The sequence below is a fragment of the Silurus aristotelis genome, assembly GCF_946808225.1.
Source record: "Silurus aristotelis genome assembly, chromosome: 4".
NCBI classification, from domain to species: Eukaryota; Metazoa; Chordata; class Actinopteri; order Siluriformes; family Siluridae; genus Silurus; species Silurus aristotelis.
The window spans coordinates 1,434,663-1,578,008 of NC_139577.1; the positions used below are offsets into that span (position 1 = coordinate 1,434,663).

General features: G+C 38.7%; 11 protein-coding genes across 12 annotated transcripts in view; 5 read left to right on the top strand and 6 right to left on the bottom strand.

The window, feature by feature from the left end:
* The first annotated feature begins 25,050 nt into the window (after window positions 1–25,050).
* Window positions 25,051–33,144, top strand: tnfaip3 (tumor necrosis factor, alpha-induced protein 3). Its single transcript, XM_083539640.1, has 9 exons — window positions 25,051–25,376; window positions 26,206–26,552; window positions 29,217–29,407; window positions 29,695–29,836; window positions 29,945–30,115; window positions 30,198–30,378; window positions 30,610–31,451; window positions 31,712–31,905; window positions 32,039–33,144. The coding sequence occupies exons 2-9, from the start codon at window positions 26,246–26,248 to the stop codon at window positions 32,300–32,302; spliced, it is 2,292 nt and encodes a 763-aa protein (XP_083395766.1). The 5' UTR covers window positions 25,051–25,376; window positions 26,206–26,245; the 3' UTR covers window positions 32,303–33,144.
* An 8,949-nt stretch (window positions 33,145–42,093) lies between these two features.
* On the bottom strand, window positions 42,094–45,933 carry perp (p53 apoptosis effector related to pmp22). The gene is made up of 3 exons (XM_083539213.1): window positions 45,616–45,933; window positions 44,236–44,376; window positions 42,094–43,449 (listed from the first exon to the last, which is right to left on the bottom strand). The coding sequence occupies exons 1-3, from the start codon at window positions 45,818–45,820 to the stop codon at window positions 43,238–43,240; spliced, it is 558 nt and encodes a 185-aa protein (XP_083395339.1). The 5' UTR covers window positions 45,821–45,933; the 3' UTR covers window positions 42,094–43,237.
* A 2,656-nt stretch (window positions 45,934–48,589) lies between these two features.
* Window positions 48,590–51,156, top strand: psmb1 (proteasome 20S subunit beta 1). Its single transcript, XM_083539210.1, has 6 exons — window positions 48,590–48,780; window positions 49,712–49,819; window positions 49,913–49,994; window positions 50,185–50,314; window positions 50,449–50,555; window positions 50,824–51,156. Exons 1-6 carry the CDS (start codon window positions 48,680–48,682, stop codon window positions 51,007–51,009), a joined length of 714 nt encoding a protein of 237 aa, XP_083395336.1. The 5' UTR covers window positions 48,590–48,679; the 3' UTR covers window positions 51,010–51,156.
* A 6,814-nt stretch (window positions 51,157–57,970) lies between these two features.
* Window positions 57,971–62,081, bottom strand: dnaaf10 (dynein axonemal assembly factor 10). The gene is made up of 8 exons (XM_083539206.1): window positions 61,613–62,081; window positions 60,896–60,996; window positions 60,689–60,819; window positions 60,371–60,472; window positions 59,710–59,825; window positions 59,163–59,297; window positions 58,967–59,064; window positions 57,971–58,781 (listed from the first exon to the last, which is right to left on the bottom strand). The coding sequence occupies exons 1-8, from the start codon at window positions 61,796–61,798 to the stop codon at window positions 58,574–58,576; spliced, it is 1,077 nt and encodes a 358-aa protein (XP_083395332.1). The 5' UTR covers window positions 61,799–62,081; the 3' UTR covers window positions 57,971–58,573.
* Window positions 62,082–62,228: 147 nt separating this feature from the next.
* On the top strand, window positions 62,229–65,584 carry pno1 (partner of NOB1 homolog). Its single transcript, XM_083539209.1, has 7 exons — window positions 62,229–62,538; window positions 63,141–63,290; window positions 63,370–63,453; window positions 63,546–63,606; window positions 64,278–64,395; window positions 64,469–64,539; window positions 64,630–65,584. Exons 1-7 carry the CDS (start codon window positions 62,341–62,343, stop codon window positions 64,695–64,697), a joined length of 750 nt encoding a protein of 249 aa, XP_083395335.1. The 5' UTR covers window positions 62,229–62,340; the 3' UTR covers window positions 64,698–65,584.
* Window positions 64,905–72,842, bottom strand: ppp3r1a (protein phosphatase 3, regulatory subunit B, alpha a). The gene is made up of 6 exons (XM_083539214.1): window positions 72,230–72,842; window positions 69,575–69,614; window positions 67,427–67,603; window positions 67,198–67,257; window positions 66,918–67,102; window positions 64,905–66,356 (listed from the first exon to the last, which is right to left on the bottom strand). The coding sequence occupies exons 1-6, from the start codon at window positions 72,230–72,232 to the stop codon at window positions 66,309–66,311; spliced, it is 513 nt and encodes a 170-aa protein (XP_083395340.1). The 5' UTR covers window positions 72,233–72,842; the 3' UTR covers window positions 64,905–66,308.
* Window positions 72,843–72,980: 138 nt separating this feature from the next.
* On the bottom strand, window positions 72,981–90,572 carry cnrip1b (cannabinoid receptor interacting protein 1b). Of its 2 annotated transcripts, none has more exons than XM_083539217.1 (4): window positions 90,546–90,572; window positions 75,346–75,543; window positions 74,303–74,447; window positions 72,981–74,095 (listed from the first exon to the last, which is right to left on the bottom strand). In XM_083539217.1, the coding sequence occupies exons 2-4, from the start codon at window positions 75,522–75,524 to the stop codon at window positions 73,931–73,933; spliced, it is 489 nt and encodes a 162-aa protein (XP_083395343.1). In that variant the 5' UTR covers window positions 75,525–75,543; window positions 90,546–90,572; the 3' UTR covers window positions 72,981–73,930. The 2 variants fall into 2 exon arrangements, with proteins under 2 accessions (XP_083395343.1, XP_083395342.1); XM_083539216.1 differs by lacking the exon at window positions 90,546–90,572 and adding an exon at window positions 83,037–83,052.
* plek (pleckstrin) lies at window positions 77,038–82,580 on the top strand. Its single transcript, XM_083539207.1, has 9 exons — window positions 77,038–77,241; window positions 78,006–78,161; window positions 78,342–78,523; window positions 79,768–79,859; window positions 80,037–80,221; window positions 80,416–80,520; window positions 80,766–80,849; window positions 80,975–81,047; window positions 81,194–82,580. The coding sequence occupies exons 1-9, from the start codon at window positions 77,200–77,202 to the stop codon at window positions 81,331–81,333; spliced, it is 1,059 nt and encodes a 352-aa protein (XP_083395333.1). The 5' UTR covers window positions 77,038–77,199; the 3' UTR covers window positions 81,334–82,580.
* Window positions 90,573–99,838: 9,266 nt separating the features above from the next.
* Window positions 99,839–113,338, bottom strand: prokr1b (prokineticin receptor 1b). Its single transcript, XM_083539205.1, has 3 exons — window positions 113,198–113,338; window positions 104,364–105,006; window positions 99,839–101,139 (listed from the first exon to the last, which is right to left on the bottom strand). Exons 2-3 carry the CDS (start codon window positions 104,822–104,824, stop codon window positions 100,455–100,457), a joined length of 1,146 nt encoding a protein of 381 aa, XP_083395331.1. The 5' UTR covers window positions 104,825–105,006; window positions 113,198–113,338; the 3' UTR covers window positions 99,839–100,454.
* A 4,857-nt stretch (window positions 113,339–118,195) lies between these two features.
* bfsp1 (beaded filament structural protein 1) lies at window positions 118,196–125,699 on the top strand. The gene is made up of 8 exons (XM_083539198.1): window positions 118,196–118,743; window positions 119,077–119,137; window positions 119,518–119,613; window positions 121,193–121,285; window positions 122,103–122,216; window positions 122,633–122,853; window positions 123,282–123,376; window positions 124,585–125,699. Exons 1-8 carry the CDS (start codon window positions 118,373–118,375, stop codon window positions 125,403–125,405), a joined length of 1,872 nt encoding a protein of 623 aa, XP_083395324.1. The 5' UTR covers window positions 118,196–118,372; the 3' UTR covers window positions 125,406–125,699.
* A 1,765-nt stretch (window positions 125,700–127,464) lies between these two features.
* The window catches only part of pcsk2 (proprotein convertase subtilisin/kexin type 2), a 30,762-nt gene continuing 14,880 nt past the window's right edge, over window positions 127,465–143,346 (bottom strand). The window contains exons 6-12 of the mRNA XM_083539197.1: window positions 142,789–142,865; window positions 141,363–141,451; window positions 139,858–140,033; window positions 137,334–137,549; window positions 133,694–133,794; window positions 130,914–131,141; window positions 127,465–128,599 (exon numbers count right to left, since the gene is read on the bottom strand). Coding sequence (XP_083395323.1) covers window positions 128,110–128,599; window positions 130,914–131,141; window positions 133,694–133,794; window positions 137,334–137,549; window positions 139,858–140,033; window positions 141,363–141,451; window positions 142,789–142,865 — 1,377 coding nt within the window. The 3' untranslated portion in view covers window positions 127,465–128,109. The remainder of the gene's footprint in view (window positions 128,600–130,913; window positions 131,142–133,693; window positions 133,795–137,333; window positions 137,550–139,857; window positions 140,034–141,362; window positions 141,452–142,788; window positions 142,866–143,346) is intronic.

Below are 143,346 nucleotides of genomic sequence, written 5' to 3' on the forward strand. Positions count from 1 at the left end.
CGAGGCTGCATCAAAGTGCACTTCATGGCAGCGTTCGGCAAATACAGGCCCCGAGCCACGGGTTCCCGGCGCCGGGGGCCTGCCTGGCCGCTGAGTCTACACAGTAGCCCACTGAAGGGTGTGAAATCACTATGATTAATAATTACAATTATTTGCAAATGTGCCAGCTGCTCTCGCGCAGCGGATGCTTTTGATTTATGGTGCTGTAAGCGCCTTCAGCTATTATGCCGCCCCGAGGCGGGAAGACGTTAAACGTTGCCCCCCTGCATGGTGCATACACACGTATACACACAAAATATGATTTTGCTTTTCTTTTTTTATCCAGCCCTCAGGTCAATTAACTCCACATCCATGCGCAACGTATACGCACTCGTGTTACTGTCATAGTGCAGCACTGACATGCATGAACAAGCCTTAATATCCATTCACCCGATAACTTGATAAACAAAAGGAAGGGCTCTTTTCAATTCACAACTAAATGTAAATATTCCAAAGGTTTCTCTTAACAATTCGGATAAAAGAGTCATCATAGTTTCTTCCCTTGCTTTAATGTTTTTCATTTGTTCTTGGCTCAGTTTCTATAACCAATGTGTCTATATATATATATATATATATATATATATATATATATATATATATATATATATATATATATATATATATATATATATATTAAATACTCTTTTCTTCATAAAAAAAATATAACTGTCTCAAATGGAGAATCTGAACTTTCAAGCCGAAAGCTGCAATAAATAATTTTCTGCATAATTCAATAAAGGTTCATATGTCGCCTACATTATAATACTCAAGTATAGCTATAGAATACCAATGATATTTTGCTATTTTAATATACGTATTACAGTGAGTTAAATAATAATACTTTCGGTTTTCATGGTAAGAGACAAACCTTGCTTCCACAAGGTATAAACAGAATGGTAAAAAGAATTTTAGAAAACTACTAGATAGATAGATAGATAGATAGATAGATAGATAGATAGATAGATAGATAGATAGATAGATAGATAGATAGATAGATAGATAGATAGATAGATAGATAGATAGATATTATAGTAAGACACTAAATCTATTCTATATGTTCACGAATTCCCAGTGTAAATCACAAATATTGAATTTCATGTGTCAACAACAACCATAATGAATAGAGTAGAGGAAAAACAATCCTGGATATAAATGATTTATAACTGTATTATTATTATAATTATTAAGAGTGAGGATGTACTGGGTGTAAGGGCATGTATTACACACTTGATAACTATTGTGTGGGGTGTTACAAATATATTCTGGCCCATTTCCAGCTAGTTTATTAATGAAGATACACATTCAAAAAGGCAACCAGAACATACAAACTGCTTTACAAAAAGAGTTCTTTTATTGCACCAGTCCTCCTGTGCTTTGCCCGAGTCAGGTAGTACTGCCGAATATCTTATATTAGTGCTGGCCAAGCCCAAAAGTAGTTCACTCAGTTTCTGCCAGATTTGTCTCTTTTGGCACAGGACCCAGTGGAAATCAAATGGAGTGGGTGCCAGCCAAGCAGACCCTCAGTGATGTGTCTATCAGCGGAGGAACGATCCACCAGATTAGTGCGCTCATTAATCACTATCAGAGCCGTATCAGATGATTTCCACCCAGAAGGGAGCTGACAGCCAGAGCCTGTAAACCTGTCCAAAAGTCTTAATTTGATAACTGTCCGACCGGCATCTGTGCAGTCTTCTTTTGACGGAATGAAAGAGACAGCCTGTTCATGCGTAAAAAATTGACATATAAATAAACATTTCCCGACTCGTCATTATAGCAGTTGCTCAACAAAACTTCAAGAATTTTTTTTTTGTACTGCAAATCTAAATCATGGCAGGAGTTTGAAGCCAGGCGGGTGTGTGTTATTTCAGCTTTATGGCTTTCATCTCAGTCACTATCTGCTTTATTTCAGGATCTGGATAAGATGAATGGCTTGTTTTAAAATGGTTGTACTTGCTACAGAACTGCAGAAATATCTTTTTCTCTGGTGTTATTCTAAAGGTCCAGCATTAATTTTCTATCCACAAAATGACCTGGAAATCTACCAAACAATCTTAAAAACTAGTCTTTAATAAAATACAAATAAAATGGATTTTCAGGTCCGATTGTTTGCGAGCAGGACATCGGGTCAAGCACTACAGCTCTTTTGACTTGAAAGCATTGCTCAGACTGTAACCTGTTTTTCGGCGTGCCGACAGAATGAGCGCAGATGCCAGGCTAGGCTAGACGATGGCAGGTGATATAGCAGCGGAAGCTGCCTCTTTGAGGCCACTTAACGTTGGCGAGATTGCCCGAGGCAAAGGGAAGCTGCCAGTCAAGAGTGGCCACCTGCGGGCACCCCTATTCCACCTGACATCACTCTGCAGATGGGGCAGTCCCCCAGGTAGAGGAAGCCCAACACTCGCCATTAATCATTGCATAAACCTCACCCAGAGGGAGGACCTGCAGGTTAGCCGTCATTTGGCGCTAAATTGAGTGAAAAATAGATCTGGCAACGGGACGCCGTTGCACACAAGTCCCTCGAGAAGCTCCATTGGGTGCGAATACGGTGCTGCCCGAGCAGCTAAGTAATCTGTCAGTTAGTTAAAGACATCGTAATTCATTTGGCTTAATAATCTCAATGCCGATCACTGCCTTCGTCTGTTTGCTCTCCGCTATCATCTCATTTATCTTTATTTACCTGCATGGTGCAAGTTTACAGATTATTAATCTGGTTTGAAGTATCTGGCTTTCTCCAGGAGCTCATGCATCATTAACGAACTGAGAGTGACATATTGTATATAGTGATAGAATCATTTGGATAAACTGTTGATATGAAATATAAGGAATTCTACACAGGAAATGGTTAGAGCTTTATGGATAAATGTAATCTGCTGTGCATCAGAATCTCAGTATTAGAAATAATAATTTGTGAATATGAATTGGTTTAAATCCTGAGTTGGATTATAATCATATAGAATTATTATATTTAATATTATTGTGATTTGGATTTGAATTTAGTTGATTTTAATTGATTAACTTGATTTGTTATGAATTGCTTTTTTTTTATTATCATTTACTGGAAAAAAAAAACGCATTATTAAAATGTAAATAGACTAGACGGTGTGACTTGTGTCTCTGATGCTTAAAATAGTCCGTCTCATTATAATTCATATATTAATAGCAAGCCTGTTTCAGGTTTTAAAGAAAGAACGTGAGTCAGGTAACCATTGGTAGCTACTGAATCTTTGCATTAACAATCAAATTGTACCGTGCGTATGGCTAACTGATTTTTACTGAAAATGCACATAATCTTGAACCCTGCATAAACCCAAGGCTCTTACAAAATTCCTCTTAATTCAGCACTGGCGTGTTGAATAGATCAGTCGTAGCATTGCCACTTTCAGGAGACTGCACCGAGTTTGCTCTCCATGTGAGTGGATTAAAGGAGCTGGGAACAAAGCTGTCCAAAAATATGATTTATGACTGTGGGGACTAAACACCTCTGTGGCAGACCCTGCCATCCTGACACTTTAGTTGTTGTCAGCAGTGACAACTCCAGAAGCTACAGGGCAGGTTTTGCATGGCTGGATGTGATCCTGGATTCTCTGTATGCGACTGTACTTACCACAAAGGTTTGTGCTTTTTCAGGATATCTAATGCTATTTCTGGTTCCAAGCACCCTTTGCCAATGCCATTGCTTACTTGCTCAGTCCTGAATCGTCAATGCCATTCAATTTTTATTTAATTTGACAGCAAAATTCGCCACAAAGATGCTTTATAAAAACTTTCGGGTGACACTGAAGATCGAGATTATATTGTTATTTTTTTTTACTATTGCATGAGTTTAAAGGTTGGTGCCATACTCAACCCTGGAAGGATCGGCTGTCGTGTCGGCCATATTGTTTACTAAGATTGCTATGGTTTTTAATGTTAATGGTAAAAATCAAATGAAAGTTTTTTAAACATATTATGCAAATTAGCTTACAATCTAAAAGGGTGGGTCCATAGTGAAGAAGAGGACTCAATAAAATAACAAAAAACACAAATAAAAAGGAATGATTCTGATTGACTTTGTTACAGTATTTTGTAGATTTTGCTGCCATGGTTCAGGTCCAATTGTCTTTTTAGATGGATTGGTCACTGCAAATCAATTCTTCTTTCTCACCACATTTATCCCATAATGATACAGGTTTATGCTGACAAGTATGGTCTATCCCAGTTTGACTTTACTCCCAGCGTTTCTGCCACTTCTGGAACGTGTCATGACAGTCTTCTTTTCGAACCTTCTGCGTTTCACGCTGCATCTCCACAATGGTGTCAAAACTGTGACCTTTGTGCTAGATCTTCATCTTTGGGAAGAGGGCGAAGTCCGCAGGAGCCAAATCTCACAAATCATGTTGTGAGGGGAGCTCAGTGACAGGATGCACACGTAGCCAGAATAGCAGTCGTGGTAACACACGTGGTCAGAATAGCACCAGTTGCACAGCTCCAGATGTACACAGGACAATGTCTTTTGGCGCACTGGCTTATGAAGTTTGGTGCTCCCTGTGACTGGGCGTGTAGCCTTGTGCTGCCATCTGTTGGTGTGTTAGAAAACTGTTCTCAAAACATTTTGATACCACCTCATATTTATTTTCTCAGTGATCATATACTGTGCTTTATGTTATACTATATAATTGACACATTTTTTGTATTATATAAAATCTAAAGGTCTATTATCTTTAGTTTGGCTTCTCTCTATTTAGTCTTCTCTCTACTTCTCTTTCTCTCTCTCGCTCTCTTTCTCTCTTTTTCTCTCTCTCTCTTTCTCTCTCTCTCTCTCTCTCTCTCTCTCTCTCTCTCTCTCTCTTTCTATCTCTCTCTGTCTCTCTGATCTCTGAAGCTCTATTGTTACTTCAAATTTAATTAATAGGTTGTTAAAAGCCAGAGCGCCCTGTGTTTTGTTCTCCGATGTGTTTGTTCTCATTCTCCCACAGTCAAGGGCACAACATGGGGGCTCATCTCTCAAAAACAGTAAAGGGAAAAAATGTTACCTGCCCACTTTCTGATAGCATCCTAAACGAGAATATCATAATTCAATCTAACAACCAGGACTGATGTTGGACTGAGCTTAGAATCCTCTGCATCGTGATCAGCAATAATTACTAATCTGATGCGATTGTTCTTTATCTTTTCTGTATACTGGAGGTCATGGAGCTGAGGTCATCTAAAGGGGAACACAATGAGAATGGGTTTAGCCTCCTCTCCACTGGGGAATACAAGGTTGGAGAAATAGCTCGAGCTGCTTGTAAATAGTTGGAGTTGAGAAAATTAAAGGTCACAACCTGAGCTTTTCTGATATCCATTCACCCTGTGATTTTTCTGATCCGTTCTGTTCACAAAATAAATTTGATAAGCGCTCAAAGTCCAGTCGGAATTGAACAACTCTGAAGCCTGAGGTCCCCCCGGAGCGATATAACCTGAGAACCAATGGATTTTTTAATGCTCACACCCCCATATAAAAGTTCTATCGCTTAAAAACAAGGCAATTTATGTCGCCGCCTCATTGTGCTCTTAGGACGCTTTGTCTGGACACAAGGCATATACTAAATATGTTCAGGTCTGCAACTCATAAATCAGCATCCTGGCTTCATGATGCTTTCGGAACCTGCTCTATATCATATTCGATGATGGCCCAGTGCCATTCATGAATAGCCAGTCAATGACACGGACACTAGCGGGTGGTCTGGCACATAAGGGTTAAATATGGTTCAGTCTGCAGGCCTCTGGAGGCCGGTATTTGTTAGGAAAAAACTTATGTCAGTTATATGTCTTTTCTTGTCAAAGGTGAAAATGACGGGTGAGTCTACACACTGATGTTCAGAGCATGAGATCACTTTGGGTCCCTTTTTTGGTGTTTAAATGTGTAGGTTAATGTAATGCTAATATTATATTTTATGTATAGACCAAATATAATATAATATAATATAATATAATATAATATAATATAATATAATATAATATAATATAATATTATATAATATAATATAATATGATTTGAGAAAAAAATGTGGATTTAGATACCTTTTCTTTAGGTCTTTAATTTGCTCATGACATTAAATCTATAATATCACTACTTTGATATGCCTCATAATGTCATATCACTGCCCCATGTACCTTTATAAAGCAAATATTGCATGTAATGGTCAAAAAATAGTGCTAGTAGAGGCAGGAAATACCCGTTTGGGCAGGAAATACAATAAAATACATGAAATATACCAACTGTACAATTGTCTGAATCCTGTATCCACTATGTTGACTGCATCCCAGTGGCTGATGGGAAGTAAGATTTTTTTCCCTCTACTCCTGCCTCTATTGTCAAAGCACAAAAAAAGGGCAGCATCCCAATTGATCACCCTGACAAAGTGCCTAATGGGCATTCCCACACAGACAAGATAGACATCGGCCAGGTACACAGCCATGGCAACCGAGCAGCTCTTGAGAAGAGGAGCGAATGGGAGGGGGCAGCAATCCCATAGAGCGGCGCTACAGGCTGCCGATCACCTTTGACATGGCCCTGTGAATAGGAGTTTGTTTTCTGATTGCCACGGTCCATCCTCACGCGGCGGCTCACAAACAGGCGGTAAACAGGCAGCCAGCAGTTCAAAGCAGGCGCAGAAAACTGGGGTCCCGCTTTGGATGTGTTCACATGAGAATCAATCTGTTTTGGGTCTTTGAAGTGAGCGGGATAAAGGAATAACGGGGCCCTGCGCTAAAAGGGAGACAAGGAACAAGGCTGAAAGAAACAGCGGTGCGCTACACCATCCCTCATGCATCATACAAACCCGCAAAAGTAAAGTAAAGTGCTTTTAGAAAGGTTCTATCATAATATCCAAAGTCTAGTCTCAGATTCCTGATTAATAATTAATTATTAGAGTAGAACCAATTTATTTAAAATGTTTTGATTGTGTTAAAGATAAACGCAAAATTGCAGCTATCATTTTAATCTGTTAGTACAGAAAGCTCAGATCGCGTCTTCCGTAATTAACTCAGGATCCTCTAAATAAAAGGAGTGTTGTTATATTTGCGTTAGCCAGCGAAGAAACCGAAAGGCGTCTGTCTGGAGCAAGCGAACAGACAATGAACGGAACAAGAGGGACTCTTTTTCACCTCATTCTGCCTTTTTATTTTAACACAAACACGCTCGGACAAGCGTTCGGCTTTTGAGCTAATTAAGCCGTTTTAAGAAGGACTGGTCGAACAGTGACATCTTGGCGGGGAAGCAGCGAGTCAATGGGCCGATACAGAAGGGACAACATTTATGGGGCGGCTAAGGCCATTGTCTCCAGCCTCGCAGGATCTTTTCTAGTTGGCCGCCTCTGCCTGAGTGACCTGTACAATGAGAAGAATGCAAAAGGCTAACCCTCCTATGCCAGCCACAAAAGGGCTCCGTCACAGAATGAAAAAATTTCATGCTGCTGGGCGGCGACTCTCTTCTGCCAAGATTCCACAGATACTTGTTTTTTTTTTCCGCAGGGGCTGTAAGTCAGTTCTACAGCCATGCAGAACTTTATGCTATTCTGCAGCACACATGGAGAAAAAGCCATATGCAGTCAGCTAATGTAAAATCAACAAGGTTAAAAAATATAAAAATTATATTTTTATTAATAGGAAGACAATTAGTCATAAAATGTGGCAAAAATTAAAAAGAATTTCATACGTTTTAAATCTAATTCAATAAAAAGCCCATTACTTTTACTATTTGCTATTATTATTATTTTTACTTTAATTATTATTATTATTATAATTATTACTCAATTATTACTTATTGATTGTTACTAAAAAAAAACCTGAAACAAATCAATTAACAAAAAAGGGAGAATGTTTTCATGTTTTAAAAATATGACAAACTTATGATTATATTTTGACATCCTTCCTTTAGTTCAGTGTTTGTTCTATCACAGTTTGTCCATACACACACACACACACGCACACACACACACACGCACACACACACCTAAACACACACACACCGCATTGCGCTCTGAGCCTCACTGCTACGCCGATGGTGAGCTCGTAACTTTCAGCTCAACTTTTTAAGCGAAACTGTCAACACCACCTGCTACTTCTTCGAGGCCTTGCCAGCACCGGCCTCTTTCAGTGTGAGCCATGTGTTGTCATAATGTAAAGCCATTACAGAGAGTGTTAAGCACAGTTTTGGAGAGAGCCAAAACACGAACAACAAAGTGTGCCAATTATAGAGTCATTTGAGTGTTTGTTGAGCCCGCAAATAAGCCCGGCTTTGTCTGGCTGACCATATTGAAAGGGTCAAACAGAACATCTGAGTCTCTGTTTTACTGTAATCCTTCTCACATTTTGATGCCCAAGATTAAAAGAAAGAGAAAGGGAGTGAGAGAGCGAAGAAGAAAAAAAAAAAAAAAAAAAAAAAAAAAACTTTGTTCCTTGTAACAATTTGGCTCCAAATGTCTGTGCACATTGCACTTGCGTCTGTAGCAGCATGTGTTTCTGGGATTGTTCTGGAAGGGAAAATGCCGAAACAGCAGGGAGCAGGAGATAAACAGGCAATTCGTGACTCATTAAAAAAGGCGATGGTGGCCAACATTGTAGAGGGTGTAAGGACCCTCGTTCCAACTGGGCTATAAACTTTTTCGGCACCAGCTGGACCCGGCATCTGTTAGCTTGTGCACGGAGAGATAATCCGGTGCAAATGACATCGGAGCTCGGCATTTAAAAAGCCCTGACATCTTACATAACTGCACTGATTTGGAACTTGGGGAACCGGCAGCCGAATGTCCGGGCGCTTTAGGCCGTTGGTGACATGTTGCAGGATGCTGTGTGGTATGGTAAAACAGACCCTAGGTCATGCTTAGAAATCTGCCTGCTCAAAACATAGCCATTTGGTGCCTCTTGATGAAAGGTGAAAGGACAAAGAGCAGACGAGACTTTAAAAGTTTTTTAAAACGTTTGAAAAATTTTCTTTTTACAAAATAAATATTACAGTGCAACATTATACTTCAAAAAAGACTTTCTTTCTTTTTTTCACCTGAATGCCCTTAAAGGTGTCTCTTGGGAACTTATGGAGGACTTATGGGGACTTGTGTATACACTGACTGTTTATCATACATTGTTAGCTACAGATAAAAAAAAATAAAATCCTCCTTTAATTGCAAAGCTATGATCAATTTTAGAGCAGCTATATTCCGTCTTTCAAAGGGTGTAAGCATGTTTACAGCCTCATTAGTATCGGAGTGTGCTTCAGCATATGAAAAATAGATAAGCTGAGCCAGTGTCCCCTCCAGCTTACTGCCAGAGGAGTACTGAGCTACTCTTAAGTCTTTGCAGTGTGACAGAAGGCTGGCCCTTTCATGCTGCAGCATCAGGGTATAATTTGGCCTTTAAGAAACTTTACGAGTCCCCGAACTGATTTTCTGGAATATGAAAACATCAGCATATGGCCGAAGACAGCACTGGGCTAAGAAGTCAATTTCCCTCATGGAACATACCATGTGGGGTGACATTCATATTAGCATGGCGCCTTTGGCTCGGCACAGCGTTATCGCTTGGGGCAGGAGAGCATTGCTTTTTTTTCCTCCTTTTTTATTTGCCAGAAAAGCAGAGGTAAGTGTCAAACAAATGCTAACAGACTGACTGAAGCTGCTCCAAAGCTGCCAAAGTTTGAGCTATGCTCTGTTCTCTTGGCTGTGCTAAAAACCTGCTGTTGCCCAGCCCCGGCTAAACAATAAATAAATAAATAAATACTTATGGCAACGGTTGGAATTGCCTATTTTGGGTCGAGTTAGACCCTGTTCAAGCCCACCAGGCAGATGGAGCCCAATATGTCAGGTTTCTGTGTGGCCAGATGTGGTGCAGAGGGAATCCATACCTATAGAACATCTGCATATGTTGCCATTTTTCATCATGCACATTTTAACCTTGATAGACAAGAAAGCCAATGTGACATGAGCAATGTTTTACCTAAGCGTTATCTTTACTTAGTTGTTTAGAATGCGTTATAGAGGCATTTGAACCAATTGTAAAGCAATATTTTCTCACAATCTACGTGAGAACACACCATTTTAATGGTACTTTAACTGCAATTTTACAGGCTTTACTAGCTTGCAAGCCTGTATGTGCTAATTTTGCACCAATTCAATTTCCAGCTCTAATCCAAATAAAGCAGTTTACTGTAAAAAGTCTAAAAACTTTGCTGCACAGGTAAGATGTTAGCATGCTGAGTGAGTAGCTATCTAAATCTTTTAATGTTTTACATGATAACATCTGTGTATAAAATCTTAAAATGTAGTGTTGGCTAAATATATCTTTTGGGAATAAATGCTGCAGTATATAAATATCACTCAGGAGAATTTCTGCTCAATAGCTAATTATGCAGCTAAAGATACATGAATTAGCCTGAGCTAAGTCCAAAAGCGTATAGACAGCTAGCATTGAGTTTACCAGACATCCGGTTAACCTTAATTTGAGCAATATTATAATTTTTGCTCATAATTTTTTTTCTCCCAAAGTGAATATTACTGCAGTAGGAGTAAGTAAACACCACATCCATAAACCTCCTCCTTGGTCTTCCTCTTTTCCTCGTTCCTGGTGGCTCCATCCTCAGCATTCTTCTACTGATATACCCCTCTTTTGCACATGTCCAAACCATCTCACACCTCCCTCACCTTGTCTGACAATGATAAAACTGTAATGAATGGACTTTTGGTGCCACCCAGATGAGTCTGGTTCCTTTTAAGGTTTTTTCCTCATATTATATCAGGGAGTTTTTCTTTTCTACAATCGCCACTGGCTCATTTATTAGTGATAAACTTAGAGGTGTTAAACGTATACGCAGTAACATATAAATTAATATTTTATACCTATTTATCTCTATAAAGCTGCATTGGGACAATGTCTATTGTTAAAAGTGCTAAACAAATAAAACTGAATTAAAACGGAATTGAGGGAAGAAAATATTTAATATACACTTAATATATCGTATAGCATTATGACATTAGAACATTATGAGCATTGAAGTGAATAACACTGAATATCTTTTCGTCATGGCACCTGTAAATGGGTGGATAGATTTATTATGCAGAAAGTGAAAATTTTCTCCTCAAAGTTGATGTTAGAAGCAGGAAAAATAGGCAAACGTAAGGATTTGAGCGAGTTTGACAAATTGTGATGTCTGGATGACTGGGTCAGAGCATCTCCAAAACTGCAGATTTTGTGGGCTGTTCCTGGTCTGCAGTGATCAGTGTCTATCAAAAGTGCATGGTGCAGCTGAGGATCATTGATGCACATGGGGATCGAAGGATGGTCCGATCCAACAGACGAGCTCCTGTAGCTCAAACTGCAAAAGAAGGTCATGCTGTTAATGGTCGATGGGTCACGACTGTTTTGGCAGCAAAAGGTGAACCGACACAATATTACACAGGTGGTCATAATGTTATGCCTGATTGGTGTATATTGTATGTTTTTTGATATTTCTAAGAAAAAAAAATACATTTGAAATACACACTCTTTTGCACCAACAGTGAAAGGCAGGAAGTTCCGCCCCTCTTCAGTCAGGCATGACAGGAGGGCCTGTCAATCATATGGGCTGTAGAGCAGTTTGATGCAGTCTGGCCCTACATGAGCTTGTCACGGGCTGATGGACATGTGCACTTTCCCACCTTGTAGGGGGTCACAAAATGGCTGAGAGAGCAGCAAACACACACACACACACACACACACCCACACACACACACACACACAGGTTTCTCGCTTTAAAATTTATGCGTAAAATATTAGTTTTTTCCTCCCACAAGAAAGACTAAATAATAAGTTGTTTCCTGGCTTCAGCTATTCGAGCATCCTCCTGCAAACCTGTTGTTAAGAGATGCTTCCTATTTTTTCTTCTTCTCAAATCTTGTGTTTTTGTCTTAAACAAACGTAATCATGCACAAGGTTTTTAAACCTAATTAAAAACTAATGTGACAATTTCACAGTACAGCAGGCAATCGGAAATTATTATGCTTACTGAGGCAATCTAATGTCTCGAAATGAGCTTAGACAGTTCTGCAGATTGCCTCGTAGTTTGTAAACAGGTATCAGAACGATTAAAAAAACATATTAAGAAAAAATTAATCCTGCCATCTTTAATAATTTATTCTCCAATTAAAAAGGATGTTAATTTATGAATGTAGAACACAGTAAAAAGGTATAACAGGCTGGTTTACATGTTAAATATAAATGCAATATTCAGGCTTCAATCACAAAAACATTGAAAGTAAACGAATAATACAGAGTAAGAGCAGCGTCTCACCTTCTTGGCGTGTGTATCATTTCTCCTCCTCCAAATCCGGCATTTTTTATGTATAATTAGTGATGTGTGTCAATATTGTGCCCCATAGTAACCATATGGTTAGCCCGGGCAGACAGGCAATTGTTTGGTGCTGTGAAATATTGTGTAACCCTGTGAGTTGTGGAGCCAGTGGAAACAGGAACTGTTGCTCAGACTGACAGTTATATTGTCTCCATGAATGGGGGAAAACTTCTGAGGAAAAGACACAAGTGGACCCAGACAGAAAGTCCTGACCCTGGAGAGAAAGGGCAATTTGACATGGTATAGGGTCGTCCGTTTCTTCCCACCTCCTAGCATTAACCATTAGAAGTACGACATAGGAAGAAGCACAGTGGACCTGGAGAGGGTTTTAAACAGAGGGCAAAAAGGAGTCTTTATTCCCTATTGTTTCCTCTGCATTATTCAGCCTTAATGAATCATTAAGCTACTATTGAACACCCCATCGTTCAAGCACATTTAGTACAATAAGACGAGAATGGACGAGTTTAATAAACAAACGCTGGATTCCAGTTAACAAAAAAAAAAAAGTTTTTTTTAAATGATCGCCATTTCTCCTTTTAACCTCTAAAAATAAAAACCTAATAGAAAGCGTTTAGGGCAGTACAATAAAATTGCTAAGATTTAAATATCATATTTAGATATAAGAATATTGCAATTGGGTAAAGACAGATCTCCCAAAAATGCCCCCAATTTTTTTTTTTACTGCGGTTCACATATGTGGTTAGCAGCTAGTCATCCGATTGTTGTGTCAACGTCGAAAAGCGTTATTCCCGTCCTTTAGTTAAGACGCCTCCTCCAGAGCATTAGTCGATCACACTGACTGTTTATTCTGCCATAATAAAAACAGTGCTTGTGTACACTTTCTGATTAGTAGTCATTTCTTTCCCTATTGCTATTAACTTTAATCATCCTTCAACCAGCAATTAGTGTTCTCTTAGCAATAATCTGCTTTGTTCCCAAAGAAAGAGGAACTAAAACGATGCCCGGACTGCCTTTATCTTAAAAATAAAGCGGAACAATTAAAGCCCATGTCCCTTTGCACAGCGTTTGATCTCACACAAAGCTCACTCTCCCTCTCTGTTTTTTTTTCCCTTTGGGGAGGGGAATGGAACATGAAGGATAGTGATGGACCTCAAGCCAGGAGATAACAGGCATGAGGCGGCTCTTGTTTTTGCTCATTCGGAGGCATTCTGCGTCACTGTTTGGACTATAGGCATGATTTATTTGTCTACACTGACCCGCGTCCCCTGCTTAATTACCCCGGGACAATCTCAGACAGAGCCTCTTGACACTGGCAGAAAGCCCAGCCACTTTGGCTCTTGGGACCAACTGTTGACCTGATGGCCAGGGAGGGGGTGATGGGTAAGGAGGGGACGATGGGTCACTGATATGCCCAGCATTCTGAAACCTGGCTCTCCGCAGTGTCCGGAGCCATTGGCCCACGGCCTCCCATTGCCCTAACGAGGCATCAAAATAAGGCTGAGAAATGGGAAAAACAATAAAGCTCTCGAGACACCATGGTTCATTGTAAATCATCGCCAGTGTATTCGGTTATCTCAGCGACGTTTCTCAACATCCGTCGTCGTCCACATTCATTCATAACGGTGACCGCCGAAGAGCTTTCCAATCTTCGAGATTGAGTTTAAAAATGAATTCGACTGAGTTCCTTCCAAAGAAAGTAGGCAAATAAAACACTTCATATGAGAACATGGAGAGATCAGTAAGATGTCTCATTTGCAAAGGAATGCCATACAACTGCACGATGTGAGCTTCAGCGAACTAATTACAGGAAAGTTATAACTGGAAAGTAAAGTACACATTTAAAAGCACAGCATGAGACTCCCGAATACATTTAAGGTGTTTTCTTCTCTCTCATCAAGTTGCATTTGTATATGCTTTCGGCAACAGTGAGATATGATTTCTATATAAATATGCAGAAAAAATTAAATCTAAACAGAAGAATTGAAATTGAAAAAAATATGAAAGTAGGCAACCGGTTTTAAACTTTATAATCTGAAACTCTTTCTAAAATCTCCACTTGAAACATTCACTTTCTTTCTAATTTCACAATACACAGATATTGCATTTATTTTTAATCCAATCTACCTTAACAAATAAAATATATATAAATTAAAAAATAAAAATCATCTTTATTTGCAGATTTACTTTAAGGATTGTTGTGAGTATGTCTTCACTTTTCAGAGTTACACTAAAGACACATGTCCCTTCCTGAAACTGAGAATTAGAACTGAGTGGTGCTCGAGTTTTTCTCTTGAGTTCGCTCCATAAAGTGGTCTAAGGCCATTGACCCGATTCTGTTCTGATGCGAACAAAGCTGGACCGACGCCCCTACGGCGCCACACACACACACACACACACACACACACACACACACACACACACACACACACACACACACGCACACACACACACACACACCCCTTTACACACAGTTACCTAGGAACCTGTGGCTGTGAGTCTGAGTAACGCTGCTGTACAAAGAAAGTGACAGCAGAAGTGTGGAGAGAGTGATGGGATGTCCCACTGGCCTGGCTTCTGTCCTCTAAACACCACCCTCTTGTTCTTCTTTTGCTCACTAGCGCCTGCAGGAGGATGTGCTCAGTACTGCACCTGACTAGTCTCTAGTGTGACGAACATACATGCAAAATAAATAAGTAATAAATAAATTATAAAATTATAATAAATTATATATATATATATGCTTCTTCAGTCCTATTTTAAACACAACACATGCACACACATGCACACACACACACACACACACACACACATGTACACACACAAACTGGCCCCTCCTCTTCCTTCTCTACCACACCGAGCATAAGGAGCCCGCTGGGCAGAAGCGCCACTCTCTCTCCAGGGGAAGGCAGCCCTCTGCACAGGGGCCTCTTTGTCATGCGGCCCCTGGCTTGCTTCACTCTGCACGTCTCTGCACTCTCCACTCCGTGTCTGCACTTCCCTTTTGTCTCCCCTGAAAGCTCGAAGGTTTGCTGAAAAATATAAGCGCATGTTGCTTCAGAGTTCCCGAGGCACCATGTGATTTAAGTGCAAGTTCATCAGGGGACAACTTCTGAATTCTGACTTCTCCGGGGGGTTGCAGAACTGGGAATAAAAGCCCTTTCCCAAGAGGACTGAGACGTTTCCTCCCACTTTTATTCTGATTGAAGGTAATGGTGAAGAAATCAGAACATAAAATACTTTCTGATTAATGCATTGTTTATTTTTTTGGCCTGCTTTGATCTGACAACAATTATTTCATAAAGAAAAAATGCAGCCATATTTGTTGAACGCGGTTTCTGGTTTATGGCAAGCTAATAAACATTAGTACTGTACAACAGAATATGCAGAGAACCACTTCCTGAGGATGAACCCGAGTAATTCTCTTGAGTTCTCTGCAGTCAGCACAGCCGTAAAGCCAAACCCACCCTCATTCCAAGCACTGTAGCTTGTGTATTATTTTTAAAGATATTTATCATTTCCTTTAACAAGAGAAACTCCAAAGACCAAACAATGTAAAACTAGCAGCATTAAACAAACTTAACCGAAGTCCCAAAACGCACATTTACGCTGACCACCTAAAATAAATAATAATCAAAAAAACATATTTATACAACAGGTTTAAAACACTTGTATAAATAGACAATCAATCCTCTTTAATGTTTCATCACATTTTTGTCTTTTTGTTTATTTTAATAAAAAAGTAAAAAAATGTACTTTTTCAAATAGTAATTTTTTTTCCAAAACTTTTAAAGAAAGTAGTAAATTAAGCAATAAAGGATGTTGGGAATCAATGTGCAGAAACAGAAGCATTTTCCACAATCAAGACAATTAACCAACAAGCCTAGAAATACATCCCAGTATTTTCTAATTAATCTTTACTTATTAATCAATTAATAACTAGCAATCATAAAACAAATCATTTCCAGCAGGTCTCCTTCTCAGGATATTCAGTCCCAGAACCAGAAATTGGTTCTTGGTTCCTAAAAAAATTGGTTCCCGCCTCTCATTCCTGGACTCGTTTATTAATTAATATTAAAATATAATCGTTCATGCGATACTGTATCATACAAAGATAATAAATCAGCTCATAAAAGATTTATTAATTAACATTGAATTTAAACATTTCGGCATTAATTACAATTACATTTAATTACAAGGAATGTAACTTCATTTCACGTCTTGCCGCTGGGAATTATGTCTTTTTTCCACCAATAAAAATACCAACTTGTCTGATTGAGGCAATTAAATCAGTAGACATTATTATGATTTTTTTTTATTATGAATGTAAATTTGCATCATGCCAATGTCTATGCAATAATTATTAATTTATCTGCATTAACCACTTTATTCTGGTTGAGGACATTGCTGGAAATCACAGACTACTAAGAACACATACTTACTCCCTGTAGATTCTTCATCATTTCAAATAATATTGTCACTTTTCAAGCCATATATAAGAAAATTATAATTAATCAGACTTTAATGATAAACAATCTCAAGTATTCTCTACAAGGTTTAATATTCAGGACATTTTTCAAATGCAGCAAACAAAATAAATGTTATAAGTATGAAACAGAAAAACATGATGCAGTGATTGTTTTGAAGGATCAAATGCTGCTTTGGTAGAGTTTCATGTAAGGCTTAATTTAAATCCGCTTAACGAGTTTGACACATTAAATGCCAGTTAACGATATAGCATGGGGTAAAATTGAATTCCAGTCACTGGCTCAATGTTTATGGTGTAAATCATTCATTTATTCATTCATTTTCAGGTCAACATTTGATTCCAGGGGTTGACCCTGGATTTTTTTTTGTTCACCACACACACACACACACACACACACACACACACACACACACACACACACACACACATTTAACTTAAGAACTGGATAAAATAATTGACTAAACCATTAAATAATTGTATTAAATTTAATAATGTACAATTTATAATATTATTCATTTATAATAATAAAATTATGGCTTTGTGTAGCTTTTTATAGATGTTGCTGTAATAAATTAAGCTCAAACATCTAAAAAGATTTCTATTTAATGAATTTAACATAAGACTCCCATTTAGCTACTGAACTCTACTTTTACTATTAAATCATTGAGCTATTGAACTTAACTTTTTGCTGAACATCTTTATGTTACATAAGTAAATAAATGATTGATTTTGACCGTGAACTATTTAGTCATTGTACCTAAAATTTTAGATAATTGAGATCATTATTGATCTGATCATTTAAAATCTAAATTTTGTTATAAAATTCAAATTTTATGAATTTTTTTTATGTTTAAATGGAGTAACTTAAGTTTCATATACATGCTAAACCATTGACAGTCTACTAATTATATTCCGTATAAATATTTCAATATTTTTAAATCTTTGCTGCCACCTAGAGGCACTTCCTTGGTAGCATATTTTACTAAATCACAGGTTCTCAATATTAAACCTGATGTCTATGAACATTTCTAGTTGCTTGTTATTTATGATAAACTTATTACAACTGAAGTTTCAATTTCCTCATAATAAGAACCAAAATTCTTTTTTTTTTTTTTTTTTGGGGGGGGGGGTGGAAATTATAATAATAATAATAAGTGACACATATAACTGCATGACCCTGTGTTGTTATATGACAGTATTTCGGCTATAAATTTCATCAGAACCGCTCCTTCTGTTAGCTGTGTGTTTGGGTGTGTAGGGTTTCTCTGACGCTTTAATTTGCTTTACATGTGTAAAATGTAAAATGTGTAAAAGGTCAAACGTGCACAGTGGACCAGTAGTGGGCCATGTGAGCGTAACACTCGGGTAACACTAACACTCATTTGTAGAGATTTATTACAACAGAAAAAAAATCCACAATTCAAAGTACACAAACGAATAAACCAGTAACCAAAGAGAAGATAAAAGCACAGTCCAAAGGGCCAATCTAAAAGGTAAAAAAAAAAGAGTAAAGCAAGGCAAAGGTGTAGATAATCCACATAAAATGACGCAAGACTTCGTGTTGTATCGGAGTGTAAGCAGTCCTCAGTTTAAGGACGGTTGTATGAATCCTTAAGTGTTGATAATTTTGATACTGGTGAAGTATAGAATTGATATTCACATTAAAATATTGACCTGAGTATGAATATGGACTGTATAACGGATTATATTTTGTGAACGGTTTCTTCGATTGATACGTTTATTTTTTAAGTGAAGTACAGCCCATTATTAAATATTTAACATTAGCAATAACAGTTTTAAAAAATACCGGAATTAGTATATCGATATCGAACGATGAAAGTACTCTGTATGGGATCGACAAGAACTTAGTGATGCGGTGATATTCTCTGAGAATAGAGTTTGATTACGGAGAAGGGTGACCTCTGCTGGCAAAAAAGAGACACAACCTCAAATCCAGTATTTACATTTACAGCATTTGGCAGATGTTCTTCTTTTCCAGAGTGACTTACAATGATCTCATTCATACAACTGAGCAGTTAATACTTGTTTTGGAAAATATTCAGAAGGGTCAAGAATGGAACTTTTTAATTTCCTCTTGTCTTGTCTTCATGCACTTCAATCTGTAAAGACTGACCACCCTATAAGTGTTAGAACTTTAACTACATTTGATTATTTAAAGAAGGAAGACTTTAATATTATATTTGGCTGGGTTCCAAGTCACATTGGTTTGACTGGCAATAAGAGAGTAGATACTGCCAGGAAAGCACATGATCTGAAAATACCTGACTGTGAAATACCACCTTTTAAACTTTAGACCAATAATCAACTCTTACATGACAAACAAGTCAAGATTATTTCTATAGTTCTAATATATGTTCTTTTCACAACAGAAATTGTCTCAAAGCAGCTTTACAGAATTTTAAGGGTTAAGTTGAATAGTGTGTATTTATCCCCAATGAGCAGCCGTGGCGACTGGCAAGAAAAAACTCCTTTAGATGTTATGAGGAAGAAACCTTGAGAGGAACCAGACACATAAGGAGAACCTCATCCTCATTTGGGTGACATCAAGAGTGTGATTATAGTCTTTAAACACTACAGAACACTGGAGAGTGAGAACTAACATGAGCACTGGAATGTAAGAATATGAGTGATGATCTTTCTACAGTCTTTTACAGTCATTTGTGGTTATAAAACTAGGAGCTACTGAGCAACTCATAAAATAGCTCAACATTTGCGATCATCATAAATCCAACACCAGCTTCTCCAAGCCAGAGCCTTTAAACACTCCAGGAGGTCCAAACTCCACATGAAGTGGGATCCAATTGGCACTGGTACGTCTCTAGATGGTTCAGGATGTTTGCAGGCATCTACTTATTTAAATGTCCACAATCTTCATGAGGTGGGACGTGACTGGGGCTGGAGCAACCTCAGGATGCCTCAGGATGGGGAGAGAAAAAAAAAACAGTGGAGAGGAATTAGCGTAGCTGCTGTTCATGATATTAACAGCACAAGTTGATGTGCATGTGATCAGATGTTCTGGAGCACAAGGTTATGATGTGACGTGTGTTATGTCCAGAACTCGCTAAAAAGATTAGTCTTTAATCTGCACTTAAACTGGGAGAGTGTGTCTGAGCCCCGAACACTGTCAGGAAGACTATTCCACAGTTAAGGAGCTAAATGTGAGAATGTTCTACCACCTTTGGTGGACTTTGCTATTCTAGGAACTACTTAGAGTTTTGAGATCTCAGGGAGCGTGACGGATTGTAGCGTGTTAGAAGAATAGAAAGATACATGGGAGCCAAATCATTTAGTGTTTTGTAAGTAAGTAGCAGTAGTTTCTACTGATGGGTAAAGCTCATCCCTTATGCCTAACAACCTTATGTCTAACTAACAGTTGAGAATTTGAGGTTTAAGGGCCTTGTTCAAGGGCCCAGCAGTGGCAGCACTGGGATTTGAACTCATGAACTTCTAAACAGAAGTCCAATATCTTAACCATTCAGCTTCCACTTCTGCAGGTTGATGTTTTGAATGTGAGTAAGTGAATGTGACTCATGGTTTGGATTGTGTGAGCTCATTAAGGCAAGACATGATTTCATCAATATAAGAAAACAAAAGATCACCTGTTTGCTTTTATTTTAAACAAGAATACACATTAAAGTCTAACATTTCCTATAAGTGACTCTTGTGATGTTTTCAGATCCCTGCACTGGCAGGTAGGAAAAAATGCTGATTGTATTCAGAAAGGAAAGAAAAAAAGCCATAATCTAAATAAACTTAATGCTGGCCAGTCAAAACACACCTCCGATCTGATTTCTTGAATATCAGCTCAAATATTTTTGCCAATTTTTTAATAAATAATAAATGTGAAATTTATAGTACTAGAAATAACATTATTATTGATTATTATTATTTTTAATGCTATTAGTTAGAGCCAATATATTTTTATTTCTTGCACTCATTAAGTTTTGAGTGTGTGTGTGTGTGTGTGTGTGTGTGTGTGTGTGTGTGTGTGTGTGTGTGTGTGTGTGTGTGTGTGTGTGTGTGTGTGTGTGTTTGAGTCTGTGACATTCCAGGTTTCAGTCTTACTTCCTTATTTAAAGTTTTTGAACCATTAATAATTCTGCATCAAATAGTGAGAAGCGAAATAAAAAAATAACCCAGAAAACCAACCCTGGACACTTCACCTTACTGTTATTTAACTCTGATTTGGTTTCATTTGAAACCACTTTAATTAAGAGTGGGAACTACAGTACAAGCCATAAAACCAATATGAGCAAAACTCAAATGAAATAATTTTCATTTCACAAGCAGTGAAAAACGTATTCAGGAGATTCGTGAACCCTTTTAATAGCAGTTTTGATATGGAAGCATCTGAATGATCATGACGGCAACAGATCCAAATATATTCATAGTTTAAAAGCCCATGTGCTGACATTAATAAGGACACCCAAACATGTTTTTAAGTTATAGAGATGTTTGGATAAAACCATGCTTTTATCCCAGTATAGTGAATACCAGAGAAATCGTATAAACACCTTTTGACTAATGTGACTAATTATTCATGAATATACCTGAATGTATGTATGTATGTATGTGTTCTTGCTCGGGATATTCAGTACCAGAACCAGAAATTGTAGCTAAGGTTCCTGCCTCGTGTTCCTGGGCTCCTTTATCTACTATTCATTTTAAATTGTAAAATAGAAATGTTTATTTGATAGTAATTATCTGTATTTATTAATCATAAGGCTCTCTCAAGGTTTCCTCCTCTTGTCATCTCAGAGTTTTTCCTTGCCGTAGTCACACCAGGGTTCGCTCTTTAGGAATTATTACAATTATAAGGAACAAACTTACAGGCACAAAACATATACACTCTTTTATACAACTTTATAACTGCTTCATCTGTGCCCATTTGATCATAAGCCTTTTTCACAGTCTGTATAGTTTTTCAGCACCTCATATTCAAATTCATAGATTTCTTGGTCTCCTTCTACTGCCATACAGTCTACACTTTAGTGTATCCCATCCAGAATGTATTCCCACTTAAATCCAATGTTCTTAAGATTGACTCCAGATTTATCATAAAACATTCTAGTCTAGAGTCTAGATACCAAGTCCAATGTTCACAACTAGAACCAGTTTCAATTTCTCAGTCTCTTTTTAGAAGAATGGCAAAAAGTACCTGTATTTTTAAAACCCCTTGGGATTGCCCAGGGACATTAGCAAGCAAACATTTATTCTAGTACAGGACAGTGCTTTTGTGTATAATATATATACATTTATATATGAGAGTAACTTTGTATAACTATAACATTATTTTCGTTGCCAAAAAAATGCTAGCTTGCAAACGTTTTTTTTCTTCTTTTTCCTTTCTTTCGCTTATGGAGTACAATGCAATGTCATTTGTCATCTTTTTATAAGGAAAATCCAGAAAATCCCCCACATCTGTAAATATCCCTCCCAGTTCTATGAGATATCAGTTTCAAGAAATGTGTAGAGACTTCAGTAGGGACACCGTGAGTTTTCTCAGGTGTGAATGGACCAGCAGCTTTATATGATCATATACACACATTCCTGTAACTGATTACGAGTCAGGTTTCCTGTATTCTTCCAGGTCTCTTTTTCCACACTGCCCCAATGTCATGTTTCCTAGCAGTACTTCTTGTTTTCGTATAGTTCTTGTCCCTTCTGTAGCTTTTGGTAGTAATCAATAGAAATAACTTAATAAAGAATGAGAACTTCTCAACATGGTGACTTTTTTTTTTTTCCTGCTGAATTCGCATACAATGTAGTGGATCAGACGTACACTAAATCGTGGTGTTTTTTACTTTACACTTCTGTAGCTTGATTGTAAAAAGAAAATCAATTTAGCCATTTTAGCATTACCTCTTTTTTTTTTTAAACAAAACAAATGAGACCAAACGCCAGTTTCCCAGAATGACATTGAATATACTATGAAGAAATTATTTTCACTTTTTACAGACAAACCTTTCTAAAATGCAAAGTACAGAACTTAGGAAAGTATGTTGACTGCGACAAAATTTAAAGTAGAAGCATGAAGTCAAAAAGTAGTTGTGTATTGAATAAAAAAAAGTAATTATTATTATATTTTTAAGTAAATCAGCAGACTACATGGCCCAAAATGGATGAGGAAAAATAAAAAAATAACAGTGGTGGTAATTATAATTATTGTTGTTTTTAAACGTTATTATAATAAATCATTAACCATCAAAAAAACAATCCTTTTTAATGTTATTATGCAGGACCATAAAGAGCATCAATCCCTGCAATGACGGTTCAATAAGAGTTTTGCGCTACATATCCACTAGATGGCGCTTGGGTCTATTTTGATTGCCAAGACAGTACTAAATGGTTTGATTTTCAAGTTTCTTGAACACTATTTCCAAACTCCTAGAGATTCCACATCTTTGGACAACCCTGTGTAACATCCCTTGTAGTCATACCATGACTTATACTATAGTTTTTTTATGAGCTTGATTTTCTTTTTGGAACATAGATTAAAAAATAATAGTAATACATTTAAAAGTTAGTAGCAAGTAAAAATATTTAGCAATTTACATTTCCAGAAACAGACCCAGTTATCATTTCAATCTAACCATCAGGAGAAAATATTCAAGAAGGCTAGGCTGTGGAAAAAACTTTTTTGCACCTCATTATGTTTTTTTTTTTTTCTTTTCATGTCTGTCTGAGAATAGCTCTGGGGAAGTTCCCATTGACGTGAAGTTTTAGGTGATTGATGTGAATCATAGGTAAGTTTAGATCCATTTTCAGAGCTGTGCAGTATATGACAGTACAAAGTCTACAAAGTTTAGGCGATGAATACAGGACAGTGACTTCTCCATAGATGCCTGTGTGCTGAATGTGGAGACTGAAACTGGATGGTATGTACATGTTGATTTCCTTATACACACACACACACACACACACACACACACACACACACACACACACACACACACACACCAGAAAAGTACACATGAAAACGCAAGGGTGGAGGACTGTGTGAAGTTTTGGACATGTTTGATGATAAAACTCTAACCTAGCACAAAAAAATAGTTATAGCTATAATTTAAAAGCTGTAGGTGAGTTCATAGGAATATTTTCTTGAATGCTTATAATAAAAAATTTAATCTGTAAGACAATTAAATAGTCCTACAATCATTTCTCCGGAGAAGTGTAAAGACTTCCTAATGAATACAAAGAGATTTGTATTATGTTAAATGAAGCTGATTTAGTCAATACAACAGTAAGTAATACTGTAGTTCAGCTGGGGCTTTACATACAATCATACAATCGTTTAAAACAAGTCTATATTATACTATATTAAGATATTTTTAAATGTCATAGTTTATAGGATCTGTAAAGCCAAATGAATAATATCTCACACAATAATTCGGCCTGCTTGAATCTGCTATGTGTAATCTGTGACAAAAAATCAGGAATGAAAGTTTATATTTCATGTAAATAGACAAAATGATCATGAATGGGGTTTTGAGAATCAATTAATCAATCATGAACAATTATTAGAGAAAATATACACAAAGATCGTTTCTGTTGTCAATCAATGGACCACAGGATAGGCCTGTGTGTGTGTGTGTGTGTGTGTGTGTGTGTGTGTGTGTGTGTGTGTGTGTGTGTGTGTGTGTGTGTGTGTGTGTGTGTGTGTTTGACATGTCAAGCATTCTGGATACAGGTTTTGGCTTCCATTCTCCTTAGTCAGTGATTGCTCTTCGTGTGTGCGTGTGTGTGTGTGTGTGTGTGTGTGTGTGTGTGTGTGTGTGTGTGTGTGTGTGTGTGTGTGTGTGTGTGTGTGTGTGGACCACAGGATCTAAGCTGACTTATTTAATTGGAGGACATGTAAGAGAAGATAGCATAGGCCTCTGTGTGTGTGTGTGTGTGTGTGTGTGTGTGTGTGTGTGTGTGTGTGTGTGTGTGTGTGTGTGTGTGTGTGTGTGTTTGACATGTCAAGCATTCTGGATTCAGGTTTGGCTTTCATTCTCCTTAGCCAGATTGCTCCTGATTGCTCTACGTGTGTGTGTGTGTGAGAGAGAGATCACACGTGTCTTTAAAATGTTACGTCCGAAAAGCGAAACTTCAATCACAATGGCACTAGGACACGCCCACTGTCATGGCAGCGTCATTGCGTCTGTAAGTTCGTCATTACGCCAAAGGAGAGGGGGGGGTGAGGGGATATGGGGGAGAAGGAGGGGTTAAAAGCGGATCGTGATTGGCTGCGCAAGTGGAAAGTACCTCCTCGGAAATCCCCTTTTCGATATTTCCGTGTCAAATTCGATGTTTTACGACTTCGATTGATTAAGCCGAAGGTTTTTTTTCTAAACGTCTGGAATGAGCGCTTTGGTGAGACAGAAACAGTAACAGTTGTGAAGGCGCCATGGACTATTAGAATACACAGTGGATACATTGAATCCAGCAGCAGCACGGGCAGGAGAAGGAGGAGGAGGAAGAAGAGGAGGACCACCGGAGCATCGTATGGGCTTTGTTGGCGGATACCGACATATTGACCACCAGGTAACAGTTCCCTCGGCTCACCTTACAGTTTCTTTATTCGCCATGACACGATGGAGGATTCGGAGGATTTGGGATTTAGAGGGTTGATTGGAGAGAAAGGCGTCTTCTACGACGGATCGGTGGTCTGTCTCGGGATCTCGGGTGTCTGAACGGATGATTCGGCTTTGACAGCCATTGTTTGGGGGGAAAACATGTCCCTAAGTATGAATTAGTGAAAGCATTTAATGAGGCCTCCATTATTTCGCGTTTGGTCTGATTTTGTTGTCTGTGCGTTTGTGTCTGTGTCTGTGTGTGTGTGTGTGTGTGTGTGTGTGTGTGTGTGTGTGTGTGTGTGTGTGTGTGTGTGTGTGTGTGTGTGTGTGACAGCGTTACATTGTCTCGGATGGCTCCATCGGATTAATTACGTAATTGAAGCGTCAGGAAGCGTGCGAAAAAGCCGTAATTGGTCTCCTTCTCTCTTCCTTTCTATTGTTGGTGTTCTTTTAGATTGAACGGTTTTCTAGTGAATTTTGTAAGAGAACCTTTTGCAGCAAGTTGTCACCAGACTACCGCCGACACGTCGGGCCTAAACCGTGCGTCTGTGATTTCTTTCCATCAATCATCTCAATTCCTTCTGTCCACACCTGCCAGGTGTCACCACTCATCTCTCAGGTGGGATGGTCGTACCCTTCACATCTAATTGGCATGACGCTGCGTTTTGGTCTGTAGATTCACAGGATCTATGGATAGACCTTCACCTCATTAGTTGGAGATGATCACACAAACACATCTGCTCATCTGTTAAAACAAAACCAATCTATTTATTTTCCCCTCCATCTTCTTCCAACAGAGCTAAACAGGTTTCCTGCTCCTGTCCTCAAGAAAACACAATGTCACAAGGCCAAAACTTCCTGCCCAAGTTCCTGTTTGTGAGCAACCTCCTGAAGGCCATGAAAATCCGCGAGCGTGTGCCCCACGACGTCGCGAAGCCGTCGGCCAGCGGCGGACTGATTCACCATCTGCGTAGCATGCACCGATACACGCTGGAGATGATCCGGATGAGCCAGTTCCCACAGCCCTTCCGGGAGATCATCCAGTCGGCCATCTTGGACCGGGCTATGCAGACCTCGCTGGAGCAGGAGAAGAGGCTCAACTGGTGCCGGGAGGTCAAGAAGCTGGTGCCGCTCCGGACAAATGGTATGAACCCACATCTCTTTAGTTCAACTCAAAGCTTGGAGTTGGGCTTTGTTTGTTTGCTCTAATGGATGGTTTGTTGGTTTACTAATGAACTGAGTCTTTTTTGTTGTGCGTTAATTAAATAATTTATTTTACAAAAGAAGTCTTTGAAAAGGCCGAATGACCCCTGGACTTGTTTCTGAGAAGAATTGATTTCTAGATCATGTAGATGTTTTCTGAAACTAGCAAGATTTGGCCTTCATGTTTATTTTTCATGCACTTATCGCTCGTCTGAGTTATAATTTCAAGCTGAGATGATCGTTTAGTTCTGGACTGCTTTGGTGAAGCTTTCAATTGGAAACACCCTGAACATCTGGCAAGAAATTAGGTCAAGATCAAAGAGTTAATGGTCATGGAAAGCTGGCCTTCTTCTGCTGCTTGAACGTATCAGAAGTGACGGGAAAATCCTAAACTCTTTTAGTCATGCCCCCCTTCGCCATTTCTCCACGTTCTTTCGAGAGATTTGATCTAGGGGTCTTTGTATGCTGAATGGCGTTTTTATAGTAACACCACAATAAACATACAGGTGTCAGAACAAAGGTGTGACGAACATCTGGATCTTTGATTAAGAAGCAGATGTTTGATTATTTCGTGCAAAATTTACTTTTGAGCTCTTTTCTGCTCCCTGTATACCTGCTTAGTTTGTTAGTTGAGATTTGTGGTGTGGTTTAGGGTGTGTTCCAATTTGTTCTTCATGCAATAGTAAAGTTACTTCCAGAGTGATCTGAACTCATCACAGCCTTTCGCTTTTTATTTATCCTGAATTGAAAGGTGGTAGATTTTTTTTGTAGGTTCTGCTCTGCACCTGGATGTTTATTAGTAGAATGAATCCCATCAGGTGACACTGGGACAAAGGTGACGGACAGCAGGACGGTCCGTGCTGGCGGTCACAATGCATGCGTCCATGTTCAGAGGCTGAAATAGGGATCCATGCTGATAAGGATGTGGTTTGGGTATTTCCAAAATGTCCACTCCATGCGTTTCATATCAGTTTTCCCTTCTCATTAAGCCTTATTCATTCAATTTAGATGATTCATAAACATGTACACACAGTTTTTCTTTTCTTTAGGGAAGGGAATTTGTATGTATTGTTGATTGTATTTTTAACAAGTTTGTGTCATGAGAACAAGTGGAAAGTTCTTGCTCTTGGCCTATAAAAAAAAAAAAACAGTATTCTGAAATACTCTAAAATTAGAAAAGTAAAGCAGAGGCAGTTTTCCTGGCATGCTTATTCGGGTAGAAAAACCTTCTTCGAAGACACGCTTTAATGAGGTTCATTATACATTTCCTCATAATAAACTTTTAACCCTTTCACATCTGACTGGTTAAAAAAAGTTTTCCTCGCATGAGTTGGACATATGCACAGACATCATCGTGGGTTTGAAAAGAACCGAAGGAGGCTTCAATTGTGATGTTGGAAGTTCAGTGTATGAACAGACATTCCAGTCAAATTAAGTCCCGCCCCTTTGGAAAGTCCAACTGCTTTGCTGTCTCAAGAGCTGAACAGGGGAAGAAAGGGCTTCAGCTCCGGCCTCGCGGCACTTAATCAGAGCAAATCGCTTCCAGGGGAATTTCCTCGCTGTTGTGTTATTGCCTTGTTTTAGAACAGCTTGTTACTAGGACCCACACCAGTTGCACAACCTTAAAAAAACCCATAGTCCTTCACTGGAATCCACATCTTCTGCTAATAGGAGCATAATGTAATGAATTTACAGAAAGTTTGAAATAATTTTTTCATTGTTTTTGTTTTTGTAATGGTTCTGCCTTTAAACAGACCATTTGAGACCAGTTCTTTATTCTCAAAGTCAAGTGTCCATAATTGGATCAGCAGTACAGTTAATGGAATTCACAATATTAAGAACATTAAAATATTGATAAGTTTTAGATTTTCTTTCAATAAAACATCCTTAAACGTTCCCCAACAGACATTTTGATTACAATTTACATTTTCATTATGCGATCTTTTAGTCTAATTTTGTGTCGCAGTTTTTGGTGGGCAGCATAATCTAAAATACACTATTGAAAAACATCTGTAAGGCTTATTTCCTCTTTTAAAAGATATATAGCTGCCTGTAATAGATACGTCTGAACTGTTTTAGTAACATGTTGGAAATTCCCCAATTTCTTTCTTTCTTTTTTTTTGTGTCACACTGCCTGATTAAACATCAATCTCTTATTGTACCAAAATACTTTTCTAGCAGCAGAGTACAAAGCTTGTAGATCAAGGCTGTATCTTCTAAACCTTTATATATTTAGTTATAAGAACATAGAAGGCGTTATCCTGAGCTCGTATTTCAAAATTTGATTCTCTTTTGGATTTTAGCTTTTGGGGTTTTTTTGGTTTTTTTTTTTGTTATAGGAAAAAAATACCCTTTCGAGCTTGTGGAGGCGGCCTAGAAAAGAGAGCATTCAAACCGGAACTGCGAGCCAATCTGCAGTGCATACACTCAACTCTGCCCTTTTTTTGCATCCTTTAATTCTTGTCAGATCGAACTTGAAGAGTTTGTGTTCTGTTTTGTGCCGTTCTGATGGAACGATTTTTTTTTTATTAAATCATCATCTCATGCTTATATGTCAGATGAAGCATTCCTAGAGTAATCATAATCTTTGATACGTTTTGTCTAGGTGATGGGAATTGTCTGCTCCATGCGGCTTCACAGTACATGCTGGGTGTGCAGGACACGGACCTGGTCCTGCGTAAGGCCCTTTATGCCGTCCTCAAGGAAACAGACACCAGTAATTTCAGAGCACGCTTTCAAACAGAGCTGCTACACTCCCAGGAGTTCACCCAGACCGGCCTGCGCTACAGCACCAAGGTGACTCCATACGTACACACTAAACGCTTGCCAAATGACAAACCTCTGAAATATAACCGTGGACAGAATTGGGGCCTGTGGTTTGTCCTCCAGACCCAGTTATATTAAATATGTTCTGCCGACACCCTAATAAAATGTCATTTGAGCTATAGCTGTCCTGAAGCCTGCTCTTGAATGCGATTGTTATGCAAGGTACATTTAAGACAGGGCGTGCCTTCGGTTTTAGATTCCTCCAGCGCTTGAATTGTGAGTCATGAAAAATGTCCTGATCCCTTTAATTTTTTTAGAACTGGGAGGAGGAATGGGAGAAGATAGTTGATATGGCGTCTCCTGTAGTCAGCAGCAATGGCCTACAGTTCGACTCGCTGGAAGACATCCATATCTTTGTCCTGTCGAATATCCTGCGCAGACCGATCATCGTAATCGCAGGTGGGGTTTTCGTTTATATTTCCATTCTTTAATTTGCCCTTTACACCTGCTCAGTTTTGCAGTTTGTACACAGTAAGTAAAACCTCTTTTTTTTTTCTGTATTCACAGATCAAGTGCTGAGGAGTATGAAGTCTGGCTCCTCTTTTTCACCCCTCAATGTAGGAGGGATTTATCTGCCGCTTCACTGGCCTGCAGGAGAATGCTACAAGTATCCCATAGTGCTTGGTTACGACTCGCAGCACTTTGCCCCTCTAATCACAATCAAAGACAGCGGCCCAGGTACTGCCCGGATTGTATAAAAGTTTTTCTTTGCACGTGTTAATTTTTTATTATTTTTTATAATTACATTGTTATCTTTTAGAGTTCCGAGCCCTCCCATTGATCAATCCAGGAAGGGGAGGCTTTGAAGAGCTGCGCATCCACTTCTTGACTGAGAAGGAGCAGCAACAGAAGGAGCGACTGCTAAATGAATATCTGATGCTCATGGAGATCCCAGTCATCGGTCTGGCTTATGACCCTACACAGATCATCAGGGCAGCTCGGTATGAAGCACACAAGCAGCACTCCATGAGACTTCAAAATGTAGAGTTAAGATGTAACCTGCTGTTGGAGCTGTAGCTTGTAACATTTGAGATTCTGTGCTATTGATTTGAAGGTTAAGGGTTTGAATTCTTCTGCTGAAATGCATATGTATATCCATATACATGGTTTTGTATCTGGTTAGTGTCCTGTATATCACAATTAATACAATTTGTATCTCATTTCCCAATCAGCCTTGACGAGGGCAATCTACCCGAGGACATGAACCTGATGGAAGACTACCTGCAGCTGGTAAATCATGAGTACAAGCGGTGGCAGGAGGACAAAGACGCATTGTGGGCACCCACATCGCAGCAGGCGCCTCCACCCTTCTCCGTCTCCCAGTTGTCGCTGATAGAGATTCGCTGTGCTACACCTCGCTGCACCTTCTACGTCTCGGTGGACACGCAACCGCACTGCCACCAGTGCTTTGAAAAGCGACGCGCCAGCGGTAAACACGAAGCCATTGCCAGTCGTCCCAACCGAACCAACCACACCAACGCTCCATCCGAGCCAACGATCCCGAGCCCTCGGTCAGCACCACCTACTGCACCAAGCCTGAGCCTGTACAGTGAAACCCACGCCATGAAGTGCAAGACGCCTGGCTGTCTCTTTACTCTCAGTGTAGAGCACGATGGCTTGTGCGAACGCTGCTTCAATGCCCGCCAGGCGGGTAACGGGCAACCCCAGGGCCCTGCCCATGCCTGGGGACACACTCAATGGGGACAGAGTCCCCGAGATTGTGAAAAGGACAGAGAAAGAGATTCGCACTGCATCGCATGTCGGCAGGAGGTCAAACGGACGTTCAACGGCCTTTGTCCAACCTGCATGCGAAGGAATGCCCCACAGCAGGAGCCGAGAATGGACATGCCAGCATGGGTGCCTTCCAGAGAGCCGGAGCACCCCGGGACCACTGGTCACCCGTGGCAGACACAGACCGCACGGCCGTGCAAACGCCCGGGTTGCCAATTCTTTGGCACGTCCGAGAAGTTAGGATTCTGTACCATTTGTTATGTGGACTATCAGACCAATCACCGTAAGTAGAAACGACAGTCACCACACATGTGTATAACCAAAAGCTAGTCGAGTTTTTACTCCCTGCTGTCTCTAAAAGACAACAATCTTAGATCTGATAGTGTAAATATTTCACAGGTGCCCAAGAAGTAGTTTTAGTTTCACTGCGAAAGTGATTTTTTTTTTATAGACATTGGGCATGATCTCACAGTAGCAGCATGTTTGTTGTGAACACACGATCACAGGAGAGTAATTTATGGTCTGGTGGTTTTCTCGATGCAGAGGCAGCTCCAGCAGTGGTGCAGCCCAGACACACATCTGAGGCGGGTTTTCAGAACGTGCAGTGTCGTGGGCAGGATTGCGGCGCCATGGGCAAAGCAATGCTCGAGGGCTACTGCAACAAATGCTACGTGAAGGAGCAGAGTACCAGACTGAGTGAAGCTGCTACCAGAGGTTCCGTTTCTCCTCCAAACTTGGTGAGGTTCTGCCCTGCTGTATTTAAACTAATAGTAATTTTTTTACTATTTTAATAGTAATAGTTTTTACTCCAGGCAGCGTTCAGTCTAAGACATTTTGTTTGATTACGTTTGCTTACTTACTTTTTCTCAGCGAGCGTCCAAGTCACGTCCAACGGCGACGCTTAGCCAAGCCCAGTGCCGGCGCAGTGGCTGTAAGAATGTATCGCCTGGATGCACGGACTTGTGCCCGGACTGCCTGAACCGTGGTGGGCCTCGCGAGGGCCGTCGTGCCCATGCACCCAAAGAGAAGAGCAAGCAGCGCTGCAGGACGCAAGGCTGCGACCATTATGCCAACCAGGAGAAACAAGGCTACTGCAACGAGTGTGACCACTTCAAGCAGGTATACCGGGGCTGACTCTGACCACTGTCCTTTTCCAAAGAAGGAACTAGAACCTTTGCACACAGATGAGTGTGAATCCTCCCCTACACGGAATCCCGCAGCTCATTGAGCCACCTGTTTTTGGGTGCCAGCAGTGGCGTAACACTGGCGATTTACCTCTCAAGCAGCGTTTTGATCATTTTCCTTTGTGAATAAGACCGAGATGGGGCTGTCGATCTGAAGAAACTGATGATACACTGGCATCCAGTTGCATAAATCTGTGCTATCTGTGATTTATATCAAACAGGGTAACGAGGTTTTAAACAGTTTGTACATTGCTGGGAAAATTTGTGGGGTTTGGGCTGGGAGGGGATGAGCACCTTCAAGAGATTCCTTTCCAATTGTGAGATAAATATGGTAAAATCTGACCAAAGTAACGAAATAATTATGACCAAGTTTATGTATATGACCACTGCAGAGTGCAGTAAGCAAGTGGGGCCTGTAGGAAATACAGGAGACGCAGCTACAGGGTTTCAGAGGCCTCCAAAAAATAGTTTAATTCTTATAAAATAGGTTAAGTGCCAATGAGTGTTTCGCTCCCGTTTTATTTTCCGCTGCACCATTTTGATGTCTGCTGCCAAAACGGACCTGTTGCCTTTGAGATTTTTTTGTATTTATTTATTAAAAAAAAAATGTTTTGGGGGTTTATTCATCCTTTGCTCTCTTTTCATGGCCTGCTCGAGCTTGAAATGACTACTCGCCCGATTTCGCCTTGCTGGACTTCGTTTGTTCTGTTTATGTTTACTAGCTATGGCACTAGGTGATGTTGGATGCTATCTAACGTTTTCCCGTAGCAAAAAAAAAAAAGAGAAAAAGAATTTCCGAAGTGCAATAAAAACAGGTTCTCCATCACACCGTAACAATCGACGCATAAACACTCACTTGTAAAGAGAATCACCACATCAAAGAAATAGCAACAAGTGTCAACAAGGAAGACTCGTGCATGCAGTGACAGGATAGACTCCTTTTATTGAAAAAAAAAAGAGAAAAACGAAGCCAGATCAATCCAAAAGTAAACACGTTTATGTGTTTTGTGTACATCCTCTTTTCGAGTTGAGTACCCAGTTTTTATTTTTTTTCTTTCAAATATATATAAAGTGTTTCTCTTTTGTTTTAGAAGGAAGCTTCCTTCCCTTTACTTTACTTCTGCTACATTCACATGATGCCTCTATTGCATACATATGGTATGCAAAAAAAAGAAAAAGAAAAAAGTCCATTTGAATATCGCTCCCAATGCTTGCATAGAGATGAACATGGAAAAAAAAAAAAAAGTTGCTGGTCAGTTTGGCAGCGGCGAAAAATGCAGACGTGTTGGAGAACAATTCACAGTCCGATCATTAGTAGAAATTAAGAATGCTGGCTCTTCGACTACTAAATCTGAATTCAGTTCAGATCACCAATTTGCACAGAACGTAATAAGCTGCTCTGGAATTAGTTGAGGTATTTCTGACGACTTCTGACATAGTTACATTCCAACTGTACACCTAGTTTAAATGATTTTGTTTTGTTTTTTTCTTTGTGGGTAGGTGGGGGTATCTTTAATATTTATTCACAATAAACATTATGTGTATTGTGTAATAATAATTATTTATATGTTGTTCTAAAATAAATTATTTTAGTAAGAAAAGTTACATTTGCTTGGTCTCTGTTTTTATGTGTGTATAAGGTAGGTTGCTCTTCTAGCTCACATTCTGAACATTTATGACCACATATAGTGCACTACTTATCTAATCAGGAGACATCTGGCCTACAGCCTTCAGTATCTATTTAATAGATACTCCAGCTCCATGACAAATCATCTGTTAATGAGTGTGAGGCGAGAACTATGATCGAGGCTATAGAGAAGTGAGACTGATGAAAAGGTTTCATTATGTTTACCATAAAGCGTACAAAAATGTCACAAGCGCTGACGGTAATTTGCTATACCATTTTACCTATTGTGTAAAAAAAAAAAAAAAAAACCCGGTACAAAAAAAAGGCAGAGGAAGTCCACACATAGTTGAAGTTGAAGAGCTATGCCATTTGTCTCAGGAAGTTTTGTGACCACAAATTAGAACACGTCATTTGTGAGTTATGTGATTTTTCTTTCTTCTCGATCTCTGTCTCCGGCATTTTTGTCGGTAATTTTTTTTTGTCACTCTCTTTCGAATAATTTGCTTGTGAAAGTCTCCCACGCAGGCTTGTGTGTGATGGGTAGGCACAGCAACAGCAGCCCCCTTAGACGCTTACTCACTGCAGGATGGAAAGCAACTCAGAGGGCGGGGACATTCAGGGGAGGCGGGGGGAAGAACCTCAGAGTGCGTGGGTGCCACGCCTACCACCTGCCCCGCGATCGAAGGGGAAGGTCTGAAAATAGCACAGGCGAACAGAAATCGGCTAACGTTTCACGTTTTTGCTTTAACTCAAGGGCGTTTTTGGGGTCTGATTAATAAGAACGTGTAAATTTTTGGAATTGTAAACCTGTGGTTTTTAATTTTTTTTACTAGTCTAATTGTATACCTGGCTTGGTACGGTGAGTATCGGTACTGTCCCCCAGCACCAGGGTCCCCAGTTTGGTCCTTCTCTCAGGTGTCTTTTTTTTTTTCTTCTCCAGATGACCACTTTCCTACCACAACCATTATTACTGCATATTCAGAATTATCGTTATTAATTGCTCGATTTCGGTCCGTGTCAAAGTTATTCCAAAGATATGAGGTATGAGGAGACACTAGTCCTTTGCAGGACACGACACACACACGCATTCTCAAGTTCATTCACATCTATTTAGGGGTTCTGGTCTTCCTACAGGGAGGTAAATAAGAAGTCTGGAGGGAACAGACAGGGAAAGAAGATGCAAAACTACACACACAAAGTAACCTGTGGTCAAGACCCTGGAATTATGAGGCAACAGCGTTACTCATATTAACACTATTTATAATTCGTATTAATGATGCCAATAAATGGAGAAATGCTATTTTTAGACTAGACTAGTTTTTGTTTTTTTTCAAAATAAAAAAACGAATATAAAACAACCGAAAAAATATATCAAAATGTACTACATGTGATGTCTGGGTCTGGGTTGAAATTAATCTGAAACTTATTCCAAGGATTTGATGTGTGAGGGGACACAGGTCTGTTGCAAGACACGAGACACAAATATTCACAAATTAATTCATATCCATTTCAAGGTTTCAGTCTTCCTACAGGAGATCAAATATTGAAAATATCTCAATTTTGTCACTCACTAATAAGTGTAACACACACACACATACACACACTTACAAAATAATTCTGCTAATGAACCTACCAGCAGGATATTTTGGAGGAAACTGGAGAGCTCATGTGAACATAGGGTTGAACATGTGATTTCAGTTCCACATAAACACTAACTCGAGACTGAAGCTTAGGATGGAACCAAGAACCCTGGAGCTGTGAAAAATATGCTACAGTGTTTATTCCTTTTATTAAGACTGCTTAGTTTTTATTTATATATTTATATTATACATAGAGTGTTGAGTTATATAAACTTTAAAGCCTCTAATTCTGTATTATATGTTTAGGTCATTCCCAGTTTGAGTAAATCGGCAGATTGCCAGTAAAAAAAAAAAAAAAAAAAACCCTGGCAGACTGAACTTTTATTTTATTTTATTTTTGCATACCAAAAAAGGCACGTGTGTTGAGTCTATGGAATGGAAAGGGAATTCCATATATGTTGCTATCTGGCTCTGTCCAGTGAGTCACACATTACATCAGGAAAAGTTCCAGCTTTGATCTGATCACTCATGGTGCATTCCAGGAAGGTTTTATTAACGTGTACATGCAAATAATGAGATCAAAATTTTTAGGATATTATTATCACACTCATTGTCTATTGCAATAAAGATGCATCCGAAATAATAATAATAATAATAAAACTAAACTTTTTTTAGGACGACTACGTCGACTACGTCGTTCTGTAGATATTTTAAACAGTATTTCTAAGATAATCTGATTCATTGAATAGACTCAAGACTTCTTATAGTTTTTTAAATTGTCAGTGGAATTTACCTGAGGTACTAAGTTCACGTTGCTGCTTTTTAATAAGAAAGTGAAAGAAAAGACAGATTTGCTCGTGATTACAGTAAATTCGCCGAGTTCAACCTTTAGGTAATTGGTTTCTGTGTTTGTGACCTTATTCTAAACCCCAAAGGTGTTCATTGATTTGATATTCTACACTTGTGTATGTGTATCAACTTCAAATCCCAGATCGCCCCATGAAAAGATTACAGCCAGAGACCGAAACTAAAAGTTTCTTAGGTGTCAAGCGGCCTTTCGAACGCTAACGGGAACAGGAACATTTTACTATCTGATTCAGGGCCCTTACTAGCAGTCTTAGGGTCCATGCTGACTCATCCCCTGTTGAGCAAACGGATCCCGTAAATTTGACCAGCTTTTCACTTTGAATCAAGAAAAGCTGTAAGTTCGGAGTTCAGGGGGTTGTCCCCCCGGTGAAGACAGCACTTCTGAGTTAGCTCGAGTCAAATAAACCAGGCCTGAGAAGCCACAGCACCAGTGAACTCCAGTACAGCTAGAGTGGGGGAGTGCACATGGGGAACATTTAAGACTCGAAGGGGAATCACTTTGTCAGGTGCTTTCTTTTTGGGTAACTTTTCAGCAAGTCACAATTTGACTCATAGCCTGAACAAACATGCACTAAAGTCAATTCAAATCAATAGTAAAGTTTAGGTTTGATTTTAGGGTTTTTGTGCCCTTGACGGTTTCACGCACACCTCTAAATATCTCCAAACCCAGCTTGAGTGCTGAAAGACAGGATGTGTGAGTCCTGAATGGGAAAGAAAAAAGCATTTATTTTTCAGTGAACAGGAACAGATGAGGCATCTCTCAAATGTGTAAATGTTTCCCCCATATTTATTTTACATAAATATTTGCATACATACATACACACACACACACACTCTCACACACACACACACACACACACACACACACACACACACACACACACACACACACACACACATATATATATGTAAAAGCATGGATTTGCCTGTGAAGGTATCTGCAAGACGTTAGCAGCAGATCCTTTGAGTTCTGTGAGCTGAGAATTGGGGCCTCCATGGATCCATGGGTTTTTCCATCACATCTCAGAAATCTGGGAAATTTGGAGGTTGAGTCAACACCTTGTCATTTTCCTCAAATCTTTCTTACAGTGCTTTTTTACATTTACATAAAGCATTTTTAAAGGTCTTTAGATATATAGGAAATACAGATTATTATCTTCAATATTGATTGATTGATTGATTGATTGATTGATTGATTGATTGATTGAAGAAATAAACAAACAGCAAACAAATCAATCAATCAAGTGTAATATCAACTGATATAAAGGTTCTGGGAAAATTGAATTTCAACCATAACCAATCAATGACGTTTGTTTGTGGGATCAGAAACATGGCGATCAAAAGGCATCTCTTGTGTCGGTAGTAAAACTTTTAGGCTCTCTCTCTCTCTCTCTCTCTCTCTCTCTCTCTCTCTCTCTCTCTCTCTCTCTCTCTCTCTCTCTCCGCAGTATTTTCAGTGACATCATGGCTAGACAACTGTAATGACATCATTGAAAAGTATGATGCCTGAGGAAAGGAGATGCTGCCATCTAGTGGTAAAATGATCTTCTGTTGGCATTGCAAGTGAGTCAATTTTCTTTATTAAATCCTTTGTTTAGTTATTTTGTTGAATAAAAGCAAACAGATGGATGGATGGATGGATGGATGGATGGATGGATGGATGGATGGATGGATGGATGGATGGATGAATGTTCTATCTAGTTCTTATTCTAGTGCTGATTGCCTTAGGAAAGATATCAGAACATTTCAGTATTTATTGCATTACATTATGGGTAGAGAAATCTGCAGTGAGTGGTGATTTTTATATCATATATGTCTGATATTAAGCCCAGGGTCTTTATGCTTGTCATTCCTTACAAAAAAAAAAAATGCTTTCTTTAACTGAATTGTTGGCATATTGACACACAGGACATACATTTTTCAAGTCAGGTGTGAGGTTGGGGTCAGATGTTATTATATCATGTATTTAGATATTATATTATAATCCCTCTATGAGGGACAGATACAAATTTTAAATAAACCCAAATATCAGAAGGTTTAACGTCATTTAATGAAGCTTCTGTTGCAGAACAGCATGTGTACATTTGGCATTCAATAAAATATACTGTATAAATACAGCCTTGCATAATAAATGTACCTTTTGAGGGGAAAAACGAAAAACAGAAAGATGTATAAATTAGCCAATAATTAATTTGATACCAGTTACAACAATTATTTCCTTTTCTTTATAGCTATATTTTCAAATTGTGATTCAGGAGGAAAAATAGATACACAAGATTTCAGTCATTTTTATCATTTTTCTTAATAAACAAAAAGAAGAAAAGTGTGGGAGAGCATGTAGTTAAGTGATTTAATATGTAATTCTGAGAAAGAAGAATCTGCACCAGGGCTGAGTAAGACTACTTTTTAGGGCGTTATTCATGCGTCTTGTCTGGCACAGTTTTTTTGGCACATTCTTCTCCCCGACAATGACGCCTTTGTTCGACCGGTTTTACGAACTGCATCTCTAGGAGGTAACCATCGGCTTTAAACACATGTAAATAAATGGTTCTCAGGATCGTTTATGTGTGTCATTTGCCATTGGCGTTTTGCTAATGAGAGATGTTGGGAGATACAATCTATATCTCCTGGTACATAAAAGGGTTAAAAGAGATAAAAACCTGAGATCGTTTCCATTCAAGAAACTCAGACTTTGTGTTTTTTTGTGTGTGTGTGTGTGTGTGTGTGTGTGTGTGTGTGTGTGTGTGTGTGTGTGTGTGTGTGTGTGTGTGTGTGTGTGTGTTTGTGTGTGTGTGATTGTAGGCCAGAAGATAAAAGTATAAACCATTAACTTAGATACCTAGTGCCATATTTAAGAGAAGATAGAGTTGATAAGTCTTGGAAGAGTTTCAAGAAATTGATTACAGCACAAATACAGAAAACAACTTGTAATTCTATTTTCATTAAAATCTCTTTTCTTCTTCTTCTTTCGGCTTCTCCTGTTAGGGGTCTCCACGGCGGATCATCCGTCTCCATACTACTCTGTCCTCTACATCTGCCTCTTTGAAACCAACTACCTGCATGTTCTCAGTCACCACATCCATGAACCTCCTTCCTGGTGGCTCCATCCTCAGCATTCTCTCACTGATATACCCCATGTCCCTCCTCTGCACATGTCCAAACCATCTCAATCTCACCTCCCTCACCTTGTCTCCAGAACGTCCTACATGCGCTGTCCCTCTAATAAACGTCGTCACTCCCAACGAACATCTCAACATCGTCAGCTCTGCTACCTCCAGCTCCACCTCCTGTCTTTTACTCAATGCCACTGTCTCTAATCCATACAACATCCCAGGTCTCACCACAGTCCTATAAACTTTCCCTTTAACTCTCACAGATACTCTTCTATCACAAATTAATTTTTGTTAAAATAAGTAATAATATAAGAGTGTACGTTTATGTTAGAGTTTCTATCCAATCAGATTTCAACCATCACGTCACGTGTTGCCGGGCTCAAAAGTGAAGTTGGGCCTTCACTGTGAGATCTTGTAGCTTACATACCATGTTGCTTGAAACTGTTGCAGGTTGCGAGCTGGAGTCACTAAGGACATCTGATCAAAGGACGTGAAAATGCAGACATTTTTGGACGCCTTCCAGATGTTCACAGAGTGCACTTGTCCGAGCTCGTAAACCGAATCTGTAGCAAACTGTGCAAGCTCAAATATATTAATGTGGATTTAAATGCTGTTTTTTTTATTTCACATTGTCTGACAGTGGAAAGTGGGTGCAGATACACTTACAAGGGCATTTACAAAAACAAACCTTTCAAGAAAAGATGAACATCGTGAGGAAAGATTGGCAAACCTGTTTAAACCTGTTAAACTTTTTCATTAACCATTTATACTGTTTTTTTTCCTTGAACAATTTGCACAAAACATCATCTACGTTAAAATGGCACACCAAGATTTTGCCTGGTAAATCTGGTAATGCTACAACAACAACAGCAAATTTGGATTGCGCAACATTTCTCAGTAATTCCTGTGAAAATCTTACATTTGATCTGGTGCAACCATTTACTGTCAGACGTGACGTCATTACTTCCGAAGAGTCCACTTGTGGACGATTGCAGTGACCTCAATATTTCAGTCGAAGATTTGGTTATTGTAAGGAAAATATTTTTGAACCCTGAGCAATCCATTGTGTAAAACAGATATGACACTATTACAACCCTGCCAAGAAAAAGGGTTGATCTATGACTAATGCCTTTGTCACCTGGACAGTGTTTTTTATTTTTATTTTTTTTACAGGTGGCCGACTGTAACACCATGTGCAACATCAGCACCTTTCCAACCATGTGCTCGGAAAATTATTTTATGTGACTGTTAAGATAAAATACAGTAGAATAGAAATGTTTAGGTAAAGTAGGAAAATTGTTTATGCTTTTTTTATTGTGATGTATATATTACAGCCTCAAGTTGGATTATTTGACACTGAATTAAAATAAATATACATTTGTAAAGAAACCCAAAGAATAGACTAATGGTCTGTATAATTAGCCTTAGACAGTTCTATCAATAATGATCGTTTCTTGACAAAACAATGCTTTTTTATGATCAGTAACTGTATATTACAAGAATTTAACAAGCTCCAAAACTTTATTCATTCAACATACATGTTATTTATTCTTTCTTTCTCCGTCTCTCTCTCTTTTGTAGAAGTTATTATTGGTTAACAGTTTTGGTTTGTGGACAATTCAAAGTTAAAAACGTCTAATTTTTTCTCCATAAATGGTTTTGTACAGCACATACACCATCTGCATTTTCACCGTTAATTCGAACGCCATAACTTATTTTTATGGAAATTGATTCAATGTTATTTGAATATGTTTTTAATATAAGATTATGTTTTCTTTTTGTTGATGGCCGATTGCTATTTTTTTCACCTGCAACTTAATGGGAGCTTAAAATGGTTAAAAAAAAAAGCTTAATGGTGTAAAAAATAAAAAAAAAGTAAATAAAAGCAACCCTGATTATTTATTGGTGTGTATAAGGGAGGTTTCTACGGCACATTTATTTTCTTTGGTTGCTAAGATTTTTCCCAGAACCCTTTCAAGCCTAGCATGAACTACCAGCAGACAAAGGAGGTATTATAGAACACCACAGTAAAGTTAATAAAAAGTTTGTGTGTGTGTGTGTGTGTGTGTGTGTGTGTGTGTGTGTGTGTGTGCTACATTAGTTCATGCTCCGAAAGCATTTCAGGAACAGGTTTAGCTTTAGATTTTAAATGTATTCAAATGAAATTCACTATGTAAAGGAACATGTTCTCACTACAGTCCAATAGATTCCAATGTTAATTTACATAAACAGCGTCCCAAATTTATGTTACAGGTGACTGGAGGATTTACGTAAAGCTTCCTGTAACCAATATACTCCACCGATTGGTGTAAGTGGGAAGGAAACCTGAGAACTTGGAGGAAACCTAAAAGCAAAGAACATGACACCTGACTCCAGACAAGAAACCTGAGCTCAGGATCAAACTGTAGAACATGGAGCTGTGAGGCAGCATTTTTTTTCACCTTGCTTCTCAAAAAAAAAAAAAAAAACTCTAATGTTTAGTTTAATCGTGAATTCCAGGAACATTCTTTATTCATATTGGAAATGAATTGCTGTAAAATGAATGAAAACCGAGTACAGTTTGGTCTCCCTTTATTTTGCATTGGATTGCAATAAAACCTGGACAAAATTAATGAAAACATCTAAAAGTTTTACAAAAAAAAAACCCCAGCATAGTTAGTGTTAAAACGCTGAAAATAAAGAAAGCCATATAAACCCTTTAGATCAATTAACAGAAAATTTGTGTCCAAACCTCTACATGTATATATATATATATATATATATATATATATATATATATATATAGAGAGAGAGAGAGAGAGAGAGAGAGAGAGAGAGAGAGAGAGAGAGAGAGAGAGAGAGATTCAAAGCACTTTTGTACATCGCTCTGGACAAAGTCTTCTGCTAAATGCTGTAAATGTAAATATAAAAGCTCATATTTCTGTCAGTGTATGAAAAAGGCAGTTGCTTAAGCAACAGAAACATTCATCTGTCCATGCACACCAAACACACGCAACTCTATACAGCATTTCTGATAGGACAGTATTAGTATACAGTAGTTTACAGTATTAGGAGATAAATTTCTATCTGGTCAATATGAGAGCAGTGTTTCTACAACACACTTGTAGAATTTTTTTAATCTTATTTTTTAATACTTTTAATGCAATTTCTTAAATGCTAGATACAATGCTAAAAATCCTGTGCAAGTCTACATGAATTAATATTTGATTCTAAAAATTAAAAAAAAATTATAATAAAAAAAGGGCTCTAAAAATATACTTATTTCAAACACAAGATACAGCCATTAAAAGTCTTTATCAAATGTTTAGCGGAGAACACAAGCCCTACTCCAATGTAGAGCAAATTCCTACCCTGGCACTTGGATATATAAGGACAGAAACAGAAACGGTAAGTCATACAATGAGGAAGTGATAAAAACTGAAATGCCGCCTTAAAGGACTTAAACGTAGCTTTGACCAGTAATGGCAGAGCATGCACAGTAGAGCCTTTGTAAAAAGAAGCTCGTTTTATATAAATAATCCTTGTTAAGGCACAAAATACTGTTCATGTTTCCCATATTTCTCTTCTAGTGAACTTTTATCTTCTTCTATTCTATCTTGAGCAGAGTGTGCCAATTCCTTTTTGGAGCTTTACAAGTATTATTAAGTCAAATAGTTCTTAGATCGAGTGGGCGATATGTTGTAGGACGGAGAAGGCTGTTATTCCGAAGTGTAGATGTATTTGGTCTTCGCAATACCACTGAGTTCGTCTTCATAGCGAGGCAGGCAGCAAAACAGGATTGCGCAACCAATAGTGATGATAGTGGCTCCCCAGCCGAAACCATACGCCCAGGTGTAGTCGTAGTTCCCTTCAAAGATCAGTTCGTTGAATTTTACAGGATAGATGATCAGAGCGATGATCTGGAGTACGGCTGAAACGGCACAAGTCACATTATTAAATTGTGTGAGCATATTAAACAGAAACAAGAAAATGAGACCGGTGTGATCCGATTCAAAGGACTGATATGCAAACATGAACGTTAAAAAATATCCTGTAAATTCTTATTTTTCAAAAATGATATATTACAAAAAAATTGCCCAAACAGGCCTTGTAATGATTTAATCACCGCTGGGAAGGGTTGAGACGAGAATAAAAGTCTTGCGTGTACATGCAATGCCTCGCCCTTTAGGGTGTGTAGCTGCAATTCTTTCACACAGGAGTGAGAAAGATAAGATTTCTCCTCCCCAGATTATTACTCATCGTAGACAGGCTCTTCCTGCTCTACCACTTGCCTACTGCTGTGACAACAAAACTGTCTGAGTGAAGAGAAAGTCATGACAAGATTTTAATGTCATACTCTTATGAATGCTGAATTGTGCGTGTGTGTGTGTGTGTGTGTGTTTGTTTTGGGACATTGAGTATCTTAGTAACCACTCCCAGCCCCACAGCGAACCAACATAACAAAGCAGAGGGTGGCGCGCAGAGGCGCCTAGCTTCCGCAAATCACATGGAAAGAGCCCAAGGCTCGCCTTTGTTCAGGCTTGTGCTTACTATCACTGTAGTTTCTCTTTAATATACAATGTACTAACAGTTTTAAAAAGGTTTCGCTACTATTTACTGTACAAGTTATGGCCATTTTCTAAATGTTGCCATACTACATAACCACAGACATTTATTTTTCTCATAGCACAATCTTACAGCTCAAAGCGACTCTTACCTGTAATTATGAGGAGTACTGCAATAAATGGCAAAATAGGTATATTAAGGCTACAGCATAGCGCCACACACGAGATGATGAAGGCAATGATGAGGATGATGAGGCCGATGATCATCAGAGCAGCAACTGCCTGAGCCCATGCTGAGAAAGGCAAAGCATATAGTCAGTTTTCTTTAAGCACAATATTTAGTAAACACACACACACACAGGGGATGTTGTTTATTTTAAAAACGTTCAACCTGCATCACGTAAATGTATAATTCATTTTTTTTTTTCTGAATTTTTGAGACGTTATGTGTCGTGGGAATGAACTGTTTGTTTCTCTGCATTCTTTCAGTACAGAACAGAGAGTCGTTTTCTCATGCGTCCACACCCTAGGAGACAGAGATGGAACGTGTAAAGGGCGGCGCGAGAACATATTCTGTTATTTCCAAGTTGCAGAAATGATTACACTGGTTTCTACTGGACCAGCAGTGTGGGAACTGTTTAGATCTGTGTGTTCAGTTCGAGTTGTGTGTTTAGTCTTTTTTGGTTAGTGGAAAATCTTTTAACATTACAGACTTGGGTTGAATTTTGATTTATGAAAATGGAACGATGGTTTGGATACAAGTCTCCATTGCACGAATAACAAAGTGGGACTAAAATTGGCCATTCGTTAATAAACCATGGGGCGAATACAGAATGTCAGATGTAGACAGTACAGTAGAGTACAGTCAACCTGAACACAAGTCTGATACAAACAAAATGGCGTCGAGCACCTGAATGCAAAGAGTAACACACACACACACACACACACACACACACACACACACAAATACCACCTGCGTGGTGCACGAACAACCGAATCTGTCTACTGGTTTAACAAGTTATCTCCTTTACACATACAAAAACCGTTTTATGGTTAGAAAAACTTTTTTTGTTTTTATAATTTATGATTAGTTTTTCCGGAAAATTTTAATTATTCAGGATATATAATACTATAGTCCCATGTTTGTATTTATAAAAAATTTTTTCGAGAGAAACCTTTAACAATTGACTATACTGTATTTCATTTTCGAAAGTGCGGATATGGGTCATAAAGATAGCGCCTTGATGAAGTGAGCGAGAAGAAGGGAAATTCCATGGGTGTTCCCCAAATCCTGCTCGGTTTATAAATGTTTTGCACAGTATATGTTTAAGAAAAAAGTTAATATTTTACAAAACTATATATAATGTATGTAATAATAATATGTACTGTACACAGTTCAGGATGAAGCAACAGGCCATTGCGCCTATAAAGTTTGTTTGTAAAGTTATCACGTGATCGGTATTAATGAGAAAGCACATGTACAGGACACAATAATGAATAATAATTGGATGAAATTGTTGATCAGGACTTACAGAACTCCATGAGAGACTTGCAGGTCCAGTTGTTGTTGCGGCCCCGACACTGATCCCACATACTGGCGTAGTGCGACTTGGCGTTCTCGTCCTCCACCCATCCGGACTGAGCCGCGATGGCGATTATATCAAAAATAACTGCAAAAAGCAGGAGAAGAGGCAGGATCCACCTGCACCGGGGATACGCGATGCCACAACGAAACATCTCTGAAACTAATGTGTGTGTCCGTGTGTGTGTGTGTGTTCTCACTTTCCAAAATGTACAATGTTCGTTTGCTCGACTGTAATAAACACCACCAAGCTCCACCCTGTGTAACCTGAACTGTATGGAGAACGCCCAGGGGAAGATCTCTACAGCAGCAGGAGGCACACTTTTACTTTCTGCTTTTTTAAAAAAAATTCCCCATAAACCATCAAACTACTTTTGCACAACTTCTGCTCCTGTATACACCGAATACATTATAACATTCTGAGTGCTGAAGTGAAGAACACTGAAGATCTCTTCATCATGGCACCTGGTAGTGGGTGGATTTATTAATTATTTATTAGGCAGCAAGTGAACATTTTGTCCTCAAAGTTGATGTGTTAGAAGCAGGAAAAATGGGCGTAAGGATCTGAGCGAGTTTGACAAATTGTGACGTCTAGACGTCTGGGTCAGAGCGTCTCCAAAACTGCAGCTCTTGTGGGATGTTCCTGGTCTGCAGTGGTCAGAATTGATCAAAAGTGCTCCAAGGAAGGAACAGTGGTGAACCTGGGGACGAGGCTCATTGATGCACTTGGAGAGCGAAGGCTGGTCCGTGTGGTTTCGATCCAACAGAATCCAACAAACACAATATTATGCAGGTGGTCATAATATTATTATTGTTAATTGTCTATACTGAATTTTCTTTATTTTATATTTCTATCGTTTGCAACCTGTTTCTATTTGTACTTGAGTTCTATTCTAATCTATTCTTACATTTTTACCCTTGTAATAATTGTACAATAAAAAAAGTCTGGTTCCCCTCAAGGTTTCTACTTCATATCACTTTTTGTGAGTTTTTTTCGCATTCACCATCATCACCTCAGGCTCGGTCAAGATTTACAGGGAAACATTGTTGAAATTTATATTTGCATTCCATTTATTTCTGTAAAGCCACTTTTAGAACGATGCCCATTGTTAAAAGTGACCTACAAATAACAGCGATTTGAATAACATTTGAATAAAGTGTACGATTATATTCTGGCTAGGAACTTTTTGTCCACGTGTTTTCCACTAAAAAGCCTGAAATATTTTAAATATTTACTTATCTTGTAGTTATTGATTTAGTTTTAACCCATTCAATTCAAACGACCTATACAACAATGGATTGAACCTGGATGAAGAAATGACTGAAGAGTAAAGAGTAAATGAACAATTGAACCCTTAGTTCTAAATGAGGTGGTTCTCTTCTTATAGCTTACCACCTCATTTAGAACTAAGGGTTCAATTGTTCATTTACTCTTTACTCTTCAGTCATTTCTTCATCCAGGTTTGAGAGCTGATGTTGGTACAATATACACCTGCTACTTAGTAATTAATTGATAATAACACTGATGGATATCACGCACAGAGATTTCTGAGTCTTGAACACAGACGTCATGCTGACAAGGTCGTCATAATTGTGAGGCAGCCAAATGTTCATGTGCTTGAAACCAAGCTGTCTGGAAGGAATGCGGTGTTCAGGGTGTGACAAAAGATGCAGAATATTTATAACTTTACCTTTAATTTTTTTTAGTGAAGCTGCTTAGGTATGAGAATTATAACAAAAACATAAAATAGAATAAATTGGATATCTAAGAAACTTCAACCTGGTCATAATGATGATGATAGAGCATAATATATAAACCAACAATTATTTTTTAAAAAAAATTAAAGTTGAGGGGAGAATTCACAAAAAATTTATTCAAGTTTGAAGCATGTTTGAATTTGAGGAAAATATTTAATGCTCCACTATGTCCAAGATAAATAAACAAGAAAACAGCACATAGTATCTTTTATTTATTTACACAATATTACATTAAATCTCAAACAGCATGCATTCCTATAAATATTCAGGTGTGTATAAATGAATAACAGCATGTGGCAGAGGGGGGAAAAAAATTACAGAATAGAACTGAATAAATCTTAGTGTGTGCCAGTAGTGGAGGTCGAACTAACTTACACTATAGTAATAAAATAATTTTAAAAAATGACAATAATTGAATAATTATTCGGGTAATATTTTCTCAAGGTGGTGTTGTCAGGGCCAGCAGGGCCTTTTCTGCTAGCTTAAACACTTTCATAATCACTGACATTTTACAGTATTTTTTTTACATGAATATCTTTTCTCTTGGTTGAGCTGCTTCCAGTGAAATATAGTTATGTTTGAATTTGTATTTAATCAGATTTTAGACATCATGTGCTGCCAGGGTCGAAAAAATATTTCTTAAGGCCTTCAGAATAAACATTATTATAATTATGAATATAATAATAATAATAATAATAATAATAATAATAATAATAATTATTATTATTATTATTATTATTATTATTATTATTAGTATTATTATTACTACTAGTAGTAGTAGTAGTAGTATATTATTATGATTAATAATAACAATAATAGTATTTAATTTATTTAAATTAACATTAGTAATATTTTTGTATTTATAATAATTAACAATAGCAATTATTATTGTTGTTGTAATAATCATATGATAATATGATAATTAAATATAAATATAAATGTATTATATCATTATTATCAGCGGTAGTATTATAAGTAATATAGTATTTAATATTTTATTAATATTTTATAATAAAACTAAAAACAGTAATATTTTTTTAAATCGTTGTTTTTGTGAATATTATATGATTTATACGATAATTTAATAAATATACTTTAAACATGATTTAAACACATTATAATTTATGATATTACTATAGTCTTCTGCTTGTCAGTGACGCCACCGGAAGTGGTGGCAAATCAACTTCCGTCCGCCATGTTGCAGTGAGACAGCGAGATTTCTGAGAAGAAGTTACGCTTTCAGTTCAGGTGCAGTCATGCTGTCCACACAGGCCTTTGGAGAAAACGGAAAGATGAAGGAGTATCACTACACCGGGCCTGTAGAGAATAGATTCTCTCCTTATGCTTTTAACGGAGGGTAAGAAACCAGAATGAGTGCGTGCTGGAGCGCTTGTAGCCGGCTTTGTCATGTCCCAGTCTGCGGTGTTGGTGCACTGAGCCGGACATCAGGCGCTCGGTCTCGGTCCGGGTGTTAAATGTCGGGGTTTTGATTTTAACGAGCATCAAATCTGCTTAGTATTTAATACACTGAATACTCAACTGAATACATTTTGTTCAGAGTATGAAAGTGATGATAAATCCGGGGTTTGATCTGTTCTGGTGCTCGATAGCTGCTTTAAGTTTTCTGTTAGGAACATTTTGACTTATGCAGCTGTTATTATAGCTTTAAATTAAAGTTTATAACACGTAATATCTTTATTTGCGAGTCTACGTTTAATACACAGAATAACCGCCTTATTGGAATCTTTTCCTGAGTGCCCCGGAAATAAATAAAAAAAATAGGTGTTTTAGAGCTCATTGCACCTCTCCTGTACTGTTCTTCACTCCTGGGTGTATAAAAATACTATTGGAGATAATGTAATTGTAATAAATGACTCATCCAGTACCAATCTTGTGTTCAGCCAATTAAATGCTCTCTAATTAGGTTAAGCTCTGCCCCTGGGGGCGTGGCTTTACTTTTTTACAATGCAAGTTTTGGCTGTGCAACTTCATGTATGATATTCTCTTTCCTGGACATCCCACTGTCAATGAAAGAAATGATTACAAATGAAAATGTACAGCTATGTAACTGCGTGTATAGCATGAGCTCCCAATAGAGCTAGCATCTCATTATTTAGGGGTCTTCACATGTTAGTTAATCTCTCAGTAATAATCTATTTTCCATCTATCTAGTTGACCCTCGTGTATGTTTGGATGCAGTTGAGGTGTGAACTCTTTTTTAAAAGAAGTCTTTGTGTTGAATATGGAATCCCTTCATTTATCAAAAATTTTCCCATTGTGTCACACAGGACTGTTCTGGCCGTGGCTGGAGAAGATTTTGCTTTAGTTGCGTCTGATACACGTCTAAGTGAGGGATACTCGATCCACAGCCGAGACTCTCCAAAGTGCTATAAACTGTAAGTGGCCAGTCTGTCGACCAGGTATCCTCGAATCCACATTTGACTTAAAAAAAATTAAAATACTTGATAATTCTGTGTTCTCACACACAGGACCGACCAGACGGTGATCGGGTGCAGCGGATTCCACGGGGACTGTTTGACTCTGACTAAAATCATAGATGCGAGGCTCAAGGTAGAGGAAAGAATATTTGTAACATTACACTGATCTGATATCTACAGCCGGTGATACGCTGTCTATCACTGAGCCTCACCTTTCTGTAACAAATTAAGTCCATTGTGTCTACGACTTTTCTCCTTGTGCTTGATATTGCAGATTTTTAGTCATTTCAGCCTCTGATCTGTGTGTTGTTTCGTTCTGGCAGATGTACAAGCACTCAAATAACAAATCCATGACCAGCGGCGCTATCGCAGCCATGCTTTCGACAATTCTGTACGGCAGGCGTTTTTTCCCGTACTACGTCTACAACATAATCGGTGGCCTCGACGAAGAAGGTACTTTTTAATTTTTTATTATTGGTTGTTATTTCAGTTCAAACGGAGTAACATTACCAAAAAGACAGAAGTTTTTTAATTTTTTTACTGCTTTGTTTATGGTCTTTTTTTCACCCCTCATTTATCATTTCAAGGGCGAGGTGCTGTATACAGTTTCGATCCGGTCGGATCGTACCAGAGGGACGCTTACAAAGCTGGCGGCTCAGCAAGCGCAATGCTTCAGCCCCTGCTTGACAATCAGGTAGGATTACACGTGACAGGTTTACTGATGCGTGGTGTTACTTAAAAAAAAAAAAAACAAACACATGTACAGGTGTAAATACAAGAAATAATCGCAGTAGCATTCGGTGTTTTTTCTTTTAAATATGAAAGATTTTATCGTGCTTAATGATGCATATAACAGTGAAAGACATTCATTTTTGTTTCACGTATTTCAACTAAAATCATTGCCTTACACACTTTCATCTTTTAAATCCTTTTTTTTTCTCCTCTCCTTTTTTTTTACACAGATCGGATACAAAAACATGGAAAACGTGGAGCACTTGCCATTGACGCTGGATAAAGCCCTTCAGTTGGTTAAAGACGTGTTTATATCGGCCGCAGAGCGCGATGTCTACACCGGAGACGCGCTCAAGATCTGCATCATTACCAAGGAAGGTATCCGGGAGGAGAATCTGCCGCTCAGGAGAGACTAAAGAGTCTGCATGACGACGTCTGCCTGCCTGCTTGCTTTCCTTCTTTTTTTTTCTCTTTTGGAATTAATATGTTCACTCTGAATATTGAATAATGATTTATTGTCACTTTTTGTATTCTTATTGGGGAATAAAAAATACTACAGAGTCTCCTATCTTGTTTATTTGCACTCTGTCACTGTGGGAGAATATTTTTCTCATAATAAAAAAAGACATACATGCATGACAACAAACCTGCACCTGAACAACATCTGGTTAGCGGTGACATCAGATGGCTAATGGCTCATCTCAACAGAAGACATCCCATAATTCTTATTTTTGCCTATAGATTATGATAAACAGATACAATGGTTCATATGTTATATACAATTGTTTAATATTTTATACATAAAAAGTACTAAAATTGCAAATCGATCCATAACCATTTTCTCTCGAACCCAGAACCAGTGTCAGATTGTTCATATTACACTGTAGGTACACTAAATTTTGCTGCACGGTGACACTGCAGCGAAACATTTACATAGTGCTGAAGGAGAACTGCAGCTCTGAGCCTTGGTGTTTTTGGAGACACTTTGGTCACCAGATACCACAAATTCCTATTTAGGCCTCAGAACCTCAAGTTCCTGAAACGTCCAACCTGGTTAAAAAGGTTAATTTTAAACCCACATCTTATAAATCTTTCCCAGGTGTTCCTGATCTTCTGAGGTATAAATTATTACCTAAGTACTGGTGATGTGCAAAACATATTACAGGTTGTTCTTGCCAATACCACTATTATGGAACTATGAGTATTTGTAATAAGTATTTAGGAGTAATTATCTTAATGAATAGTTAAAGTGTAATAAAGATGAGTGCTTATAAAGACAAAACTTGGCTTGTAATAGCAATCTTAGTCAAGGCTAAAACAACAATCATAATATCCTTAGACACCCATTGCAGAGGTGGCAAAAGTACACACATCCTTTACTTAAGCAGAAGTACAAATCCTCATGTTTTAAAATACTCGGGTAAAAGTTGAAGTACTGATTAAACTTTTTTACTTACGTGAAAGTAAAGAAGTTTTGGCTCAGACATGTACTTAAGTAAAAAGTGGTTATTACTTCTACCTGTTTTAGCTGTTAACTGGACCTCACATCATGATTAGATAGATAGATAGATAGATAGTGGGTTAATGTCAGGGTCCCCACGAGGATGAGTTTGAGAGTTTGATTCCTGCTCGAACTGGTGGTTGCTGTGTTGGTAAATAAAACTTCTGGACCTTGTCCACTCTGAAAAGATTTCCTTTCTGTGTTGGATTAATTTCTTGATTTCCTGGTCTTTAATGAAAGATAACTCCACCAAAAAAAAGGCACTTGTGTGGTAGCTCAGTGGTTTAAGGCTTGTGCCTGAACATGGTCCTTAATATAGTCCACGCTGGTGATAAGGTTTCAAAGCCAGTCCTACATGCCTTCTTTCTTACTGCGATGGCATGAAACAAAGTATGAACCCTCCATAAAGCACACATGCTTTTCAGCAGCGGTCGCTCAGTGGTTTAAGGCTTGTGCCTGATCTAAACATGCATCCCAGTCTGATCTCTTCCATGGTTCAGTGGGTTAAGGCTGGTGCCTCGCTGATGGTAAGGATCAGTGTTTGAATCCTGCTAGTTGCGATGTCGGTTATGTTTCTGCTTCCTAAATCTTTCTTTAGCTTTATATTCTTGTGTTGATGGTTTAAAGGTAGATAGACCTGCTCTAAACAAACCTCCTGGCCTGTCTTCTCTGATGGTTCAGTGGGTTAAATCAGGTGTCGTGCTTTTGGTGGGGTTCAGGGTTCGAATCCTGCTTTCTGCCTGCCAGTCACGATCAGGATTCACTTCCTACGTTTTTCTTTAGCGATATATTTTTGTTTTTAATGGGTTGAAAAGAAAGATAGACCTGCTCTAAACAAGCTTCTGAGCCTGTCCTCACCGATGGTTCAATGGGTTAATGTTGGTGTCTCGCTGGTGGTGGGATCATGGTTCGAATCCTGCTGTTTTACTGCTATTTACAATGTGGGTTCAACTTGTGCTACTTACATCTGTATTCGCTTCCTACATTTTTCTTTAGCGTTAAATTCTTGTGTTGATGGTTTAAAAATGAAAGACCTGTTATAATCAAGCTTCGCAATCTGTTTTTTCTTGATGGCTTAGTGGGTTAAGGCTGGTACTTTGCTAATGTTGGTGGTCAGGGTTCAAACCTGGCTTTCTGTCTGCTAGTCATGAGGTAGGTTAAATTCCTGATTCCTATGTCTTCATATTCTTGTTTTGCTGGGTTAAAAAGAAAGATAGACCTGCTCTAAACAAGCTTCACAGCTTGTCCTTCCTGATGGTTCAGTGGGTTAATGCTGGTGCCTCGCTAATAGTGTGAATCAGGGTTCAAATCCTGCTCGTCACGATATGATTTTGCTTCCTAAGTCTGTCTTTAGCGTTATATTCTTGTGTTGCTGGTTTGAAAGAAAAGATAGACCTGCTCTAAACAATCAGCACAGCCTGTCCTTCCAGATGGTTCAGTGGGTTAAGACTGGTATTTTGCTGTTGGTGGGGTTCAGGGTTCGAATCCTGCTTTCTGTGTTTCTTTCTGGTCTGAATTTCTTGCTTTGATGCATGAAACGAAGGATAAACCCCCCCAAAAAAAGAAGGTGAATTGTGGGATTTGATGGCTTTGTGGTAAAAGCCTTGCTAGTGGGTTAAGACTGGTATTTTGCTGTTGGTGGGGTTCAGGGTTCGAATCCTGCTTTCTGTGTTTCTTTCTGGTCTGAATTTCTTACTTTGAAGCGTGAAACGAAGGATTAACCCCCCTAAAAAAAGAAGGTTTGTTGTGGGACTTGATGGCTTTGTGGTAAAAGCCTTGCTTCTGAGCTCAGAGGTTGCTGGTTCAAATCCAGCTTGTCCCCACACTGGGTAAGTGGAGTGGGTGACCAGTGGAGTGGGTGACTGTGAACAAAGACTGTAAAGAACTGCTGGGTTACAGCCTCAGAAAAAATTGAGAGTAATAGTTTTGCATTTAGGGGAAGCAGGAAAAGGTTTTAATAAAAATTTTTCCCCGGAGCCATGGTTCATACTTTTTTGGATGTTTTTGCTTCATAACCCCCTGTTTTCAGCTTCTCAGATGCCAGGGGGGCACACGCCTGAATATTGCCCCCCTGGTTCAGGATACGCCCTCCGAAGCCGTCCACATCTGACCTTCCACGCAGCCATTTCTGACACCTTCATCACTACTGTCACCGGAACCTTCCACACTCTTAACTTTGAGTCCTGGCTGGGGTTTGAACCAGCAACCTCTCAACCCAGAGGTAAAGCTCTTCCAATTGAGCCACAGGATCTCCTCCAAGAACCTGATTTTTAGAACCTTTTTTGGTTCTTTTATAAAACTTTTTAAACAATTTAAAGGATAGCTAAGGGGTAGGAATTGAACCAGGTGAGTCAGATAGCAGAGACCACATCACTAACCACTACACTACCAGAGGGGTGACAAACAAGGCTTTGTTTATTGGACCCTTGGTTTTTCTATAGTTAAGAGACCACTGTTTTCTCTTAGATCATGATGGTAGAGGGTCAAAACGTCTCCTTCCTGTTCATTCTCTCAGTTACTCAAAGTCTATGAGAAGTGACTCAGGTACAAGAACCACATCTCCAACACCTGCACCACTGATATACCATGATTTACCAGCAACCAATTTTAATGACCTTTTATTGTTCTGTTTTTAAAAACTTCTTATAATGTTCAATATGAAACTAGAGGTAAGAATCGAACCAGGAAAGTCTTTCATCATAGATCACTAATGGCATTACTTCAAAACTCAAAACTTTGTTAGACATGTAAAGAAGCAGGAAAGACAGAGACAAAGACAAAGAGACACAGACACAGCTTTAGAAAGAGTGAGAAACAAATAGAGAGACAGCAAGAGAGAGACATATACAGTGAGACAGAGACATTTACTAAGAGACACAGAGACAATTACTAAAAGAGACACAGAGACAATTAGATAGAGAAAATAGAGAGACAAAGATAGCCAGTTATAGCCACTTCCAACAGGAAGTGTTTATCCCGAGCGACTCTTAATGATCTCATTTACTAAATGAGCAGTAGTGAGTTAAGTGCTTGCTCAGGTGCCCAAAACTGGCAGCTTGGAGGTGTTAAACATGTATCATATTTACAGCATGTGATATGTATGTAAGCATATGTACAGTGATTAAATATAAAGGCTATATCAGTGCAGAGACGTGTGGACATCACTAAGAGCCTTTGCTATGTTTCCACACGGACAGTTAATGAGGTGATACCGGAGAAAACGCCCCCCCCCGGCGTCTGAGAAGCTGAAAACAGGGGGTTATGAAGCAAAAACGTTCAAAAAAGTATCGACTTAGTTTTGCATATATAGGGAAAAATTCTGCCAAAAACCTATCACCCTCACTTTTTCTGAGGCTGTGAAGCAGCAGGTCTTCACAGCCTTTGTTTACAGTCAACTACCTCATTGCTCACCAGACACTACTTTCCGCATGTGTGCTTTTTGGAGGGTTCATACTTTGTTTCATGCCATCGCAGTAAGAAAGAAGGCATGTAGGACTGGCTTTGAAACCTTATCACCAGCGTGGACTATATTAAGGACCATGTTAAGGCACAAGCCTTAACCCACTGAGCTACCACAGAAGTGCCTTTTTTTTTTGGTGGAGATATCTTTTATTAAAGACCAGGAAATCAATCCAACACAGAAAGGACAGAATTGAAATGTTTTCAGAGGGGACAAGGTCCAGAAGTTTTATTTACCAACACAGCAACCACCAGCTCGAGCAGGAATCAAACTCTCAAACTCATCCTCGTGGGGATCCTGACATTAACCCTATCTATCTATCTATCTATCTATCTAATATGATGTGATGTGATGTGAGGTCCAGTTAACAGCTAAAACAGGTAGAAGTAATAACTACTTTTTACTTAAGTACATGTCTGAGCCAAAACGTCTTTACTTTCACTTGAGTAAAAAGGTTTAATCAGTACTTCAACTTTTACCCGAGTATTTTAAAACATGAGGATCTGTACTTCTACTTAAGTAAAGGATGTGTGTACTTTGCCACCTCTGAATGAGATGAATGGAAGTCTCTGTGTTTGTGAAGGTCCATGGTTTAAGCCATACCCCCTTTCATTTCTACACTGTTGACAGGCTGATGAGCATCAAGATTAAAATTATGCATGTATCTCCAAGCACCAGTGGATCACCAGGTTAATGCTGTGGTTTCTTTGTGGTTCTAAGGTTCAGGGTTTAAAACCTCAAGCCTCCCTTTTGTAAATATCACTCCTAATTAATAATGTTGTTAGGAAAAACAGCAGTGAAAAGTCTAACTACTATTCAGAGTTTGCTATTTCCTATGAGCACATGTGAGCCATTTACGAAGACAAAACTCCAATATGCAAACTCACATTCACTGTGCCATGAGGGTATAGTGGTTAATGTCGTGTTGTGGGAGCCGCCCCAGTTTAAATTACGCTTTTAGCTTTCAGTCGTATTAGAGTTTAAGAAAAAAATTAAAAGTCCTTTGGAAACAGTTGCTTATACGAGATCCTGTGGCTCAATTGGATGAGCTTCGCCGTGGGGTTAAAGAGCCAAGTGCTTCTTTCATATCGTTTAATGAACATTATTGCAGAAAACCTAAATCCTCTCGACAGAGCCCTGGATGCCTGGAGTCCAGATACCTGAGAATTCAACAAGGTGTGTGCTTCTTCACAGGGGTAGAGCAACGAAGCACTCAGTGCGGCACCTGCAGACTGCACCAGCGCTTTAACCCTCAACCCAGCCCTTAGGTTATAACTGCTTATTTCCTAGAATTTTTTCAGGTTTTCCTTCTCCTGACACACCTGTTTATTAAATTATGAGCTGGATATGTTGAACCGACAGTTGTGTATATGATTAATTGCATAATCCTTAATCATAAGTACAGTTTAATTGTGCTCACTCAGCATTAATCTGGTTACCTTCGAAATAGGGATTGCAAAAAAAAAAAAATTGCATTTAAAGTTTGCATTGTGGCAGCTGCATGTGGGTGTCACAGACCGATAATAGGTCATACACTGATTTTGATCAGACGAGGCCCAATTTACAGTGGAAAGTACCTAATGGAAAGTTGTTGATCTTTTATTTACATTACATTTACAGCATTTAACAGACGCCCTTATCCAGAGTGAGGCTTTTGGCTTTTAAAACAGGTATTTTAATAGAAACCTGACACTGAATATTCACTTTCGCTTGCAAACGCCCAGTTTTACAAGTTTTGTCTCAAGTCTGGAAGCCGTCATGTTCAAACACACAAGCTGGGGAGCGAGAGGAGCACAAGGATTTTACAGGGTTTTAAAAAAATCACCTTCAATACTCACTGGGAATTCTGCTTTCTTATACAAGTCAGAGCAAGTACCTGCAACGGGTGTAAATACATGAAGAATTCCTTCATAACGATTACTCAGCGTGCTACGTCTGATACCAAGATACTCAGCTATGATCTCATCTCATCTTTGTACAAACACGATTACAAGAATATAATCATTGAACGAAAACAAAAAAAACTACGACAGTGCATCAGTTCCTGTTTCTGATCTGTGCAGGTGTGCAAGTTGGTAGTCATGATCACACACCAAACAGTAATGAGACGTGGTGCCTGCTGGGTGTGGCTCAGTCACCCTAATGCGACAGCAACCATGACCAGGGGGGCGGACGTGGGCCATATTTGTGTCTTGGCAACCCGTACAAAGTTAGATTTTATTAAACTGTGTGTTTGAAGTTAACAGAACATGTCAGCACGATGTAGCTGAGAGCGCGTGCTTGTGTGCGTTCCAAAAACGCTTCAACGTGAAAAACCGCTTAATGTGGCTTAATACGATAAGACACCATTTTTTAAAGACCGAACTTAGTAAACACATTATTAATAATAAAGCATACTATTGTACAGATGAGCAGCTTGTTTTGGTTTTTGTGACTCTGGCAACCTGCTGCTGCTTTTTATTTATTTAAATTTTTTTTAAAGGGGTTTATCTTTGACTTCACATCACAACTACATCCTTAACCATGAGGACACCTGAACAAAATATATTCAAATTAAGCAGAGCGACAGCTGCATGGTGGCACACTGGTAGTGCTGAATGCTCTACATGTCTGTAGCTGTGGTTTAAGTCCTGTATCCTACAGCAGCAGACGTCCCCTTCAGCATGGCTACATCGCACTGCCTCTCCCATGTTCAAAATGTCACACAGTGTAAAATTCACATGTCCTGGGTCTTGATTTTTCTCATCACCCCTTCAACTTTTCATCATGAAGCCAAACATTAATAAATCAGCATTTTCCTGGCGGTGTGAGTTTACAACATAAGTGCGAGTTGCTGTTACCCCATGCTGAAAACGTCACATGCGCGCAAACAAATTTCCATGACTTTTTCCAAATCTTTGTGGGTTTATTTATTTTTCCAGGCCTGGACGTTGCTTTTCTAAAACTCCACGACTTGCGAGTGTATAAATGAAAAGAGTCGTGTTTGTTTGCACGAATCACGTTTGGTTTGTATGCGAGTTTATACTCTGTTCAGCTTGGTGACTATGAGGACTCGGACGGACTGGTCGAAGGAAGAGCACACGCACAGGCCCTGCTTGTCGGGACTCCAGTCCAGGCTGGCGATTGGTTGTGTGGAAAGAGTGACGTTCTGCAGGAGATTGAGTGTCCCAGCCACTCCTCTTTCTACTCCCTCTGCATCTATTTCACTCCTCTTCTCTGGATACTCACTGCAATAAACAAGAATGGTCATACACATCAGTGGTGCTTAGATGTAGAATTTTAGACGCACCACTGCGATCGGTTTGCAGTAAATCTACAGCGATACAAAGCATGTAACCAGAACATGTGTTCTGGTTAACAGAAAATGACATTAGTGATTCCTGCGTGTCCGTACACATATTTCTGAACTTACTATTTCCATAAATGCAGGTTCCCGGCTCCGCCTGCTGTCATGAAGACGTCCCGATTTTGGGGCAAATGCCTCACTTGCCATATTGTAGACTTGTGGGCCTAAATTACGAACCATAACAACAATACAAGTATATGAAACACAGTAGTGAGTATAACCATATGGCTGATATCATGTGGAGAAGTGTTCATGGTCACACCTTTTCTGAAACCGATGCAAAACCTTTGCTCGGATGCTGGGTCCTCATGTCGAAGACATGAAATTTGCCTTCTAAAGAGGTTGCCACTAGTTTATTCATGCTGATGTCTTTTCTGTCGAATTCGACACTGCACACCTAAAACAAAGAAAAAATAAAAAGGATTTTTATTTTTAGCTTTTAAATCACTCAATAGGTTAACGATCAAGAACACGTTTAAGATTTTTATGCGCTTGTACGAAAATACGTTGAGATACAAATAGTTGTAAAACTAAAAAAGCAGATGTGCAAAACTGACCAGATAGTCCAATAATTAATTTAGAAGCAGATTTATATTAAATTCTTCTCATCATAACTTCATTAAAATATTTGGATAAAAAGAGCATGTCTTTTTTTTGTCCACTAGGGGGCAAAATAGAGCCTTTTCAACTACACGTAATGATGAAAGCATTTCTTTGTGTAAATTTTTTGTTTTAATAATTATGTACTATTTTGTTTAGATTCATCCAAACAATCTGAAAGCAAAACCTTAAGAAAATGAGAAACTTACGCCGTTTTTTATATTTTTCTCCCATCGCAGAGACATATTCCGGAGGTCAAACAGCTTAATATCACCGTTGTCGTAACCAGCGCACACACAGCGGTCCTGATCGTTAAAGGCGTGACCTGTGAAAAATGTTCTTCATTAGTTAGTTAACAACAGCGGCGTGAATTCTCAATTCACGTGTGGATTCATTTTCTCTGACTGTGCTATAACTGATGTGTATGCTTGATCTGTTCGTGCAAATGTGCTCACAACACCGCAACTTGATGGTATGAATCATATAATACAATTTATACAACAATATGAGTACAAACTAACACACTGGGATTCCTGTGGATGATATATTTAGCAAGCTGATAGGCAGGAACACAAGCTGCCATTGCTGAGAGTTAAGGGACTCGTTTAAGAACCCCAAGAGTGGCAGCTTGCTGATATTCAGCTGTATAATTAAATAGTCGTGGATAAGGAAATCTGCCAAACGCCATGAATGTAAAATGTAGCAAGACTTCATTAGCAAGATTTTGTTCCGTATTATCTGTACTCGTACAGCATCCTTCCAGTAAAATTCCTCCATTCTTTTTTTTTTTTATATAATCCTGCAGAGAAAGCAGATTTTTGATTTCCTTATTATTCAGTACTATTAACAGGGTTCAGTGTAAATACACACCGAACGCAACAGTCCAACAATCTCTTTTGGTCTCCCCTTCTGTGGGCTCCATGTTGGCCACAGGTGTGTCTTTTTGCCTCGGATCCCACACCTTAACTGTACCTGCAGAAAGCAGACCGGAGAGCATCGTAACGATCATTATAATCCAAAACCAGGTCAAAATCATACAGAATATATTCATCATGCACAACATTATCAGAGATCACCATAATGCCTGGATTACAATCTTCACCAGCAGTTACAGATAAACAGATTCTGTAATATCATTATAAAAACAATGACTCGTATATATTACAGAATCCACGAAGGCACACTAACCATCCCGGCTCCCGGTGACTATTTCCGGAGCCCCGTCTCCGATGCCCAACCCTCCAACTCCATCGATGCAGTTAACTATTTCCTTGTGGCCCTTCACGGAGTACACGGGATCCTCAGACGCCTCGAGGTTCCTGAAATATACATTTCACCCTTAGAAGAAACTCGTGAACGCGAAGAACGAGCGATTAGGAAAGGTTCATATCATACCACACGTGAAGGTTGCCGTCAAAATCGCCCATGGCCAAATGCCTCTGCTGTAAAGACGTTGCACCAAATGTTCCACATTTGATTGGCTTCGGCTTTTCGATCTGAAAAAAATTAAACATGCACCAGATATTACTGTACAAGCTCTCATTTGTCTGATTTCCATGTTTTCCATATATTTAATGCATGAGAGAGAAACACACGATAATGGAAAGGTTGAAGGATTAAAAGCACCATAACCCATACCCCATTTTTGCAATTCTGGAGCAATCACTTTTGACCAGATCTTTTGACAAGATGTGACATGAGTCATGCTCAGGTTCTGACCAGGCTTTATGGGAGATTCTCTATTGGATGCAAATAGACTAAATCTCTTGGGGTAGTGTTTTGGGGCTCAGACAAATCCTGCTGATTGGGTTGGTGGACAGATGCTGTGTCATTTAATACGTTAAGGGACACGTCAATATTAGTCGCACTGTAGGGACTTCTGACACACCACGAACACTGCCATGTGAAAACAATGAACATTATAGAGGGTCAACTTCCATATTGGGAATCCAATATGGCCGCCAGAAGCAGGCGTTGTTTGCGGTTTCTATGACAACGCAGAGCCTGGGCGTTTTCTATAAGCTTTCTAAATAGCACGTCACCTAATCGCCAACCTAAACAGTACAAATGCATTAAATAATCCACAGCAGCAACAACAAAACAACACTTCACCTCTTTGACAAGTTGCACGTCTCCATGCTGAACCTCGTATATCTGCAGGACTCCGGTTCCCCTAGCGAAGTTCCCCATGCACACGAACTTGGCGCTGCATGGAATCCACTTACAATCAAACACCGTGTAGTTCAAGCTTTTCTGAATGTGCGCGATGATCTGCGGCTTTTCCAGAGGCGTCGACATTTCGGCTAAAAATCGAATTATACAACTAAACACAACACAAAAGCACCAATGTCTTATACAGGCTTATGATCCTGTCTCCGTCTACCCGTATTATGAACACTTCCTGTTTCCGATACAACCACCTGCACTCTGATTGGGCACTGCTTAAGAATTAGCTAATCACGTGATGTAAAAGAGAAAAGTTAACCAATCAGATTGAGGAGGCGGGACTTTTCGGAATACAGAGAGGAAAAGTCTGCAGGAGAAAATATAGCTGTCCGGATAATTGCCTGATCGTTTGGTCCGATATTTTTATAATTATAAACGGAACATTGGCTTGTATTAGTAGGATTTCTTTATAAATTAAAACATTTACATGAAAATCTCAAATATGTCTTTAATATATATATTTTAAATAAATATGCTAAAATTACACGCACATAGGCACTGTTTGGACGAACCTGGGGTCTTTTTTTATGTAAGATGGCAGACACCGCGTGCTGCCGATAAACACTTTCTGGAAATATTTTTTTTAAATCGTCTTCATTGCAAGAGCGTTGATAATGGAAACAGGAAGCACTTCGACATCCGAGGAGGTTCTGATCGCGGATAATGGAGAAAACACGGACTCTTTTAAGATGGTCAAATCGAAGAAGGCTTCAAAACGCAAACGCGATCAGGGCGAAGTGGAAATGGAGTCTGAAGACGCCGTGGCACCCAAAAGACCACAGTTTCCTGCTATATCAGGAGACAAACTAAAGGTAAACTGACTTTGTTCTGTTACACACAATGGACTTGTACATGTGCACAATGGAATCGTACAGGATGTAGACAACTGGATTAAAGTTAAAAGACCCACGTGTATGTGTGCGCATGCGCAGTTCTGAGCTGATGTGAACAGCTGAGAGGTTCAAGATGTATACTTTTACTATGGACGAATAAATCATCTGTATCTAAGAAATACAATAAAAACATACATTTTGGAGTGTTTTAACATCTATAGTTGCTTATTGTCATTTTTAAAAGATATTTTATGTCACAAAAAACATTACTAAATGTTAGTGAGATCTGCCTATTTGACTGGTTATTGAAACACCAGTCTGCCTATAATTTATGATTCTATTCAATATCAAACATACAGTTTAACATATTGAGTGGTTCGCTCGGTTCCGATTGGGTCAATGGGATGGCAGTTAACACTTTGATAAAGTCTAAAATTCCTGTAAAACGTATAAAAACTAAAACAAAAAAACAGTATTATGGCGTCACTTAAATCAGGAAACTTAATTAATTCAATCTCATTTTATGTATTTATATTTTTATTAAAGAGACTTCATATAACTTCTGAAATGTCCTTTTTCAGGGTGGCGCCGATGAAATGAGGAAAATCCCTGTACCGTCTCACAGATATACACCCCTGAAAGAAAACTGGCTCAAAATCTTCACCCCCATCGTCGAAAACCTGCAACTTCAAGTTCGATTTAATCTCAAAACAAGAAACGTGGAGATTAAGGTAAAAAAAACACCCTTCTTTCATGAGTAAATATATGCACTGATGAGCAACAGTTGACATTTTTGTTTTTGTTTAACAGACGTGTAAAGAAACACAGGATATCGGCGCGCTTACGAAAGCATCAGATTTCGTGAAGGCCTTTATTTTAGGATTTCAGGTTGAGGTGGGTGTTTTGACCGACACGTCTCTCTGGGTTTTAATGGAACGCTTGTTGTTAAATATTTGTTTATGTGCGGTTTTTGAAATAATCCACAGGATGCGCTGGCACTCGTCAGGCTGGATGAACTGTTCCTAGAGACTTTTGATGTCACAGATGGTAAGTGTACACTTGGCACGCTTGGCACAGCAGTTTACGAGTAAAATAGAAGCATTAATTTTGAATTACACAGCCAGATACAAATAGACTTCGGGGGGGGAACACCGAGATGCCCCCCAAAAAAACCTACATATGAGTAGGTATTGAAGTTTTAAAATTTATGGTGCGAACTGGTGCTGTTCTGAACGTTAAAACACCTGCAATTTCATCAGCAAGTTGGAGCAAACGTGAAATTCTGCCTGAAACCGGGGCAAATCTGCGACAGAGACATTTGACATGACGTATGGCATCGCTGCAACGAGTCGTTCCAGGTGTTTTGTGCGGCACGTGCGCTTCAAGAGCATCACTGGAAGATGAGAAAAGTTCAGGAAGACCTTCAATGAGCTCAAACTCCGAAAATGTAGAAAACAATCAGCAACTCGTGCATCATGATGATCGTCGGAGAGCAATCCACATGATCCACATCAACTTTCTGACTACCTCGTTTAACCTACAGTTGGAGAATGATCTCGTTCTTTTTCCAAGATTTTCATTTTGTTGCTTTTGTGTATTTGAAGGATTAATGATCATGCACAATTGTTGTACTGAAAATACACTAGGATATTTATTTATCTGATACTCATTGCATTTGTTGTTTTTGCTTCGTGTTTTTTTTTGTTTTTGGGGAACAGTTAAGCCTCTTAAAGGAGATCACTTATCAAGAGCTGTCGGGAGAATAGCAGGCAAAGGAGGGAAAACTAAATTCACCATCGAAAATGTCACAAAGACCAGAATCGTCCTCGCAGACACGTGAGTCCAAGAACTTCTCAGAATGGCCCAAAAAAAAAAAGTTCAAACTTGACGTGATGAATTTGTTTTGCAGGAAGGTGCACATTTTGGGGTCTTTCCAGAATATAAAAATGGCACGGATGGCTATATGCAACCTAATATTAGGTAAAAAAAAAAAAAAATTGGAGTTGCGTGCATTTTTGCAATTAAGTGAACACCACGACATTCAACCCTGTTTTACTCTCACGTCCGCAGGAAGTCCACCATCAAAGGTGTACGGAAACATTCGGGCAGTCGCCAGCCGTGCAGCCGAGAGGTTTTAACGCCGGACGCGACTCTCTGATCCTCCACCTGCTGTGGATCTCATGGACTGAAGCAAAAACGTGGCTCCATTGGCTGCTGTCTGGACTCATGTAGTCGTCAGAGGACATTTCTTTCATTGACTGACGAAAAAAAAAGTATCTGAATAATGAAACACTCGAAAATAAACCACATCAAAGGAAACAAAGGAGTAAGAAATGACCAAAGTGTGTGCGTAAATATATTTATGTAATTTATTTATTCTTATACAGTACCAAGTCAAAGGAGTCCCACAGGAGCAACACGATGCAGCATGCAGAAGAGACGTCTCCAACTGGAAATACAATTCTTGAAATTGAGTCGGAATAAAACATTCCTTCTCCCATTCAATCAACACGAAGTAAAATTAGTTCAAAAGTGATTGAAAAATACATTCTAAAATGTATCCTCGACTGGATATACAGTATATATTAATATACACATACACCATATCACTGAAACGTCATTCAATAAGAAAAAGGAATATACTTTTTTTTTTTACATTTTAAGAACAGATTGTGCCTTTTTTTTTTTTCTTCTTCCCTAAACTTTGGCGACATCTGTAATCGTTGAACATGTGACGTTAAACGTCCCGAGTGTAAACAGTAGACGTGCCGTAAAATAGGAAACCATGCGGGAAAGGGGACACGTGTTCATGCAGACGCCGGAGGAGCTCCAGGAGGAGGAGGATGGATGGTGTGCCATGCTGCTTAGCGCTGCAGTTTAGATACGCTGGTGAAGATGCATAGAAGTAAAAGAGCTTCGTCATCGTTTCCAGCCGTAATCTTCGCTCGTCATGCCCAAGTCTGAAAAACGTCTCGCCGGTTGTGTGTGGGATGTAGAAGGCGGTTTGATCCGGATCGGGGCAAAACCCCCCCCCAAAAAAAACAGGGCTGCTGTAATAATCTGTAGAGGTGTTGTGAGAATTACACAAAGAGCTCTGAGATTGATATTTTTAAAACGATCCGTAGACGTCTGCGATGTTTTTGGTACACCGCGGCATATATATATATTTTTTGCCATCTGTTTCTTAGGTAACAACAAGAACACTTCATAAATAAACAATTCACCACAATATAAGGAAAAGCAACACGATTAAATGTAAGAACAATTGAAATATTGCAAAAAAAAAAAAAAAATATTTATTCTAATTCTAAAGATCTCCGTCTGGTTCGCCGTGTTCTGCTTGGCACGTCAGACCCTAATAACGTACTGAAATGTTCACATTACTTCCACCTTCTCAGAAAGCTGCTAAAAAAAAAGGAAGCCAAAATAAGGGTGTGAAAAAAAAAAAAAGATTTAAAGAATGGAGGGAAAAAAAATGAACCAGTCTTCCTTTGTCCAGATCGAGATGCTCTACAGAGTTCTTCAGTCAGTAAAGAGCTACACCAGGTTGTTGTGAGGATCAGCATTCAAATGAAAAGAAAAAAAACATACACGTTTGCGTCACCGGGTTCATGATAGCAATAAAGTAGCTTCACAGAGTATTCTGTCGAAAGAGAGCATTTTTTTTACGAGATGTCTGGAGCAGATCATCGGAGATGGAACAGGAAAGCGAGTATTGGAGGTGATGGGAGATTAGGATGCGCGAAGGCTCACACGTCAACGACCATCTTTTTGTGGATGTCAAGACCACCGACAACCTGAAGGAAAAGCATGTGGGGGAGAAAACAGGAGCGAGTTAAGGTTCACATGTTATAGCAGCAATTTCAGACACTAGTTCCCCATAATGAACATAATGAACGCTGACTGTACCCCAGGCCTCCTCGCTTTCTTACAAACATCAGTACCTGACATCTCCACAAGCAAAAACTCTTCCCAGAAGAATGAAGCTGATTTGACCAGGAAATGGGACCCTATTCTAGGGTGTCCACGAACCTTTATCCATATTATATATGCAGTTGACCGAGCTGCTTGCTTGCATGAGATGATGTTTCCAAAAACTCATCAGAGATCCCTGATGTTCCTAAAAAACAATCACTGATTCACACTTTCCCTATCAACCGATCGTATTAATCGCCATTGTTCCAGCACATCCGTCCTCCATGTGCACGTTTTTGCTCATTATTAAGCATTAATAGGAAACCAAAAAAATCTTGCTTCCTTATGTAACATGCATCGATATGCAAATGACCACGATGTGTTAGTGAATATGCAAATGAGTCACATGGCATCACCTGGTGACAGCCACAGCGACTACTTACGGCGCAAAACTCTTCGAAAGATATTCTCCCGTCGCCATCCTTGTCTGCGTTGATGATGGTCTTATCTACAATCTGCTGCAGCTGGGTGTCCTTCAGGTTGCTTCCCACCATCATCTTCAACACTTGGAAGAGCTCACCGTTGGAAATATAGCCGTCCTTGTCCATGTCGTAGATCCTGAAAGCGACTGGGAGATGTTCGGGAAGATGGTTACCGTGTAAGTGCAAATGTTGTTTATGTTTATTTGCTTTAATAGAGAGGAACTGAAAAGATTGGACTTACATCTGAGCTTCTGTTCCTTATCTCCTTTAACACTGAACTGTGAGACGCCCTCTATAAATTCTACAGAAAAACGTGTGCACACAAAAATTTAATTTATCAAGTTTGTAATTATTTATTTGATATAAACCCATTTCCTAAGCTAGACACGTGCTAGACAGGAAACTAAATAAAGGTCAAATTATACACACACGTCAACAATCAGCAGCATACACTTTTGCCAGTGCCTCACCTTTGAAATCCACTTCCCCATTGCCGTCCGTGTCAAATATTTCGATGACCCTCTGCACCAGCGGATTCTGCTGAAGCTCGGGCAGGGACATGAACTCCTCGACGCTCAGGGATCCCGAGTTATCCAGGTCGAGTTTCTTAAATCTTTTTCCAAGCCTCTTGATCTCATCTGCATCGACTAGAGTGAAGAAAAAAAGGAGCACCTCATCAGCCCTTCCTCCGAATCACAGATGCACCTAAAGGATGAACTTGCAAAGCTGTTGCGTGTAAGCCGTGCCGTTAATTTAATACAAAGACTTAAAAATTCGAACGAAACCTAAATAATGTCTGATTGCAAGTGGAACAGGAGAAACTTACAGACGAGAGTCTGCTCCTTTCCTTGAATAGGCATCGTTCCATGTGCTTGCTTAAACATAAGCTTATTCACACTGTCTCATAATCCTTTACTAAGCTCTAATCTTTTCATCCTGAGATTTTACGAGCAGGAAAGTGTGTCAGGACTGATTAAAAGTGCATCTATTTTTCTGCACAATTCTGCACCTATATGACTTGCTGATAAAGTCATTGCGTGCATGGCGAGAGGTTCAGGTGTTTACTAGCAGAATGACATGGATGCATAAATTCTTTTGCTGCTCCTGTTGATAAAACAAAATTTCGACCATAGTTGGATCCATCAATGTTCTAGTCTCTGGGCAAAAAAAAATGCTCAGATATTTCATGACACGTTTCCCCTGAGATGTTTTATGCATTTATTTTGCGTATATTTTGCGTTTATGTGTGTGTGTATGTATATATATATATATATATATATATATATATATATATATATATATATATATATATATATATATATATATATATATACACACACACATACACATACTGGCAAGCAACATATCTACTTAAAACATAGCAGTCTTGTGCTTGGTTACGCTCTGGTGCCATGTAACGTGAATCCAAGTAGGACACGGGTCGCCGGAACCCTTCGTCTTCCACAAGAGACAGCAGCTGATGATGAAGGCAAATTATAACGTTGGATATTTCTTTATGCTTCTTACAGTCCTCGCAGTAGGATTGCTGTCTTTGAAACATCTCTTGGCGCTAGCCAACTTATACAGGCTTCCTTTACGTGACGAAGCTTCAAATGTCTGATATGGTTGGTGGTGTTGAAAAATCAGTTTTGCGGGATCAGTTTTAGATTTTTTATTTTTTTTTACAATTAATATTCAAAACATCGGCACGTGAGCATCGGAGTGAATTTTGTACAAGACATTCACACAGGGTTTAAATCCACCATACAGACACATTGTGTGTGCATGTTTTGCGTGTGTGTGTGTGTGTGTGTGTGTGTGTGTGTGTGTGTGTGTAACTAAAAATATCTGACACACAAGGCCTGTTGTGAGTCATGGTTTCACACTGTTCCTTTCAGGGTCATTAACAAACAGGGCGCGGTGTGGAGGTGTGAAGGTGTGGAAGTTCCTGAGTCACATTTACTTCGGAAATACTTCTACCCGTCCAGAGAATTCTTATAAAAAGCAAACTTAAAAGGTAAAGGAAAAGAGGAGGGGGTTGCTCTTATTGTATTCTTCCTCATTTTAAGGAAGTGCCCAGAAGAAGTTTTTTTTTTCTCTGCTGCACTCTTTTTTTTTTTCAGCAGACGTTTCATTTCAAAAAGATAAACGTTTGAGGTAGAAAGCGTGTGGTCCGTCAGGAGCATTCACGGGAAGTCTCAGATCTAACTCTAGTGATCACGTCCTCCTTCCCATGTCTTCTCCACTCTATTTTGGTTTTCTTCGCTTATGTCTATAAGGTCCAAGAGATCAAGGGGTCACGGACCTAATTAAAACAGCACTGACTATAAATAAGTCTGACTCTCTCAGCAGAAGCGTGAAAGCGCCCTTTACGTTGGAGGAAGGAATTTTTAGATGGCACGAACGTCCGTGTGGATTCTATTACAAACCCAGTTTGAGGTTTCAAATTCCCATTCAAACCCTCTTTATTTACACGAGTATTGTACGGATTGAAGTCCAAATTTAAACAATCCTGGTATTTACAAACTACAGAAGCACTGTGTCATATATAATGTATCTACAGATTAACACAAGACTTTTACACACAAATGAAATTTCAGATAATTGCCAATACTTACAGTGAGAGCACATCTCCAGGGGATAACTTGCTTCATTTCCCTATAACAAAGAAAAGGATAAATAAATGCAACACAGGCATTTTTACCCATTTACTTTTCAATTGTTGTGTTGTTTAAATACAACTGAGCAGGTCATTGTTTAGGGGCGTTACTCAAGAGATCAGCGGTGGAGCATTAACCGTGCCGGGATTTGAACAAGGTTGATGTCGTAACCACTGAACTACGACTACCCTGTTTCCTAATTAACACTGGTAAATCTAACTATTAAAGCCAAATCCAGTTCTGCTTCGATTTATTATTAAAAGTGTCCAGTTGGGGCTCGGGGGAATCAAAGCCGCATGCTCAATAGGCGACTGGGATAAAATGCTTCAACAATGTGCAAAATAAATACGCTAAAACACTCGTTTTGGTAAATTAAACAACGGGAAATTTTTTTTTACAGCGTTACAGGAAGTCATGTTGTTCCCGTGGCTGCAAATGAAACATGTCGCAGCTCTTCAATTAACACAAGAAAAAACAGATCAAGACTATTAGCAAAGATGTGCCCTATGAAGTCTTTGCATCGTCGGAACCTTTCCACATTCACTAATTATCGAGGAATTTGACTGAAATAAAAATGAAAAGTAGGCTGTAATTTATTTCCTGTGAAAAATTACAGACTTTCGAGGAAATGTTATAGTACCTAATTCAGCGCTTATTCTGTGTGAATGGAACCATTATCGCATTTAAGGGTGCTTTTTGCTCATTTTAACAGAACAATAAAAAACACAGCCAATTGAACTACATGTCGCTGTGAAATTAGAAAAGAATAAAACCCAGGAAATTATTCACTGCCATAATATTTTAGTACTGGACAAGAATACTCATTAGCAAGCCCTGCTCAGAGATGTACTTCTGCTAAATGACCTGTTTAAGTGGGCTGAACTTGACCAAGGAAAATGAGGGGAATTCTTAATGAGGCTCATAAATAATGGACTGTTCATTCACAGGCAATTAAACTAAACCGCAAATATAAAACTGAATATTCCTAATACCAGGTGGAGACCAGGACAATTTAAAATCAGCGTCTGAATTAAAATATATGTACATTTCTCTATGTATAAAAATATAGATATAAAAGGTACACATGCATTTAAGCGAATCTTTACTGAATCACAAACCAATATTCATAATTAATTCCTAATAGTCAGTGGTGGTCAAGGGCAAGATTTTTGTGTGATTTCCGGCGACATGAAGGTGTGAAAACCCTGTTCCAAGTTGTATTCATGCTTACCTGAAGCTTTTCGAGGTCTCAAAAGATACCCAAAATGCTACTGAACTACCAGCTGATAGTATAATATTGGTCCACATACAAATGTATATTAGTTCACATTTAGTTCTGTAAGGATAAATATAAATACCGCAATTTCCGGACTATAAAGCGCACCCATATATAAGCCGCACCCACTGAATTTGACAAAGATTTTTATTTTGAACATAAATAAGCCGTCTACACTCAAACTAATGAACTTTATACAGGCTTTAACGAAAGACAGTGTAAGAGCAGAGCATTTTTTCGCTATTACTGCATGTGTGCAAGACCGAGGAATATGTCCTTATCATTTTCCGATGCTCATTTCTAAGTTTCTTTGACTAACCCGTAACGCTGTTGCAAAGAAAATTAAAAAAGCACAAGTTTTGGAAACCTGTCTGTGCTTATATGATTTCTGTTGCAACTGGAGTTAGTGAGCTCTCCCTTCACCCAGACTCAACGCGCTACAACGGTTTGTATCTAAACAGTAGCCGACCGAGAAAGTCATTGTTCACTGTCCAGTGTGTGCACCCATAAACAATACCATCTGCACCATGGTGCTCATCTTTTTTGTAGCCAGAAACCTGGGAACTTTGTAAACAACTCAGTATCTATCTATTTATTTATTTCCAAATCATTTTTTGGAGCCACAAAGCTATTTGTTCTGGATCTGACTTTGGTGCATGGCCCCCTAAATACAGCAAGTGAGACGATGCAGGGTTGTGACGTCACCAGATCATGGGCGTATCCAGCTGCAAGATAGTTGAAATAAGTTTTATGCAAAAATCATAAGCAACCTGCTGCATCCCAACAGAGCGTAGTCTGATGTTCCAAAAATCACATCTAGTAAATGGAAACTCCTTATTGTACAACATAAATGTCCCACTGGTGACGTCAATAGGGTGCATCACCACTAACATTTAGCATGAATCATTAAAATACACCTACAAACGCCTAGAATAAGCAAAACTGCCATATTTGATGCAGGTCATGTGGGTGAAGCCTTTTTGTGAAACGCGTTTGAAATGATTTTAAATTGCCGTAAAAGAAAATTAATTAAGCAGCCGAAAAGCTGTTACAACTGTCGCAAAATCCTGCAATCGCACGCCCAAGCTCATGAACCGTAAACGATTCGGTGTAAATCGGTTGATATTGCAAAAAATATATAAATATATATGGGATGTGCTAATATATATGTGTATGTGTGTGTGTGTGTGTGTGTGTGTGTGTGTAAAGTCAGCACATCTCATACACCCTTAAATACAATTACAGGTTACAGTCACATAATACCGGTATTCACTTTATTATTTAGTTAGTCAATTAATTAATTAATGATCTTCGGCCCCACAAAAAAAATTTCTCACCATTTTGTTGTTCGGGAAGCAGAAATCCGCTTCAAAAACAGGCAGCAATAAATGAGTGCAGAAAATAAACTCGATAAACGCTTTCCTGTCCAGGAAAATATTCTTTTTGCTTTTGCAACAGCACGAAGAAAAAAAATAAAAAGGCGATTTCTACTCGGTTTGGGTGGATTTCTTTTTTTTTTTTTTTTTTTGTGCTGCAGAGACTAGGAAGAGGCGTGAGTGTGTACACTACATCCGGGTATCTTAGTATTGGCTGTATACTAAATAGCGCATCACTGTCTGTAGACTCACCCTACATAGTGCACTCCTAGAGTATATAGAGTCATATTCTTCAGCACCCTACCTAGTGTACTCGAATAAGCAGATATGTGTTATTGGGTTAAACCCATACTTGTGTTCAATACGAACGCAATTTCTAATAAGTGGTCGAATTCCATTGTTTAGCCTAGTGAATATTCACAGGTGCATGAGAATATCCTGTAATATAGACGATATTATGACATAATAACATGTCCTATATGCAAAGCACGATATATAGGTTATAAGGTCTCGTTTTGGTTTCCGCAGTATTGAAGTCTGCCAAGTGCAGATCTGTGTTACTTTAGCGCCATCTGCCGGCCACAAGGCTCAATAACATGCAATCAAAAATATTTAGTCTATTTTTTTTATATTGGTATAAAAATGTGAATTATTAAATCGTATTACACACCACAATGTTTTATAGAGTAGCATTGAAACCATGAAAACAAAACAAAGTGTAGATGGTTTTATTAATACAATATCAAATACACATATACATTCTCAATAATAGGAATAAAAAGATATTTTTTGATGTGTAAACGTATTTTCCCAAAAACTGTAAACAACAATCTCATGTATTCTCAATTCCACAACCTTATATAAACTATGTGCATTATCTTTCAATCACTGTTGCTACCTTCTTTATTTTAATCAGAGTCACAATGGATCTGACTGGAGTCTGTTTTCCAGGAACAATGGGAGCATAAAGGGAAAATTCAGCTTGGAAAAATGGATAGAATGGCAGAGCACCATGCACACACACAAACATAAACACAAACACAAACACACACAAATTCAGGCATACCTACAGAGATTTTAAACCTAGCCAATGTGCCTACCTGTGTGTTTCTGGACAGAGAGAACCTGAGGAAAAGTCACACAAAATCACAGGGGAAAAGAAAACATCCACAGAAATGCTGAATAAACTCCAGCCCAAGATCAAATAGAGGCAGCAATGCAATCTGAATAAAAATGCTTATAATAAACTACACATCGAGAAGGTCTTGGACCTAGAATGCATTTGAGACATCGAGCACAATAGTATAGACGGAAAATGATGACCTTTAGTAGAATGCCTGCATGGCGTTAGGTTTGGAAGGATGATTTATTGCATTCTAATTGAACTAAACACGGTTTCTTAAACACAGATATCACAGAACACAAAACGGACAAACATCAAACAACATAACAAAGATGCCCTAAATAAATAATATTAAGCAAAATCCCAGTCATGGCATCACCTAATAATGGGATGATAATGTTATACAGGACCTGAAAGTTATGTGTGTATAATATTATGAATGCTATATGGATACTCATTATAACTGATATGTAAATGTGCGCTTCACTGCTGGTCGTGAATGTGATTCCCATGCTTTCTTAGTTGTTATTTGTACTTTCTCACAAATAGGTTTCGTTACTGATGGACATCAGGCCGTTGGGGTCAATAGGTTTGCACTCATACTCAATACTGCGGAAACTACTGCCCCACTGGCAGTGGTTTCGCTTCTTGTAGTTGTAGAATTTGACCTGCCACGTAGTCTCGAAGAGGCCTGCAGACATAAACTGTGGAGGAAATACATAAAGTTGTGTGAAAAAATAACTACATTTGGACTAAATCTGCATTTTTGTTTTACACAAATTTTGTTTTACACTGCACAAGAAGACATTTGCATCATTTAATTTACTGATTTGTCTCCTTTCTTAAATGCATTCCACTGACAAAGTATTGGGCAGTCCTAAAGGTTTTCTGGTTCTAGTTTAGATTCGTACCTGTATTCCCACTTTGACACACTCCCGCTTTCCACTTTTGGTGTGTGCCACCCCTTCCGTGTTATACACCGCTGAATACACTACCGCCTGAGGGTCTTTAGACTTCTGCTCCAAAGGAAACGTAACCCCACCAATGATCATGGATCTGAAAGATTTTCAAGTAAGGCTTTAGAAGGTGTGACCGTGCTGCAAATGATACTTGCTTTATATCGTTACCTTTTATTAATAAAGTTGCATTAATATAAAATTAAGCAATAATATTTCATGAATTTTATTACCAAAAATATATAACGAGGTCACTGGGCAGACCGTATTCAGCCTTGCACCATTAAATACCAAAGTATTTGTACACTAGTGAGATATGTAGAAGATCTTTGTGTGTGTGTGTGTGTGTGTGGTAAAAGTAACAGTAATACGAAAGCTTGATTCTGAGGATTTATCTGCTAGACAAAAATCTGTTTAAGTGCTAAACTGAAGTATATAATACATATATACATATATAATATTATATGTATAAAATCCCAATTTTAGCATTAGTTCTTTACATTGAACCTACACTAAGTACAAGCAGACAGACATCAGATAGTCAGACAAACAGTCAGAGACACAGACAAACAGACAAACAGACAGACAGACATCAGATAGTCAGACAGACAGTCAGAGAGACACAGACAAACAGACATCAGATAGTCAGACATACAGACAGAAAGTTGCCTGGCTTTCAGACAGACAGTCAGCCAGACCTCAGTCAGTCAGTCAGTCAGTCTGTGCGTTGTCATGACAACACGTATCTAGCTATGACTTCTTTGGGAACTATTTTCTTTGGCGGAGCAAAAATAAATAAAAAAAGATAATCATATTATCATATTACTCGATATTAACTTATAATTTATAGAGCAGTTGTATAAAAACAGTATTGCTTTTACACCCTAACGTTTAATAACAATAATAATAATAATAATAATAATAATAATAATAATAATAATAATAATGATGATGATGATGATGATGATGATGACGATGATGATGACCCGGATACTCACGTGACCTCGGCCGCGCCGGGCTTGACAGTTACTTCTATTTTATATTTGGTGCCTGTGAGCAGTTTTATGGTTCGGTTCTGATCAAATCTCGTTCCGTCCGCCTTAAAGAACACGTGGCCCTCACCCGAAATGCTCTTCAGGGAGAATGCGATTTTAATCAGCTGCGGAACTCCGGTCATGGTGCTGCGATCAGACAGGCTGAGATAAGAAAATTAAAGATTAGATAGAAAAACGATTAGATGATAAAGATGAGAAGATGAACGGATGACATAATGAGATGAAAGGATTAACGCGGTGAGATTAAAGTATGACGGAATCAGATGAAAGGATGAAAGCGTCGACTACAATTTCAAATCGTGTAGCCAAATCTTAAGGGGATCCTAAGTGACGTGTAAAAACAAACACCCCCCCCCCCCCAAGACAGGTTGGTATATACTGTCTTCTCTATGTAGACACACACACACACACACACACACACACACACACACACACACACACACACACACACACACACACACACACACACATTGTGTAATCCCCCAAATAAATTGATTATTTACATGAAACCATACATCCTGTGTTGTGTTGGTATATACTGTCTGTTCTATGTACACACACACACACACACACACACACACACACACACACACACACACACACACACACACACACACACAATCACTCCCTTTCTCTCTCTCTCACTCTGTGTGTGTGTGTGTGTGTGTGTGTGTGTGTGTGTGTGTGTGTGTATTTAGTCACTTTCGACATGGATAATAAAGGTCATTTATCCTGCATACTGACTAAAATATTAATATAAAAACAGCTGTTTGGAAGTCAAAATACACCATTAACATCCATTAAAATAATGTAGACAAATGGATTAAATATAAATAAAAGAAGTAAAAACATCCAGGTTTCTGTACAACTAAATATTATCTGTACCTCCTTGACCTTGTTTCTTACCATTGTACTTGGATGTTGCTGTAAATGCACATTATTGATTGGGAACTCAAGTCAAGTGCACTCTGGGCATGGTAAAATTGGATCAAATCCATCTATTGATTCTAGTATCATTAAATTGTCATTATAATACTTAAGTTTTGCTTATTTGCAGTTAATCACTGCATGATGTCTGGAACCTACACACACATGAACACATGACCAGATCCTGGGTTTCTTCACTGGTCAAAAGTGTCATTAAAATGAGATGGTTTCACATTGTAGTCATTTTGAAAAAATACTCATTGGTGAATGCAGGGTGCAAATACATAAACTTACAATGACCAAAAGATGGCGTCTTTCATTGTTATTTTTTTCAGTGTCCTTGCGGCAATGGAGCATAATCCATCCTTCAAGCGAGCATCAACAAGCTAGTGTCTCGGATATCCTACATGTTTTTTTTATTTTCAATTAGAAATTTCCTTTAATTAATATTTTTAAATGTACAGGACATCTACTAGGCGTTACTTTTGTATGACTATTTTATCTGTACGTCCAGCTTGCCATATAAATCATGCTTTTTTGAGTGGAGGCTCAGTTAAACAAAAAAGCTATAAAAATCTCCAAGTAAAATTTTTTCTCCAACATTACTTTCATGTTTCATCAACACGTGAAGGCACATAACTAATCTGAACGACTCATTTACTGTAGGCGTGGGTGTTAAACACGCTGGAAATAGACTGCAGCCAAAGTGACCAATGCCATGTATGACTCATGTTCATGTTCCTCTACTTCCTTTTTCTCATATGTACACCTATCATTTTCGACACCAGAAATAAAAGCTCCTTGGTGCTGTGGTCTTCACAAGGTAACATCCCTCGCTTTGTATACACCTGTTGAGCACAGCTGGTGGCTATGGAGCCCAACATCATTAAAGAGGGATATCTGGTGAAAAAGGTAAGAGATATTTGTTTAGAAGAATATAAAAGTATGAGTTAGTGTGTGAGTGAAACATAACTATAACTCTGTAATTGTTGGTCACGATTTTTTAATGACTAGACGGTGATAATTGTAGAATTCTGACTTTTGTATCAGTTGCGTCTATTTAATCGTTTTTCGTTTAGTTGAGCAAAAGTCAGACAGTTGGTTTCAACACTATTTCCCCACCAAGAGCACAGCTCAAGTTTGACAAAGCGCTAACTTCCCCAGAAAAACCACAGCTGTGATAACTGCACTTCTCTCAGCCTGTATATTTGTCAGCTAATGTACATAGTTCAAAAACAAAAACCAAAACCTTCTAAAGTGCGTCGTATTTTAAAAATCCAGAGAGGGAGAAAAAAATCTATGCTATTTACACTTAAGTGAAAAGACAACATTGGTACATTTTGGGGTCTAATGAGGTCATGGAGGCAAAGTTTATATTATATTTTATATATTGTTAGTGTATTAGGGTGTGCCCACAAAAAGAAACATGAACCACAACTTATGCGAAACATATACCGAATCACAAACAGAGACAGTAGATGAACGCCAGTAGAAATGAAAAAAGAAGGAATGATACACTGAGACAAAGAAGGCAAAATACATTCTGCTTTTTTTTTTGCCACAATGTTTTCGTAATGCTCTTTTGCTGACACTTTCCCTCTTTTTTTACTTGCAGCTGTTGCAAAAGAAACTTAAAATAATGAACTAAAGTTATTATTGGTTATTCTGACCTTCAGGGCACTTTGCTGAATTCATGGAAAGTGGTGTGGGTGGTGTTAGCAGAAGACGGAATAGAGTTTTTCAAGAAGAAAACCGACAGCAGTTCAAAGGGAATGATTCCATTAAAAGCGGCTGTGTTGACCAACCCATGCCAGGACTTCAGCAAAAGAGGGGTGATGCCCGTTCTATAAACACTTCTCTAAAACCAGCACAGGCTTATGACAACCTATATATACTATTTATAGCTTATATATATATATATATATATATATATATATATATATATATATATATATATATATATATATATATATATTTATTTTTTTTACAATTGTGTTCTTGCTCTTTAACAGTTAGTGTTCAAGGTGACCACAGAAAAAAAGCAGGACCATTTTTTCCAAGCAACCCATTTGGAGGAGAGAGAGGCATGGGTTAAAGACATTAAGAGAGCCATCACTTGTTTGCAGGGTGGAAAGAAGTTTGCAAGGAAATCTACCAGAAGGTCAATTCGATTGCCTGAAACGGTTAACCTGAGGTATGGACTTATTTGGCTCTAAAGAAGGCAACAACATACATGCTTGGAAATGCAATTGTTTTAGAGACAGTATTTCTTTCAAATGTTTTCAAGTGAAACAGCATTCAGGCATAAATTTAAATTACTGTAAGTGGTTGCCACCAGCTGGCCAAAAAAATAGAAAACAGCAAGATATATAGAGAGAGTTCTAGGCAAAACATTTAGAGAGAGAGGATAAGAAGAAGAAAATCATAAAGACAATACAAAAAAAAAGGAAAGGTTGGAGGAAGTGTGAGTGTATAGGTGTGATAGAAATAGGTGTGTGATACAAATAACAGCCAAGCTGCATGATTACTATGCACCAGAGTTTCACACATTCTTATTATACTGCTGTGGGTTTCTTTCGTGTATCCTTTTAAGTTTCCTCTCAGCTTTACAGTCTACATCTACATTTTCCCTCAGCCACTGTGCTTTATCACCCTCCCCAAGATGCAACCTTCAACTCTACACATTAGCAGAAAAATTGCTTCAATATAACTGTTTTTGGGACAACACCCAAAACTCTGCATGAACTTTGCAAGAATGTTGTTGTGTCACATATCACTGCAAATGTCACTTGTGGGAGATCTTCTGTAGGACACCACGTAAAGTTAGAACAATTAGTCTACCCTGTTTATATTTTCAGGAGGAGGAAACCAGTGAGCGTACTGTACCTTGAGCACTTTATCCAACCTTTTATATTCAGTTCAGTGTGCGATTCATTGGTTGTTATTGGTGTCTCTTTCGCTCATTGTTATGCCTTTGACTATCTTGGCCGTATTTTTTTAGGACAATGAATGGAAAATCCTGCAGAATGTACATAAATGTATACGTGTAAAGTAGCATAAAACAGATCTGGAGTCTGGAGATTTTAACATGCAATAGATGCAAAGAGCATTGGCATGTGGAAGGGAGATGGAACAAGTTATTAGTGAATAGGTACTAAAATCAGACAGATGTTCGGCATAGTGTGTCTAATATTAAGTGCACACAAAAATGTAAGACCACTCATGTTTTTGTGCATTTGATATATTAGACACACTATGCAGAACAGCCAGTTATACGCAACTTCTAAAATAGACTTTCTGCCATATACTGAAACACACACACACACACACACACACACACACACACACACACACACACACACATGCACATGCACATATGCTTGGTTTGCACTCGTATAATTTGCTCATGGTCATCACGTGTTATTTCATCTCTTTAAGTGAGCTGTACATTTTGATGAAAGACCAAGATGAAGGCGTTAAAGAAATGAAACTGGAAAAAGACAAGAAGGCTTTTAACCACTGCTTCACTGGTAGGTTACTACATTCAGAAGGTTATTGGGTCAAATCTCCTATTATGGGTTTTTGATATTGTGCTATTATGTTATAATGGATGTAATTGGTGTGGCATCAAAGTTCTGTTAGAGTTTAGAATGTCCAGATCATTTCACGTTGCAAGTGTTTCTGATATTGTGAGATCTGGTCTTTAGGTGACACAGTGGTTGACTGGCTGATCTCTCATGGGAAGGTGAGAAACCGGTCCGAGGGTGCGATGCTGGCAGCAGGGCTGCTGAATGAGGGCTACCTGCAGCCTGCTGGAGAGCTTTCCAAATCGGCTGTGGAAAGCAACACAGACACTGCATTTGTGGACCAGCCGGATGCTATGTATTACTTTGTGAGTGAACACGCAAAATTCATTCACCATGGAGATTTGTTTTGACGCTAAATCATTGTGAACCCCAGAGACATTGGGCATGTGATGAGAATACAAACAGGATGGGACGCCAGTGTAACACACAACCCTTTCGGTAAAAATGTTCCGAATATTTAAAGAAGATGAAGATTTTATTTTGTTTTTGCTCTCCGTAGGCAGAAAGTGGCTTCTACTGTGAAGGCTATTCGAGTGATGAGGATGTGCTTCTAAAGGAGGAGTTCAGAGGAGCCATCGTAAAGCAGGGCTGTCTGATGAAACAGGTAAGTGTTTGATTGAATGCATCATATTTTTCCCACATATCACTCCAATAAGCTTGTAATGCAGTAACAGTGGGAATGAAACAAGTCATAGGATTGTCAGCTGTGTTCAGATTTATACCAACGTGTTGGAGGAAAATCGAAGCGCAATTGTGTTTTTTATAACCGGTCCGTGGATGTGAATGTTTTTGTTTTGTCCTGCTTTTTTTTTATTTTTTTTTTATTTTATTAATTTATTTTTTCAATAGGGCCACAGGCGAAAAAACTGGAAGGTGAGAAAATTTATCCTAAGAGATGATCCAGCATATATTCACTACTACGACCCCACCAAGGTGAGGAAGGCATTGCTTATTGAGTCGTTCTTTATCTTAATTCTTAATTCCTATAAAAGTAACATGAAAAACCTCTCGTTTATATTATGATTATTATTACTATATCGCTGACATTATTTCATAAGGGTGAGGAGGATCCTCTTGGCTCAATTCACTTGCGTGGATCTGTTGTGACAGCGGTGGATTACGTACCAGATGGTGAGATATGATTAATCATTATTCATTAATCACTCCTTATTCACAACACTCGCATTACCCAAACACATCATGCGTAATTCTTGCTTTTGAAAAATGTACAATCAATTGTAAAAAAAAAGCATTTTATTCTTCTCCTACTGATGCAGCTAAAAAACACGACATTGAGGGCAACTTGTTTGAGATCATCACTTCCAATGAGATACACTACTACCTGCAGGCTGCTACAGGTGAAGAACGCAACGATTGGATCAAAGCCATTCAAGTAGTGTCAAAGTCTGGAAAATAACTGCAAAAGGCCACTTCATTGCAGAAGTGTCCTGAAAAGATAATTAGGACTCGTGTTATTATTATTATTTTTTACTCTCAACATACGAAGCTATTTCTATGTCACATTTCACATAAGAGTAGTATGTGGTTCACTTTTCTACCCAACAACTATGTCAACTTTCTCTTGAAACCCTGAAATAGATTAATCAAGACACAGAATATGGATCTTGGTCTTTTATTTTACTATTTATGTTAATGATAATCCTGGGGGGGGGGGGAAAGTCTTACAAACGGTCAAAATCTTTGCAGTCCAGACACTTCCTGTTTTTGTGAAAAAAGCATGCATCACTTCCCAAGAAGTACATTTTCCTGCCACTCTGAGGTTAACCACATACATGTCGCCTTAAACTTACCACAATCATCGAGCACACAAACCAGGCCCATTTATGGCATGCTAAGGTGGAGTGCACATTTACATAATGATGATCTCTTTCTCTTTCTCTCTTTCTCACACACACTCTCTCTCACACCCTCTTCTCAAATTCACAAACAACAGTACAACTCTTAAGAGGTCAAGAGCTTCACTTAACGTTTGTATCAAACATTTTACGGCTGTTAAGAAACTGATTTGCAGATATTCTTACAGAGAACAGCAAAAAAACACCCAGTGCTGTATATGAAATTTCTAAAGGTAGAAACAAGTCAGTATGCCAAAGTGCAGGAAATAAAAATCACCAATATAAATGCAAAGCATAATTGCACACTTCAGATAATACACATAATTGCAAACATCAGATCTGTGTTCTGGTAGTCGGTGTAGTTTATTTTACAGTATAATGCTGTATACAAAATTTGTATGTGGCCAACGTGGTAGTGAAACTGAACTGCTAGCTAATAGCAGTTAGCAACAACCGTTAGCGTATAGCTGACTGTAAAAAGCACAGTACTTCCATATTTTACCCCATGTTCCTCATGATACTAGCATTCCCTGCTTTAAATAATTTCTGCACTTTTGCCTTCTATTTCGCAAAAAAGGAAGAACTGCAACTTGCTTATCAAATAAAACCCCTCCCACTTAGTTTTACTTATTTATTTTTTAGCTGGATGCTGATCTGTTCATAACCTTAAACCTCAAAATTGCAAATGACAAGTGAGCTATATATTTCATCCTGGGCCTTGTATGACTCTCTGAAGCGTTCCAATGCCTGAGAACAAACTGCTTATCAACATATATTAATACAAAAATAAAAGGAAGTGACCACTCAACACAGGATGCGATTATTTTGTCTCTGCTCGCTAGTATCTTTCCTAAACCTCTGCTTATACAGATTACATTAGAATCTACATCTGGGACCATGCAAGCTCTTGTTTAATATGCGCATACAATATATTGTGTGTAATTAGGATGCATGCTTGTTCTGTCCACACTGCCTCTTCTGTTTACCAAACTCAGTTTCCAAACACAAGGGGACAGTGTTTTGTCAAGCAACATGACACTTGTCTAGCACAAGACCCTGAGAATACTAAAAAGCCACCCAGTAAGAAAGAGCACTACATACCATGCTTTTGTTTAATTTGATTCACCACATGGACATAGCTACTGTGCAGAATTTGTTTGAATAATTAAAATCAGAACAAATCAAATCATGGAGAAGGTTATTAAAATCATGTATAAATGCAGCTCAAGTCTTTAAACTGCAAAAGATATAAACTTCAACAAACCTGTTTGCCCCATACTGATTATCAGTGCAGTGATCTCATTAGTAGTCTGACTGTTCATTAACCATCAGTCAGGATCACGGTAGATCTGGTCATGAGATAAAGACATACCCAGAATGTGTACATAAATACACTCAATCACACATAGGCGTCATTTATTAAAAGTGCTTGGCGATAAGATCAGGTGTGAAAAGGGTTAAGATGCACTCTGAAAAAGCTGATCTGGGACACATAAGGCCACATTTTCCATTTGTAGTGTGATCTTGATGCATCCTGTTCAGCAGAGGTGTAAAGAGTACTTGAAAAAATACTTGAGTAAAAAGTACACCAAAATTTACCTCATTACAAGCCACTATTTCCAATATGACTCAAGTAAAGGTCTTTGAGTATCTGATTTTTAAAATACTTGAGTATTTGACTCATATTGAACGTAGGCTCACGAGTCCTCGACATCAAGACACATTGTACATTGTACAAATTGTACACCTGCATTAACACTGCAATAAACAAAGATCAAAACAACAGCCTTTTTTAAACTGACATAATACAATCGAAGATCAAACAATTTGGTCAAAAAAAGACAAAGTATTAAAGCAATCTTTCAAAAAGGAATCTTCAATTAATGAAATGAAAATTACAGCATCATATCATATCACATAAAAAGAGGAACCAATAGTATTTAAAGTCTTCTTCTTCTTCTTTTGGCTTCTCCCATTAGGGGGCGCCACAGTGGGTCATCCGTCTCCGTACCACTCTGTCCTCTACATCTGCCTATTTCACACCAACTACCTGCATGTCTTCCCTCACCACATCCATGAACCTCTTCCTTTCCTTCTACCTGGTGGCTCCATCCTCAGCATTCTTCTACTGATATACCCCATGTCCCTCCTCTGCACATGTGCAAACCATCTCAATCTCACCTCCCTCACCTTGTCTCCAAAACGTCCTACATGCGCTGTCCCTCTAATAAACTCATTTCTAATCCTGTCCATCGTCGTCACTCCCAACGAACATCTCAACATCTTCAGCTCTGCTACCTCCAGCTCCACCTCCTGTCTTTTACTCAATGCCACTGTCTCTAATCCATACAACATCTCAGGTCTCACCACAGTCCTATAAACTTTCCCTTTCACTCTCACAGATACCCTTCTATCACAAATCACTCCTGCTATCACTCTTCTCCACCCACTCCACCCTGCCTGCACTCTTTTCTTCACTTCTCTAACACACTCTCCATTACTCTGCACTGTTGACCCCTAGGTACCTGAACTCCTCCACCTTCTCCACCTCTTCTCCCTGTAAACAATAGTATTTAAAGTAAATAATTGAAAAATAATAATATTGCAAAATGTTATTGGTAACGTCATTATTAATTAAAATGTAGTGGAGTGAAATGTGGAAATTTTGAATCTTAAATGTAGTTGAGTAGAGATTGTTGCTTATATCTTTGATAAAACTAGCCAAATAATTACTTAAGTACATTAACAAACTATATTTACTCAAATATTTAACACCACCACTGGACAGCAACATACCTGGAATGTAATCATTATGAGACTGATTGCTGAATGTCAAAGGCCTCTGCAGAAATACAATATATGGGACATTTCTGCTGTAAAAGACTGATTCTTCTCCTAGTATAGAAATAATGTACAGAACCTGATCACAGCTATGAAGAGTTATATGCTCATATACTGCACATATGCATTACAGGTTTGAACAAGAACTATAATCAACCTATTGGTTTGCTTTTTGGAGGTGGGAAACTGGAGAAGCCATTATGACCACATGCAAAGCTTGACACAGGTAGTGACCAAAGTGCAAGATCAAACCAGGGTGCTATAATAAACCAATGTGTCGTTTTACTGCTGCTCGTGTTGTGCAATCTCTGTCGTATTTTGACACCCCCTCCCATTTCGATGCGGTACCATTTCTATTTGAAGGAAACCGGTTAGAAGGTCTCTTGCTGATTGCGTTCACTTCTAATGTGAATTTATTTCATAAAAAAATATTGGCATAAAAAAAAAAAATGTTTGCTTTGCAGCGTTGCAGATCATAAGTTTTGAGTTCAAAATGTAGAGCAGGATGAACTGGATGGATATCAACAGTTTTAATATTAAATTAAATTTACTTTAATTTGACACATACACTGACCCACCATGCTAATGCATTACAGTTTCATGCAAACTAGGGATCTGTGATGCGATTCGCATCTCGATGGATAGCCAAAGATACGATGCATTTAAAATACATATGAGGCAGCTACCGATTGTGTGGCGATACGATTCACCCCTATTACGATGCAGTTCGATGCGATTTCAGTTTGATTCAACACAATTGCGGTTAAATGCAGTACGATGCAATGGAAAAAAAAATACGATGCTCTGCAATTCAATATGACACAAATTATGGTACAATTTACTTAAGCAAATACATGACACATGACTATTTCAGAAACAGACCTTTGTAATGCAAAAAAGAAAGAAAGAAAGAAAGAAAAATGATAAAATACCTGTTTTGTCTCCAGAAAGATGCAGCTCTACCTCTGCCATGTTAATCTATATTCTATATGACGCCTCGGTCTCCGTAGTGTTGTGATCATTTATATTCACATAGCAGCAGTGGTGCTGAGAAACAGTTTTTCGAGGGGAAATCACAAATTATTGGACACTTTCTAAATAATAAAAGTATAGAGCAAAATGTACTAAAAATTATATATATAAATAAATGCAAATATGTTACAAATGATGCATCGCGAAACAAATGCTAACTTTTCTCCGCAGCACACTTAAAAAAAAAAATATCGGTGCATCACATCGTTAACTTTTATGACGATGTTCCGATGCGATTTAGTGAATCTTACAATCCCAATACATGACACGTGAATCTTCCCACCAATGCAAACGTGTGCAGTAATCCATCAGCAAATCTTTAATTCCATTGTACTTTGTTGCCTACAGTGGTTTTGTATACGATTCATTACATGCAACTGATTTCTGATTTCTGATTCAACTGATGTTGAAATGCCATAAGTGCATTTTGGTGTTTAAATTGTCATCGCCAAATCGTTTATCTTGAATGGATGTAGCACAGGCATTTATAAAGTTGTGTAGTGGTTTCCAGACCACATCATAAATATATATATATTATAGAAGTTGTTATTTGGCAAAAAGACGATCATATATGCATTTGCGATATGGTGAATTTTTGTATATAGAGTCATTTATATGCCATTTATCACATTGTTTAGTGTCAGGGCTTATTATATACATAAAAAAACAGTCTGCATTTGATAGAAAAGAAGTTGGGTGAAGGTGGTAGGAAATAAAGAAGTAAAGAAAAAAGTTCTGTAGTAAAATCCTTTTTTTTAAGTGTGCAATCTTTAATAAGTTTCCCTCTGCAATTTGCAATTTGCTTTTGATTTTTACATTTAATTGGTATTCTTTTCTTCAAAGTGCCACATTTTGCATTCTTGACTCGACTCAGGGATTATTTTACTAGCCTTGATGCAAACAACCTCAGAGCAAAACAGCGTTTAAGCTTATTTGTTATCAGGTTTGACAGAATTATTATTACGTTTGAATATGGTGTCTGTCCATGTTTTATATGGTGATAAAGAAAGCCCAGGCTGGTATTTTTTCCATTGGCAATTGATTGGTTGGCTTGGTGTGCTTTTCTTAAGTGTCAAATATGAATGTAATGTACGCTTGCTGACAACTTCATAAAGAAGCTTCACATTTGTGCATTTATCAAATTAGCCAATCATGTTGTAGTTATGCAGATGCAGGTGAAAATAAGAAGGAAATTTTCACATGAAACTTCAGAATATTGGTATTTCTGTGATCTCATGGTACCACGGTGTGGTTCTTGCTGCTAGATCGGCTGGTTTGAGTAAAAGAACTACAGATTTCCTGATATTTACCTGCATAACATGGATAGCATTTACACAGAATGGTAAAGGAAAAACATCTGAACAAACCCAGAAACATCCAGGGAGATGCAGTTTGGCAAAAAAAAAAAAGAGAAAATGCAAGGTTTCCTTAGATATGATATACCATTGTGGAAGACATAATGCTTTACCGATCATTTTGGACACCCATGATGTCAGAGAAAGCCAGAGCTTCAGTTTAACCTTTATTCTTAGCAGTGAGTCAAATCAGGCACATAAAGGCTCACAGTAAAGTCTCACATCTGTCATTCTAGCGATGTACAGAAGTGTTTCTTGTTTTTTTTATCCATCCAGAAATGCATTCTGATTCTTAAATTCATACAGGGATTAACAATACCATTAAGCTGAAACCTGAAAGATGTTAGGAGTACAAGTGGATTCTTTAAGTGCTTAGTGAAGAGGTGTGTCTTTAGTCTTTGATTAAATACAAAGTCGGTATGGGTTCATCCCACCTTCTTGGAGCAAATACAGAGAGAAGAGTCTCAATGCATGTCTTTTAGTGTCTTTAGGGATGGTAGGTGGAATTGAGTGGTTCGAAGAGGAACGTGGTGCAAGCATATGACATCTATTTTTAACTTTGCAGTCAGGCATCAGTGTTGGAAACTGAAAGCAGTAGCTGAGTGCCATTTGTGAAGGGAGAAATTACCAACTCTTTCTGACCTACACAACCGAAAAAGCGTGGGCAGAGAGTGCATCACCAAAAATATTGAGAAGTTCAGTCCATCTGCCCATTTTTTTAGTTTTTACCAGAACTTTCCTAAGACAATGGAAAATACAACGATCTCAGGTACCACCCACAGGAGTCCCATCATATTCACCAAGTAAAACTGACAAGGCTGTGGGATGAAAGTGAGAGAAAGAGGAGGTTCAGAGTGCTCCAGGCCTTGCTATGGAATCTCATTTACTCAAACTTATTAACGGTGATGATTGCGAGTTGTAGAGAGTACACCCTAGCCTCCAGATATCAGATAAATCCTAATAAGATTTAATTAAATTTGGATATAAGGGTAATTTATTGCAACAGCTTGTGGACAGTGACAGCTTGCCTGGAGGGGCAAATAGAACAGAGCCCATATTTAACAAATGTTTATACTTCATACATTTTATATTCCATTTATATACTAAATACCTCTTCTGAGTGACCAGCAGCTATGTGACACAGTTGCTATGTGACTGATATACCTTCAAAGTTGCTTTGCTTGATTTTTTTTATCCACATAACTTCCAATTGCACCTAAACAAAAACTGCAACAAAGCTTATTGAGGCAGAACTACGCTATGAAAAAAGGGTGATTATGGAGTGGATGATTAGAATTTTAGAATTGTTTTTAGGCTTTATTTCTAATGCAAAGATGGTGGAGAAGGAAAAACAATGTTCTTCCTAGTTTGTGGGTTAGCTTCAGGTTTTCAATGTAAATGTTCAGAAATGTTCCATGGGAATTAACGGGAATTAATAGTAACGTGGAAATTTACTAAATTGCAGGCTAGCCTGTAACGGGGAACTTAAACGTACATGAAAAAAAAATCTTGCAGGATAATTTTGGTTAATAAAACCAGATTGAATGCAGTTTCAATTCAAATTCTACCTGCACACTAATCTTAAATTTATTGACGGAGGCTTCAAAGCACTGTGTAAATTGCTCTGGATAAGGGGGTGCCTGTCAAAGGTCGCACAGGTACATTTCATTAGAAGCTGCTAAATGTGTGTTTTTGAATCTCAGCTGCTTATAATGGGATTACGATGAAAAAAAATCACTTGATAGTAGTCTATGGCATAAATCAAGCATGATAATGTTTCCATTTAAGTTTGTTTGAAGCCCCTGCCCACAAAAATCTAAAGTCCTGGTTGATGGATTTACACACACACACACACACACACACACACACACACACACACACACACACACACACACACACACACACATATATATTCTTCTTCTTCTGCTTCTGCTTCTTCCAGCTTCTCCCATTATGGGTTGCCAGAGCGGATCATCCGTCTCCATACCCCCCCCTGTCCTCTAAATCTGCCTCTTACAAACCAACTGCCTGCACGTCTTCCCTCACCACATCCATAAACCTCCCCATTGGCCTTCCTCACTTCCTCGTAAAATGTCTCGTGCAGAAGGGAAAAAAGTATCAGCAGACAAAATCCAGTTTCAGCTTTATTGTACAATTATGAAGTTCAGCTAAAGTAATAAGCTATTAATGTGCAGTGGTCAAGAAGTAAAATGTTGGATTTAAGACGATTCAACAAAATGTGCATAAATTGTTTAAATTAAAACAGGGTTTTGAAATAAATGATTAAAAATGCATAGTCTTTACGGAAAAGCTGACCTGACTGATTTAAAACAGATGAGCAGATGTGCGAGTAAACTGCTAAAGAAAAGGAAAAATATTCAGAAAAAAACACAATATGGAGCCCAATATGCCAAACCACAAAACTAGATCAATTTGAAATGCTGGGAACGAAGTGGCTTTAGGCCATGCAACTCTGAGAACATCTTATTTTATTGGAATTAAACTTCATTCACGGTAGTATGAGTTGAGCTTTGGCCAAAAATTATGATTATTTTTTCATTCAACGTGTAGAATTGTACTCTCGGTTGTTTTTAAGCTCTAAAAAAACTGTGAAATAGGGCTGATTTGAAATATGTTGAAAGATGAGATCACAAAACTTTCACCGATTTCTTATTTGATGGTGTTATAAAGGGATAGCAAAAACTATTTACAGCAAAAAAAGAAACAAAAAAATTGGAGTATGCCCATGTTACTGGGTTAAAAAAAAAAAGATGGCACGCTACTTTGTTCAAAGCTGAAGGAAATATTGGTCCCTGTTGTAACCTGCCATGAACTACTAACACATACCAAATCACATGTTGAAAACCTGCGGCTAGAATCAAATTACACGGTTTTCATCACGTAATTCATCAGTGGTGGAAAATCATCCGAATGCCAGAAAAACACTGGAAAAGTCACCACTTAAAAGGTTGCTTTAATAAAAGTGAAACATTTTTTTAATACAAATTGAGTTAAACGGAGACACTGAATTCTCCAACCTGATGAGAGCAAACCTTTCACTCATGGCACAAAGCGCTATGTTTAGCAGAAGTTCCAAACACAAAATCAGCCCGAGAACACAATGTCCACAGTGAAACATACTGGTGGTAGCATGACAAGAAACTGGTCACAGTTAGATGATGCCAATCAGATGGCGCCAAAAACCCATTCCAGCCTGCAGGAGACTTGAGAATTGGAAGCAGATTCCCTTTTAAACAACATATAGCCCTTAAGCATAGAGCTGAAGCTTCTGATTTGAATATGTAACAGGACTGTTCACTGGTCCTTTTCATTCAATTTGACAATGGTGTCGAGAAGAATTTACAGAGAAAATCATGTCACAGATGTTCAAAGTCTACAGAGACATCTCTTAAAAGACATGCATCTGTGATCCCAGTCAGGTCCAGCAGTTCATCAGTACAGTTATGTAACCAACACCATCTGCTTTTTTGTTCAGTGACACAAGTTCATATCTGGGTCAAAATTAGTACTTGTTTCTTACTTACTTGGTACTTGTAGATAAGTCCAGAATTATATATATTCACTTTTCATTCCGTTGAGCTAGTCTGTGTTAGCTAACCGGTGACATCAGCTGACATTCCTTTAGCTAAATATTTCCTTCAATTCTCACTATTGATGATCAGAACCTGAGTGGCTTCTTTGTAGACAACAAGTGACTACATTGTGGTGAATTAAAACAGGAACTGTAATGGATAGGTTTTTGATTACGCACGTGTTTTCTATTAGCGGGACATACCCAAGCAAATCGACACGTAACAAATTAAATCTTTGCATAAAATTGTGTATCTGTTTAATAAATCTAGCGGGCTAAGAGTGAAAAGAAACCCAAGATGCTTTAAACTATAAACATTGAGTAACACACAAATACAGAATTTATGATTCGTTACTTTAATTTACATCCCCGCACTTGAGGGTTTTTTAACATCAGATCGCACCGAGCGATGTTATAGAACAACAGGCTCAAGAAAAGGAAAACAAATGGTTAGTTCTTGTCCTTTGAAGCTATCTTAAAGAAAGGCTCAATAGAGGCAGAAAATGAAAAGAATTAATTTGATTTTTTTCCACCAGCAGCATCCAGCACTTTGAAATCATGAATACACTTTCACTCACTCGAAGACATCCATTTGAGACTAGAGGGAAGTCTATGTCTGACAAAGAATAATGCTTTTATACATTTTAAAAGAACTGTTTCAATCAATGCTCTTGTAGAAACACTGACTTAAAAGCAGAGGTTTATTAATCCAGATGTATAAGCCTGAACCTTAATGTAGTCCTTTATTCAGGATTCAAGGTGTTATCAAAAGGCAGTTTGATAACAAACTAAGAATAATTGAGAGACCTTTAGTTAGAGCTCTTCGGTGGCTGTGCCAGTTATAAAGCATGACAAAGTTGTTTTATTGTTCCAGGACCTGTCACCCGTCATTTCCAAATCTAGATCAATTTTTGTGATGAAGCAACACCATCGACTGATAAAAAGGCAGAGCCGCTGAAATAGGCTTTGGAAATATCATGAAACTAGAGCAGAGTCGTGATAAATTAGCAATGATGTGGCCATCTGAAGATGAGATAATGCGCTCAGTCCCTTTGTGGTTCATATGTTATATTTTGACATTGTGTCTAATGGCGTTTACATCTGGATTTTTCAGAAGAATCGGAATACGTTTCTGTATTCGCATTAAGATAGTAAGAAAATTATCTTTTTTTTGTTGTTTTGTTTTTGGAAAAAGCAGAAATCAGTAGTGTATCACTAGATATTGCTGCATCAATACAAATCCAAATGGCTGTAAAAGCAACAAGAATCAGACTAAGTGAATGAAGCCACTTCTCATACAATGTGCCTTGCTTTCACTTTGTTTGATTCCTGTATAGTGAAATCTTATGGTATTAAGGTTAAATGGAGATAAATGAACCTCTCAAGCTGCTGGGGAAAAAAAAAAAAATGGTAAAAATAATAATAATAAAAAAAAACATCATCTTGCTGTTAAAACAAGAAACCTTCCAGAGAAGAGCAGCTCCCACTTAGCCGGAAATATTTAGCATATGAAAGGTTGGTTCTTACAAAAACGCAGGCTCTCGTTTTTTGGAGTAGGTGATAGGTCTGGCTTATGCCACTTGGAAACTGACAGAAGTATTTGAATATGAATGCAGCAAATGAATTATATATAATATACACATCACATTATTTTTTTTACCACTGTGGCATTTTTACTAAATATATGTGAATTTACATGTTTTACCCAGGGGTTAGATTTTGCCTTTATGAGCATATAATATGAGTTACAGTTTAGAGATTGGAACAAAATAGGAAAAAATCTCGAAAAAAAATCCTTTTTATGTAAATTAGGCCCAAGATGAAACATTGAGGATTCTTTTACTACTTAAAGCAGATGAATGCTTCAATGGATTAGCCTTCGAACTATAATCATGTTTTCTTTAAAGTGCATCAAATGAATAAAAAGCATATTAATGTTATATTAATTCAGTAAAAAATTAACAAACCTTGAATCCATGCTTCAAAATGAAAACCACATGTGTAGAGAATAATGTGAGAATTATTACTAGTGCAATTCATCATTATATATATATATATATATATAATTTGTTATAATGATTGAAATTAATAGACTGTATTGTTTATGACGAGAGATTTACAACTGAGTAGCGAGTTATGTATGAAGTACTGTTGTTCGCTTGTGTAATTCAGTAAAGAGAAGTAAGTTTGATAAATTTAGAACTTGATATAGTTTTTTTCCACTTCCTTCTCCTTCTCAGGTTAGGTTAGGTCAACTTTATTATCCCTGAGGGGCAACTTGTTTCACAGCCAGCAGAATCCATACAATCCCTAACACACACCAACAAACAGTACAGAGAGAAAAAAATAAATCTCTCATGCCACACACACAATTCTAAAAAGTCAAGTCATGTTTATTTCTACAGCGCTTTTCACAATGGACATCGTTTCAAAGCAGCGTTATAGAATTTAAGAGTTAAGCTGAACGATGTGTGTTTATCCCTGATGATGAAGCCTGGGGCAACTGTGACCAGGAAAAACTCCCTTAGATGGTTGAGGAAGAAACCTTGAGAGGAACCAGACTCAAAAGGGGAACCCATCCTCATTTGGGTGACATCAAGAGTGTGATTATAGTCTTTAAAACAATACAAAACACCAGAGAGTGAGAACTAACATGGGCACTGGAATGTAAGATTGTGAGTAATGTCCTTTCTACAGTCTTTTACAGTCAATTGAGGTTATGGAACCAGGAGCTACTAAGCAACTTATACAATAGCACAACATTTGAGATCATCACAGATCCAACACCAGCTTCTCCATGCCAGAGCCTTTAAACACTCGAAGAGGTCTAATAACATTAGACGCAACATGCAGAACTGAAAATTAAGGTTTGTTTGTTCTCTCGTTTCCACATAGTGGAAAGATTTTTCGTTCAATTTTCTAGTGTTACTTTGCTGCAAAGTTTATAACACCACAATCTGCTGCATGAAATTAAAAAACACAACTCAACAAAATGCCCAGGGGAACTTTAGCACAAACATGCATAGATGTTTGATGTTCCTACTTAAAGCCACATTTCCCGAAACTCCTTTCCCACTGGTGCTGCTTGTTATTAAGCCCAACAGCTCTGAAGAAGTCAGACAGATTCTGGTTGTTTGTAAGAGGAAATAATAAATAATATGCACAGTAACAGTTCTCTTCAGCTGTCCATCCCTTTAGAGCCTCACTACAGAGAGCAGGATGAAACAGATCTGCCTACAAAAGGAATGTTCTTACATGAATGAAACATGTCTTGCAATTGTTTGCTTTTCCAACTTATTCTACACTCCTCTGTAGTAGTTGTGATATAAAGTATAGAAACATGGATTATAGACTTATAGATGGTTGTTTTGATTTTAATGCAAACATCATTCACATGAGAAAATTGGGTAATATAAGCATTATCAGAGCCTCTCCACATTTTTCTGGGCACAGTCTTTCACCTTCATCTCATTCAATTTATTTGATTTATAAATAGTCTGTATATATTTTCCTTCCTGCTGATTCTGTCACCGTCCAATTCCTATCAGCCAGTAATTTCCAAGCCAGGAAGGTTAAGCATAAGATGCACATCCTTCTAGACATGTTTGCCCTCTTCCTCATACATTAACTCACAGACACCCATGATTGGCTGGTGCCACCGTAATGAACAGAAGAGGGTACACCATCCTCAATAACTTTTCTTTTAAAGCACATGCTCACTCCCTTTATTAAAGGTAAAGTAAGAATTTCATTGTACAGTTTTAACAGGTTTTTTACTGTGCACATGACAATAAATATATATATTCTTTTACAAATATCTAAATAAAATATTAATAATAAAAAAAAAAGTAAATATAATACCAGGTAATTTCCAGTATATTCCATCTAAATCATTGGTAAATATTCTGTTATACCCTGTGCGAGGTTCTTCGCTCTGTATAAAGGCATTCCGGGAGGCGCTGTTTTCTATTGACTCAACTGAAACCAAACCAAAAGCAAGTACTGATTGAGTTAAAATCACAAAACAATAAACTACAGATAATAATTATAAAGACTTGTGAAAGTCTTATGCTTCATTGTGCATGATTTCAGATTTTGTAATAAATCACCACTTGATTTACAGATTCGATTACACAGAATTCTGTATTTCTGTGTTCTGTGATTCATAATAAGAATGTCTGTGTCACTTCCACATGGCATCAGGTTGCTACTTGAAGTATGAGTCAACATGAAGTATGAATGTTGCCCACGTACATGTTTATATACATTATGCGTGATTAGAATTTCATTATTGCTGCTGTATCAAGTTAGACATGTACTCCTGTCACCCAACAGCCGGAAATAAACTCAACTTTCTTTCGGCTTCTCCCGTTAGGGGGCGCCACAGCGAATCATCCACACGTTTGATTTGGCACGTTTTACGCTGGATGCTCTTCCTAACGCAACCCTCCCCATTTACCCGGGCTTGGGACCGGCACTAAGAGTGGCTGGGGTTGGTTCGCTGAGCAGGAATCAAACCCCGGCTACAGCAGTGAGAGCACTGCATCCTAACCACTAGACCACCAGGGACCCAGGAAATTAACTCAATGATCTGGGAATTTATAAAAAAAAAAAAGAACAAGCATCTACTTAAGCAGCAGAAATGGTTTAAAAATGGCACAAATTCTGGTAGTTTTTTACCCTTCATGCTCATGCTAATGACATCCCTGACCACTGAAATGGCAAGATACTCCAGTGATAGGACAATCCACTGACTCGACAATTTCTATAAATGTTTTTGTCATAGTGGCTGTATGATAATAAAGATTATTCACTCATTAATCATTCACACATTATGCACATGAGTCTGTGCAGTCCTTTGGAAATGACGTTAAACCAACTCCATGCACCTGCTGCATTATCTATAGATCATGTTCTTGCTATCAGGTTTGTTTAATGCAGTATGAAAGCTCGACTAGAGAAAGCTTATATATCACCAAGCTTCATTTAGCCTCCTAAAGTGGCTGTGTGCCCCTGTTGAATGGCTTAAACCGATCTCCTAAGAACAATTAAACTAAGAATAAAGCCTACCAGTTTAAGGCCACCAGCACAAAAAGGAACTTGATTGCAATCTCTATGGGGTTTCAATACCTTTTTTCCCCGCAACTTTCCCTGATGAAAACTAATGACAAAATAAAAGATCTGCCTCCTGGGAAAAGTCTGCAGTGCAGCAGAGGCTATTTGTTCCCAGTTGAGGAGAGATAAAAACCACAAAAAGCCATAGCTGACTCAATTGATACGCTATAAAACACACTCTTCCTCCAGTGCAGAAATTAATAAAGCGTTCGGCTAGATGACTGGCTCTGACAATATTACTTGTCCAAGAGGAATGGCACTGTTAAGAGGTGTGAGCTGAGATCATAAACCCAGACGCTTTTGCTTCATGTGCCGGTCTATAGATATAGATTAGAGAGGACACTGAGAAAGTCTTTCTACTGACCTTTTCAAATGTAATACTGCAATCCACTCACCGTAGCGTCATCTTCGTTAAAAGGTAAACACTAAACAGGTTATGTACTTCCTGTGAATGACATGGATAATAAACACTGGCACTTTTATAGGAAACAAATGATAAATTATTTCTGACTATAACATGATTTGAAACAACTGTAATATGCCCATATATATATATATATATATATATATATATATATATATATATATATATATATATTTTTTTTTTTATAATATTGAAATATTCTGATATAATCTTTTAATCTATTAATTTTGAAGGATTGAATTTAATATTTACTAAAGTTCTAACAGCAAGTAATAATAATTATTTTTAACAAAAACAGATGTGTGCATCTGTAATAGTAAAAATAAATGCAATTTCCTAATCTGTCATTTTTTTTTATTTCTTAATTCATCTATTTTTTTTGTAACTTTCTTAGTGTTAAAAAGAAAATTGTGAATTTTTTCATTTAGTTATAAAAACCCTCACCCTAAACAGCGCAAGGCTTGCATTTTGGTTACTTTAGAAATGTTATTTTGGTCTAGTCTAGATTTTAGCCGAGATACATTTCTTGAAGCATTCCGATTTTTGAGATAAATGTCCTTCTTCGATGTATAGGATAGGCGATTATCTACTGTGAAATCAATCAGCTCTGATTCTTTGTTCCCTGTCCATAAAACAAGACAGGACAAGAGTTATTAGCTGTAGCATTACTCTATAAAACTGCATTAGTTTTGAGACACATAGATACTCAGCAAACTCATCTTGGGAGACGTTTCATGAAAGTCGTTCTGAAAGATTGCAAGTTATTCTGTATCACCAAAACAAGTAAAAAGTATAATGAATTTAATTATATCATATAAGTGACATATCAGCTGTAAAGGGAATCTAAATGTGATTTATTCTTATTATATGTTATAAATCTGTTACATGTTATACTTTTGCAACATATTGGATTTTCACATGCGCTTTAAATTTACAGGCACTTTAAATGACACTTCATTTATATACAGCAGTACTATTAGAGTAGAGTAATATTTTTGAGCCTGCAATATTGCTCAAGCTTTAAATAAATCATATTTTTGGCTTTTGGCTGCATAGGGCATGTTTTCCTTATGTCGATTCAAAAACTCTATACAAAAACCTAAATGGCTAAATGGCTCTGATGAAAGGCTTTACGTTACGACACCAGAAATTGAAGTCGGTTCCATTGCTGATTTATTTACGAGTTTACAATGCAAAAAAGTCAGAAATGTGTTGCTAATAAAAGCAATCTGTTTATCTGTTAATAGTCGTAGTTTATGATCCTAATTAACGTCTGATAATGAAGCATAGTTTAAAAAGAAAAAGAAAATAATAAAAATAAAAATAAGTGTTTTTGTCTATCAGTCACGAAACCTGTAGCTGGTGCGATGAGAAACCGCAGGGTTTAAACAGTTTATAAAGCCAAAATCTTGAAAGCTTTGTATTTGCCTGTTGGCCTGAGAATAATAACCAGGCATAAATTAAAATTCATTTTCTGGAATTCTGCAAATCCAAGAGGTTAAAGCATTAAAAAAATAAAAATACAGATAAATTGCCACCAAAATATAGTGGCAGAAAAAGAGAGCTGTAGTTTTGTTTTCACTTTTTGATGGAGTTGTGTATCAGGATCTAACATATTTATGATTTGAAGGTGATGTCGGATAAATATTGTATCTGATCGCATCTACGCAACAAAAGTAAATTTATATATAACAAAAAACATTCATTATAGGTACATGTTAAGGATTTAAGTGTTTAGAATTTGACAATCATTTGAAATGAAAATGAAAGGACTATCAGCATCCTTCCTGAGGTGAGACCTTCGGTTCCTTTTCTAGCTGTATGGTTAAAAGTAAAAGCAAAAGGACTACAGTGAGTGAATTCTAAATACTCACATCACTAGTGCCTTCCAGTGGTAAAAATAATGACCAAAACAACACTGATAAGAATAACCACAGAGCATTGTAGGCATTCCCATTTTTATGACCAAGCACGTATAGGATGTTTCTTTTGATCGCTTCAATGGAAAAGGATACGTTTATTTATATGCATAACACCATCTAAAGTATTTGGGCTCAGGAGAATGGCAATGACATGCATATAATGCATAGATGAGACTGATACTTTTCCTTTTAGTCTCTGCTAAGAGGTTGAATGATTAACTTGAATCAGGAGGTGCACATCATTGGCAGAACATTTTGCACCTAAAAGCATTCAAGACCCAAAGGCACTACAGGCTCTTGCGTTCAGAAGTGTTTCTTGAACCACACTGTTGGTCACAGACTTTATTCTGTGCTACAAACCCATAAGCACATATGACTTGGTTTGGGGGTGTTAATTCTTCCAATCCAATTCAGATCCGCTCAGGGAGGAAGTAGTAACTTGTGAGAATTTGAACTACTGTTGGTCTTCTGATTGAAAGGTCATGAGTTCTGCTTAATTCCCAACTGCTTAGTTGTATAAATGAGATAACTGTAAGGATAAGGGTGTCTACTAGATGCCATAAATGTAACTGTAAATGTTAGGGAAAAAAATTTAGAAAATTCTTTGAAAATCCCAGTGATGTTATGAAGCTGGGCTCAAGGTGCAGGGTCGGCCATGAAACAGCACTCATTTAGCACAGAAGGTTGAGAGCCTTGTTTCAGGGCTTAAGAGTCGCACCTTGGCAGAACCCCTTACCTTCAGATCAGTAAATGTAGAAAGGGTGCACAAAAGTCTTGACATCGCTGGGTACAGAGCCTACGCTGCACTGCATCATTATCCAGTCATTCATCAGGTTGTATGATGTAGACAGGATTAGCTAAAAAGCTCCCATGTAAGTTGAAGCGAGTTGTCCGACATTGTGCCATCTTGACTGACAGTCACAACACGATCATGTGACGTCTCCCGTGCCCCTTTAGCACCCCCCTACAGCTAATGAGGGAGATGTCCTGTTACATTACAATTACTCGTAGCTGCAGGTTGAATATGATGTTCTTTTGTGCTGATCGTCTACTTGCAGTCAGACTGTTTTTCATCTCTGGATTGTTGAAATCCTTTAATCTAGGTCAGTGTCCCTGCTAAGAGCCAGCACATTCTGAAACTCCCACATTGATTTTAAACATATGTTGGTGCTTTGCAACTAACAAGCAAACAGACTATAAATTCATCAGCTTCCACTTGTGACAGCAAGAAAGGTAAATTATTATTTACAGCGAAGGTGAAAATGGATGCCGTGAATGACAGAAATCGTTTAGGTCATAGCAAGACTACTAAGAGCATACTGCAGTTTCGGAGAATCTATATTTATGTGTTTTCATTAGAATCTTAACCAGGAAAGGCCATACTCGAAAATGAATGAGAGCAATAAAATCAGCCTGTGTTAATGGACAGATAAGTGTGACAGATGAGATTAGTATAGAGACTAATTTTATTAGACAGCAAATGCTAAATGTGCATCTTGAAGCGAAGAACATAAGCAGATCTGCTGGTGGTCAGTAGAACAGAAATAAAGGCTTCAAGGTAAATATAAATTTGAGAAATTGATAAAGAAATGAATGATAATATTTAAGATTAATCGTATTAATGATCGATATTTATATAATGTCTGGTGACCTGACGCCATCTTTGACCTCAGTAGGTTTATCAGTGAGATGATCACATTGTATTCACACAAAAATGTGTGACTTTCTTTTGTCTGTAATATTTCAAGCAGGCAGAAAATTTGTTGTAAAGAGGACAATGTCTTCTCAGGTTCAAATTTATTGTCTTAGCTTCATGCACAAAAGACGATACAAAGATACAAAGAAAGCCACAATTAAAGAACAAAAACATGGTGAACTTCTGGAACACAAAGCATCGGCAATGAGATGATCCACTTGAAATGATCTCCTGATGTCCTTTTATTTTCAAATAATTGACACTGATATAAATCTCAAGGTAATAACACCACAAACAGAATGAAAAAACCCCACAAAATAATATTCGTTTCGTAAACGAGAAATACTCGTTTGCTTGGTATTAATTAATAAACCTTTAAATACTGTCTGAATTTTTCACATTCACTAAAAAAAAAGGACTTTTCACAAAAAATCACTTTACAGCTTACCAATACTAACAGAGATATTTAATAATCACAAAATACCGCACTGTCGAATGGGATTGGATTCTAACTGAATCCAATGGAACCTGTTAATTTCAAAGACAATTTTCTGTTGTTTACATTCAGTAGAACTTCCCACGATTGCCAATGAGTTTCAGGAAAACTGCTGAAAAATTGACTTGATCATAAAAGTGAAATGACGCAATTCTGCTGGAGATCTCTAAAAGACAGCGACAAATCTACAGTTTATTTACTTTAATTGTTTACCTCAGCTGTATACAATCAATCTCCTCAGTCACAGGCACAGACAGTGTCCTCACTTCCGTCTTCCTGGAGGTGTAAGTGGACTTCCAGCGCAGCAGGACAATCCTCTTGAAGTACAATGCAGTGTTGTTCTTCACGCTGACAAAGCAGAACGTGTTGATCATACTGTTGCTCATGGCAATGCACTCAATAATGTAAAATGCCACCAGCGAGTTCTTCTCCCTGGAGATGAGCGTCGGGTAAAAATCGCGCAGGATGGTGTAACCATAATAAGGAGCCCAGCAGAGAATGTACGCCGTGAGGATCCCGATGAGCACCATGACTGTCTTTCTCCGGCAACGCAAACGCTTCCGGATCTGGTCCGTCTGGAAACCAGGGAGGCTCCTGAACCAGAGCTCCCTGGAAATGCGCATGTAGCACAAGGCCATGCTCAGGACTGGGCACAGGAACTCTATGGCAAAAATGAAGAGGTAGTAGGAACGATAGTAAAACTGCTGGTCAACTGTCCAGATCTGAGCACAAAAGGTTTTACTCTGGTTGGCACCGTAAGGTACTTTGGTCGCAGAAGTAAAGTAAGCAGATGGTACAGAGATGATGACCGGAACGATCCACACCCCTGTTATTAAACAGTAGGCAGTCTGATGTTTCATCCTGGGCCTTAATGGGTGAATAATTGCCATGTACCTAAAAAGAGATCACAAGATTTTATTCCAAGCTTCTTAAAAGACCAATTCAGACAGTATTACTCATGCATTTCCCAGATTAATGAAATATTGCGTTATCAGTTTATCAGATTTTAAAATAGGTTTTCTCTTTATTATACTGTTCGTGCAGTCATAATTATACTGTAGTCATACTTTAACTATGTTAAAAGTACAGGTTGTCCCCGAATTATAATAGAGATGCCTTACAACGACCTCATCGTAACCTAAAATATAGTAACTCAGGACATGGCGTAGTCTAACCAGGGGTCTTACACAATGGTGAACAGTATGAAATAGAATATTGCTGTCTTTTAAATTACATAATGTAAATTGGTACAAGTTACAGTACGTAATTTAAAACAGAGCAATTTACCCTAACGTAATATATAAACTTTACTGTGTATAGGTATGCGGCAGTGAATTGTGCACTGATTTTCAAGTGGAGGAAGGAGCCGGACGCGCTCTGGTTCAGTATCCAGTGACGCCAATAAAAAGGAGATAGACAAGAGCTAAATTTTGGCTTTTAAACACCAAAATCACAGAGAACTCAGGAACTACTTGTACTAAGAAACTTTAGAGTATTCAGTGTAAAAAAAGTTTTTATTATAATAATTGCAAAAAGTTTTATTATAGCCCAATTTTAATGTAAATGATCCTCGATCTCAAATATATTTATATTACAGTTTTTCTCAATTGCTAAAACACTAAACTCTATTGTCTGAACCAAATGCTCAGTTGCCTGAACCCACTGATTGAATCAATCACTCTTTTGGCAAAACCATAAACACTTTTCACCTTTTTAGACACAACTTGCCAACACATTTTCATTGTGATGCACCCGTGCTGCATAATTGGTGAGCACAGGTGACAAAAGTCAAACACAATTAAAGCACAGGTGACACCACTTGAATACTACAACTCAAAATGGATCACACGTGTGGCTAATGATGTGAGGGAGCATATAGAGTAAGCCAGTTCAGAGAGCACTGGTTTGTGAGACCCTACAATGGATAGAAATCTGAGAGGAAGAGTTCGTGTAAGAGGAGGTTGAGGTGGTCACCGAAGACAAAGAACAGTAATATCTGATGAAATCAGAGCTACTGTGATTGACCACTGTACCACAGTATACTGTAAGTAAATATATGTTTCAGTACATCACTGTACCAATGTACTGTAGTATTGTAATGGAGGGTTGGTCTAACTGTTTGTAGGCCTAGTATTCAATGTAAATTTTTGGTAACTCCATATTCTCTTTTTGTAGAATTGAAAGACTGCCACATGTGGGTGGGAGGACAGGTATGTTCTCCCCCCACCAAGAGACCCTAATTGTTGATATGGTCCGTGAGAACAATGCCATTAAACTGAGTGAAATTCAGCAGAAGATCATTGAGGACCATGTAAATTTTGAGGGTATCAACAGTGTCAGCCTCTCTACTGTTGATCGTGTCCTCAAGCGCAACAGACTGCGCATGAAACAGCTATACAGAGTGCCCTTTGATCGCAACTCACAGTCAAAGAGCAAAGATTCCAGTATGTACAGGTTGGCATATATCCAGACACATTCAATGTTGATTACTCTAAGTAGTGATTTACTATAGTGGCCTAAATCACTTTTTCTGTATCACTTACAAAACTATATCTATTTCTACAGAGGGTTCTTCAACTGGATGCAATGGAAAGACCCCATGAATACGTGTACATGGATGAAGCTGGGTTTAATCTCACCAAAAGGAGAAGGAGAGGCAATAATGTGATTGGCCATCGGGCCATTGTTGGTGTTCCTGGGCAGCGTGGTGGCAATGTCACATTATGTGCTGCCATCAGCAATTATGGGGTTGTCCACCATCATGCCAGCCTGGGGCCCTACAACACTCACCAGCTCCTCATTTTCCTCAATCACATGCGAAATGCTCTGTTAGGGCAGCAGGATGAGCATCCCATCTATGTTGTTGTTTGGGACAATGTGAGTTTTCACAGAGCCCTCCAGGTTAGAGAGTGGTTCAATATGAACCAAGGTTTTATCAATCTTTGCCTTCCACGGTACTCCCCTTTCCTAAACCCCATTGAAGAATTCTTCTCCTCATGGCGATGGAAGGTATATGAATGCCAACCTTACACCAGGGTACATCTCCTGCAAGCCATGGGACTTGTCTGTGGTGACATAGGTGTGGAGGCATGCCAAGCCTGGATACGGCATGCCAGGGTTTTTTCCCCCCGTTGCCTGGCCAGACAAAATGTGGCCTGTGATGTGGATGAAGCCCTGTGGCCTGACACAGTATGGAGACATGATGCTGTGGCTGATTAATGCACTTATTTGTATATTTTTGTTCTTTATTTTTACATGGGCTTACTGTACACAAGTGGCAACCGCATAAGATTTCTGTTTGTTTTTACAAGTGCTACGTGTAACTGCACAAGATTTCTGTTTTGTCTTTTTGTACAAGTGCTAAATGCACAGGTTTTTTTGTTTTGCAACATGCATTTAGCCTACAGTGAACAATAAACATTTATTCATCCAGCTTCACGTCCTGAGCATTGTGTTTTCTATTTTTCTACGTAGTGTTTAGTGACTGTTCCGTAGTGATTTTAAGTTTGATTGACTCGGGGCATGATTTGACAACATAGTTCAGTTTTGAGCACAGATTGAACTGTTTTCAGGTGAAAGTTTGGTTTTGCAAGAAGAGTCTGAGGTTTTGTGAATGTAGCTTTAGAATTGGGTTTTGTGTTCACAGTTTAGAGAAAAAAAGAGCAGCTTTAAAGAAATGTGTCTTAGCAATCGAGAAAAACTGTAACAGTTACATCTGTGTCAATTTCTGACCAATTTATATACTATTACTGTACTCTTACTAATAGAATTGGTGTCAACAGTCTTTAAAAAGCTATCTGTAAAACTATTCCATGCAACCGTAATGAAATTAGGTGTATAATAGGTCTATTTATCATTATATATTTTATATCTACTGCATAGTTCTGCAGTAGAATTTACATACACTGAGATTTGACTGTATTTCATTTATGCATTATCGAGCAGTAAGAATCCATTTTTGCTATTGTGCACTAAACATAACAAAACACCTGTCCAAAAGGAATTTCACACATGGTTTAGTGACAGGCTTTCGAAAATACATCCAATCACACCTCAGGGCCGTCTGTCCTAATGCAATCATCCTCCATCAGGAAACACCGACATTTAATTTCACTAACCTGTCCACAGCAATGGCCAGTAAAGCGTTGGTGGAGACGTACAGAGAAACAGTTCGGAGGTAGTTAACACAGGCACAGAGCACTTTCCCATGGTCCCATGACAGCTGTTTAACCACATAGTAATCCACCAAGAAAGGGCAGCATACAACAGCGACAAGAAAATCGGAGATGGCCAGGTTTGCGATCAGGAGATTGGTTAGATTGCGCAACTTCTTGTAGCGGGCCAGAGTGACTATGAACAGGAAGTTACCAATGCCGCAGACCAGCATGATGCAGACAAGAACAACTCCAATAACAATGGTGGCCACAAAATAGGCCAGGCCTTGAGTGGTGTCTGGCATTTCCTCGTCTGGGACCCCATAGTCCATATCGTAGAGGTCTAGGTAGGGATCATGTTCCTCTGTGTGCACTTGGCCATGAGGGTCCACAAGCACTACTGCCACATGCGTAATGTTGGCCATGATTAAGCTGTGAGGTTTTTGTTGATGTTGATTTCAAATTCTTGGTCCTCAAATCTTCATTGTCTGGAATAGTCAGGTTACGTGAGGTCACAGTGAGGAATCACAACGCTAGTCAGCACTGATGATAGTGCTTTAATGGTAGATTCCACATCCTTCTACGCCAACAGCCCAACACGTTATACCTGTAATAGTAAATACACGGGGGCATATAGTTTTAAATGCAAAGCTCATTGTGCATTTCAGTTGAAAATATTGAATATATTGATTATGGTTGAATATTGAATTGAGTTGACATTAAAAGATTTTAAAATTTAAACCACAAACCATCTATAACAATAAAAGATATATTATTATCTATTTTCAGTGTTATTTTTTTGTCTAATAATAATAATAATATATATATATATATATATATATATATATATATATATATATATATATATATATATATATATATATATATATATATATATAAAATTAGTTTTGTTCTATTGACAATTTTATTTAATATTTTATACACTCATTCATAGAAAAATGCAAAGTTCTCTTCCCCCCCCCAATTCTTTTTAATAACAATCTTTGAAAATGTTTAAAATAAGTGATCTAAATAGATCCTCATAGATGATATACATATCCTGTTTTTACATTTAATCATCACACCAACCACCATGAAACACTAAAAAAAAAAACACTGGTAAAAAAAAATTTTTATTCACTTTTATCAAATTAAATCATTCGGACTGAATTGCCAGGAATTTCAACTAAAAACCTGAATTGCTAAATTTAGGGTGCCTCGCATTTAAAAACAATCATTGCAAATTAAATTATTATTGACCAGTGACTGAAAAGACACTTTGCTTCAAAGAAACCTCAGAAGCAAATTTACTAAACATCAGGTCAATATGTTACAATTGTGTATAATATGGTGTATGCTGTATATATATATATATACATAGAAGCCACATGACAGTTATGCTTATTTGGGAGACACATTGCTTTTTTCCGCTAGATTTGATTGCAAGGAATTATATTGCCCTGAAAACATAATTACTCTTGTCTGGTAATGCTATTGATTACTTAACAGGCCAGATGTTGTCAGATCATTTCAAGCTGGTGAAGCTTTAAGCTCTACCTTAGCAAAATGTTAAACGAGTGTTTTTTTAATTTATGGATTTAATGCTCTTGATAATGTTTTTGTTGTTTGTTGGTCCAATGGTCTTTTTAACGTGAACACCTTAAGTCCAACAAAAATTTCCACTTTAGAAATGATAAAGGGTAAAGTGTAAGTGTACCTACAATACAATACACTGACATTATGCTAGATCTCCACAAATGATATGGACGCTTCATTCTAGGTCCTCTGGTGGTCTAGTGGTTAAGATACAGCGCTCTCACCGCTGCGACCCGGGTTCGATCCTAGGTCAGGGAGCCATCACCAGCCACTCCCCGGGAGAAGCGGAAAGAAGGTTTTATATGGACGCTTCATCCTAGCTATCCTTCTAATCACTGCAGAAGGGATGAATGGTCCAGAGATGTATGTTCACACTCATTACTCACAGAGGTGGCAAAAGTACACACATCCTTTACTTAAGTGGAAGTACAGATCCTCATGTTTTAAAATACTCGGGTAAAAGTTGAAGTGCTGATTATACTTTTTTGTGAAAGTAAAGAAGTTTTGGCTCAGACATGTACTTAAGTAAAAAGTAGTTATTACTTCTACCTGTTTTAGCTGTTAACTGGACCTCACATCATAGATAGATAGATAGATAGATAGATAGATAGATAGATAGATAGATAGATAGATAGATAGATAGATAGATAGATAGATAGATAGATGGATAGATGGATGGATGGATGTGATAGCCTAGTGGGTTAATGTCAGGGTCCCCACGAGGATGAGTTTGAGAGTTTGATTCCTGCTCGACCTGGTGGTTGCTGTGTCGGTAAATAAAACTTCTGGACCTTGTCCACTCTGAAAACATTTCCTTTCTGTGTTGGATTAATTTCTTGATTTCCTGGTCTTTAATGAAAGATAACCCCACCAAAAAAAAAAAAAAAAAAAAAAAAAAAAAAAAAAAAAGCACTTCTGTGGTAGCTCAGTGGGTTAAGGCTTGTGCCTGAACATGGTCCTTAATATAGTCCACACTGGTGATAAGGTTTCAAAGCCAGTCCTACATGCCTTCTTTCTTACTGCACTGCCATGAAACAAAGTATGAACCCTCCAAAAAGCACAAATGCTTTTCAGCAGCGGTCGCTCAGTGGTTTAAGGCTTGTGCCTCATCTAAACATGCATCCCAGTCTGATCTCTTCCATGGTTCAGTGGGTTAAGGCTGGTGCCTCGCTGATGGTAAGGCTCAGAGTTTGAATCCTGCTAGTTGCGATGTCAGTTATGTTCCTGCTTCCTAAATCTTTCTTTAGCTTTATATTCGTGCGTTGATGGTTTAAAAGTAGATAGACCTGCTCTAAACAAACTTCCTATCTGTCTTCTCTGATGGTTCAGTGGGTTAAATCAGGTGTTGTGCTTTTGGTGGGGTTCAGGGTTCGAATCCTGCTTTCTGCCAGTCAGGATTCACTACCTACATTTTTCTTTAGTGATATATTTTTGTTTTTAATGGGTTGAAAAGAAAGATAGACCTGCTCTGAATAAGCTTCCTAGCCTGTCCTCACCGATGGTTCAATGGGTTAACGTTGGTGTCTCGCTGGTGGTGGGAATCAGGGTTCGAATCCTGCTATTTACAACGTGGGTTCAACTTGTGCTACTTACATCTGTATTCGCTTCCTACATCTTTCTTTAGTGTTAAATTCTTGTGTTGATGGTTTAAAAAGAAAGATAGACCTGCTCTAATCAAGCTTCCTATCCTGTTTTTTTCTGATGGCTTAGTGGGTTAAGGCTGGTACTTTGCTAATGTTGGTGGTCAGGGTTCAAACCTGGCTTTCTGTCTGCTAGTCATGAGGTAGGTTAAATTCCTGATTCCTACATCTTCATATTCTTGTTTTGATGGGTTAAAAAGAAAGATAGACCTGCTCTGAACAAGCTTCACAGCTTGTCCTTCCTAATGGTTCAGAGGGTTAATGCTGGTGCCTCGCTAATGGTGTTAATCAGGGTTCAAATCCTGCATTGTCCCTGCTAGTCACGATATGGGTTTGCTTCCTAAGTTGGTCTTCAGCGTTATATTCTTGTGTTGATGGTTTGAAAGAAAAGATAGACCTGCTCTAAACAATTGGCACAGCTTGTCCTTCCTGATGGTCCAGTGGGTTAAGACTGGTATTTTGCTGTTGGTGGGGTTCAGGGTTTGAATCCTGCTTTCTGTGTTTCTTTCTGGTCTGAATTTCTTGCTTTGATGCATGAAACGAAGGATAAACCCCCCCCAAAAAAAGAAGGTGAATTGTGGGACTTGATGGCTTTGTGGTAAAAGCCTTGCTAGTGGGTTAAGACTGGTATTTTGCTGTTGGTGGGGTTCAGGGTTTGAATCCTGCTTTCTGTGTTTCTTTCTGGTCTGAATTTCTTGCTTTGATGCATGAAACGAAGGATAAACCCCCCAAAAAAAGAAGGTGAGTTGTGGGACTTGATGGCTTTGTGGTAAAAGCCTTGCCTCTGAGCTCAGAGGTTGCTGGTTCAAATCTGGCTTGTCCCCACACTGGATAAGCTGTGTGGAAATTAGTGTGTGGTGAGCAAAGGAGTGGGTGACTGTGAACAAAGGCTGTGAAGACCTGCTGGGTTACAGCCTCAGAAAAATTGAGAGTAATAGTTTTGCATTTAGGGGAAGCAGAAAAAGGTTTTAATAAAAATTTTTTTCCCCCCAGGAGCCTGTGTTCATACTTTTTTGGATGTTTTTGCTTCATAACCCCCTGTTTTCAGCTTCTCAGATGCCAGGGGGGCAGATGCCTGAATATTGCCCCCCTGCTTCAGGATACGCCCTCCGAAACTGTCCACAGCCGACCTTCCACGCAGCCATTTCTGACACCTTCATCACTACAGACACCGGAACCTTACACACTCTTAATTTTGAGCCCTGGCTGGGGTTTGAACCAGCAACCTCTCAACCCAGAGGTAAAGCTCTTCCAATTGAGCCACAGGATCTCCTGCAAGAACCTGATTTTTAGGACCTTTTTTGGTTATTTTATAAAACTTTTCAACAATTTAAAGGATAGCTAAGGGGTAGGAATTGAACCAGGTGAGTCAGATAGCAGAGACCGCATCACTAACCACTACACTACCAGAGGGGTGACAAACAAGGCTTTGCTTATTGGACCCTTGGTTTTTCTATAGTTAAGAGACCACTGTTTTCTCTTAGATCATGATGGTAGAGGGTCAAAACTTCTCCTTCCTGTACATTCTCTTAGTTACTCGAAGTCTATGAGAAGTGACTCAGGTACAAGAACCACATCTCCAACACCTGCACCACTGATATACCATGATTTACCAGCAACCAATTTTAATGACCTTTTATTGTTCTGTTTTTAAAAACTTCTTATAATGTTCAATATGAAACTAGAGGTAAGAATCGAACCAGGAAAGTCTTTCATCATAGATCACTAATGGCATTACTTCAAAACTCAAAACTTTGTTAGACATGTAAATAAGCAGGAAAGACAGAGACAAAGACAAAGAGACACAGACACGGCTTTAGAAAGAGTGAGAAACAAATAGAGAGACAGCAAGAGAGAGACATATACAGTGAGACAGAGACATTTACTAAAAGAGACACAGAGACAATTAGATAGAGAAAATAGAGAGACAAAGATAGCGAGATATAGCCACTTCCAACAGGAAGTGTTTATCCCGAGCGACTCTTAATGATCTCATTTACTAAATGAGCAGTAGTGAGTTAAGTGCTTGCTCAGGTGCCCAAAACTGGCAGCTTGGAGGTGTTAAACATGTATCATATTTACAGCATGTGATATGTATGTAAGCATATGTACAGTGATTAAATATAAAGGCTGTATCAGTGCAGAGACGTGTGGACATCATTTAGAGCCTTTGCTATGTTTCCACACGGACAGTTAATGAGGTGATACCGGAGAAACTGCACCTCTTCAAGTCAAGTCAGGAAGCTTTTATATATAAAATTATAGACATTTTACAGATTTGAATGATGTATTGTTTTTATCTGTACGATCAATAAAGACAGTGATTTAAGTTTGTGTCGCCATTATGAGGAAAAAACCCACAAAACGCCCCCCAGAGGGTAAATTGTGTAAAACATGGCGGATTTGGTGTTTGATTTGAGACTTGGTGCAGAAATAAAACAAAAGTTTACTGTTTAAAAATATTTTTATCTGGAGTTTATTTATTTATTTTATATCTAAGAAAGGACGTCGTTGATAAACGTATTTTTTGCCGAAGGTTTTAATTGCGCCTCTTTTTTATTTATTTATTTATTTATTTATGTATTTACATTTTCTATAAAAATGGTGAAACAGAAATGAGCGCTGAATTGATAGCGTTAATAACATTTAGTGTACAATAATTTTATTAATATATTAATACAAAATGAATTAAAAATGTTGTTACCTAATGAATGTATCCAGGCTGAAGATCCACATATAGAACACAAGCAGAGAAAAGATGATGATGATCAGGAATGTGTCTGTTCTCAGTCATGTTCTCATCACTGACTCCCTCTGTCTCATCCACATTAACCCCAAACTTCTTACTGCCTTCTGTCTGCTGATTCTTAGCTCTGTAAACTAGTCTACATCTGTGGTGAGTGAGGGTCAGGACTTTATACACCAGCGGAGTGAAAAAGACGCGCAGTAACAGGAAATCAGTTGTTCGGCTGAAATCAGCGCGCAGTGAAAATAAAAAATATATTTCACCAAATCAATGAATTAAAACTAAAGTAAGAGCCGGTTTTGAAAATGTAAGAAGTAAAAAGTGCAGATATTTGTGTAAAAATGTAATGAGTAAAAGTAAAAAGTTATATTAAATAAATCAATAAATAGTGGAGTAAAGTACTGATACCAGAAAAATCTACTTAAATACAGTAACGAAGTATTTGTACTCCGTTACTTCCCTCCTCTGTTACTCAGTGAGCGTACTAGAAAGAGAAGACATTGACATGTTGGATTGGAACATGACTCACGAGTAAACTCGCATTTTGTTAAATCAGAGATACAAGAGGTACGTTTAACGCCTAACAAGCATCAATTCTGACTCTTCTTTACATGGCGTACCACCAAGAAAATGAGCTCTAAGTCCAGGAGAACAGTATTTGGTCACATGCAGCAAGACTTTCCATGAAAGCACACTCACAGGAAAAAAAACACCATTTATTAATCCCTCTATCCATCCATCTTCTATTGTGCTTATCCTACACAGGGCGCACTACACAGCATGTCTTTAGACCGAAGGAGGAAACCAGAGCGCAACAAAACACTAGTAAACACTGCAGTTTTGATGCCAATGGTATGCTAATGTCTCATTTTGACTCAGAGCAGACTTTAAACAATAGCTCAGACAGGAAACAAAGCTTTTAACATATATTTTATTTATTTAATGCTTTAATTAGTTGTTGAAATGCTTAATGGCAATTTTAAAAAAGGAATCACATTTTCTCTACCAATAATCCTGGTGATACATTTTTTTTTTTTTGCATTTTTTTTTGCAGAAACAGCATTTTTGCTGTTTCTCTCACATTTTGGAGAAAACACAATCCTTTGTGCTCTAAAGTCATTCTTTTTATGTAACCTAAACCTTCTTGGGGAATGCCATCGCTCTGACTGACAAAAACAGCATTGACAAAAATCAGTATTTTACCAAAGGACTACAGAAGATTACAGCAGTTGGAGCAATGAAGATATCTTCTTTCTGGTCAGAATAGTGACATTAAAAGCCATTAAAACATTAAGCTTTATAAAGTAACTCAGCTTTATTAAAAAGCACTGTAATTCATTCTATTGCTGATACGATTTAACTGACCGTTGTTTAAGTGCTGCTTTTTGTTCCTGCTTGATTGCTTTATAGATATTTGAGCATAAGTTCAGCTGCTCCCCTTCCTCTTATAACCTCTCGTGAACACCAGATCTTTTAATCAGTAATCTGTCTCACCTCATTCCTGAACTTATCACATTAAAACGAACAGTCACATTTTGTGTCTTCTGGATCGGGTTTGCTGTAGCTGCCTGCTACCAAATTTCTTCTCTCCTTTTAAAATTCTGAACACATTCTACATGATCAGTATTTTCCTCAGGCCTAACAGATGCTTAGCAATAATTGTTGACTTGTCCCAGAGGTCTATATGGTGCACAGCTTATTTACTTCTCTATAAGCCAACTTTAAATTGGAACGCTTATTTTTATTAATTTTTTTACTAACTAACTCTCAAAAGATTTGGCCAAATTGATCTGTGACTATGGAAAATGTATGTTTTCTGTCATCTACACAGCAAAGCAAGATGTTTTGTTAGAAAAAATCACCTCCCACCTGTCTTTAGCTACCTATAGTCAAAGCAAGACCATGCATGCCAGTTATATTTACCTACATATTTAGTAATGAATGTTCATCTGTACAGAGTCACAAATTAAAGACCATGTATTTAAGTTGTAAGTCATTTCAAATACCATGCATATATATATATATAATAATTCCAAATCAAAACAGTTGTCGTGATGAGAAATTGGCCACACCCCCAAGTTGCTCTTTATTCATAGTTGAACATGATTCACATCTAAATAACATAGAACATTGCTTCATTGCTTGAAGAAAAAGCTTTCTGACCTTGGCTGAAGCTGTCAGAAGCTGCCTGGCTTTGGGCTAAATATTATTCCTTTGTGCATTGAGATGACAGAGAACACAAACATTTTTCTAGATTTCTCTGCAATTTTCCTACATGTTCATCCTGAGCAAATTTAGACATTTGGGATGCATGGCAGGTGTGAGGAACCTGTAGAAGTTCCAGTAAAGATGTGGTGGAGATGTTTTTGCTGTGATTAAAAACATTTTAGCTAAAAAAAAAGATTTTATGAATTTTATGATCTTTAGATTGATAGACAGGGTTGTATTTAGTCACACTGAGGAATCAATCATCAGTTATATCTAACTTATTATTAGATTAGATTTATTTAGAGGAGATGATCAGAAAAGCTCGAGCACCGATTATTCCTAAAAGTCAAGCTGCACAGAGTTCCTCCTCCTGATATAATCCGATTAAACTCTTTCTAATAAAATAATGTAATACTATGATTTCTGAAATTTCTAAAGGAATAAAAATAACTTGAAATACTACAATAAATCCCGTTACTAGAGCCATAAATTAGAAACCGTTAGAAATCACCGGTAGAATTTAAGGTAATTAGATTAATCAGCTCAGTAATTAGTTTAAGTTAAAAATGAATTAATATCGAATCATTTGCCAGTGCATTTCATCTCACCTTTTCTCTAAAAAATCCGGAACATTTCCCATTTCGTTTCTTCTGCTGAAGGAAACACGAAGTCAGATGTTTGCGTGCGCGCGTGCCTGCGTGTGCGCGCGCGCGTGTGCGAGCGAGCGAGCGCGTGGAGAGGTTGTATGTGCGTAAAAAAGGGGAAGATGTGGATGAGGCTTCTATTATCTCTCTCTCTCTCTCTCTCTCTCTCTCTCTCTCTCTCTCTCTCTCTCTCTCTCTCTTTCTCTTTCTCTTTTTCTCTAATCAGAAAATGGAACCTCAATGTCCCACACGTTTGTCTTGTTTTCCTTAATCATCAATGCATCAAGTTTAGGCTGTATCTACATGCCAGTTTCATATTGGTCTGTTTGTTTGCTTACTTCTTTAAAGGACCAACCAAATGTCCACCACAAGCTCAAATATGTATTCTATTTCCATTATTTTCTCTCTGATCACCTTTTGACCCCTATCCTCTTCCAGGATGATAATGCACCCACTTATGGGTAGGATGTAAACATACCATAATCTGCAAAGTAAGCATCGGTCAAGACGATTAACAACATATGAGAGATTTTGGAGGTGTGTGTAAGCCAGCGCTCTGTACCTCCGTCATCCAAACACCAGCTGAGGGAACATCGTCTGAAAGAATGTCCATGGCTTCATCAAGGTTCAGACCCTGGCAGTCTTGCATTTGACAGAAATTGGATAAAATTAAGATAAAATCTAGAGTCTTTTAGCTTCGCTGTCCAAACCAGCACTCGATCCACTTCCACAGTGATGTAGTGTAAAGGTTTAGATTGCAATATAAACATGTTAAGTGTTTGCTTCTGCATTAAAATAGGACTACCGGTGGTTACTGAGATATTCCTAAAGGGTAGAGAAGCATGCAAAGGTATCAGAGATGTCTGAAAGTAGCAACGACAAACAGAGACCTTGGTGAACTGCCTTCAAACACATGCAGGATGAAAAGAATTTCATTGAAAAACAACAAGCCGTGTTTGTGCATTAGAGCAATCCTCAAAGCTTCCATGATGTCATTAAAAACTTTTCACTGCTTATTGTGCACTGAAACTGTCCATCAGTGTAATGAATTGAACTTAAAAAGAGATATATGTGTATATATGTATATATTATCTTCTGGTGGGGGTGGGGCCCCTGAGCAAGGCCCTTGAACCCATAGCAGCTCAGTTGTATAAATGAGATAAATATAAGTCGTAAGCACGTGTGCCAAATGCCGTAAATGTTAATAAATGTAAATGCTTTACACCAGTCCATTGGGGAGACACATACATTCAAACCTTGGTGCAGTTTAGCAGTCAGTGTAAGAAAAGTCATGGTAATTGAACCTCAGGATTGAACCAGGGACTCATCATGCTGTCTGATATAACACTGCAGATTATTAATATAACCTTTAGTAAGCACTCTGTTCTTGGCATGGACATGGTGGATCTTGGAGCCTTTCCCAGGAATGAATATGTTCAAGCTTTTTGTCATCTTTGTGACTAAAGCCGTTGTTTACATCAGTTTGACAAATGCACTCAGTATGTGTTATGGTTCATGCTTTTGCCATTAAAATTCATTGCAATCTATTGCCAGTTCTATACTGTTTATTAAAACAATATTTTTTCTTCTGATATTACTCTCGATATGTATTTTAATACGCACAATTAGTCCATCAATGCCTGGCTTTTCGAACGCTCCTCTCATTGATGTGAATAAATAATGGATGTCTTCCATCTTTTGGGGGCAGAGAGATAAATATATTACATAAAGTTAAAAGTGATGTCAGGTATGTATTCTACAGTATTCAGAAAACATTGATCAAGTGTGCGTCGTTATGTAATTCTCATGAAAACCACGTGCTGTGTACTGAATTGCGTGACTCATGGTGACTCATGTGACATGGAAATTGCTTTATACCTTCTACCCTTGTCTTGACAAAGATCAGGGATTATGGAAAGGCCATGGGAGTGCGAAGATCCAGGGCACCTATCCTACGTTCTTCATGAGGGCAATTAGACCTGACTGCAGAATGCTGTACTGGAGATCTGGGAGTGAGGAAAATATTGTTCCTTGTTTTGGGAACGCAGACATGCGGTCTTTCACCAGCCAGATGACATCAGACTGAGGATAATGTTGGTGGATTTGGATCCACCTAATCTGGGAACTGGAGATTCTCCATCACCACCATCACTTGTCATCTTAATCTGCTTTTTCTTAGTCATATAAATATTCATGCACACATTTCTTTTTTTTTTTTTTTTTTGGAAAGAGTGGAAAAAGAGCACACTTTTTGTATAACCTTCAGCTGAATCATTGTGTTTGGTAAATGCAAAATTTCTTTTTTGAGTAGCGCATTAATTCCCCCCCCCACCTATAGTTTCTATATTGTGCCCCCTGCACTGTGATTTTACACCCCCCCCCCTCCCCAGTGCATAGTATGTAATGTAATGCTTATTAATGTGAGCAATAGCTGACTCTATGAGATATTACTGTGTTCATATAAAGTACATAAAAAACATACCACTGCATAGAGATGTCACGTACATCATGTCATCCCCGGCCCTGATTCATGCTAAGCCTGATTCGAGTTAAATAACTGATTTTATTGTAAATCTCAGTGTCTTTAATCTTAGCAAGCCTGCATGTCACAGAGCAAACAGAAAGAGTGGAGAAGGACCGCATGGTTTGCGTCAGTCCCGGAAAGAGTGGCTTTGAAGAGAGAGATCAAATCCGATCCACATCAGTACATACTCTAGACATTTCTAGTGATTTTTTTAATTATTTTTTTTAACAGATGCAACACTATTTATCAATTGTTTAATCTCGAATGATAATTTGCAATGCTGACATTCCTCCCAAACAAAAACTAATATTTGATCACCATGATTAATGTAATATTGATTGCCATTTAAGGTCTTAAACAGCATTTTTTGTGTAAAATATCGATAAGTATTATTACCTTTTTTAATCTCAGATTTCTGCACATACATGCACAACATTTTCTAGAGTTTACTCAGTAGGGTGCAGAAACCTGCAGTGAGCAGCAGTTTTGTGAGTAGAAATGCTTTGATGATGAGAGAAGTCAGAATTGAATGGTCAGACTTTTTCGAGCTGAAAGGACGGTTGCCATGTCTCAAAGAACCACTCTTTATAAATGGGCCAAGCAGAAAAGCACATCATAATGAACAACATGTCAAAACCCTGAGGTTTTGTGGGCAAAGTGTACTATCATGGCTACACGTGGTTGAGACATTTTAAAAGTACCAAACCTTCAAATAATAATAATAACCAAAAAGCTTGCAGACTAAATGAAGAACAGATTGTCACATTTTGCAGTTGAGAGCTGCGTATCTTTCGAAGTTAAATTGGTAGACAGTCAAAGCACCAAACTGATGTGTGACATTCTCGTTAAATTTGTTCTTTCTGAATGGAGATAAACTGCAGAGGGGATAAAACCAGTGTTTATCAGTTTCTTCTTTGTTATAACGCTAGTCACGGCTGACACTGTTTAAAGTGCTACTTAGCACATTCAATAACAGAGGCTGTAATGTGGTAATGTAAAAGGATATTAACCATGATGCAAAAAGAAAACATAAGCCTTTTTTTTTTTTTAAGACATTATTTTCCGCTGTATTAATTTAATGGCTAAAGATTTGCATCATGCAGCTTCATGAATTACAATGAAGGGAAAATTATGGCAAGGGAATGCAAGTAATAAAAGCAGAGGCTATTTGAGTAGCCGTTTTCTATCATAGGTCAATATGTTAGCTTGGTTTTTATAGTTTGGAAGAGCAAATAGGATGGAATGCATGAAACAGACACTCCTGAACAATTATTAGGCAGAAATTTCTGTGCATGTAGAATACAGGTTAATAATGTCAGTACTCATGACTTTGCATCGCTGTGGTAACTGCTGTCCCCCAGCAAATTTGCATACCCATGATTTAAGCACTGCCAAATCATATTCAGGCTAAAAAATTCCTAGCAACTATAGACTGCACCCGCATCCTACATCCTTCCCTCGTTCCCTTATGGTCAGTGGTAATTGCGTTCCGTCTGAAAGAGCACAAAGGGCACAGCCTCCTTAAAGCAAAGGACAAGTGCGTCCGCTGCAGGTTTTAAACGAGGTATGCCTCATGGCCTGATAGTGATACGTGATGACAGAGAGTAGCCACGCACTTTCCGCTCTTTGGCAGCCTCAAAGCGCTGTTTGTGATTAGTCACTCATGCACTAGCTCTCACCTGAGCTCAGCCCAAGGCTTTACATGCATCTGGGTCAATAAGGCGGGCACTTACAAGCTTTAAGAGCGGGAGTGTATTACTATTATTTCACAAACTCACACTCATTTCTAATATACTTACACTGCATGACCTTTACTGAGTGTGCCCTGTGTTTTAGAAGTGATTTTTACAAAGGGATTTTGTGTGTCTGTGTAATAGATGAATGAATGGACATATGGTGATGAGGATGGGTTTCCTTTCGAGTCTGGTTCCTCTTAAAGGTTTCTTTCTGGAGTCATCTCAGGGAGGTTTTCCTTCCCATAGTCACCACTGGCATGCTCATTAGGGATAAAATAATAAGAAACGAACTTATAGGCGTTCTTTTATACAACGTTATAAACGCTTCATCTCCGTAAACCTGCTTTGAAACAATATCCAGTGTTAAAAGTGCTCCAGAAATGAAACTGAATTTAATTAAATATTATATTCAATCCAGAATTGCAAGCATCAGAGGCTAAAAATCTTGACTTGTGAAATTGTCTACATCACACAGACGTGAGCATGCAAGCTTTCAGGTGCACCTGGAGATGTTGCTAGATCTTTTCAGGCTTTTCTGTTTACACTGATAAGCTTAGCTCTAAAAAAGCGTGTAATTGAAGCACAGAGCCGAGCGGAAAACAAGGCAGATTTACAAAGATTTGCTTGACACAGCAGTCTGTCCTCGCATTCCTCTCGCTTTTGCATAGTCAACAATGCCAATGCCAGTGTTGGATACAGCTACAGTGGCACCACGATCCAACTGGAAGCCTCTAAAACATTGTATTGTGTGACAAAACCTGTTTCTGCTGCTATTTCATAGTTAGTCAGTAAGGCATGAAGGGGCAGAGATTAAGCAACCCAGTTTTTACTCACTAAAACAGTATCACTGCGGACACTAGGAGAAGGAGACCACCAAGCATGTTCAAGTCCAGCTACTTGCACGAAGTGCACAAGGAAAAATACGAACACTCTGATGCATTCAAAGATCAAGGTGAACCCGGGATTGAAGCCTCTTCCAGCATGGTGCCTGGTTTGGAGAGCCTGCAGGAGCTGAACAGCCGTTTCGCCCGCTACATCAACAGGGCCCGTGTGCTGGAGCAGCAGAATGCGGTTTTCCGCAAGCAGCTGGAGACGCTGCAGCACATGGAAGAGGTAGCCGGTCTCGAGGAGGTCATTGCTGAGCAGATCGGAACAAACCAAGAGCGCATTCGTGAACTTCAGGGTGAGCGCGTCAAACTGGAAAGAGAACTCAAGGATGCTGAGAGCATGCTGGAAGAATTCACTGACAGGTCTGGTCCAACACTTAGATATAGCCGTAGATGTTCAGGTCATCTTCTTTGATTTTATTCGATTTAAATGCTATATGTATATAAATATATAAATACAACTTGATATTAGGGGAAAAAAACGATTTCCTGGATAAATAATAAAAGTTGTGTTTCATTCTATTTATTTGATCTGAACATCTGGAATAGATCTCACACCAAATTTGCATAACAAGATGAACATCTGAACATCTGTTGCATGCATAACCTCAGTATACACATCTGTCTACTGTACATATATAAATTCGTAAGGTAGGCTAAAAAAAAAAAGTGTTAAACATTTTGGTTTGTTTACAGATACAGAAATGAGTGTGAATACCAAGACCAGCTTCGAGGGACTCTGGAGCAGCTCAATAAGGTACAAGAATGTCAGAATAATTATTTTATGTTCTGCGTAAACCTACCCAATTACCACTCGTTCCGACGGAAATTCGAGCTTATCTTCAGTACATTTAACCATGAAATAAAAGTAGGCATGACTAACAGGAATGAGAATTAGGGCTAACAGAACCCTCACAATGTTTTGCCGATAATAGGAATCTGCTTCATCTTCGAATAAAAGGCAATTGTCAAGCGTAACAGAGAGAAAAAATTTAAACGTTGCATGATTTACTCTCCCAGACACCGCTCTCTCTTACACACATACACTTTTCCATTCTTAGATCAACAGTTTTTTGTTCCTGAGATATTATACTTTCAAGGTTGTCTGATTCCTCATTTTCTTCTCTGAATCTGTAGGAAACAGACTCTGCACTGCTGAGGAACCTGGAGTTTCAGATTGAATCTCAGTTCCTGCAGGACGACATAAATGCCACGAAGGAAAGACATAAAAAGGTAATGAGGGCAATGCGTCCCAGTTTGCTTACTTTTTCTATGAAGTTCTTTCACTTAGATTTCTGGCAGCACAAAGTCAAGGTGTCGAGTCAACTAGTGAAGTCAGTCATCAACTGATGAAGGTGGAACATCTGCAGTATTTCAACACACACGAAGTAGGCTCATGTAATGCTTGAGTTGGGATGGTTTTGAGTTTCAAAAGACAGATTTCAATTAACTGCTGATTCACACCCTTTACTTGTACATGTACTGCAATGCAACTGCATCACTAATGATTTATAGGAAGTCTGACCCTGGATTGGTTATCATGAATTATTCCATTTTTGAGCCCAATGAAATAAACATAGTGCCATGTCAGAGGTGAGAGTGTGACATGAGTGAAGGTCATGTGACATGCACAGGGCTGATGGGCAATGTAGTTCACGACCACCCAAAGACGCACATATCCATATATATATTAAATCTATTGCTACCAAGACAAATACAAATGCTTTAGCGTTGCTTTGAGTACTGGACAGTTAAAAGATTTAGAAAGAATAAAGAGGAAACTTCCTGTTGTACTAAATGATCTGTTTATAAATATAAGGCATGCAATGTCTGAAATGTCTTATAATTAAACTCTCATCACTGCACAGCATTCCATGTTCACGGTCTATTGTAAAGAGTGACGTGAAGTGAGGTTTACAATAGCGCTGTTGTTTTCGCAGAGGTGAGGACGGTCACTGAGAGGTGTGCTGAGTCGGCTTTTCTGTGGGGCAAACGACTAAACGGTCATGCGATATTCAAAAAAACAAATGAATAATCATAGCACAATAATCCAAAAACTAGATTCATTACTGTATATTATCTGAAAGTGTCATTATGTATAATTAACACAGCTTTAAATGAGAGATTTGGTCTGAAAAATCGAAATTCTCTCATCTGAAGTACCGAATAAATACCAAAAAATTGAATATTATGGGAATATTAAATTATATTTAGTTTAACAGTGGTACCGCTTTATAAACATTATGATAAATGAAACAAAAAATCTATGGAAACTGTAATATTCTATACTATTGGATAGCATAATGGCATAATGACACACACATACATTAAATGGACGAAAGTATTGGGACACCTGACCTTTCCAGCCATATATGGTTCTTCCCTAAACTGTTACCACAAAATTAGGGGCACACAATCGTATATGATGTCTTTAGATAGAGTATCATTAACTTTACCCTTCATTTGAACTGAAGGACCCAAACCTGTTCCAGCATGACAATGCACCTGTGTACAAAGCCAGCTCCATGAAGATCTGCTCAATCTAGGCCTTTTCACCTACATCATGTATGAATGAGCACAAATCTCCACAAGCACACTCCAAAATCTAGTAGAACATCTTCCCAAAATAGTGAAGGAACTAAGAAGTGAACTAAATGTGGAAAGCGATATTTAAAAAAGCACATGCCACACTTGTGACAAGGTGTCCGCAAACTTTTGGCAATATATAATGTATATACTGCCTGTAAATCATGATAATGGCCAGTGAAATCTTATCAAACATTTCTCCCCATCCTTTTTTTGTCCTCCACAGAATCTTAGTGAGATACAGACATACTTGAACATCCTCCACCAGATCAACCAGACTGTTGTCTTAATGCCCAGTGTGTCAGTCGGGCTCTCAGAGGTAAGGTGACTTTGTGGTGTGATAGTGCCACAGGGGGGAAAATGAGAGGAATGTGTCACTGTTAGGCAGCATCAGAATCAGATGACTTGAGAGAGAGAAGGAGGGAGATGGAGAGAGAGAGAGATGCAAAGAAAGGCTCATTATATTTAGGCAGACTCTCGGGTTTGTCACACTTAGTCCCTAATTATGATACAGTTCTTAAATGTAATTATGGAGTGCTTAATTAGTTAGCATGTGTAACACTGCTATATTGTAATTGAGAGGGGCAGACTGGTGATAAAGCACGCAGGGTTGCTGCCTCACTACTCCAGCATTTGTTTCTCCCAGTTTTAGGCTAGACCATTGGAAATCATCATCCATGTAAAATTATTAGTTTTACCAATCGGACTGCTGTTCTTGTCTACCAGGAGTGGAACCTGATGTGTTTTTTTTTGGTGCGCTGTAGGCCATAAGCCTCAGGGATCAATGTTTTTGAGATACTTTTCTTCTCACCACAGTGGTAAAAAGTGTTTCGTTAATTTACTGTAGCCTTTCTGTCTGCTCGAATAAGACCACATAATTGGCTTAGGTGAAATAGTTATAAGAAACTTTTACATTCATGCATTTGGCAGACGCTCTTATCCTGAACAACTTCTTTATTTAATTCATGAGCATAATCACATAATGTTAAGGGCCTTGCTTAGGGGCCCAAAAGGAGTAGCTTGGTGTGGCTGGGATTTGAACTCACAACCTTCAAATCTCCAACGTCTTTCCCATAGTTGCAAGAAAAGTGTCTCTACTAAAAATGTTATTCTCTCGCTCTGGGTCGTTCCTACAGGAACAGGAGAAGCTGATAAGTCAGAAGAGAGTTCCTGCATTGAAAACTCAGTTAGAGGAGTGTAAGAGTGCTCTCTGCCAGCTGCAGGCGCAGAAACACAAGCTCCAAACCGAGGTAGGTCACCATAGAGACAGTGGAATGGTGGGATCTTTTATTAGTCTTGTTTCTGTTCTTGTATTGCACGTATGCAAGTCAGTGGAGATAATTTAGAAAAGTGCAGGAGTGAGAAATCAAACACTATGTCGAAGAGCTCCAGGAGTTTAGCCCTCATTTACTCTTTTTCAAATGAGCATCTCAACATTTATCATTTGTGGGCAAATCGATGAGCCTAACTCACAGCTCCAGGGTCCCAAGTCTGATCCTGAGTTCTTGTTTTTGTCTGTGTTTGGATAGAAGCTTCCTTCTATTGTGTTCTCAATAGAGCATCAGAATATTAGTATTAAAATATAATTTAATAGAATACAAAACATTCAATAAAATAGCATTAATTGCGATGCTTCTTATATATACTGCATCTTTTCATATCCCAGACTTCAGCACTGGAGCAGGGCATCAAAATCACTCAGGAGAGCTATGATGAAGAGATCCAACTGTACAACGAGCAAATCGAAACCCTCAGAAAGGGGATCGAGGAGGCTGAGCACTTGCTGGAGAAATACACCAGCGAGTGCAGACAGCTGGTCGTGTACCAAAGCTCCCTGGAGAACGAGCTGGAAAGATACAAGAGAATCATCGAGAATGAAGACAGCAGGTTGTATGATTGTGGAGATCCTGAAACCTTTACTAGATGCCTACTAAAATATCTCTTCATAATACCGGCTTATGCCACGTAGCCACAGGGTGGCAGTACCATCTCAGGAACTCGACTAAACTCTTGTTTCTATGACGATCTTTAAAAGTAAGAAGTCAAATCTATCTTAAATTTGGTGTCACACATAAAATCATGAAGGTTGTGTGTTTTTATTATTATAATTATTTAAATGTGCCTATTAAACTTTCTGGTGTGTACCAATTACAGTGTAGACTAAACCTTTTTTAAGTGTTTTAAAACAATAAAAGTGGATTATATAGTTTCTATTGATATTCATGACAGCATTGTGTTTCACACAGACATTTGGAAACAGGTATCCCTGATGCTCTGCCTTGTTGTGATTTGCCTTGTCTCACTCTCTTTCACAGATTGAATTCAGCTATAATTGGAACCCCCATTAGTCTGTTCACCAGCAATTACAGATCACAGTCTCACAGCTCCACCATGACCAGCCGAGGGAAAGGTGACGGAGGAGGAGGGTGATGAAGAGGGAGGAAAGGGAGGGAGGGGGTGCACCAGGATCCATTTGTGCTATTTTAATCTCAAATGTATACTTAAATGTATAGGGTTTAACATATATCTGGCAAAAAGGTACAGATTGGGCTGGTTTATAGTTTTTAATCACTGGGCCAAACAAAATTGGGCTCTCCAAATTTGGCAACACTGCCACTGGCTGCAATGAGCCTTTTAATTCTGGATAATTGAATAATATCTTTTATAAATCATCTAAGAGTGGTGCATTTACTGTGCATCATATAATGAAAGTAAGTCTCAAAAACAGCAGCACATATATGTCCAAATATAAGTGTCACAATATTCTTTGCCTCCTGCTTCTATTTAGGATATATGAGAGTTTAGAATGGAACTCAATACATTTTGGGGGCATAACAAGAACATATCTATTATTGCATGCAGGTTCTGCCATGTATTGGGATCTGGACACTGGGTTCTGCCCTTTCCTTTCCTGATATCGCATATAAGTCGGTTATCACGCTTTCCTTTCCATGTCCTTCTGTCTAAGGTGCTTTGGGTGGAAGTTGGATCGGTGCAAGGCATCTGCTAGAAGTGATGCATGATGCTGACCTTTCCAACAAACTCCTCTGGCACAACACTGTGCAAGTGTGAATCGTTTGACTAATTGCCGTGTGCTTCAAACAACACTCGAGTGATTCATTTAACGCAATTGTGTGTTTTAAGTGGAGGAAAATAAGGGTTTTAGGTGTGATAAGTCTTTGTGTGTGTGTGTGTGTGTGTGTGTGTGTGTGTGTGTGTGTGTGTGTGTGTGTGTGTGTGTGTGTGTGTGTGTGGAGCTTTTGTGGTGTTCGCATACTGACTATTAGCTTGATTTTAGCCTCAGCAATTAGCTTGCTTATCATTAAATAATTGTCATTTTCTGTTAAATGTACCGATGGTCTGGAAATGAGGGCCGTAATAAAGCAGACAGGTGAAATGGGATCATGTTCGTAGGCATAATGTGCTTTTTGGGGTTTAACAGATGCCTAAAATATATTTTTTTCCATTTTTTCCTACGTGTGTGTTCATTTAAATACTAGATTTTCTTTTCTTGCAGTTAGAGCTCCTTGACTGTTTTTACTCTTCTCTTTTTGCGTTTTTGCTTCTTGCAATGTTTTTGTCCTTATGACAGTGATCCTGATTGACCCTTACTTTCAGATATCACTCAAGCCTTCCATGACATTGCCAGTGTCAAACCTCGTCAGAAGAACCAGGCCAAAAAGGTGATCCAGAAGAAGGATCTTACTTCCAAAGACATGACAGATGATAGTGTGCAAGAGGAAAAAGAGAAAGATGCATTTGACCCAGTTGAATTTGAAGCTGAGGTGAAACAAGCTGCCCTCTCGAGGGCTGCGGCTCGTAACGACACGCCCGACGGTGCCCAGATCAGCAAGGCATTCGACACCCTCTGCAACATTGTGCGCAACCGCATGAGACGGTTCAGGCAGCCGGAACCCGTCACCGATTTCTACACTAAAGGCCGCTACGTCCTAGTGACAGGTGAATCCAGCTACCTGGACCCCTGCTTCTACACCACAACGCCCTCTGCTGGACACATCGTCGTCCCCATTTGTGACAGCGACATATCCCCTTTAGGTCCCTGTGTGCCCAAATATCCCTCTCCTCCACCTAGTCCCTCCCCTGCCACCCCTAGCTTTCCAGTAATTCCTCCCAGTCCTCCTGACGACAACCACAGCGGAAAGAAAGACGACGAGGCAAGTGGCAAGGAAGATAATAACGACCCCAAAGATCCACAGCAGGGCAAGGAAAAGAGGAAAAAAAGTGGCCAACATGAATCCAAGACCTCAAGCTGCAGCATAACTCCTGATTCCATAAGCTATGAGAAGGTGGAAGTTGTGGAGTCGGTGAAGAAGCTTTCACCTGACCTCAGAGTGAAGGAGTATGAGGAAACCTCCATGGTGGTGGAGACTATGATTGAAAAGACGAGCAAGAAGAGGCATCTGGACAGGGCTCAGTAAAAGGTTTTTGCTGCTGCTTTTTATTCACAACACAGTGGTTTACCTTCGCCATGAGTTTTTGATCTACAGCTAAAAATCCAAGAAATCACTGAATTCAGCGAGTTGCTCTGATTTGTTCATTTGAAAGAAATGAGTAGCTAATGGTTGCACATTCTGCAGTGTACAAGTTATTAAATAAATAATCAACATGCTTTAATAAAGTGTTGCATGTATTGTGTGAGTATGGATTTCAGGTCATGGCTAATGCAGCATACTTCATGTAAAAAAATAATAAAGTATGTATGTATCACATAAGTATGGATTCAGACGGTGTGAAGCCTCTCTGTCTCTTTGCACTGTGAACTGAATGTGTTTGTCAAAGTGAGACAGCTGGAGGTGACGATCATCCATTTTACATGAAGGTGGCCCAGTGGAGTACAGATATGACCTCTGCATAATCTACTTTCTGTTGACAAGCAGAATCTCTTTCAACAACGGCATAAAAAACTCCATGTATAAATTATTTGGGAATAATTAGCGAGAATAATTAGGGCTTAGATGACAGGCTATAGCATTTCTTTATATATGGATGAATGGCAAAGTAAAGGAAATGTCACGCTACGACTGTCTGTGTCTCCTTCTGGGGTGGACGGAGTACACAAACCATGTACTTGAATAAAGTAAAGATACACTCGGTTGTAACTTTCACAAAAGTATTTGATTCAAATGTACTTAAGTATCCAAAGTACTATGATTTATTATAACTATAATGTTCCAATTATCATTTTTCTCACAAGACTCTTTGCTTAATCAACTCAGTTTATGTGAAAAGACTCGAATGTGACTCTCAGCACAATGATCTATTAATAGAATGATATTACTGAGTCAAACCCTGAGTGATTTCTATTACAGTTATCATGAACACAAAACCTACTTTCAATAATCGTGTAAATAAGACCACACGTGTTGTGAGTTGAAATCAGGAATTTCTTCCATCATTTCTTCTCTCTAAATGTTCTGCTTGCTGTTGAAATGACGCTGAACTGTATGTTGGTGATCAGTAGATACACCAAGCACCAATCAAAACGAGTTTAAAACAGAGCATGCGCTCGACCCTGATTGGTGACTCGCCACGTGTTTGACCAGTTACGTTTTTTATCCTCATAAATAAAAATGAATCTTTATTTCACAAACTGTATTTGAGTAAAAAGTGAAATATTTGACTTTGAAATGTAGTGAAGTTGCAGTAAAATTCTCCCCGAATGGAAAAAAACTGATACGTGAAAAAGCTACTCAAATACAGTAACGAGTTACATTTACTTCCTTACTGTCCGACACTGGTCTCCTTAGATAGGAGAACAATAGTGCAAATCAATACGTGGAGGTCACAGCAACTCAATACATAGTTCACCTTTATCCTATGATGAACCATTTCTGTCCTAAACACACTCTGGCCTCTGAGGCATGATTTAACATTTTGAGATGGAAATTATACAGAAAGAAAGAAAGAAAGAAAGAAAGAAAGAAAGAAAGAAAGAAAGAAAGAAAGAAAGAAAGAAAGAAAGAAAGGTGCCTTAAATTTGTTACATTTACTTTTTTACAGCTCAGTGAAATTCTTTCTTTGCGTATCCCAGAGATGTTAGGAAGCTGGGGACAAAGCGTAAAGTCAGCCATAATACAGCACCATTGGATAACAGAGGTTTAAGGGCCTTGCTCAAGGGCCCCTAGAGTGGCAGCCTTGCAATACCGAGACTTGAACCCCCCGACCTTCATATATGATAATAAATAAAATCATATATAACAGCCTTTGCATTGGTCAATTATCGACCCCTATGGGAGATTATGGAACGGCATATTAGACTGTCCACCACCATCATCGGACTTCCAGTTAAAGAAACATAGTGAAAGCATGCTGACATTCACAGACTTGTAGAATCCATGTCAAGGGTGCACCGAGTTTGTTCTGGATAAAGTCAGTGTAAGAACTTTAGTTCAGCAAGAGCAAATCAGACCGAAAACCATGTTTCTGTATTTAGTCGTGTAAAAGCCCAGCTGTAGTAAAACATCCTCATCACTCGAATGCTTTAACAAACAGCAGAACAGTTTTATTGTTAGATATATAGAAGGTTATGAAATAGCTTTTCTTGTTGGCCACAAGTTATCGCACCTCATCAGACACTTCCTGTTTAGATATAAATAGGTCTCGTTTAAAAAAAAAAAAATTACAGAAATCAATGTCGATGCCTTTTAGCAAGGTACACGTCTTCAGGTAGAATAACACAGAGAATCATTTACAGTCACAAACTGTACAATAGTTGTCTTTGTAGAGGAGAGGAAACGGTAAGGGGAGCAATACATTAATTTACTATATTTATATATATTTATATATTGTGTATATACATTTTCTAGAAATAAAAAAAAAAAAGTGAATACAAGAGGTAATATCTTTTAGAATAGATCATTTGGAGAATATATATATATATATTTTTCCTATTAATGTGGGCCTACGAGAAACAATCATTCAACAGGAAACTTGTGACCACAGGAAAACAAATAGTAAGAGTAAGTGAGAGAGAGAGAGAGAGAGAGAGAGAGAGAGAGAGAGAGAGAGAGAGAGAGAGAGAGAGAGAGAGAGAGAGAGAGAGCTACACTTAGAGAGAAAGCAAGAAAAGTAAGAGAGGAAAAAAAGAGAGAGAGGGCAGGCATCATGCAGTTCAGACTGAGGCTAGTTGCTTTTGCTTATCATTCTCTCAAGGCTCCTTTCGACGGCTTCATCCAGCTCTTCCTCCAGTTCCTCCTTTTTCGACATGGCTAATTTGGACTGGTAGTCCCTGACCACTTGCTCGATATAGGGTGCACTCTGTGTGCCATGCAGCATGAGGGTCCACTCATTTAGATGGCCGCTCTGTGGAGCTTCTCCACTGAAGCCGACTTCGAGCTTCCAAGTGCCACGAGGGTCCTCGCCCCACGTGTGCGTGCTCATGAAAGGCCACTTGTCGAACCCCACGGTGGCGTCGGAATCGCGCGGCCGTCGGCTCAGCAGGATGGACTTGGTGCCCATGGGCGAAGTCAGGTTGAGCGTCAGATCGCCACGTCTGCTCGCATTCACCGTCACCACCGCCTGGACATGCTCCAGATAGCGCACAAAGTTTTCCCGGCCCTGACAGGCGTCCGTGGTGATACTGAGTGCTAGCTTGGTACCTGATTGGATCTTGCTACAGGCAAAACAGAGACAGAGACAAATACAACGTGAGATGGACTGACAAAAATGAACTCTGATTTCAAAAAATGTTTTCTGTATTAATGCGCCAGGTTCCAAACCCATAACTCATTACTGAAGAGCCGCTTACTGTTAACAGCACTTCTTATTCCGAATAATATTAATATATTTAATTATGAATTGAATTTTATCATACTGCTTTCGTCAGTATTTTATAAAAGCAAAAAGCCACTTGAGGGTTTGAATTACATACCCTTTATCAACGGCCTTAGGCACTCTGCTTTCTGCCTAAGAACACGTATTCCTTTAATAAACTCTGAGAAAATAATCAGCACTTCTGTCGTCCTAGAGTTTCTTGCACATGAAACAGCAGCATTCTACATTCAATGACGATCATTCGGACACGATGAACTTGCAGGAGAAACGGGGAAAAAATACGAAACTATCATTTTCTTCTCTGGAAAGTCTTTTTATTTTATTTTTTATATTTTTGAAATATGGGTTCAGTAAGACCAGGCTGTAAAGAGCAGACAACAGAATCTCTATTATGTCCCCTTTTTTCAATAATGCAACACCCTAGTGCTAGACAATTTGTTCTGGCGAGATTAAGGGATCTCGTCCACGCAATGAGAGGAGCACGGCTTTGTTGCCGCACAAAAGGCGCAGTGTTGCCGACAGCCTGCTTCGTGCCGGCAGGATGATAACGGCAGAGGGCTGGAGCGAGCGGCCATAAAGTGGACGTAATGGCATTATCAGAGACAGGTCTCCTATCCTGATCCATTACCGCACTCGGATTACGTACGTGGGTCTGCAGGAGACTACCGGTACGCACGTGGGGCGTTTCCTGGGAAACTAATTCAGAAAAACAGAAATAAGGAGGAAGTTGAAAGAGCATCTCGAGTGTGGTGTGGGTGTTTAGAGGAAAAACTGGAACATCAGGAAATAAACCTGCAGGGGGGTGTCTCATGAATATGCATTGTTTAAAAGCACGGCTCGCGACACGTGAAATGGAAATGGACGGTTTCTAAAAATACGCCACTTACGCAAGCATGAAAAAGAAAGACGCTCTGCAAACACTCCTGACTACATTTAACAGCGAACGTGCTAATTGGATTAATGTAAGTAAAACAAGAAGTGCATTGTAGCAGGAACATTTAAAGCAGAAAGAAATATCTCTTGACTTTGAAGAGAAGTGCTTGGATGATGTGCCGGTGCAGGTTTTAAATTACAAGCTGCATCTGCACTATTATAAAGCCTATGATACAGAACAGCAAGAGATTTTTTTCCTGTTGGTGTGTTTTATTACTAAACCCCAAGCCGGCTTATTAATAGAGCGACAGCAGCAGGAGTGTCACGCTGCTGTTCTGATTGTAATTAGTACTCTGGAACAAAAGGTACTGTACTGTGAGACTGGAAACACCTCTCTATACCGACTGCACTGGAGCGCTAAAGACAAAGAAACAGAAAATAGCTTATATATGGGTTTGAGATATGAGTTGTTGATTGAGGGATACAGCGTTCTGCGTATAATCATGTCACCAGATTTGAAACGAATGCAATCCCTTTTTGTGCACGTAAATCCTCACAAATTCCTATTGTTCTTTTCTACCATGTTTCAGGGACAGATTTTTTAACAATTAAAACTGTGGGTTTTTTTTTCAGAACTGTTTAGAGCCGGTTCTATGTCTGAAGGTTCGGCAGCATTCATTAGTCAAAGCTGATAAGGGGCCTTATCGCTCGGCGGCTGCCCTGCGTGTCTGCGCTCATTTGAATTCAGCAGCATCGTTCTTTTCTCTTCTTTTTTTTATTGCTATTCTCACCCACTGCCTCGGCTAGGACTCCCATCATCTCTCTGCTAGGTAAGATATGAGAGCTGGCACTTTTGTCTATGGGGGTTTGACAAGGATGCACACAAGCACAGAAATATAAACACATGCTGTTTGTGCATGGACACACACACACACACACACACACACACACACTTTCTCCCTGGCACAAAAGCCCAGTCTAATTGAAGCTGTTGCCATAGGATGCTGTGCCCAGAACTGAGTAGGAGAGGACTAATTATAGCAGACATGCGAATAAGGAACACAGGTGCTTGGGGAAAGAAGAGGGACTCCCAGAGTCTGTGTGGGAAGAGAGAATGGGATTTAACACATGCAAAATGCTGGTGCGTGAAGCTCAGGGACAGTGTCGCACCATTCTTCCAGACTACATTTACATGCGGCCGAATGTAAAAAGGATAAATATGTTAAAAAATCGTTATTTGGACATACAAAATGTTGTACACAGCCTGCACCAACACTTACTGTATCTCCTGTAATGATCCGGCCACACAATGAAAACGCTCAGGAACAGTCTTCCAGTCACGTGACAGGCTGACCATGGCGCCGGCATCCAGCACGCCGTAGCCGAACAGATGGTTGAACTCCAAGCCCACGCCGTTTCTTCTCCACTGGTGCACCTCATCATGGAGTTTATTTCTTTTTGAAGTGAGTACTGTGAGGTGCTGCATGTCCCTCCAGGTCAGGTTTGGACTGCATGCACACACACACACACACACACACACACACACAAACACACACACACACACACACACACACACACACACACACACACACATTTCCAAACATTCAGAAATATGAATAATTAACAATAATTTCTCTTTATGGATTGCATCAGTGTATGGTCATTAGCTGCTCTCTTGAAAAATAAAAAAAAATTTTTCGCTTATGTTGCGTAAATCCGCTCCTGAGTTTTTAATTCACAAACGGATGCCCTGATATTCCTCTGATGTAGAATACAAAGCTAAGAAAAGCATCAAATGTGTGTTTTATTTGGTCACATGGGAACGTGTAACTGATTTTGAGAATTCTATAATATACACTCACTGGTCTCTTTAATAGCAAAACACATGTTCACATGCACCTGCAATTATCCAATCAGCTAAAAATCCAGCAGCATAATGCATATAATCATGCAAATACAGGTCAAGAGCTTGCGAATGAGGAAAAATGCAGCCCCAATCACCCTGACTGTGGCATGTTTGTTGAAGCCAGATGAGCTGGTTTAGGAGTATTTTAGAGATTGATATCCTGTGATTGGTGCGAGAAAGCTCCAATGGCAGTTTATATTCTAAATGTAAATATTTCTTTATATCTGCTTTGTGAATGTCCATTGTTCTAAATGAGATACAAATAAGATTGAAGTGAATTGAACAATGGTCAATGCACAAATGAGTAGGGCTTAACTTAAAAATATTCTCACTAAAAATATGACTCAAATGTTGGTTGGACCGTTTGGGGCTGCTTAATTAAACATTAATTTTACAGATAATTTTCAAGATAGAGCAATGGAAACATCATCTTGAAAACATTTTTAGCAACTATGAAAAAACTTATATTTTTTCTGAGAATGCTGATCCAGATTTAGACTATTCAATGTGTGATTCATCTTTCAGACCGGACCATTCTCCGCTCCTCGGCATCTTACAGCTATCACTACAGTGCTGTAAGTATGTTTGGGCAACCGACAAAACACACATGCACTCGCCGCTAGCAATCAGTATTTATCGTTGACTGGAGCGAATGACCTGCTCCACCATCGGCTACAACATTATTCAATGCTGAGCAAACACTGAGGCTTTGCAGAGGTAAGGTCATGTCAACATTCATTAACACCAGTCAGAGAACACTAGAGACTGTGTCAAGCAGCACAAGTGAAGTAAAAAATGACATGCTGGAGTCAGTTCCAGCACAAACACGGCTAATTTAATATCACACAAGCCTTAGTAACAAGACTTGTAGTATATACATTTTATATATATATTTATATTATATAGATTATATAGATAAATGCTCGCAAACTAACGCTCATCCGTGTACCCGCTGCATCCTACATTGTAAATTGATCCGATTTGCTACATTTAGTACCGTAATTTTGTTATATTTTTAATATAACAAAAACAAAATAATTGGCGTCTCAAAAAACAATGTGTACTTTTTTATTTACTAAATCTGTCAAAGCATCATTTCAAGCACATTCACCTGTAATTCAAGTTGGAAATCAGATAATTTTCTTATCACTGTGTGTACCTGTAGTGATCACAATGTTATGTGATGAGACCCAAAGTAAGCAGCCTTGAAATTCGCACCGGAGGGTCTAATCTAAATCAGGAGTCTTCTCGGTTTCACTAATTAGATAAGAGTCAACAGTGACTCTTAAGCAAATGTTTGCAGCAGGTCTAAAAGCTAGACTGCAGTCCTGAGTGAGGAAGGAGTTTGATGTATTTATGACGATCAGATCGTACACCACTTTCATCATTACGGCTTCACTCGTTGCAGTTCCTCTGTCTTCTGTGTGCTTAAAGGGTATTTGCAGAAGAGTTTTTTATGTAAGCAAACTTCTTGTAAATACATGTATGCTGGGGATTATTGGGGATGATAAATCCAGACAGCAAATCTGTTGCTGGTATGGCTACTGTGTTCAAAACTATGCTATATTTTCCCACAATGTTTTGTATTGTGAAATATTTTCCAATGAAATCAGTTCTGATTCTCATACTAAGTGTAAAGAGAACTGAATGTGCATGTATTTACCAAAGCATGGTCTTGTTGGACAGTTTGATCTTTTCTGCTTAAATTTCGTCCGCATAGTCACTATGTTTCTGCACCACATGCTGTATTTATTGTTAAACTGACCCATTTACATTTATGGCATTTAGCAGACGCCCTTGTCCAGAACGGCATTTTGCAAACCTGCCCCACCTCTAAAGGTCTCTTGCTTTCAATTAAGCAAATTATGAAGAGCTTTAAACCATTGCAAAAATGAAGTGCTCCATACCCATTTAAATAGCTTTAAGAACTTTTTTTTTCACTGACATTTACTCGATGTTAGCTTCATATTCACAAATTGAAGAGGTTTTAAACACTATCATGGTAGGACTGGTAGGCCAAGCGAAAATGAACACTGATAGTGATCAGCCAAGATTGCAGTGCTCTCTCCGCTACAGAATCTGCTGCATGTTTCATAAATCTTTAATCAGGCTGGGCAGCTGAAATATGTGCAAAAGGAGCAGAAGTGTACGTACTTAGCTTCTAACGCCAAGGCAAACACACCGGCAGCCTCAGGAGCAGCAGCTGATGTGCCCGAATGCCGCAACGTACAGTTTCCATACAGATCTGTGGTGGCCTGCAGGAAGAGAAGAAAAAAATGGCAATTGATTTATGTTTTCTGAGATATTTCTATTCTATAATCTAGGCATTAATGCTAAATAATGATAAAAAAGGGAAAAAAAGAAAGATAGAGACTGTCACAACAGTAGCTCCTGGATCTAGGGCAAAAAAAAGAGTCATAATTGGCAATGCACAAGTGTTTAAAAGCGCAAACATCCTGGGAAAAAAACTAGAAATGAACCTAAACCCTGTGCTTAAAGTCTCAAAAAACAGACATTAATATTGAACAAGGCTTCACAAGAATGTAATCAGTGCAAACTAACAGAAAAAGACATACATATTGTGATACTTAAAATACTTTACAACATACAATAATCAAATTCAACAACATGATCTACTCAAATTCGGACCTACATCAAATGTTCTGAAGAAGCCACAAAATCCATTTTTCACTCAAAGCCGTGTGAGCTCATCTCTCTGATGCCTTTCCTAGTGAACAACATCCACTCGATCATGCAAACAGTACTCCATCTCTACTGATATCTTTGGCAGGTACATTAGGTTCTGTGCTGAATGCCTCTCCCTGCACATTCCATTTTACAGGTGAGTATTCACATAGAAAGGACAAGGATCTGTATCATTCCGATCTTTCTGTGCTTCAGATTCTCCCAGTGGTGTTCGGTTTCATATATTTACTCCAGGAACGGTGCAATTGGCCGACTTGCATTCTGTGCAGAAATAAGAGATTGGATGACCCATAACTTTCTGCTATTAAATTCTGATAAAACGGAGATTTTGCTCATCGGCCCAAAAAATAGTACACAGAAGCTCCAGCATCTCAGCCTGCATTTAGATGGTTGTTCTGTAACTACTAGTTCAACGGTAAAAGACCTGGGAGTTATTTTAGACAGCAACTTATCTTTTAATAATCACATCAATCAAGTTACAAAAACAGCCTTCTTTCACCTTAGAAATATTTCTAAGCTAAGAAATATGTTATCTATATCTGATGCAGAGAAGCTCGTCCATGCGTTTATGACCTCTAGAATAGACTACTGTAATGCATTACTAGGTGGATGTCCTGCATCATTAATAAACAAGCTTCAGTTAGTTCAGAATGCCGCAGCAAGAGTTCTTACTAGGTCAAGAAAATACGATCATATAACCCCAATCTTATCGTCCCTACATTGGCTTCCTGTTAAGTTTCGAATAGACTACAAACTACTGCTACTCACTTATAAAGCACTAAATGGTTTGGCTCCCATGTATCTATCCAGTCTCTTAACACGCTACAATCCGTCACGCTCCCTGAGATCTCAAAACTCTGGGCTTCTAGTAGTTCCTAGAATAGCAAAGTCCACTAAAGGCGGTAGAGCATTTTCACATTTAGCTCCTAAACTCTGGAATAGTCTTCCTGACAGTGTTCGGGGTTCAGATACACTCTCCCAGTTTAAGTGTAGATTAAAAACATATCTTTGTAGCAAAGCCTACACATAACACACATCACACACATCACATCACAACCTTGTGCTCCAGAATATATGATTACATGCACATTATCAACTTGTGCTGTTAATATCATGAACAGCAGCTACGCTAATTCCTCTCCACTGCTTCTCTTTCTCTCCCCATCCCGAGGCATCCTGAGGTTTGGCCAGCTCCAGTCACGTCCCACCTCGTGAAGATTATGGACCTATGGATGATCATGGAGAAGTAGATGCCGAGTGTTTAAAGGCCCTGGCATGGAGAAGCTGATGCTGGATCTATGATGATCACAAATTGTTTTGTATTGTTGAAAGATTTATGACCAAACTCTTGATGTCACCCATATGAGGATGGGTTCCCCTTTGAGTCTGGTTCCTCTCAAGGTTTCTTCCTCATATCATCTAAGGGAGTTTTTCCTTGCCACTGTCGCCACGGCTTGCTCATCAGGGACAAACGCACACCATTCACCTTCACTGTTGTTTTCTGTAAAGCTGCTTTGAGACAATGTCTGTTGTGAAAAGCGCTATACAAATAAACTTGACTTGACTTGACTTGACTTGTGCACTGCCTCACTATTAAGAGATCACAGATAAATGATACCTAACAGGCAGCCAGTGCTTTCCAATCAATATCTTGCGGTAAACGTAATCATTGATCTTTGATTCTTTGATCTCTATGCAGTAGATGTTTTCCCTGGACAGTGAAGGGTCAATGCTGTTGCTATTCTCCATAGCGCTAGCGAGCTGGGCTGTACTTTCTTCGCTCCATTTGGTCGTCATCATCGCCCATGTTAACACATGCTGGAGCTAAAAATAGTGCAGACCATTGAATGGTCAAATAAAGGATCATCCGAATAAATGTCTTGCTGGAATTGTGTTTCGTCAGTATCATATTGTGTGAAAGGTTTTGTATTTATGCCAAAAAATCACTCTACCTCGATGATACAAGCCTTTTTTGGTTTTAAAACAAGGTCATATTTGTGCACTGATTTATTTGGTAGATTTACTAAAGAATAAAGTATTGTCCCAACCCGTTGTGTTTGCAACGGACAGCTATTTGCTTCACAATATTTACAAAACCTTGAAGTATGCTGTTTCAGCGCACGTGCTGTCACGTAAATAAACACACTCTGTAACATCTCATGAGTTATATCTAGCAGTGCTGCAAAACGTCTTCCACCAAACCAGTCTGGGAAGCATTTGCAGATCTAATAGTCTGAGGAATTCGTTTCTGCCAGTATCCTATTATCAAAAACTAAACGGATTTAAACAAGTGTTACAGGCATCATCATGGCTAAAGGACTATCAATTAGGACCTGGTGGTGCTGGAGTGATTGCTAATCCACTGTAGCAGGTTATTCCATTCTGTCTATAATAATGGACATGTTTGGTTTATAATCAACATTCTCTTCCAAAAAGACCCTAATCATAGTCTGGCTTCAAAATCACACACTCCACAGCATGCTTTGTTGTTTGGTAGATCAAAAACAACCACTGGTCATCATCCTCCTTGACCTGTCAGAGGCCTTTCAACATGCTAAGTCACAAGAGCCACCTGTCCGTCCTTATAAGCCTTGTAATTAGACGCACAGCATGATGGTGTTTTGATTCTCTCTGGAAGGTCGTAGTAGGTGACACGGACCAAATCCATCTGCATCGAGCATAATTTTTAAATGTGTTCCACAAAGCTAAGTACTAAGTCCTCTTCTACTGTACTTCTATCTTCTCTCTAATAAACTAGCATGGTTTTTGATACATTGCTAAACTAACTATAGTCAATTAATCCTCTTTGTGGCTCCCTCAGATACTCACGTTTCCACATGGGCCTTAGCAAGTCTTTGAGATCCATCAAGAATGAACTGCTGTTGATATCGCTGGAGATGTCAAAATTGTGTGATCTCCTTAGATGATTTTTAGATCACACCTGCCAGAGTATCTTAAAAAGCAGGTCACGTTTGACATTGAATCACAACCAAGTCTCAGTAACTAGTAGTCATGTTTTCCAAACAGGTGCTTGACTTTCTTTTAAAATATATGTTCCTACACACCCACACAACAACCACCTACTCACCACTCCTGCCTCAGGGTTTCTCTTGCGGCCGTTGCTGAACGTTGACGCAAGTGTGGAAGAGCAGCTCTCGTCATACAACGCCGTGCGTCCATCGTTAATGGCCGAGTTAATGGAGATTGTCCACATGCTGGAGGCGTAGCCATCACAGTTGCAGTCATCGTAGCCACCACCATCCCCCGAAGCCCACACGTAGATACTGCCTTTACCTCCTCGACCCTGTACACACATACACAAGATATACAATTACCTTCCATAAAAGTAATTAACCTTTTTTTTTTAAATAACGCACTGTTAATAACTAAATTCAGAATATTTTGGTATTTTTCGTCATTTCTAGACGAGCACTAGCTCTCTACACTACTCTTACGACCTTCACCAATGTCAAACATACTGTACATTTATTCTGGTTCACACCATTAGCTTTCATATTGCCACTTGTTCCGCTCATTATCATCTTTATATGTACCAATTAACTATGCTCGGTTAAGTGGAGGACTTGGATTTAAAGTGTAACGTTCATAAAACTATAAGACAGACTCGAGATTCCTAATGAATTGCCCGTGGTTTTGTTTCTGTAAACACATCTTTCTTTCCTCCCTCTTTCTCTGAATTTATTTATTCATTTCTCGATCTCCTTACACCCCCCCCCCCCCCCCCCCACACACACACACACACACACACATTTTTTGTGTATTCTCTCAAGCTCTGTTCCTTCTCTCTGAATGGAGACCCATCAGCTCAGCTTGGCTGCAATTAGCAAAAAATAAATGATTGCACTTTAAACGCTGCTGCTTTTGTAGCAAGCTCTATTCAGACCGAGAGATCAGAAGAGGGAATCTTCGAGGTGTGGGAGGACCACAGTCTTTCTAAGGGACGCTTTCAGAGACAGAGAGAGAGAGAGAGAGTGAGAGAGAGAGAGAGAGAGAGAGAGAGAGAGAGAAGCTGCAAGGATTTTTCGTGTACCTTAGATTACTTTCGGAAGTCCTTTTTTTTTTTTTTTTTTTCAAAATACCAGATGTCATTCAGTTCATCTTGAATTAAAGAATGGCCCCAAATGATGTCATGTACTAGTTTTACAATGAGAAAATTGTACAATAAATAATAATCCTTCACAACTATGTTTACTGTGTCCTAATGCAATTCAGCAAATACCTGATGATGGATTTTCCTGCTTCAATTATGTCTTGCTGAATCGTGAGCAATCGACAATATCAAGAGAAAGTGAAGGTTCAATTCCAAACATTTTTCTTTTCAGTTGCAATACAGGAGGTGAAATATATATCCTGAGATGTTAAAAGCAGAGTGATAGAACCACAGCTGCGGTAGTTCTTTTGACACCAATTTCCTCTATTAGCTGTGCCAACTTGAACAGGTCGAAGCTATGCACTAGAGAAACAAAAACAAAGTGGTGTGCTCTCAAGGTAAGAGATTGGACTTTGCCAGTGCACTAAGTGGTATGGAACTCCCCAAGATAATTCCCCTGATAACACCCCTCCCCCAAAGCGCGCACACACACACACACACACACACACACACACACACACACACACACACACACACACACACACACACACACACACACACCTCAGTTTTTAGAAAGCAACATACAAAAAAAGTCTTACATAAGCCACCATTACATCAGAGAGCTTGAGTGAGATATGACTTGATTAGGGTTATTTGTTCTGCCCTGGTCTAGAAAGAGGAATATGGGGGTAGAAATAATTGTTCTTCTCGGAAAATGAGGGCGTCACTTCAAAGTAATTAATTCAACAAGTCAGTGTTGAGGCCATGATCATGTGGCCTTTTTAGTCACGTTGGTGAAATATGGAGGTAAATATGGACATTAACAAAAGTGCTTTTCTGGATTTTATTAAATCGTTCTACTTTAGAATCATTTACAACCATCTAAATGTTGTATGTTGAAAAAATTTAATATTTTCAGGTGTAAATAAATATTAATGAAGGAATTAAACATTATGAGTGGTCAAGTGAAGAACACAGATTATCTCTTCATCGTGGCACCTGTTAGTCGAGCGTAAGGATTTGAGCAAGTTTGATAAATTGTGGCGTCTAGACGTCTGGGTCAGAGCATCTCCAAAACTGCAGCTCTTGTAGGCTGGTCTGCAGTGGTCAGAATCTATCAAAAGTGCTCCAAAGAAGGAACAGTGGTGAACTGGCGACAGGGTCGCGGGCGGCCAAGGCTCATTGATGCACATGGGGAGTGAAGGCTGGTCTGTGTGGTTCCGATCCAACAGACGAGCTCCTGTAGCTATGCTCGATGGGTCACGACGGTTTTAGCAACAAAACGGGACCATCACAATATTAGGCAGGCGGCCATAATGTTATGCCTGATTGATGGACATAAAGTTTTGCCTATAGTATTATTTCAGTATTCAGACACCAACAGCATACACTCTAGAAAAAAATATCCTGAATTTATGAGAAAATCTCTGGATTTAAGTGGTCCTATTCAATTGCAATGCATACTTATACTAAAACCATACACTTTATTTCCCAGGAGTACCTTGTTAACGCCATCTGCCATGGCCTGAAGGGTTAGCTCACGAGGCCCGTCCACTGTCTTGCCGTCATCAGTGGGACCCCAGCTAGCGCTGTAGATGTCAATAACCTGTGGCATGTGACTGATAGATGAGGCTTCAATGATGTCTGTCATGAACGGCTGGTCCAACATTCGGATACCTAGACCAGAGGGGAAAGAACCAGGTCATGTTTCTTTGCTCCGTTTTATTTTGGACATGACGATCACTATTCAGCTCAGCTCATACTCATACATTTTTCTTCATATATCTAAGGTTCCATGCTAAATACATGTATACAACCAGTTATTTTTATTGTTCATCTCTATCGTTCACCTTCTTTCTTTTTTCCCTGGAAAATAATGTACATCTCCTGTACTCTTCTGGTGCAGTGTTCCTTAGAGCTGGTTCTAATAAGAATTGATAGAGAAGTTAGCTAAATGCGACTAGAGACGACAAGTGCAATTTGGTAATTGCTTTCGTTTCTTAGCGAATGCTGTTCGGAGTGTTGCGTTTGTACCACCAGGAGGTGGATGAATGGTTTAATTTTAATACCTACTCATGTAATTACTTACAGTTGCGAGCCATTTTCCTCTTTTTCCAATTGAGTGTATTGTAGTTATTTCAGTTAACTGCCAAAAGCATAATCGAGAAGGATGTCCATGGCGTTTTAGAATATCTACAATACTCTAAGCTCGTCGCCACGGCTTGCTCATCAGGGACAAATTCACACCATTCACCTTAACTGTTGATTTGTATAAAGCTGCTTTGAGACAATGTCTGTTGTGAAAGCGCTATACAAATAAACTTGACTTGACTTGACTTGACTTCATATAATCACTGCGAATAACCATATTTAAGCCTGTGTAGCTGTCAATCCACAAACGCTAGCGGTTCATGATACAATCATTCAGCATGGGTTTTCCAAATACGAGTTGGTATTAGGGCCGGTTCGAATCATTTTCCTCCTTCCTCCAACCTTACAGAATAAATAAAAAGCACATGGGGAAAAAAAAATCATTTCTAACCTTTTTATTTATACAAAACCTGCTCTCAGTACGTATATTTATTTATTAAATATGCATATTATTTAAATTTAAACTAAGGTAAAAAAAAAAAAAAAAAAAAACTTTGAAAGGTCGTCTGGACCAGCTCTTCTTCTTCTTCTTCTTCTTCTTCTTCTTCTTCTTCAGCCATGGCCACCTAGCTGTGATTGCTGTTCTGATTTATAAACTTTTACATTACATAAAGTATTTTGAAAGTGAGCTCCCGACGCAACGTCACTGTACAGTCGATCAGGTTGCCTGTTCTGCCTATAGCTAGCACAGGCTCGCTTGGCAACAAGTCTTGAGGGTAAAAAGAAATAAAATAGGAACACTGATCAACACCTTTTGTACCGGGTTTCAAAATTGTGCTGATTACGCTACAAGAAATTTCCTTTCTATTTGTGTGCTTTCGACAGAAAAAGACTGAGAAACATTAGAAGACATACCCGCTACTTTGGAATTGTAGGCCACTCCTACACCACAGATGTTGTTGTTAGCTACTGCAGACACCTCTCCAGCACATCTGGTCCCGTGGCTGAACATTTCCATTTAGAAAAATATTAAAAGTTATTAGGATAGGGTACATTGGCATTTAGAATTTATGAGCAACATTGCTAACATTGCTAACACAATATAATATATAATTAAACCAATGTAAGGCCATAAGTCACTCGCTCCAATTTCAACTGCAGGCTTTTATTGGAGATTCAGTAAATTCATTCAAGGCAATTAATGAGTCTCTAAATCAAGATCAGGGTCTGTTGTTCCACCCGTTACTGCCTGATGGTGCTACATAAAAAGAAGATTCTTTGTTGACCGCACGTCTTTAAGACTCGCAAACGAATCTTACGCAATCAAAAATCCACCGGGAACCTCCTCAGCATGCTGGCATTTTATAAATGGAAATCTATTTGTGACGAGTAGGATAGAAAATGTGGTTTATGGACAGCTTCGTCTTTCTAAAAATATCCGTAGCCATTATGAGGAAGCTGCGCACGGTTCTCAAACCGGCACAGAAGACAAACACGAAGCCCGAAAGAAAGCCAGCGCATGAAATACAAGCGGAATACAGAGCTTCTCAGAAATACAGCTTTTGGGTTTAATAAATAACTGTCTGATTAACAGGCAAGTCTTTGACACTAATGATATTACTGCTGCCATCATATTCCTCACACACACGCGCACACAGAAAGAGAGGGACAAAGAAGCAGCGATGCTTCTGCTCTTCCTTATTAGAAATGATGGCCTCGAGCTCTTTTTGGGTGTCACAACGTGCCAGGATTTATTAATATTGAGATTTTGAGCGTAGCTGTAATAAAGAGGGAGTCGTGCTCATCTGCACTGCCTCTGACCCTGCTGAGCACCTTCTGGGTGCCATGTACCACTACACACACACACACACACACACACACACACACACACACACACATTCTCCCTCTCAAATTACTCTTATTCCATTAATCTGCATCTAAAACATACTATATTATGAATACACACATACAAGGGAATATTCAAATGTTATAAGGTGATATTCTGATGTTGTTCAGCCCTTCTGTGTTCCTTGTTTTTCTTGGTCACACCTCCGCAGACCTTGACAAGTGAGACACAGTAAGCTCAGTGTGCTGCGAGGCGTCAGCGTGGGCCATGTGCTCCATATTAATGCAGCCAAGCTGAGAGCCCAGAGAGAAGATGACTTAATAGGGCTATGTGTTAGGAAAATCGATAAGGAAAAAAAAAAGCAAGCAACCCTCCGGCCAACCAATGCCAGGAAACTCAGGCTTGGGTCACTACCCTGATCTTCCTTCCTCCTCGCCCCACCCACCTTTGTGTCTTGAGTCACAAAAGCCGAATGACTGACAGACCGCTGATTACCTGTTAAACCAATCATCCGTGTAGCGAGGGTATGGGTATGGGTCATTGCTGCTGAAGTCGTAGCTTGCCTCTGCGTTCTGAAATAAGAAGGAAAAAAACAAGTGAAAATACATGTCAGTTCTAATACAAATTTCAAGATGTGAGTAAAAAACTGTTTCCTACTGTTTCTACAGGGTAAAAGCGAGTCACATAACAAAGCATCATATACTGAACATGATAAAACTGTAGATTAGAATTTTAACCCAATCTGTTGATCTACATTGTATTTGCGTCTGTTCTTGTGCCATATCTGTATTCACATTTGGACATTCGTGCTCCTCAGCCACACTGATGTAGGTGAGAAGGTGAGGAGTGTTCAGATGGTTTCGAGATCAGAGCTCTATAGCAGATTACTCGGGATCTTTCCTCTCCAAACCATGTAAAGCATATCTTCATGGAGCTGGCTTTGTGCACAGGGGCATTGCCATGCTGGAACAGGTTTGAGTTTTCAAGTTCAAGTGAACGCAAAACTTTGTTTTTACCGCATCCAAAGACATCCTGTACAACCGTGTGCCTAGA

Excerpts from the sequence above, each read along its gene's own strand:
- tnfaip3 (XM_083539640.1), top strand. The coding sequence starts at position 26,246 with ATGTCACAAGGCCAAAACTTCCTGCCCAAGTTCCTGTTTGTGAGCAAC. Across the intron at positions 26,553-29,216 it reads GGTGCCGCTCCGGACAAATG|GTGATGGGAATTGTCTGCTC; the intron begins GTATGAACCCAC and ends CGTTTTGTCTAG. Across the intron at positions 30,379-30,609 it reads CAGATCATCAGGGCAGCTCG|CCTTGACGAGGGCAATCTAC; the intron begins GTATGAAGCACA and ends TTTCCCAATCAG.
- perp (XM_083539213.1), bottom strand. The coding sequence starts at position 45,820 with ATGTTTCGTTGTGGCATCGCGTATCCCCGGTGCAGGTGGATCCTGCCT. Across the intron at positions 44,377-45,615 it reads CAAGTCTCTCATGGAGTTCT|CATGGGCTCAGGCAGTTGCT; the intron begins GTAAGTCCTGAT and ends TGCCTTTCTCAG. Across the intron at positions 43,450-44,235 it reads AGTACTCCTCATAATTACAG|CCGTACTCCAGATCATCGCT; the intron begins GTAAGAGTCGCT and ends GTGCCGTTTCAG.
- psmb1 (XM_083539210.1), top strand. The coding sequence starts at position 48,680 with ATGCTGTCCACACAGGCCTTTGGAGAAAACGGAAAGATGAAGGAGTAT. Across the intron at positions 48,781-49,711 it reads CCTTATGCTTTTAACGGAGG|GACTGTTCTGGCCGTGGCTG; the intron begins GTAAGAAACCAG and ends TGTGTCACACAG. Across the intron at positions 50,315-50,448 it reads CGGTGGCCTCGACGAAGAAG|GGCGAGGTGCTGTATACAGT; the intron begins GTACTTTTTAAT and ends TATCATTTCAAG.
- dnaaf10 (XM_083539206.1), bottom strand. The coding sequence starts at position 61,798 with ATGTCGACGCCTCTGGAAAAGCCGCAGATCATCGCGCACATTCAGAAA. Across the intron at positions 59,298-59,709 it reads AGAAAAATATAAAAAACGGC|GTGTGCAGTGTCGAATTCGA; the intron begins GTAAGTTTCTCA and ends TCTTTGTTTTAG. Across the intron at positions 58,782-58,966 it reads AACCTGCATTTATGGAAATA|TGAGTATCCAGAGAAGAGGA; the intron begins GTAAGTTCAGAA and ends TGTTTATTGCAG.
- pno1 (XM_083539209.1), top strand. The coding sequence starts at position 62,341 with ATGGAAACAGGAAGCACTTCGACATCCGAGGAGGTTCTGATCGCGGAT. Across the intron at positions 63,291-63,369 it reads CAAGAAACGTGGAGATTAAG|ACGTGTAAAGAAACACAGGA; the intron begins GTAAAAAAAACA and ends TTTGTTTAACAG. Across the intron at positions 63,454-63,545 it reads TTTTAGGATTTCAGGTTGAG|GATGCGCTGGCACTCGTCAG; the intron begins GTGGGTGTTTTG and ends AATAATCCACAG.
- ppp3r1a (XM_083539214.1), bottom strand. Across the intron at positions 67,258-67,426 it reads TGGGGAAGTGGATTTCAAAG|AATTTATAGAGGGCGTCTCA; the intron begins GTGAGGCACTGG and ends GTTTTTCTGTAG. Across the intron at positions 66,357-66,917 it reads CTTTCGAAGAGTTTTGCGCC|GTTGTCGGTGGTCTTGACAT; the intron begins GTAAGTAGTCGC and ends CTTTTCCTTCAG.
- cnrip1b (XM_083539217.1), bottom strand. The coding sequence starts at position 75,524 with ATGACCGGAGTTCCGCAGCTGATTAAAATCGCATTCTCCCTGAAGAGC. Across the intron at positions 74,448-75,345 it reads CCCGGCGCGGCCGAGGTCAC|ATCCATGATCATTGGTGGGG; the intron begins GTGAGTATCCGG and ends AAAATCTTTCAG. Across the intron at positions 74,096-74,302 it reads GTGTCAAAGTGGGAATACAG|TTTATGTCTGCAGGCCTCTT; the intron begins GTACGAATCTAA and ends TTTCCTCCACAG.
- plek (XM_083539207.1), top strand. The coding sequence starts at position 77,200 with ATGGAGCCCAACATCATTAAAGAGGGATATCTGGTGAAAAAG. Across the intron at positions 80,521-80,765 it reads AGGGCTGTCTGATGAAACAG|GGCCACAGGCGAAAAAACTG; the intron begins GTAAGTGTTTGA and ends TTTTTTCAATAG. Across the intron at positions 80,850-80,974 it reads ACTACTACGACCCCACCAAG|GGTGAGGAGGATCCTCTTGG; the intron begins GTGAGGAAGGCA and ends TTATTTCATAAG.
- prokr1b (XM_083539205.1), bottom strand. The coding sequence starts at position 104,824 with ATGGCCAACATTACGCATGTGGCAGTAGTGCTTGTGGACCCTCATGGC. Across the intron at positions 101,140-104,363 it reads CTGGCCATTGCTGTGGACAG|GTACATGGCAATTATTCACC; the intron begins GTTAGTGAAATT and ends ATCTCTTTTTAG.
- bfsp1 (XM_083539198.1), top strand. The coding sequence starts at position 118,373 with ATGTTCAAGTCCAGCTACTTGCACGAAGTGCACAAGGAAAAATACGAA. Across the intron at positions 121,286-122,102 it reads TGTCAGTCGGGCTCTCAGAG|GAACAGGAGAAGCTGATAAG; the intron begins GTAAGGTGACTT and ends TCGTTCCTACAG. Across the intron at positions 123,377-124,584 it reads CATGACCAGCCGAGGGAAAG|ATATCACTCAAGCCTTCCAT; the intron begins GTGACGGAGGAG and ends CCTTACTTTCAG.